The 142,561-nt window shown below is 48.9% G+C and overlaps 1 protein-coding gene and 1 long non-coding RNA gene across 8 annotated transcripts; one reads left to right on the top strand and one right to left on the bottom strand.

Annotated features, from left to right (window-relative positions):
• Positions 1-29,541: 29,541 nt before the first annotated feature.
• On the bottom strand, positions 29,542-142,028 carry GRAMD2B (GRAM domain containing 2B). 6 transcript variants are annotated; one of them, XM_089334901.1, is made up of 14 exons: positions 141,797-142,028; positions 56,012-56,131; positions 52,310-52,421; positions 49,498-49,564; positions 48,158-48,261; positions 44,492-44,587; positions 43,173-43,244; positions 42,986-43,072; positions 38,878-38,989; positions 38,275-38,397; positions 37,654-37,741; positions 36,768-36,872; positions 34,594-34,687; positions 29,542-30,841 (listed from the first exon to the last, which is right to left on the bottom strand). In XM_089334901.1, the coding sequence occupies exons 1-14, from the start codon at positions 141,919-141,921 to the stop codon at positions 30,287-30,289; spliced, it is 1,860 nt and encodes a 619-aa protein (XP_089191027.1). In that variant the 5' UTR covers positions 141,922-142,028; the 3' UTR covers positions 29,542-30,286. The 6 variants fall into 6 exon arrangements, with proteins under 6 accessions (XP_089191027.1, XP_002710213.1, XP_017196506.3 ...); XM_002710167.6 differs by having other exon boundaries at positions 29,542-30,746; XM_017341017.4 differs by lacking the exon at positions 141,797-142,028 and adding an exon at positions 97,503-97,729.
• Positions 97,050-134,928, top strand: LOC149126038 (uncharacterized). Of its 2 annotated transcripts, XR_016235307.1 has the most exons (4): positions 97,050-97,190; positions 110,997-111,070; positions 133,965-134,072; positions 134,792-134,928. It is a non-coding gene; the product is annotated as an uncharacterized LOC149126038 (long non-coding RNA). The 2 variants fall into 2 exon arrangements; XR_016235308.1 differs by lacking the exon at positions 110,997-111,070 and having other exon boundaries at positions 97,054-97,190.
• Positions 142,029-142,561: the final 533 nt, after the last annotated feature.

The following is a 142,561-nucleotide window of genomic DNA, read 5'->3' as shown; positions in this document are numbered from 1 at the left end:
AGGAACATCTATCTGAAGGAACACCTGTGCAGCCCCCGAGAGAGCCGGCCGGCGGTGTGCCACTCCCCCACGGAAGTGGGGAAAAGTGGCAGGGGGAACCGCCCTTCCACGGAGGTGGAAGGGTCGGTAGCCAACCCGGGAAGAACCAGCAGCAAACCCGGGGAGGGCCGAGCAGACGAAAGAACAGCGCAGGGTCCTGTGTCGTTCCTCCGCGAAGAGGGGGAGCGACATAATGGGGCCGTGACTCGGATATGAAGCCTAGGCAGGGTTTAGTGTCGTTCCTCCATGAAGAGGGGGAGCGACAGGCCCTAGTACCCATGTGGAAGACTTGAAAAAAGCTCCTGGCTCCTTGCTTTGGCTTTGCCCAGTGTTGGCCGTTACAGTCACTTGGAGAGTGAACCAGCATGCAGAAGATGTCTCTCTCTCTTCTATAACTCTTTCAAATAAATAAAATAAATGTTAAATATATTTATTTGAAACACAGTGACAGAGAAAGGGCCACAGAGCAGAAGAGAGATCTGTCATGTGGATGCAGGGGCCCAAGCACTCGGCTATCTTCTGCTCTTTTACCAGGCACATGGGCAGGAAGTTGAGTTTGAAGTGGAGCAGCCGGGACCTGAACAGCACTCCAGTATGGGACGCCAGCATCACAGGGGGTGGCTTGGCTTGCTGTGCCACAGCGCTGGCCCCTGCTTTGACTTTTGGCATGGTCTATGCATTAGCCTAGTCTGAAGCAATGTATACCTGTAATTTAATGCCAGTAACTATTATATATAAAACAATTGTTGAAAACCGTTTTTCTGAAACTAAGCCAAGAGAGGATGCATCTGAAAAATGAATTCTTTTTAAGATTTATTTATTTGAAAGGCAGAGTTGGAGAGAGATGGAGAGACAGAGAGATTATAGAGAATCATCCATTCGCTGGCTCACTCCCCAGATAGCAACAAAAGCCAGGGCTGTGCCAGACTGAAACCAGGAGCCACAAGCTTCATCGAGGTCTCCCAGATGGGTGCAGAGGCCCAAGCACTTGGGCCATCTTCCACTGCTTTCCCAGACACATTAGCAGGGAGCTGGATAGGAAGTGGAACAGCTGGGACTCAAACTGGCAATCATTTTTTTTTCTTTTTTTATTTAATGTGAATTTACAAAGTGCAACTTTTTCATTGTTGTGGCTCCCCCCCCCCGCCCAACCTCCCTCTCTCCCATGGCCCTCCCCTCTCCCACTCCCTCTCTTATCCCACCCTTCATTGAGTTTCATTTTCAATTATCTTTATATACAGAAGATCAACTTAACCTACACTAAGCAAAGATTTCAACAGACTGCACTCACACAACCGCACAAGGTATAGGGTATTGTTCGACTAGTAGTGTTGTCTTTAACTCTCATAGTAAAACACATTAAGGACAGAGATCCTACGTGGGGAGCATGTGCCCAGTGACTCCTGTTGTTGATTTAACAATTGGCACTCTTATTTATGACATCAGGAATCACCCGAGGCTCTTGCCATGAGCTGTCTAGGCTATGGAAGCCCCTTGAGTTCACCAACTCTGAACTTGTTTAGTCAAGGCCATATCACAGTGGAGGTTCCTTCCTCCCTTCAGAGAAAGGGGCCTCCCTCCTTGATGGCCTGTTCCTTCTGCTGGGGTCTTGTTCACCAGGATCTTTCATTCAGGTTGTTTTTGCCACCGTGTCATGGCTTCCCATGCCTCTGAGACTCTGATGGGCCTTTTAGCCAGATCCGAATGCCCCAAGGATTGATTCTGAGGCTGGAGTGTTGTTTAGGGTGTCAAACCGGCAGTCCTATCAGATGCCAGCACTGCAGGCGGCTTAAACCACTGTGCCACAGCACTAGCCCTGAAAACTGACATATCTAATCAAAAGACAGTGACAGAGATAAGAGATCTTCCATTCATTGGTTTACTCCCAAATGCCCACAACAACTGGGGCTAGACCAGGTCAAAGCAGAATTCAGGAGTTCCATCTGGGTGTCTCTTGGAGGTGGCAGGGACTCAAGTACTTGAGCCATCATCTGCCACTTCGCAGGAGCATCTGCAGGAAGCTGGATTGGAAGTGGAATAACCAGAGCTCCAACTCTCACTCTGGGACGAGGGCATCCCACATGCTGGGTTAACAATCTGTGCCACATGCTGGACCTTGAAACTTGTTTCTATTTTCAATGCATCTAGCATCCTATAGGGGTACTGCTTCGCTTCCTGGCTGCTCCACTTGCAATCCAGCTCTCTGCTATGCCTTGGGAAAGCTGTAGAAGATGGGCCAAGTCCTTTGGCCACTGTACCCGCATGGGAAACCTAGAAGAAGCTCCTGGCCCCTTGCTTCTTGTTGGCTAGTCTCCGGCCATTGTGGCCATCTGCGTAGTGAACCAGCAGATGGAAGACCTCTTTGTGTCTCCCTCTCTCTGTCTTTGGCTCTGCTTCTCAAATAAATAAATAAATAAAATCTTTAAAAAACACTAGAAAGTACAAGCAGGACATAGAAATTAGGCATGCTTTGAAGTATATCCTGTTGTACTTTTTTTAAAACAAGACTTATTTATTTATCTGAAAGGCAGAGTTAGAGAGGTTGGGGGAGAGAGAGTCAGATATCTTCCATCCACTGGTTCACTTTCAAAAGGGCGCAATGGCCAGAGCTGAGCCGATCTGAAGCCAGGAGCCAGGAGCTTCTTGTGGGTCTTCCATGTAGGTGCAGGGGCCCAAGGACTTGGGCCATCTTCTACTGCTTTCCCAGGCATGTTAGCAGAGAGCTGGATCAAAAGTGGAGCAGCTAGGACTTGAACAGGTGCCCAAATGGGATGCTGACACTGCAGGCGGCAGCTTAACCTGCTACACCACAGCGCCATCCCCTGTGGTAACATTTAAAACCTTTGGGGTTCCTGCTCTTAGAGGCCCTGTGATGAGTGTGGGGAGATGGGGAGGATAAGTGGGCGTGGTCTTTACACTCAGTCTACAAGACTGCGGAACCCATCAGGATGACCAGTGAGTACCGCGACTGCAAGCTGAGATGCCTGAAGGGGCTGCTCTTCGGTGGGACTGTGGAGGGGGAGAAGCACGGGGGGAGTTGTGCTTCCGGCAGGGAGCTCGGAAGACCTCTGTCGAGGAGGTGACGGCAGAGTGCTCGGTGGTGTGAAGTCCTGTGAGGCAGAGCCGAGGGGCTCGCCTGCTTGGGCACACTGCTTCTGAGACGAAGGCAGTTGTGAGGCAGCAGTCGCAGGAGGGGCTGTTTGCACGGTGTTCTGCCTGTACCAGCGGGAGAGAATGTTGCTGTCACCAGGGGTGAGGAGTTCACACCAGCCTGAATCTGTACAAATAAACAGTACTCAACCTGTAGCTTCCTCCAGTTTCTCCGTTTCTAGACACTTTTCCAGAACCTACCACCTCTTTGCCTTTGTCTCGTCACATCTCCATCATTTATCACTCTTTGTTAAAGTGGGACGTAACTCGGGTCTAACTGTTCTTGGGGATTTTCACTTCTGTGAAGTCCTTCGTGCCTCATAAAAATACTCACATAAAAAATGTGTGTGCTTTTCATCTTGTTAATTTGTCTACTGCTGTTTCAGTTTACAAACCTCAGCCTCAGAATTTCAGGAAGGAAGAGACGGGTTTGCTCCTGTAGAGCAGGAAGGAGATTGGTGCATTGGACTGTCATTCTGGGAGTGGGAGGGAGAGGCTGGTGTGATTCCTAGAGCAGGGCCGGGCATGTGGCCAGAGTTAGACATGACTAATGTACATAGCTCCAAAAACAAAGATGGAGAATGCCAGGTGCATGATCAATGTCACCACGTCTTTTTGTTGTTGTTGTATGATTTATATATTTGAAAGGCAGAGTTAGAGAGGGACAGAGTTCTGTACTCCCTGAATGGCCTAAATGGCTGGTTATGAATTAGGCCAAAGCTGGGAGCCTGGGGTTTCTAGGGGGTCTCCAACCTGGGTGGCCGGGACCCAGATGCTTGGGCTGTGTTCTGCTCTCCCAGGCAGATTAGCAGCAGCTGGATCAGAAGTGGAGCAACTGAGACTCGAACTGGCGCCCACATAGATTGCTGGTATGGTAGGTGGCACCTGTTGTGCCACAGTGCTGGCCCCTGTACTGTGTCTTTCTTAATGACCAATACATCTATATTGGTTCCATCGTGTGTTTGGTGGCAATGGTGTCCTTACCCTGGTAATTCGTACTTGTTTCTTGCTAACTAGTCTCTTACTGCCTTTGTAATAGAGACTACCCTTGGGAAAAAGAAAAGCTGCCCCTTCCCCGTATATTCATATTTGAAGGTAGTTCATGTGGGACTGACAAAAACCCATAAATGGCCTTTTTTTGGGGGGGGGGGTCAGGGGCATGGGGGAGACGCTTATGGGGTCTGAGTTTGCTCTGATCCCTGTCACTGTTGTTGGTGCATCATTTCTGAGTGACTGCAGGGAGCAAACTGTGTGCCGGTGCTGGGAAGGGAGCTGCTTGGAGTTGCAGTTCCGAGAACCCAATATCCAGTCCTTGGGAGTCAAACTTGATGGGCTCAAGTGAAAGGGATGATATTTTGAGAGACAAAGACAGTAAAAATAACAACATAATTTAGGTGATGACTTGGTAACAGATTGATCCAAGAGAAAACACAAGCAACTGAAACAAACCAGGGAGCATTTCGTGTAGGCTGAGTCATTTTCTAGGGCTTACAGAGGCCTCAGAGAAAAGTGACTTTCAAAGTCTGTATACTGGAAAGCTTTGCTTGTTTGAAAATGGAAAAGACATTCCCGCGTACTCACACACTCGGAGCGAGGGGAACAGTATCCCCCCCCTTGCCCTGTGCCATTCCCCATGTGATGCGCTTTGTGGCGAAAGTGGACATCAGGGATGGGGCAGGTGTCCGTGAGCTCAGAACATGCCACTGTAGGGTGTGTGTGTGTGTGTGTGTGTGCGCGCGTGTGTGATGTTGGTCTTTCTGTGCTTAGCATAGTCAGGTCAAGTTTTAGAAGATTGCAGAATATTACACTTGGTTGCAATTTCCCAAATGGTGATTTTTTTTTAACTTTTATTTAATGAATATAAATTTCCAAAGTACAGCTTATGGATTACAATGGCTTCCCCCCCATAACGTCCCTCCCACCCGCAACCCTCCTCTTTCCCACTCCCTCTCCCCTTCCATTCACATCAAGATTCATTTTCGATTCTCTTTATCTACAGAAGATCAGTTTAGCATACATTAAGTAAAGATTTCAACAGTTTGCTCCCACACAGAAACATAAAGTGAAAAATAATAGATAATTTTTTAAATGATGATGAAATCAGATCAGACCTATTGTCATGTTTAATCTCAGTGAGAGTCAAATTGGGAATTGATAATTTCTTCTTTTTTTTTTTTTTACAGAAGATCAGTTTAGTATACATTAAGTAAAGATTTTAACAGTTTGCACCCCCATAGAAACACAAAGTGAAATATACTGTTTGAGTACTCGTTATAGCATTAAGTCTCAATGTACAGCACACTAAGGACAGAGATCCTACATGAGGAGTAAGTGCACAGTGACTTCTGTTGTTGACTTTACAAATTGACACTCCTGTTTATGGCATCAGTAATCTCCCTTTGCACCAGTCATGAGTTTCCAAGGCTATGGAAGCCCCTTGAGTTCTCCGACTCTTATCTTGTTTAGACAAGGTCATAGTCAAAGTGGAGGTTCTCTCCTCCCTTCAGAGAAAGGTACCTCCTTCTTTGAAGGCCTGTTCTTTCCACTGGGATCTCACTCACAGAGATCTTTCATTTAGGTTTTTTTTTTTTTTTTTTTTTTTTTTTTTTTTTGCCAGTGTCTTGGCTTTCCATGCCTGAAATACTCTCTTGGGCTTTTCAGCCAGATCGGAATGCCTTTAAAAAAAAAAAATAGATTATTGCTTTAAGCAGACTTTTTTTTTTTTTTTTTGACAGGCAGAGTGGACAGTGAGAGAGACAGAGAGAAAGGTCTTCCTTTTGCCGTTGGTTCACTCTCCAATGGCCGCCGCGGCCAGCGCGCTGTGGCCGGCGCATCGCCCTGATCCGAAGCCAGGAGCCAGGTGCTTTTCCTGGTCTCCCATGCGGGTGCAGGGCCAAGAACCTGGGCCATCCTCCACTGCCTTTCCGGGCCACAGCAGAGAGCTGGCCTGGAAGAGGGGCAACAGGGACAGAAACTGGTGCCCCGACATGTCGCTCCCCCTCTTCACGGAGGAACGACACTAAACCCTGCACTGTTCTTTTGTCTGCTCGGCCCTTCCCGGGTTTGCTGCTGGTTCTTCCCAGGTTGGCTGCCGATCCTTCCACCTCCGTGGAAGGGCGGCTCCCCCTGCCACTTTCCCCACTTCCGCGGGGGAGCGGCACACCGCCGGCCTGCTCTCTCGGGGGCTGCTCAGATGTTATTCGGATGTTCCCTTTAGATGTTCCTGGTGCATGTTGTCTCTCTCCTCCTTTATAGTCCTCTTCCACCAATCCCAACTCTGCTACCCACACGCCGAGTACGCTGCTCTCCTCCAATCAAGAGCAGGATCAGCTCCTGCAGGTTATTGGTCGAACTGGAGGCAGCTGTGTAGAAGTTGTTTACTCCTCTCCCAGCGCCATGTTGTGGGAGAGCAGATGCATAGAATAAGTCTTAATTCCAGTAACTTAGTCTAGTCCGAGTTGCTCCCCACACCGACAAGGACTAGAACCCGGTGTGCCGGCGCCGCAAGGCGGAGGATTAGCCTATTGAGCCACGGCGCCAGCCAGACTTTATTTACATGAAATGTGTGTGTCTGTTTCATGTGGAGGAAGGAAGACACATGAAATGTGTTTCATTTAAACAGTACAGAAGTTGAAAATGATGAAAAGTTGATTCAGGATCTGGGCTGGCTGTGAGAAGAACTAAAAATGGCTGATGTCAGGTGCAGCATTGGAATGTGTGGGTGGAAATTGGGGTTTTCAGTGGCACAGGGGACTCCACGATTGGGGTAACTTGGAAGCAGTGGCCAACAGCACAAGAATGTGGTTGTCATGAGAAACATCCAGGGAAGGTTTTTTTTGGCTTTAGGAATGAAATGAATTTAATGGATTTATTCCCAGCTTATTAAACAATTGCAAGTTTGGTCCTCTGAAACCTGTGTCTGCAAGGTTCAGGTGAGGACATAGCGTTCGGTACAGGGGAATTGGTGCCAGCCCTACAGGTTGTAGCCCCAGAGAGAACTAGAGAGTCACTGTGCTAGGGCCCCACACTGACCTCCAGAGCTGGACTGGGAAGGTGACACAGGTGGACTTGGTTCAGTCTCAAAGCCCCATTGAAGATCCTGGGCAGCTTTGTGTAGTAAAGTAGTCTCTGTGGGATGTGACGTCATTTTGTTACAGACTTCAGCTGATTTCACTTAGCCTGGAGCCAGCCCAGCACAGTTGGAGGTGCAAAACTTCTGGGCCCAGAGCCTCAGTTCTGGTTCCTTTCCTGACTTGCTCTGAATTTTGGTAAGCTGCTTAATGTGGAGGTCTTTTCTTAGATTGATTTATTTGAAAGGCAGAGTTAGAGAGGCAGAGAGAGAGAGAGAGAGGAAAAAACAAAGTATTCCATCAGCTGATTGAGTTCCGAAATGGCTGGAGCTGGGATGATTTGAAGGCAGGAAGGGGAGGGTGTGACAGAGCCCAGACTCCAGCTTTTACAGTGAGAATGGAACAGGTCACGTGGGAGGCCCTTCTGAGATCATGACCCCGAAGACCTCAGGATCCCTCACAGACATCACTTCCCGGTACTGCTGCTCAGAGGACAAAGTCTGTAATATACAGGGCTTTGAGGATACGCAACATCCAAATTATTTAACAGTAAAAAAAGTATGATTTAAAAGACTTTTTATTTATTTTTAAAGATTTATTTTATTTAATTGACAGAGTTATAGACAGAGAGAGACAGAGAGGTCTCCCATCTGCTGGTTCACTCCCCAGATGGCTGCAATGGCCGGAACTATGCCAATCTGAAGCCAGGAGCTTCGCCCAGGTCTCCCATGTCAAAAGGGTGCAGGAGCCCATGGACTTGGGCCATCTTCTACTGCTTTCCAAGGCCATAGCAGAGAGCTGGATGGGAAAAGGTGCAGCCAGGACTAGAAAAGGCACCCATATGAGTTGCCAGGGTTTTAACCCACTGCGCGGCAGCGCTGGCCCTAAAAGACTTATTTAAGGACAGATTTATTTATTTGAAAGAGAGAATGCGATCTGCATCTGCTGGTTAACTCCCCCTCAGATGCATGCAGCAGCCAGGTCTGGGGCACACGGGAGCCAGGAACTGCACTGTGGTTTGTCGTGTGGGTGGGAACAGCCCAAACTCTTGGGCCATCATCTGCTGCTTTCTCACGTGCATCAGCAGGTAGCTGGGTGGCAAGTGGAGCAGCTGGGACTCAGAGTGGCCCCCTGCTATGGGAACCTGATGTTAGAGACTCTGGGTTAGCTTGCCACACCACCACGGCAGCCCTGCAGTCTTAGGTGTTGAGAGCAGAGTTGTGGTGCAGGTTAAGCTGCAGCACGTGGCATCCCATATGGGTGCCTGTTTGAGTCCCTGCTGCCAGTGCTTGAGAGACCTGGATATAGTTCGAGGCTCCTGGCTCCAGCCTGGCCCAACCCCAGTAGCCATTGCAACCATTTGGTGAGTGAACAGTGGATGGGAACTGGCTAATGCACTCTAACACACACTCTAATAAAATAAATCTTAAAGAGTTGTATGAAAAATTCAAAGGTAGTCACATATCAACTCAAATACATTTTCCTAAATCCAGAAAATAAAATGACAGTATTTGGTGTGGACATCAAGTGACTCTTAGCAAAGATAGCCTCATGGAGAATTGGCAGCCTTAGGTGCGCACATAGCTTCCTAACGGAGATGCGTACTACCAGTGCAAAGCTAAAGTCATGAATGCTGCCTCACAGCTGAACTTGAGGTTGCATTGCAGTGAGGGGTCGTGGAGCTCAAGTGCCGTTTGGAAAGCTCAATCCCAATCCTGGTCTTTAAGTGAAAGCAAAGCATCCTGGGTGTGATGCCCCTGCTTTGCTGGCAAAATTCTTAGTAGGGCCACGGATTACTGTCAGAAATGTCGGGTATGGGTGGTAAATTAAGTCACCACTCTAATTATCAGTCAAAACTGAAATTGGCTGTGACCTTGAAATGTGTTTTCTCTTAAACGTACAAATATTGGTACAGTTTTTTTTAATTTATTTTAAAAGAATTAGGAAGTGGGGGGAGGGGAGAGAAAGAGAGAACTTTGCTGGTCCACTATTCAAATGGCCACAATGGCCAAGGCTGGGCTACGCTGAAGTCAGGAGCCAGCAACTTCATCCAGGTCTCCCATGTGGGTGGCAGAGACCCAAGTACTTGGTCCATCTTCTGCTTTTCCCAGGCCACCAGCAGGGACCTGGGTCAGAAGTTGAACACCCAGCAAATGACCCAGTGTCCATGAGGGATGCTAGCGTTGCAGGTCTGGCTTTATCTGCTACGCCACAGGCCGGCTGTGGTACAGTTTTCCATGGTTAGTGTTTTGTCCTTTGTAGTCGCTGCAGTCCTGCCATCTTGATTGATTGGTTCATCTTCTGTATGTCTTTGTCGCCGACTCCTGCTCTCTTCTGCAGCTTGTTCCCGAGTATTTCCTTCCTCATGGGGAGGTTGGAGCGGATGAGGAAGGCCAAGTGCAGGTGACTGTGGTCCCCTTGAGGTTGCTGTTTGCATGCTTTCTCATTTCTGAAGCAAAAGGCGGCACATCTGGGGATGCTTCGCATTTCAGTTTGTGAAGAGCTGTATTCCTCTGAAGCGGATTCAGCCTGTAATAAGTTTCACTCGGGCGGAAGAGCTGCCAGGAATATGCAGAACACACTGACCTCATTCCTCATCGCAGACTGGCGGCCGTTCTGGGTGACTCCCCACCGGGAGAGCTGACTCTGTGACAGTTTTCAGGACGTCAGCCTGTGGTTGGGGAACACAGACGTTTCCTGATCTCCAGAGGAACTCTGGGTTCCTGATCCGCTTTACACACGCGCTACCAAGCTCTCATGCAAGGCAGCGGCTGATGGGACGCATGCTTGAGCATCGCTCCCACTCCGCCCCCTCCCCCGCCTGCGGCGATTTCATTCTTGCTCTGTGAGGATGGTGATTGAGATCTGTTGTCCCTGTTTACAAACCTGGATGAGGCAGGAGTGTCCTGCAGCCAGCCACCAAGTCAGCCCGGTCTTAGCCTCAGGGTGAGAAGGAACTCTGGGATGGCCTCCTGGAATTCAAAACAGGAGCAGAATGTCGCAGGCGTGGCTTTCTCCTGCTTTTTCTGCCTGCTTCTCACTAAATCGACTGCATGTATGTCCAATGGCTCTGTGATTTTTTTTCTTCCAAAGTTTCTAGGGGAAAAAAGAGAATCTTTGACCAAGATGCATGGCATGTGTATAATGTTTTGGGAAGAGTGTGTAGACATGGCTAAGTTTGCTAGAGAGCAAATGTAACAGAAGTTGAGAATATTTAGAAATGCAGTTAGAAACTAGAAGTTACATGATCTTGGGGCTCTGGAAATTGGTGTCATGGAGCCCACTGCTAAAAATCCCGCAGCTATGTGCCCGGCGCTGTGGCACAGCGGGGAGAGCCGCTGCCTGCAATGCTGGCATCCCATATGGGCCAGTGGTTCAAGTCCTGGCTGCTCCTGTTAGTATCCAGCTCTCTGCTATGGCCTGGGAAAGTAGTAGAAGATGGCCCAGGTCCTTGGGCCCTTGTACCCACATGGGAGACCTAGAAGTGGGTCCTGGCTTCGGGCTAGCACAGCCTTGGCCGTTACAGCCATTTGGGGAGTGAACCAGTGTATAGAAGACCTCTCTTTTTCTCTGTCTCTCCCTCTCTTTCTGTTAACTCTGCCTTGCAAATAAATAATTAAATCTTAAAAAAAAAATTCAATAGCTTTCTTTTGAGGAGGGACCTTGGATTATTTCCTTGTGGTATTTGGAATTGGATTTTCCTTATACATCTTTTTATACATTTGATTAATTTTTTGATAGATTTGAAAGAGTTAAAGAGAGAGCTCTTAAATCCACTGGTTCAGTCCCCAAATGGCTGCAACAGCCAAGGCTGGGTCTCCCATGTGGGTGCAGGGGCCCAAGGACTTGGGCCATCTGCTGCTGCTTTCCCAGGCCACAGCAGAGAGCTGGATTGAAAACAATGCTGCTAGGACTCTAACCAGCTCCCACATGGGGCGCCTGTATCACAGGAAGTCTCTTAACCTGCTTTAGCACAACACGAGTCTCTTTCTTATATTTGTAATGCCCCCTCGGCTTTGCAAAGGGCCTCAGGGTTTATACGGGCTCAAGGAATCTTCTTGAATGAACCGTTGTACTTCCCTCTGATGTTGGCTCTGTTGAGTAAGTGGGTGGCACTGGACTCCCAAGCTTCAGAGTTTTTGACGGAGGAGCTGGGTGGAGGTCTGAGGATCTGTTTTAGCCGACCACCAACTTCAAGGATTCTGTTGCAGGTGTTCGTTGGACCGCACTGTTTCATGGAGGGATCCAGTTCTTTGAGACACCCAGGCAAGCACCAAGGCGCTGACTAAAGACCACCCCCTATCCAGGAATTTCTCCCCAGACCGAATCCATGGCCTCAGATTCATGAATCAAGGAAGGGACAGGTGGCCGGACATGCTGTTGGTGGGAGCCTGAGCTCAGCCCAGGGCTCAGGAAGTCAGGGGCGCAGACAGGTCAAAAGGTGGGAGACCCCCAAATACTCAGGAAAATGAGGATGCCAGCTGGGGGAGGGGTGTGCCCTCACTCTGTAAATGAGGGCATCGTCAAGGAAATAAGTTGTCCATTTACTACTTGGTACCATACGGATAGCTCTTGAGTTTTCAAAAATAGTCCTCAAACTATGGGATCCTAAATGTTGATTGAAAACCAACTGAGGGGAGGGAAAAAGCCCATGCCTGTACATTTCCTGAAGCTGGGGTTTGGACAGCACAGGTGTGCGTGCGTCGTGAACAGCCCCAGGAGGAGTTTCCAGATTCGAAAGGAGGCAGAAGGCACTGAAGTCCATGCCGGTTGGCTGCTCCACCTGCTTGGCCTCCAGGAAGTTGTTCATCTCAGCTTCCTGGGTTCTGCTAGTGAAGGGGGGAGCGAGGGTTGGCAGTGACACCTTCTGATCCTTCATCAACATCATGGCTGAGTGATGAAATTTTACCTGTGTATCAGGAAGTCTGTGAGAGGCAGACAGCCTGATGGCCCTGAACAGAAGGCCGTAAAGATACCGACTTGGGGAGAGGGAGCCGCCTGTGTTTCCAGGAAGATCACGTGTCTGCATCTGTGCGTCACTGACGTGAGTAGCAGGTGTGGTCGTACGGAGGCATTTACGGGCAGGTGGCTTTTCACACGCATCTTTGCCAGCCTTTACAGTGGCTCATTTCAGAGAGAAGGCAGTTCCGGCTCTGTTAGTGCCACTGCTGTATTGCGGTCTTAGGGCGCTAGACAGCTTCAGGAGCCCTAGACTTGCCGTTAGTTCATTCCCATCACCTCAGCAGAACGTGGCCAGCTTGTAACCTTCCTTGAGGCTCCATGGGCAGTAGAGGATTCTGGTTCTGAATGAGCCCAGCCACGCTCTTCTCCTCCCTGACTCTATGAGGGCAGGTCAAGCTTTTGTCTCGAGGCAGAAGCTACAGCAGAATTTGGAAGTCCACTCAGTCTAATCCTTTGGCCCCTCAGAAAGGGGAATTGGTTGCACAACAAGGTCTTAGAGTCACTTCAAATGACAACCAGATCTGTCTCCGTGTCAGAGAGCTGCTTTTACGCCGGTTCTTGGGGAATGACACTTGCTGACTTGGAAAGACCAAGGACGGCCAGCAGTGTGGCCTAGGAGTTAAGATGCTGCTTAGGATGCCAGAGTTCCACATTAGAATCCCCAAGTTCAATCCCTGACTCCAGTGTCCCACTAATAGAGACCCTGGGAGGCGGTGGCCATGGCTCCCAGCACCCTGCCGTCCACCAGGGAGACTTGGATGTAGTTCCTGTCTTTTGACTTTGAGGTTGGCCCAGGTCTGACTATTAACTTCATTTGGGGAGCAATCTGGTGATGGGAATTCTTTTTCTCTCCAATACAAATTTTATATTTTTAAAGATTTTATTTCAGAGGTAGAATTGCAGATAGAGGGAGAGACAGAGAGGTCTTCCATCCACTGGTGCACTCCACAGATAGCCTCAACAGCCAGAGCTGGGCCGATCCGAAGCCAGGAGCTTCGGTCAGTCTCTCTCGCCCACGCAGATGCAGGGGCCCAAGCACTTGTGGTCATTTTTTTACTACTTTCCCAGGCCATAGCAGAGAGCTGGATCGGAAGAGGACCAGCTGGGACACAAACTGGTGCCTATATATGATGCTGGCACTGTAGCCAGAGGCTTAGCCTACTGTGCCACAGCGCCAGTCCTCCAATAAAAATTGTACACACTGAAGTGCAACGAAGAAGACAAGTAGTCTGAAGGCTCTGAAAAAGTCCATGGATGGTGCCGTTTACTTAAAGAAAAAACAAAAAAACTTCATCTGAACGTGCATTCAGGCAGCAGGCAGAATACCACGGCCAGTCTGTTGGAGAGACCTGCCTAAATTTCATGTCGTACTGTTTGTCGGGGAAAAGCATCAGTACCTACGCCACCTCCGATCACGCAAGAGGGGATAAAATACAATTGATGGTATCTCTTAGCATTGCCTAAGAGTTAAAAAAAAAAGTCAGAAGAGAACGTCAAGACTGCTGAGATGTGTGCACAGCACAGGTCCCCTGAGCCTGGGCGGAGGCCACCTGGCTCGGGTTCACACACTGGGTCACGGCTGGGCTGGGAGAAGCAGGAAGGAATCGCCTTGCGTTTCATGGCCCAGTTAAGTTTATTCTGCCCTGTTACTCAATATTCTTTTCTCCAGGTGGCTTTGGGACTCACATAGCATTTTATTCAGCTGCTTGCCTTTGATTGTGCAAGCGGTACTTTGCTTTCGTTTTTGTCTGTCGGTAAACTCGCTCTGTGGGACAAGTGCCTGGCAAACAGCTCGGGGCCTGAGTTGTGTGTAAGGCCTGCAGCACAGAACACTCTCTGCATAGGGTTGCCCAGGCCGGGGTCCCAGCCATCCCATGTGACTGAGGACCGCGTGTCTTAGTTCAGCAAGAAATGGCTGAACTTTCCCGGGGTGACTTTAACTCTTGGGTGGAATGTGTCACAGCCTTGAAAACACAGGTGTATACAGTGCAGGGAACACACCTTGCTCCTGCACCCCCGTTCTCTCCTGCAGTAGGCCCTGACACCACTTAATGTCAACCCATCTAGAAATTATTTTCATACTCCAGAATGCTGGCTGGCTGGCTCTACTGATTTTCTGAGAATTCACTAAAAAAATTTTTTTTTAAATTCCAGTGGGGAAGCAGACTAGAAACTGAATATCTTGATTTTGGGGGGGAGTAGGGGAACTAGGCACCAAGAATTTTTATTTTGTTTTCAATCTAAAATAACATGTGAAGTATTATTTTTCTCTGATGGGAGTCAGACAGGGAGAGAACACCCCTCCGGTGTTTCACTCCCCAAATGCCCAGCATGGCCAGGGTTGAGCTAAAGCTGAAGCTGGGAGTTGGAAACTCAGTTCGGATCTGCCATGTAGGTGGCAAGAATCCAGCAACACTGTGTCCCAGGGTTCAGACTGGTACACAGCTAGAGTCAGGAGCTGGCCCCTGGAATCAAACCTTGGTACTCAGCTGTGGGACGTGGACATCTTAACCAGCATCTTGACTGTGAGGCCAATTGCCTGTCCAATATTTCTGGATAGAGAATAAGCACAGATCATTATGTCTTATTGTGGACTCGAGCACACAGGCTTCCCCTAAGGCTGACCCAACTGCATACCTAACCTGGTAATGACAGCCACAGCCACCAAGCCTCCCAGTGGGTCCCATTTCCCTGCAACTCTACAGCAGCTCCGTGTGGGTGCTGTGTGGTCATGTGGGTGGAGAGTGGCCAGTTACTAAGTGAAGTTACTCCCTCTTGGCTCTAAGGCTGTCCTCCCGTGTTCCCCTTTTATAAAGCAGGTGCTGGGGCTCGGCCACCTTACTTGCTTTACCCCTGAAGCTTCCTGTTCGATTTGGCCAGCAGGAGGCACTGGAGAGCCTGAGACCGAGAGGGTGGAGAGGAAGAAGGAATTGCTCCTTCCTGTTGGCTTCCTAGGAACGTCTTGCCTTCCTCCCCCCGCCTCCACCTCCTCCTCTCTTATACTCTGGCCTTTTCTCCCTGGCATTGGCAGCTGACTTCTGTAGCTGAGTCTGCCCCGCAGTCTCCCTGACTCCTAGAGGTTCTGGGACAGCCAGCTGGCTCTGCCCCTTGCTAGGAAGCCCGCTTCAGCTCCAGAACACCGTCCTCTGGGTTCTCAGCCCCTTCTCTGCCTCCTAGTTGATGTATTTGAAAGGCAGAGTGACAGACAGCGAGAGGGAAGGGAAGCTGGGAGATGGTCTGTCCACGGATTCACTCACATGCTTGCCACAGCTAGGGCTGAGCCAGGCTCAGGCTAGGAGCCTGGAAGTCAGTCCATTTTTCCCACGTGGGTGGCAGGGAGGAAGGTCCTTGAGCCATCACCTGTGCCTCCCAGGGTGCAGGTTCGCAGGAGGCTGGAATCAGAAGCAGAGCCAAGAGTGAAACCCAGGCACTCTGGTTTGTGATGTAGATGTCCCCAGGGATGGCTCAACCACTGCACCACGGCGCCTGCCCCGGCCGCTTCCTCCTGGTCCCCAGAACCTAGGTTTGCCATCTCCACACTGTCCTGCTGCTCAGTTTCCCTCTTGTGTTAGCAGATTTACAATTCTTGCTACTTTGTTCACAATCGGAGCTGTTAAGTTTTCTCTCTTGTGAAACCTGCATGTCCACCCAAGATGAACTAGAAAGGAACTGGGTTTAATGTCTCATCCGAAGCCTGGAGATGAGCCTAGGAAGGACAGAGATGCCCGAGAGAACGGACGTGATGCAGAGGAGTGGGGCCGGCTCTACCTGCCGCGGAGGGAGGATGCTGTGCCGGAGGACAGGGTGGGGAGCACAGGCGGAGCCCAGGGTCTCCCTGAGCTGCACAAACAGGGCTGGAGTGAGGGATGTGGGGGGAGCTTGTGGAACAGAGCAGGGGAGGCCGAGAAGGAAAAGATAAGTCTGCGAGAAAACATTTGCAAATCAGACATCTGATAAAGCTTTATCCGGAATAGAAAAAGAATTTTAAAAAGTCAATTACAGCCAGCACCGCGGCTCACTAGGCTAATCCTCCACCTTGCAGCGCCGGCACACCGGGTTCTAGTCCCGGTCAGGGCGCCGGATTCTGTCCCGGTTGCCCCTCTTCCAGGCCAGCTCTCTGCTGTGGCCAGGGAGTGCAGTGGAGGATGGTCCAAGTCCTTGGGCCCTGCACCCCATGGGAGACCAGGATAAGAACCTGGCTCCTGCCATCGGATCAGCGCGGTGCGCCGGCTGCTGGAGGGTGAACCAACGGCAAAGGAAGACCTTTCTCTCTGTCTCTCTCTCACTGTCCACTCTGCCTGTCAAAAAAAAAAAAAAAAAAAAAAAGTCAATTCCAAATATAAGAAATGGCTGAAGCTTTGAACAGACCTTGTGATCCACCTTGCCATAGGTTAACTGAGCAATCTGAGAGGAACTGCTTTGGGAAAGAAAAGGGTAATGTCATCTTGCACCTTGAGGTCTGAGATTACAGTGAAATCCTGTAATGTCTCTATATCTCTTTAACTTAGTATTTGATTTTTTGAGATAACTTTTTAAGTTATTACTTATTTATTTGAAAGGCAGAATAACAGAGAGGCAGAGGCAGAGAAAGAGACAAAGAGAGAGGTCTTCTATCTCCTAGTTCAGTTCCCCAGATGGCTGCCATGGCTGGAGCTGGACCTATACAAAGCTGGGAGCTTCCTCCGGGTCTCTGTCCCACATGGGTGCAGGGGCCCAAGGACCTGGGCCATGCTCCACTGCCTTCCCAGGCCATAGCAGAGAGCTGCATCAGGAGTGGAGCAGCCAGGTCTCTTGCCCATATAGAATGCCGCTGCTGGGCCGGCGCCGCGGCTCACTAGGCTAATCCTCCGCCTTGCGGTGCCGGCACACCGGGTTCTAGTCCCGGTCGGGGCGCCGGATTCTGTCCCGGTTGCCCCTCTTCCAGGCCAGCTCTCTGCTGTGGCCAGGGAGTGCAGTGGAGGATGGCCCAGGTGCTTGGGCCCTGCACCCCATGGGAGACCAGGAAAAGCACCTGGCTCCTGGCTCCTGCCATTGGATCAGCGCAGCGCGCCGGCCACGGTGGCCATTGGAGGGTGAACCAACGGCAAAAGGAAGACCTTTCTCTCTGTCTCTCTCTCTCACTGTCCACTCTGCCTGTCCAAAAAAAAAAAAAAAAAAAAAAAAAAAAAAGCCGCTGCTGCAGGCGGCGGCTTTACCTGATAGGTCACTGTGTCATTTCCAAGAGATAACAAGTTTTTGACTTATCTTAAAGTCAAGGACTTAATGACTATAGTAAATAAAGAGTTCAAGATATAAAAAGTAAAAAGATCATATTGCAGCATGAAAAGCAATAATGAAAGGAAAAAATGTTAAACTTCACTCATATAAAGTAAACTTTAAAATAGTCACAAAATCATTAAATCTATAGTGAAGTACAATTTCTGTCAGCTTAAAGATTTAAAACACAGTTTTGGCCAGCGCCGCGGCTCACTAGGCTAATCCTCTGCCTAGCGGCGCCGGCACACCGGGTTCTAGTCCCAGTCGGGGCGCCGGTTCTGTCCTGGTTGCTCCTCTTCCAGGTCAGCTCTCTGCTGTGGCCCGGGAGTGCAGTGGAGGATGGCCCAGGTCCTTGGGCCCTGCACCCGCATGGGAGACCAGGAGAAACACCTGGCTCCTGGCTTCGGATCTGCACGGTGCGCCGGCCATTGGGGGGTGAACCAACGGAAGGAAGACCTTTCTCTCTGTCTCTCTCTCTCACTGTCCACTCTGCCTGTCAAAAAGTTTTACAAACCACAGTGGCAAAACTGATAGATGTGTTTCTTATCTTTTTTCTTTTTAGCTCCTCCATATAGGCTAGAACATGTGGTTTTCTGTGTCTGGCTTATTTAATTCAATAGGATGTCCTCCACTTCTACCCATTTTGCTGCCAGTAATAGGATCTTGCTACTTGCTTATAGCTCAATCTTGCATTATGACAGAATGCCAGCATTGCAAGCTGGGGCTTATCCCCTGGCTCACCACATCATTGACCCCAGAAGTGATCTCACTATACTTTTGATGTACTTCTGAAGGCTCGTGATAGTGATAATTTTTTTGCATATGTTTGGCCATTTTTTTTCAAGAACTGTCCATGTGTTTTGTCAATTTCTTAACTGTGTTGTTTTCTTTTTAGTTTTTTAGTTACTGGTTTATTCTTGGTGTTAATCCTTTGTCAGATAAGTAGCTTGCAAATGTTCTCTCCCATTCTTTGAGATGTCTCTTCACTCGCCTGGCTGTTAGCTTGTATCATCCATTTGCCTAATTTTGATTTTTGTTTGGATTTGTTTTTTGCCTGTACTTGGATGTCTTATCCAAGAACTCATCACCTACACCAATGTCTGAGCATGTCTCCTATGTTTCCTTCCAGCAACCTTGTAGTTTCAGGTCCTAAATTTATGTCTTGGATCCATCTTGAGTTGATTTTTTGTACAAGGTGAAAGGTGGAGGTTAAATCTCATTGTGTGCATCTATCGGTCCAGATAAGCCAGTTCCACTGACTGAACAGACTATCCTTTCTTCTCTGTGTGGTTAGGGAACGTTCGCTGTGTGCAGTGGGTTAATTTCTGAGCTCCCTGTTTGTCTCCCTGTGTCCGAGCCGTCTGATCAGTTCTTTTCTTTGTTTGCCAGGTCTGTGTTGTTTTCATTGCTATAGTGTTGTCGTATGCTTTGAAGTCAGATGTTGTGATGCCTCCAGATAGAATTCTTTGTTTTTCAAGATTGCTTTGGCCATTGTGAGTCCGTGTGTCTTTCAGGATTTTTTTCCCTAACTTTGTAAAGAATGTCATTGGTGTTTTGGTAGGAATTGCATTTTGAGTTTGTGGATATAGATTGGTTTCTGGCTGTTGTGATGGGATTTCTTTGTGGGCAAGTTCATTATTGGTGTATACAAATGCCACTGTGTTTTGCATGTGGATTTTGCAACCTGCAGCTTTACCAAATTGTTATATTAGTTCTAACAGATTTTTGTTAGTTTAACTTTTTTGTTTCATGTACAACTGGTATCATCTGCAAACAGACACTCTGATTATTGTCCTTTCCAGTGTTTATTACGTGGTCTTCCCTGATGGCTCTTGTTAGTACTTTGACTACTGTATTGAATCAGAATGGTTCAAGTGGACAGCTGTTGCCTTGTTCCAGGTCTGAGGAGAAATACTTAAGCTTTTCCCCATTCACTATGATACTGGCTGTTGGTTTGTCACATATACAGCTTTTATGATCTTGTGGTATGTTCCTTCCAGACCTAATCTGTGAGGGTTTTTTTTTTTCATGAAGGGACGTTAAATTATGAAATGCTCTCTATCTACTGAGATAATACTATGGCTTTTGTTCTCATTCTGTGATTTATGGCATTTACTGATTTGTGAGTATTGAGACATCTTTGCATCTTTGGGATAAATTCCAATTGATGATAATGTGTGTGGTCCTTTTTTTTAAAGTATGGATTTGTTTATTTTTCAAAGATTTATTTAATTGAAAGGCAGATTAACAGAGAGAGAAAGAGAGAGAGAGAGAAAGAGGGAGGGAGGGAAAGGTCTTCCATCTGCTAGTTCACTCCCCAAATAGCTGCAATGGATGGAGCTGAGCTGATCTGAAGCCAGGAGCTTCTTCTGGGTCTCCCACATGGGTGCAGGGGCCCAAGGACTCGGACCATCCTCCGCTGCTTTCTCAGGCGCATTAGCAGGGAGCTGGATTGAAAGTAGGCAGCTGGGTCTCGAACAGGTGCCCATAAGGGATGCTGGCACTTTAGGCCAGGGCTTTGACCGGATGCGCCACAGTAGTGGCCCCCTTACTCCTGTTTCCATGAGTCAAGACCATCTATTGACTGAAGGCTTGGTGATTTAATCTTAGGTTTTATATGTCCAGGAATTTGTCCATTTCTTTGAGGTTTTCCAGTTTTTTATGAAATAGTTTTTCACAGTGGTTTCTTATGTTCCTTTTGTTTCTGTAGTATCCTCTTATCAGGTATAATCTACCCTTTATCATGTCTAATTTAAGGGTTTTCTTTGTTAATCTGGCTAAAGGTTTATTTTGTTGATCTTCTCAAAAATCAGCATTGTGTTCTTTTTTTTCTTTTTGAAAAATATTTGTTTGAAAGTCACTTAGGGAAGGGAGACACACACACACACACACACAGAGGAAGAGGGAGAGATCTGCCATCTGCTGGTTCACTCCCCAGATGAACTCAACAGCCAGGCTGAATCCAGGTCTCCTACGTGGGTGGCAAACGTTTAGGCCATCTTTCTCTGCTTCCCCAGGCCAGTGGCACGGAAGCTGGGTTGGAAGTGGAGAAGCCAGGACTCAAACTGGGGTGGCGTCACAGGGGGGTGGTTTACGTGCTGTGCCACAATGCTGGCCCCTGAGGCTGTCATTTTAAAACTTCAGTTACATTTGGGGTTTGGTTTATTATTTTTCTAAGTTCTTGAAATACGTCATTAGATCACTTATTTGAGATCTGCTTCGTTAAGGTACGCAGTTACAGAAGGAACGGGGAACATCGAGCCCACAGGACCTATAAGGCCCATGAAATCCTGTGGTCTAGCCCTGCCAAAGCAACCACAGGTGGGACTGGAAATTCAGTAGGAACCTAAAGGAGGCTAATTTTTTAAGCTAATAATTTTTAGGGAATTTTAAGCAAAATTATTTATTTGAAATGTGGAGAAAGAGATTGAGTCCATCCAGTGTTTGACTCCTCAAATGGATGGGACAGCCAGTGGCAGGCCAGGCAGGCAGAAGCCAGGAGCCTGGAACTGCGTGCAGGTCTCCCATGTGGGTAGAGTACTTGGGCCATCCTCTGTTGCTTCTCTGAGGTGCTTTAGCAGGGAGCTGGATCAGAAGATGGAGAGCAGCCAAGATTTGAAGCGGCACCCATGTGGGACGTTGGCATTGCAAACTTAACCTGTTGTGCCACAGTGGTGCCCCTTAAATTACTTATTCTGTATGGTACATGAATGATAGAAACACCTAAATGGTTCTTGGCGGAAAAAAGTTTCCCCACCCTTGGCTCACTGCTGTAAACTTTGCTCTTAGTACCGCTTTTGCTGTATTCCATACATTTTGATATGCTGTGTTTTCATTTTTCAAGAAAGCTTTTTAATTCCATTTTCTATGTATTTGTAAATGTTTTATTGTTCTTGTGGTTGATTTCTAGTTTTATTTATTTGTGCTCTGATAAGATACATGGTATGATTTCAATGTTTTTAAATTTACTGAGCCTTGATTGCTTTTCTGTTCCATGGTCAATCCTAGGAAATATTCCACGTGCCACTGAGAAGAATTTATATTCTGTAGCTGTTGGGTGAAATGTTTTGTTAATGTCTATTATGTTCATTTGGTAAATAGTGCAATTCAGCTCTGATACATCTTGGTGGGTTGTTTTGTCTGGATGATCTGTCCATTGATGACAGTGGAGTGTTGAAGTCCCTCACTATTATTGTATTGGAGTGAATCTCTCTCTTTAGGTCTAATAACATTGGATGTTTATGTCTGGGCTGTCTTTAGTAGGGTATGTATGTACTTACGATTGTAATACCCTGGTGAATCGATCATTTTATCCATATGTAATGTCATTTTCATCTCCTTTTAAAATTTTTGATTTAGAGTCTTAGCTGATCCAAATACAGCTACTCCTACTCTTTGTTTCCTTTGACCTGGTATATGTTTTCTGCAGTCATCCACTTTCAGTCTTCGTGTATCTTTACTTGTGAAGGGAGTTTCTAGTAGGTATCATATAGTTGGGTCTTCATTGCTATTGTTAAATCCATTCAACACATCTTACCTTTTGGCTGGGGAATCTACTCCGTTTACATTGAAGTTAAGTGTTGGTAGATCTGAACTAACCGCCATCGTTTTGCTGACTGGTTGCTGGTTGTATTTGCTCTGTCGGCACTTTCGGTAGTGTCGTGTGTTTCCATGTGCTTACTCCTAATGGAGGACTCACGACAGAATTCCTTGTGAGGCTGGTCTGGTGGGGATGAAATATCTCCTGTTGTTGCTTATCTGGGAAATCATTTCTTTCTCCTTCACTTCTCATGGATAGCTTCACTGGATGTAATATTCCTGGTGGGAAGTTTTTTTCTTTTAAGATTTTGATTTTATCAACCCGGTCTTTTCTGGCCTGTAGGGTTTCTGCTGAGAAACAAGTCAGGATAGTTTGTTTTGCTATAAATATAACTGGACATTTTTCTCTTGCTGTGTTGAGGATTCTTTTTTCCTGAGACCATTTGACTACAGTATGCCTTGGAGAAGATTGGTTTTTGATTTATTTGGGGTCTTTTGAGCCGTCTTGGTTCTGGATGTCTGTATTTCTTTGCAGACTTAAAAGTTTTCAACCGTCATTTCATTTGCTATGTTCTCAAGGCATTTTTCCCCTTACTACTCCTTCAGGAATCTCTACTTTGAATATTTGGTGGCTTAAAGGTTTCCCACATTTTGCATAGACTTTCCTTATTCTTTCTCATTCTTTACCTTTTTTTTTTTTTTTTTGCCTGACAGAGTTATTTCAGAAGTCCTGTAGTACAGATCACAATTTTCTTCCTCCACTTGGTCTATTCTGTTGTTGAAACTCTCAGTTATAGTTTTTATTTCATTAACTGAGATATTCATCTCAAATCTGTTTTGTCTTTTTTTAATGATTTCTGTCTCAGTAAATTTCACATCCATGTCATCTGTTATTTTCTTCATTTGTTCAAACTGCATCTGCATTCTCTTGCATCACATTGAGCTTAAGATAATTACTTGGAATTCTATTTTTGGCATTTCATAGATTTTCTTCAGATGAGGATCTTTTTCGGGACAACTACTGTGGAGTTTTTGGAAGTTTTGTGCTACTTTGCTTCTTCATGTTTCCGGTGTCCCTGTGCTGATATCTATGTATCTAGTGTAATAGCCCCTTCTTCACTATGGAGTAGAGTTTGTTGGAAGATAGCCTTTTGTTTAGATGGAATGCAGGCTATCACTTGGCTTGTTGCTTTGGCTTTGGTTTTAGGTGAACCCAAAAGTGTAACCTCTGAGGGATTTCTTTTGGTTTAACCAACGTTAGCCGTGTCTGTAGGCGCTGCTGCTGTTTAATCTGTAGTCACTGAAGTAGAAGTTCAGCTTTGAAGCAGATGTGGGCTTCGGTCCCCAGAGTTGGATGTCATTCACCCTGAGGCTTCTGATAGCCAGACTGTCTTTTCCGGTGCTGAAGCACTGAGGGGCGTGCCTCCTTGTTCCGCTGGACAAGCCGGAGCGATGCAGTTGGTGGCACTGACAGCTGCAGCTGTAGTACTGCGTGATGGGGATGCCATCTTGCCCAGGTCCTACTGGGAGGGAGTGACTTGTGCTGAGGTTCATAGCACCAGTCCCAGCCCTGAAAGATGTGAACGGGCCCCTTCTGCAGCCCTACAGGGTGACTACAAGATGTGATGGGGCTTGTGCACTAGCAGGGATGGGTCTGCAAAGGTGGGATGCAGGCAGGTTCTTCCCTAGGTCCCTCAGGGCAGATGTTGGTGACTAAGGCATACAGTGCTAACAGTTACAGTTGTGGCACTCCAGGACGCAGGGGGATTCTTGCCCAGATCGCACAGGTGACAGCTCGAAGTGTTTGGGGATTGTGGTAGTCACACACCTGCAGCAGAGAAATGCAGATGGACTCTCTACATACTGCAAATGAGTGCACATTACTCCAGAGATGGTAATAGCAAAATTGATGTTCCCAGATTTGCGAGGTGCAGATCCAATGGCCCCCATTTCCCATGCAGCTTACAAGGGTGATTCTGGGGTTTGTTCCAAGGGCTCCCAGCACCATGAGCTAGGAGGCGCAGAGGGAATGTCCTCAGGTCTGGTCCTCTTGGGTTGATGTTGGTGCTAGCCCCAGGACCCCCAAGGGGAATGCCCCTGGATGACACAGTGTGAGCTGGTGCAGCTCTGGGGTTCATACCTGTAAGCCCCAGTCACAGGGTGAATGGGGTCTGTTCTCTGCCCTGCAAGGTACTCTCTCTGCTCTTGGTGGCTTCTGGCAGTCACAGGCTGCTGCTTGCTGTTCCCTGAGTCAGAATAGTTCAGAAGTGGCTCCACGGAAGTTACAGTCTAGAACTTGATGGAGATGGAGGCAACGTGGGTTACTTTCTCAGAGCAGAGTGCTCACTCAGACCCCAGTCCACTCTAGGCCACACTGGAATGGAAGACTGCAGTTCTGCATAGTGAGAGCTGTGGTGCCCCTTTCTTAGAATTTCCCAGCAAGACGGTGTCCAGGCCAGAGGCTGTTGATGCAGACACTGTTGGGGCTGGCTGTGGTGGCTGCTGGTGGTGACGTTTCTATATTCCCGCTCGGCTGTCTCAGAGTCTCTGTGCTGTTCTACTTCTTAACTGGAAATTTCCCCCAGTCCTTTGGAAACATCGTCCTTCCTTTGTTCTGGAATGTTCTCCATGACTGAGGTGAGTACAGGCTCTCTGTACTTAGTCATCTTGGATTTCAACACAGCTATATTATAAAATCTAAAATTTTTTAATGATTTATTTTACTCATTTGAAAGAGTTACAGAGAGAGGTAGAGGCAGAGAGAGAAAGGTCTTCCATCTGCTGGTTCACTCCCCAGATGGCTGTAACGGCCGGAGCTGTGTTGATCCGAAGCCAGGAGCTTCCTCTGGGTCTCCCACGTGGGTGCAGGGGCCCAAGGACTTGGGCCATCCTCCACTGCGATCCTAGGCCACAGCAGAGAGCTGGACCGGAAGTAGAGCAGCCAGGACTAGAACCGGCACCCATATGGGATGCCAGCGCTTCAGGCAGGGCGTTTGGCCCCAAAATCTAAAATTTGAAAGATTACTCATCATCTGCTGATGAGGATGTGGTACAATGAACATTTGTTACACAGATGATGGCAATGCAAATGGCATATCTTGGAAGAAGACATTGGGTAGTTACTTAAAAAGTTGAACCTCCGCCTGCCATATGATCCAGCCATTTTCTGTTCCTAGATGTTTATTTAAGAGAAATGAAAGTGCATATCCATACTACAAAGACCTGGATCAGAATGGTTGTAGCTTTATTTGCAATAAACAAACTAGGAAAAATTCAGATGGCCCTCCACAGGCAAATGGCTAAACAATTTGGAGTGTGTTTGTATAAATATTATTGAGCAATAAAAAGGCGTGAACAATTGAAGAATGCAAAAAATAACTGTGACAGGTGTTGGGGTGCAGCACTGTGAAGATAGCATTCCACAGGGGTATTGATTTGAGTCCCGGCTGCTCCATTTCAGTCTCTCTCTTTGCTAAGGTGCCTGGGAAAGCAGTGGAAGATGGCCCAAGTGTTGGGCTCCTGCCACCCACGTGGGAGAACCCTGACGGAGTTTCAGGCTCCTAGTTTTGGCCAGGGCCAGCCCCAGCCCCGCCATTGAAGCCATTTCAGGAGTGAACCAGCGGATCAAAGATCTCTGTCTCTCTCTCCCTCTATAACAGTGCCTTTCAAATAAAATCCTTAGAAAAGTCTTAAAATAATGATGCTAAGTGAAAAAACTCAGGGGAAAAAAAAGAGTACGTATTGTGTAGTTCAAATTATACAAAATTTTAGCAAAAGCTATAATCTGCAGAGAGAAATTAGGTCAGCATTTGCTTGACATGGGGGAATGTAGGTGGGGCACAAGACAGGGACTGCAAAAGTATTTCTTGCAAAATGATAGATAAGCTTATTATCTTGATTGTGGAAATGATTTCACAAGTACACACTTAAGTTTAAACTTAACAAATTGTACACTTGAAACATGTGTAGTTCACTGTAAGTAAATTACACATCAGAGTTGCATTTCCGAGTGCTGCTGTGAGTGCTGGCTGGACAGACTGCAGACACTGTGTTCAGCAGCTCATAGTTCCACCTCCATCGGAGTCCCACAGCCTTGCACTGCACTCCCACAGCAGAGCTGTCCCCACAGAGCCAGCAGTGCCCAGGTCTAGGTCTTGGGAATGTTTCTGTTCCTTTCTACTGGGGCACTCAGGGGTAGAGAGGAAGAGACAGAGGTCATGCTTTGAAATCCTTGAATGGAGAAGGAACAAAGAATCATTGTGTGGCCAGGATCCAAGAATGTGGACAAGCCAGGTCTAGAGGTGATGGGCCATTCTGTCACCCAGGGCAGGGAGATGAAAACAAAAATGCAAGGCTAGAACTATGCCTGTGTGGCCTGGGGGCAACTGGAAACCAAACAAGCAACACTGTCAGTGCATAACCAGCCTTTTGGAGACGGGAGGAAACACGCTGCTGCCTGTAATGGGCTTAGAAGTAGGCGCAGTGGTGGCAGAACAGATGGACGTGAGCTTCTGACTTCTAGGACGCGCTGGCGTCCTTGTGTTGGAGGCTTCATATAATCAAGGTCATTTCCAGAAAAAGCAGCCAAAGTGAACCTTTCTAGAGGAATTGGATTGCTTTGAGAAGCAGCGTGATGAGGCATAGGGGAGGGGAGAGAGAGAGAGGACTTCATCTGCTGGTTCAACTCCCCAATGTCTGCTACAACGTGGGCTGGGCCAGGCCAGAAGCCAGGCACTGCGTCTTCATGTCCTGGATCGCAGAGCCTGTGTGGGATCAGCTGTTGCCTTGGAGGAATTCTAGAAGACCTAAGGAGAATGGAGCGTGTGGTTCATCAAAACCTACTGCAGTAGTGGCCTTCCTTGTGGGAGGCAAGGGTTAAATTTTCCTCCCACTTCTCACTACCACAAACTGTGGACCTGTGTGTGGGCAAGCAAACAGAAAAAGGGAGAGTGTTTAGAAGCAGGTAGGAGAACAGGAAGTAAACAGGTCTTTGGTTCTTTTTAAACTAGAACAGGGCTGAGAATCAGGACACAGAATCGGGACACAAAGTAGTGCTGTATCTCAGGGGTCACAGATGCTTCACTCAGTGACTACTTTTACAATTTTTTGACATGAATCTGTTAATATTATAAATGAATGTGTAAAATGCTTTAGAGTATTGCAGTGTATGTAGGAAGGTATTCTAAATATTCAGAGTTCGAGAGGTCAACAATAATCTAACCATGTGGAAGTTATAGAAGACTGTTAATTTCCTAATCATTAAAATCATTCACACTTAATTACAGATTTAAAAAGCAGAATACAAAAATATATATAGAAAAAGAACTGGAGCTTGCGCTGTGGCACAGCAGGTTAATGCCCTGGCCTGCAGTGCTGGCATCCCTTATGGGTGCCGGTTCAAGACCAGGCCGCTCTACTTCCAAACCAGCTCTGTGCTGTGGCCTGGGAAAGCAGATGGCCCAAGTCCTTGGGCCCCTGCACCGTACGTAGGTGCTAGATGCTTGGTTTCTCGTGATTTGTAGTTAATAAGCAAGCACAGGGCTGGGCTTGATCACCTGCTTAGCATTTTGACTTGGGAACTAGTAATGAAAACCAAAGCAGCCAACCGTGGCATCCGCGAAGCCAGCACTGTAACTACACCTGGAGCTGATGGACCACCCTCTCCCTTCCGGCAGGTGAACAGCCATGGCAGCTGAGGGTGAAGGTCCAGCAGAACTGACAGGCGGAGGATGGGGAGGCTGCTGTGGGATCCAATTCCCTGCTGAGCCACCCAACCGTTTTAGTTAATAATTAACTTGATTTAAAAAACAAGGCGATGACTGTTCATTATACAAAACTAGAATACAGAAGACATTGTGTATTTATACAGACATAAATGTAGGATTTTCTTGATAATCATCCAGTTTCTGCTGTCTTATTAATGTGATTTCTATGCCTTTCTTTCACAACTATTAATACAACTACATAATTGAACTGTTGCTGCTGTTGACCATTGGCAGAAGGCTTCAAAGAACATTCTAGTATGTGAAACTTTGCATCCAATTGCTTTAGGATAAACTCCTAGATGGCAGATTATTAACAGTGAAATCTGAGCCTTGTAGACTTTGCATCCAGTTGTAAAGTTCTACAGAGGTGGCAGGCAGACACACTCAGGAATCTGGGATCTCAGTACACATAGAGCCTTGACACTGAACTGAAATGTCAGGTGTGAAAATAATGTTTAAAACAGTGAACATAGTACTTTTATATGACTTGCCTGATGAGACCATGTTTTTAGAAAAGTAATCATCATTTTGGCCGGCACCGTGGCTGAACAGGCTAATCCTCTGCCTAGTGGCGCCGGCACACCGGGTTCTGGTCCTGGTTGCCCCTCTTTCAGGCCAGCTCTCTGCTATGGCCCGGGAGTGCGGTCGAGGATGGCCCGAGTACTTGGGCCCTGCACCCCATGGGAGACCAGGAGAAGCACCTGGCTCCTGCCATCGGATCAGCGCGGTGCGCCGGCCGCAGGGGCCAGGGCCATTGAGGGGTGAACCAAGAGCAAGGGAGGACCTTTCTCTCTCTCACTGTCCACTCTGTCAAAAAAAAAAAAAAAAAGTAATCATCATTTCTTCTCTTCCTCATCCTCCTCTGTTTACTGGAAAGGCAGTTACTGAAAGAGGCAAACAGATAATCTGAGGGATGGCCACGATGGCCACCGCTGGACCAGCAGCCTCTAAGTCCATCCAAGTCTCCCACATGGGTGGCAGGGGCCCAAACACTTGGGTTGTCTTCTGCTACTTTCCACGGGCACATGAGCAGGTAGTTGCATGAAAAGTGGAGCAGCTTGGACTTGGACTGGCCCTCACGGGATGCCAGCATCAGAGGTGGTGGTGTAACCCACTGAGCGACTCCGGCCTCCAGAACTCTGCTTTCAGCCTCATCAGTCAAGTGGGGGAAATGGCTGATGATCTCGACAGTCACAGAACTCAAGGAAGTTGCATCCAGCAGTCAAGCATTGTTTTTGTGATTTCAAAGGTAATTTTCTTGGCTATCACTGTAACCCAGTGTAACTTAAATCACTTCTGAGTGGTGAAATGAATACGTGGAAGGAGTAGGTATGAAGTGCACACGGGGTAGGAGAGCTAGAGAAGGTGGTAGAAGAGTTGAAATGCGTGATTAAGTCTTAGTTGAGAGAATTTAATATTTGAAGTTTATTTTTTAAATTTATTTTGAAGGCACAGTAACATAGAGGGTGATCTTCATCCACTGGTTCACTTCCCAAATGGTCATAATGGCCACAGGTGGGCCACGCCCGAGTCAGGAGCCAGGAACGCCACCTGCGTCTGCCTGGTGGTACAGGGGCCTGAGCGCCTGAGCCGTCTTCTGTTGATTTCCCAGGTGCATGAGCAGGGAGCTGGGTTGCAAGCAGAGCAGATGGGACTCAAACCGGCACGCAAATGGGACGCTGTTGTCATTACAAGTGGCAGCTTAACCTGCTCGCCACAATGCTGGCCTCCGAGAGTTTACAAAGCGACACAACACAGTGTTGGCAGGAGGTTTTAACCAATGAGTATTTATTAAAAGCCATTGGTGCACCAGGCACAGTTGCTCCAGTAGGCTACCAAATACAAATGATGGAACCAACTCACTTATTAGCTTATCTGATTAAACAAAAGACATTTCATAGAAATGATTATAAAAATGCATTACTGATAGGAACAGGATATCTTTTGCACTTACAGATCTCATGGTACCCTAAATAATTAACAAAAACCAGCCAATCTGTATCGTAAAGTTAGCAAACCACCAGTTATTTCTTAATTTTCGCCAGCAAAGCAAGAAAACGTAACTATTGTTAAACTGAAATGGGTAAGTTTCAGCTTTAAATACCAACATCTTGTTTCCAAACTGCTTACCGCAGTCCATTTATAATATAAAAAATTCAGTGTCTGTCATTCTGTATTAAATCACTATTACCTCTTTTGGTTTACAGATTAGTTTTGGTTTCGTAGTGAGTTGCATTTAGTACTTTAGTCCAGTGCCTCATAGACCGCTGTCTCGAGGTGCGGTGAGAATCGCTGTAATTAAGTATCAGTTACAAAACATACAGAGGGTAGTTGTGTCTACTTTGCCTGGCATTCTTGCCAAAACTGAAGTGAGACATGACGATACACAGGTGAATTAAACAACAGGAAAACAGCAGAAAGAAAAGACAAAAGCAGATGCGACTTCGTGAAGCCACTCTGTCCACTTGGCGCCGTTGACTGCCTTTTTGGAGACTCACGGCTAATTCAAAGGATCACAGTGAGTTCGCTGGTGCGGTGTGAAGGCTGGTGGCGGAGAGGGTACGGGAGAGAGGCGGAGGGTGGCCGGGGAGTGGAGTGTTTGCTGACGCCATCCTGCTCACTGCTGAACTGCAACCCGTCCGGAACGGACCCCAGGAGCTGCCGGAGACCCCCCGAGGGGGATCTGTGTGCTCCGGGCAGCAGCAGCGGAGACTTCCTCCCGGGGTCAAGCTCGACGTTTATTGCACAAGAACCAAAATGTTCCCCCTCCCCCTTTCCTGAGCTGGAGCCCTCCGGGTGCAAACGAGTCTGGGTTCTCATCTGCTCGCGCCTCTGACCAGCAGGGAGCATCCGCCGGACGCTGGGGAGCACCTTGCGCAGGGGGAAACGTGAGGTATGACGTGGGCCCAGGCAACCTGCCTGCTCAGTCACCGTTCTCAAGCAGCTTCTGCAAGTTGTTCTGTATCTGAAGTCAGGAAAGAGCAGCGCTTTACTGTCACATACAGGGGAGACCACAGGGCTTTGGCTTTTGCTCCAGACTGCTCTACCTGGAATACAAAGCTACAGAGCGCTTAACACGTCAGTGAGGCAAATACGTGCTTTTTCAGGACCTGGAACGGTGACAGTCTACGAGAGTGAGAGATGGGAGTGAGGTGGAACTAAAAAAGGTCACACCAAGATGACAAATGACAGGAGAGGCCCAGAGCAATGATGGAAGAACAACTGGCAACCCCAGGTGTAACCCAAGTGCGTTTTATGTGAGAGACAATGGGAAACTTGAGTATTCCTGCTAGCCATTACACCCCATGCCTGGAAGATGGTGAATTCCTGATGTCCTTTCTCGGTAAAGCTTTGTTTCTTGGAAAATCAGTTACAGAGAGTAAGGAAGAGATACAGAAAGACATTTTCCACCTGTTGTTTTATTCCCCAGCTGGCCACAGTGGCCGGGCCTGGGCTGGGTCAAAGCTGGGAGCCAGGAGCTTTTTCTGGGTCTCCCACACAGGTGCACAGGCCCAAGCACTTCAACCATTTTCTGCTGCTTTCCCAGGCCATTAGCAGGGAGCTGGACTGGAACTGGAGCAGGTGGGACTTGAACTAGTGCCCATATGGGATGCCGGCCCTGCAGGCAGTGGGCCATGATGCTGGGTCCAAGATGGAGATTCCACAGAGGTAGGGACAGACTGGATGACAGTCTGGGGTTGGGCACTGCAAGTATTCTTAGTAAATATTTTTCAGTAAATGAACTTGGAACAAAGAATCCTCAGGCAGCAGTACTGTGATGGAAGCAGAGAAACAGAATGTAAACACTGGGCTCTTAGAGGACAGTCTGTTCCCCTGGGGTTCAGGGCAGGGGCTGGAATATGCATGCGCCAGTGCCTTGACACAGGCTCACCCCGGCCACACAGCACCAGCAAAGGCCACCTGCATGCGTGAGACCGAGGGCCCGGGAGCTGGACTAACATGACCAGTTACCAGGCAGCATGTGGCAGAGCAGCGAGAACAAAGAACTGACTCTGAAACCAGGCTCTCTCTACTACGTGAGGGAATTGAGGAAGTCCATGGGAAAAAATGGAACAGACAGATGACCTGATTTTGTTATGGTGCAAGGCAGTTTCTGAAATCCATGCGGTTCTTTCCCATGAACTTCTGGAAGACCACACACCACTGATGCCACTTCCAGTGCTGGGAGAATCACGGTGTAGTTTGTGACCCATCAAAGGCATCACTGTCTCCCCCCATGCTCCTCCTCGTCCATGGCTTCCTCACCTATCCCTCGGGGTCCAAGGATAAGTGGAAAAACAGGAATGTGGAAGGATAGAAAAGGAAAAGAAACAAGACTGATAACCAAAATGCAAAGTGCACGAAACATACCTGCAAAGACAAACAAAAAACAAACAAACTAAAAGGAGTGAGGTAGGCAACTCACAAAGGAAGCCCAAATGGCCATGAATATCTGAGATGAGCAACTGCAGTAGTCATCAGGAAAATACAAAAAGAACCAACACAGGACCTCGATCTACACCATCAGAGAGGGCAGTGAACAGAAACAGACACTGATCACGTGGCCCAGGCAGGGGTGATCTGGCGTTTCCACTTCTCTCCAGTGGAGGGGAACTGCTGGTACTGGATAGAGAGAGCCAGGCCACATGCCAGACGTCTCCACCCCGCCCAGCGGCCCTGTGTTCTTGCCCGATGACCTCTGGGGGAAGGCTAACCAAATAGATTCTGTGATTGCTCTGAGGGAGGCGTGAAACTTAAGAACCTCTTAGCATGTCAGCATGTGCATTTTGACCCCAAATCCAGTTTCACTGATTCTGGGGCTACAGGAGGTCTCCGTTGGTTCCACGGTGGCCCTCCCTGGCCTCGAAACCGGCCCCTGCCCTGCCCACTACAGGCTGGTTGCTGGCCTGCTGTGCACACGTCTTCCTGTTATCTGCTCCCTTAACTGCAGAGTGCGCCAGTCTGGCGGGGCCTGGCAGGAGAGTGGGAAGCAACACAGGCGTGCACCTGCTGCTAATGCAGACTAGGATTTATAGAGTTCACAGTGAACACCAAGTGAAAACACCGCTCCCCTGTGCAGGTCAGGATGGAAGCCAAACACGGGTAAGTGTTTCTTTACAGAAAAGAAAAACCCTCGGAATGCACCATTTAAAATTTCTTGGAGACACCTGCAAGGCAGAGGGCAACAAGTGCCAGGGAGCTCTTGTCTGCCACCTTCGCTCTCCAAACGTCTGCGAGCAGGAAACTCAAATCGAGCTCTGCCAAGTGGGTGACAAGGGCCCAACTACGGGAGCCATCACTGCCGCTTCCCAGGGAGCGCCTTAGCGGGGCAGCCAGACTCGGGAGCAGACCTGGGACTTGAACCCGGCTCCTCAGGAGCACTGAGTGTTTCAGAAGGGAAAAAGTGCTGGTGGTGCACCATCCCTCCTCCAGGCTGATCTGGATTCAAGAGAGAAAAACTGCCCAGTTTTCCGGGGGACACAGGGATTAGTAGGAATATCTGCTCTCACCTGGTATAGAACAGTGGTTGTGAGACACCTTTGCTCTGACAGCTTGAAATGCTAGATACCACCCAGAGGAGGGAATCGGGGACTCTCATCTGCACCTCATTCTTGTTCCCAAGTTCAGTGCAACTGTGACACTACAGAAAGCTACCAAATACCAGGCCTTTGCAGTAGGGGGTCTAACACAACACTTGATTCTTTTTTTTTTTTTTTTTTTTTTTTTGACAGGCAGAGTGGACAGTGAGAGAGAGACAGAGAGAAAGGTCTTCCTTTGCCGTTGGTTCACCCTCCAATGGCCGCCGCTGCAGCCGGCGCACCGTGCTGATCCGATGGCAGGAGCCAGGATCCAGGTGCTTTTCCTGGTCTCCCATGGGGTGCAGGGCCCAAGCACCTGGGCCATCCTCCACTGCACTCCCTGGCCATAGCAGAGAGCTGGCCTGGAAGAGGGGCAACAGGGACAGAATCCGGCGCCCCGAAGGGGACTAGAACCCGGTGTGCCGGCGCCGCAAGGTGGAGGATTAGCCTATTGAGCCACGGCACCGGCTCAACACTTGATTCTTGACTCTGAATCTCCCCTAGAAGACCAGCTTAGAAAACATAGCAGCGATCAGCGGGGAGGGGACGGCAGTGCTGAGGGGAGAAGACAGGAAGACCCCCTGACTCGGATGAACTCCGGGGCCTCTCTCGCCCCGCTCCTGCTGACTTGCAGCAGCGCACAAGCTGTGGACAGCTCTGCTCCAGCACTGCCCTGCTGCAGGGAGACACTGCCGAGGCCGGGGTACGTCATGGCCTTGCTGAATTGGGAGAAGCTCTCAAGCAGAGGTCGGCACGCACAGCCAGGCACTGAGACAGGCCTGGTGCACACTCCAGCTCTGCCCGAGTGCCTGGTGTCACCTTGAACAAGCCAATCTGAAGTGGATTCTTCCACTATCCTAGAAGAACAAGGCTGCCTCCCTCCCAGGGTTGCACCTACGATGGAGCATGGTACTAGATGGATCACGACAGTCAGTCTGGGTTGAGTTGGGGGTGCATTCTGTTGGGTGTGGCCTGGCCAGTGTTTCCAGTTGCTTGCCTACTGTGTCTCTACACTGAGTCTTGGTGTAAGTGCTCACTGACTGGCCTACTGTACAAATAAATAAGCAAGGAAGATTATCAAAAGGCCAGCCCAACCGTGAGTTCCAAGGCTGATGAAATGGAGACAGCAAATACTCTTCCCCATCTGTTCTACACACAGAGCGTGCAGTCTGGGTGTGGAACCTGGTGGACACGGCCCTGCTGGCCACCAGGGCCGGGAGAGACGTCACTCACCTTCTCTAGTTTCACTATGTTAGCTGAAAGCTCTTGGCAGAGGACTTCCACATTTAACTGGACTTGCGAGCCCAGGCCGGAGGGTGCTGTCTGCCTGTAAGAACAACGCGAAAAAATGACTGCGGCCAAGATGGAAGGAGGACGAACACCTCCCCACGTATCTGAACAGAAAACGAGATTCTAGCAGAACAGGGCGAGTGATGCCTGGGTTCACATCGGCGAGGCCCTGCCGTCACCCACAGCACAGGCGGGACGCGGAGAGGACCCAGGCCCTGCACGCTCGGCCGGAAGCCCCTGCAGCTACTTGTGCGGAACAGGCTGCCCTGGGCCTCAGCTTCCCAGCGAAACGCGGGGATCTTACTCAAGCACGTGGTTTCTGACCCCCTGCCGATCTCTCCATCAGCACCCAGCACCAGTGCAGGGATTCCTGCTGGTCCCAATCACCCAAGTATTTTATTTTATTTTATTTTATTTTATTTTTTTTTGTGAGAGGAGCCATTTACAGGAGAACTGTTAGGAAGCTGAGGAAGGGAGAGGGTTGCAGTTCCTTCTTAGCAGCTTGGCACACATACGTAACTGCCTTGGTCATATGTGAATAGTTTGTCCACACGTGCAACACAGCACATAGGGACAACGCACTCACGTTATGTCAGGCATGAGCACAGGAAGTCATGCACACATGACTTAGGGACACACATGAGTTATATGAAAACGGTAATTATTTAAAAAATACTTATTGGAGGAGCAGAGACGTAGAGAGAACCCAGTTCCATCTGCCAGTTTCTTCTCCATGTGGATCTAACAGGACTGGGCGAGGCAGAAGCCAGGTCTCAGGTGGCTGGTGGAGACTCAACTACTTTAACCACCACCTCCTGCCTGCGAGAGTGCACATGTGCCCGAAGCTGGAATGGGGAGCGGAGCTGGGACTTGAACCCAGTACTCGAGTAGGGGATGGGAGCATGTTAGGTGCCATGCCAAATGCTCACCCCCACTTCTACGTTTAACACAGGCTAAAAGTGTGCTTTCTTTTTTCTTTTTCTTTTCTTTTCTTTTTTTTTTTTTTTTTTTTTTTTGACAGAGTTAGACAGTGAGAAAGAGAGAGAAAGGTCTTCCTTCCATTGGTTCACCCCCTAAATGGCCGCTACGGCTGGCGCTGTGCTGATCCGAAGCCAGGTGCCAGGTGTTTCCTCCTCGTCTCCCATGCGGGTGCAGGGCCCAAGGACTTGGGCCATCCTCCACTGCGCTCCCTGGCCACAGCAGAGAGCTGGCCTGGAAGAGGGGCAACCGGGACAGAATCCGGCGCCCCGACCGGGACTAGAACCCGGGGTGCCGGCGCTGCTAGGCGGAGGATTAGCCTAGTGAGCTGCAGTGCCAGCCAAAGTGTGCTTTCTAACATGCAGGAATTTACTACTTTTTAGGCAATGTGTCAAAATATTCATGTGAAAAAGTTAAAAGGAAAGCTTTAGGTCTGAACATATTTAGGCCACGCATGCCCCCCCGCCCAAAAAAAGATGAGGAGCCGGTGTCCCGTAGGGGAGTGCTGTCTGAGTCCTGGCTGCTCTGCTTCTGCCCCAGCTCCCTGCTCTGTGCCTGGGAAGGCAGCAGGACACCCGTGAGGGAGACCTGAATGGCGTCCGGCCTGGCCCAGCCCGGCTGATGCGGCATTTGGGGAGCGAGCCAGGAGATGGAAGAGCTGTCAGTCTGCCTTCCCCATACATACATACGTACATCTCTTCCTCATTTTTTTAAATCTCAGACACGTCCACCTAATTGCTAGTCCCACCATGGATTTTTACAGTGCTCAAGAATGTTGTAACAAATCAATACAAAGAGTTCTACACGATCAAATGTGCTGCTTGAAGTGCTTGGCTCACTGCCATTTTACTAAGACAAAGCTGTATAGTTGGAAAAAAAGGGCCAAGGTCATGGCCAGAGGATAATGTAAAACTAAGCTTGCTTCCTGGCAGGCCACTGGCGATACTGTAGCAACTCATGTGGATAGGTCATCTGTTTCCAGCAGCCTCCTATCTCTTGACTCTACAGATACGCTTAACAAAATGTTTCATACAAAATTCTTCCTCAGTTACAGTTTGCTAAGAAGCATGTAAGCTCAGGCCAGCGACTCTGTGAGTCTGAATAGCAAGCAGATGAGAACAGAGAGGCCAGTGTCTTACTCAGTATTAGGGCTGTCCACAAAGGAGGTGAGTGACCCCAGGCGCTCCTCCAGAGTGTTAATTCTGTATCTCATGTAGAAGGTCGAGATGATTAACGCGCAGACACTGCAAAGGGTGACAGGGAAATCTTCAACAGGTTAATAGCCAGAAGCCGAGCATGAAACAGAAAGCTCAAGGCCAACACTGCATTCCCAGCCAGGCATCTTCCACAATAAGTTGGCTACAGATACTTGCCAAAGACATTTTTAAAATTGTCTGATGCCTTTCAGAAAACTGCACAGCCTTAAACTGTACAGCACCAGCCTCGATTAGTAAACGATGGCCATTCTGATAGGGTTGTTCAAGGCCAGCGCTTCACCTCCCTCCTGGGACTGTCCCCACGGCTGGGGCACCCTGCACAGCATCCAGCCTTGTTCTCTGGAATCCTTATTTTAGCTGGAGGTCTGAGCACATCCTCCTTGATGAAGAACAGTGTCAAACTGGGCCAGGCTATTCTGAGTCGAGCAACTGATTGCAGACTGGATGTGGAAACACTTAGCGCCTATATTTTCAGTAAACGGGATGACATTTTAAAATTCTTTTGGCCTCTGTCCAGAGGACATGGGACAGCTGGAAAAATAAGTGACAAGGGCAAGCGTACTTCATAATTCACAGATCAATTTCCCAATTAATAGTATCCAGTAGGAGCTCAGTCCCCTGCCAGGTTTGGTACAGTCATTAGAAAACTTTACCTAAGTATATGGCAACAAGTCAGCAGGACAAAGAAATTTGCAAATAAAATACACGGTTCACATTACAGACAGTGATCTATACCACAGGTCTTGGCGATGGGAAGAGATTATGCCTGTAGATAAAAAAGTCATTCCCGGGAAACGGATTTACTTACATAATTGCGTAGAATATAAGAATATGGTGGAGAGTCGGGCATTTCTGAGATCTGACTTGGTGCAAGATTCCACTTGTTTCTACTTGACCTGTTGGGTGGGAAGTAAAATGCAATGCTTACAAAAAACAGAACGCATTTCCTTCAGCCAGCAATGTCCTGGTGGGGACCAGGGAGAGGGGAGATAATTTTCAGATAAATCTCCCGTTTGTCACAGTAGCTGACACTCTAGAGTCACTCCAACATGACTGATTCCCTATGTATTTACTGAGGGTCATCTTCGTGTTAAGCACCAAGCTCGTTAATGGAGAACAAGGCAACACCAGCCTCGCTTGTACACCAGCATAACTGCCTATGTTACTGGAATCAAGTGATTCTCAACTGTTGCTCATAATTCGAGGTTTACCAGCACTTTCTGAATCATAACCTTGAAGTACTCAGAATGACTAAGTGACCTCCGTGAACAGCAGCGATGGGAAGCACGGGAGGGGGGACTGCTTGCTCAGGGCCTAAGTGAGTTTGCAAGCCAAGACTTAGGGCGGGGGGGGGGGGTGGAAATAGGAAAGGCAGTCATGGAGTGAACAAGTCACAACAGAAACCCCCTTAGAAAGTCCCCTTGCTTACTGTGGGCAGGGACGCTCTTGGCCTTTCCTTCTGGCACTCTCTTGACGTGGGCATCTGCCCGGGATGGTTTTGCTTCTCCTTTGGAGACGTTCAGAACTGTCTGGGATTCTGTCACATGGAAATCTACCAGGCCAAGAAACGCAGCGGGGTCACTTTTCTCTCCACGGCACTAAAAACGCAGCATCCCCCACAAACCAAGCAATCCCTCCATGTGCACGACGGTCAAACACATCTGTGGATCTTCCAGCAAGCTGACTCGGGCTGGCCGGAGCCTGGAATCCCCCAGAGAGGCACAGAGCGGGAGGAGGACGGTCTGTATCCTCACTTCCGCCCCCAGCCCCCGGCTCACCAGGACGGCTCGGCTTGAACGGTAATGTTAGGGAAGTACGAGCTAGGAAGATAACAACCTGCTGTCGTGTCTCAGACATCTGTGCAGTGTGCACAAAGTAACAGGAATTTATCCACACGGGCAAGGCATAGCTCCGGAAGTCTGAAGCTACTCTCTGTCTCTCCGGGTTACTCTCTCTCCAGGTTCCGGTGGGGAGGTGGGGAGGTGAAGGGGAGGGACTCAAACCGGGTTGGAGAAGCAGAGATTTTCCAGACCTCGGGAGTGCTCCGATTCGGGGGTCTGGGAGCCGGAACTGCTGTACCCTTCCATGTCTTGCCGCCTTTGCCGAACCACTCCATCCAGATCTGGGAATTCATCATTGAAATCCTGAAAGAACACAAGGAAATGAAGAGGCCAGTTTGTCCCTGTTACAGACACGGTGTTGTCACCTCCAACCCTTTAACTTGGGGCTGATCTGCAAAACACGGAAAAGGAGGAAGGGCTACGCCAGCCAACAGGGCTTTTCCCAACACGCTGCCGTGTAACTGGCTACCGAAAGTGAAATTCCTCAGGGCAGTCAGAACTCGTTTGGTGACGGCGGCCAGCTTGTTAGAAACAATAACGTCTCAAGAAAAACCCGGAATGCTGATGACTGAAGCCCCCGGTGTGAAGCTGAGGGCGTCTCATTAGCGCTGGAAACTGCTGTAGGCAGGGATGTAAGAGAAAACCAAGACACCTAAATCCGCGTTTGGTTGAAGTGTTAAATGGTACTAGTTAAGTTGCTGGTTTTTCAAAGCTTTTATTTGAAGGCAGACAAAAAGAGAGGGAGGGAGACTGAGATGTCCCATCCCTGGTTCATTCTTGAGATGCCTCCAACAATCAGGGCTGGACCTGGCTGAAGCAGAAACAGGCCACTGGGTGCTGATCTCCCAGGTGGGAGGCAGGAACCCAACTGCTTGAGCCACTGCCTTCCGCCACCCAGGGTCTGCATCAGCAGGGAGCTGGAAGTGGGGGTGGAGCAGGGACTTGAACCCAGACACTCTGATAAGGGATACGGACATTCCAAGTGGTATCTGAGCCACTGTGCTAGACATCTACCCTATTACAGTTTTTTAAAAAAGATACTGAGGGGCTGGTGTCATGGCACAGTGTGGTGTAAAGCCGCTGCCTGCAGTGCCAGCATCCCATACGGGCACCAGTTCGAGTCCTGGCTGTTCTACTTCTGATCCAGATCTCTGTTGTGGCCTGGAAGAGCAGTAGAAGATGGCCCAAATCCCTGGGTCCCTGTACCTTCATGGGAGACCTGGAAGAAGCTCCTGGCTCCTGCCTTTGGATTGGCGCAGCTCCAGCCGTTACGGCCATCTGGGGAGTGAACCAGGGGATGGCAAACCATCCCCTCCCCCACCTCTCTTCTCTGTGTAACTCTTTCAAATAAACAACTTTTTTATTTTTTTAAAAAAGGTATTAAACACAGAAAAGAGAAAATGATTGGATGGCCAATTTGATTCTAGAAAGGACGTTTTGACTTTTTTTTCTAATTCCCACAGGGTCAGGGATAGTCCACTGCAGTTACAGGAAAACAGCAGAGGAGCGAGGGAAAGCAGTGTCTGCCTCTGTATTCCCCTGGTCTCCCAGGTACTGAGAACTGAAGAGACAGTGACGGTAAAACGTCCCGGGGAAAGTGCAGCCAGGCTGAGCTGTAACAATTCAGTTAGCTGCCAGACAGAGTCCCCTCATAAGCAAATGACTAAACTTTCACCTAGTTCTAGCTAGCTAATTTTACACATCTCAACAGTTAACTTCATGCAAAGTATTTTTTTTTTTTTTTCCAATAGAGATTAGGAAACTGAAAATCCGAACCTCTCTAATTTGGTAGTGATCTACTGAGTGATGATAACGTATCAGCTGGAACCTCCACAGCTACCTGGGGAGGCTGCACTGACTGGGTGGAGAGTTTGGAGACTTCACAGGGTGGGGAGCCCGGGTTTGAAAGCGTGTTTCATTCTATTTTGTGTTACTTCCCACAACTTTTTAAGGCAGATTTTTTAAAAATTGAGACGAAATTCATGTAACATAAAATTTGCCGTGTTAAGGTATATGGTAGTTAACTGGTTTACAGAATTTTTCTTTTTGGTAATTTTTTCATTTGAAAGGCAGTTGCAAAAGAAGCAGAGAAAAAGAAATCTTCCATCTGTTGTTCACTCTTCAAATGGCTGCAATGGCCAGGGCTGGGCCAGACTGAAGCCAGAAGCCAGGAGCTTCTTCTGCATCCCCCACAGGGTACAGAGGCCCAAGTACTTGGGCCATCCTCTGCTGCTTTCCCAGGTACATTAACAGGGAGCTGGATTGGAAGTGGAGCAGCTGGGACTTGAACCGGTGCCCATATGGGATGCCTACACTGCAGCACCAGTCCTAGAATATTTGTAATGTTGTGTAACCATCAACACTATATTATTCTAGAACATGTCAATCAGCCCCAAAGGACACACTCTGTGGGTGACGCGAAAGTCACTCCAACTCTTCCTTCATTTCATTCCCAGCTTTCTTTTCAGTCTCTATGGATTTGTCCAGTGGGACATTTCATATCAGTAGACTTGCAAGGTCCACGGATGTTATAGCCTCATTAATATGTATAATGGCTTAATATTCCCCTGTATAGATAGAGCACATTTTAAAAATCTATTCATCACTTGATGAACGTTAGGATTTTTGTTATGGGGCTGGTGCAGTGCTGCCTGAGGGGCCAGCATCCCACACGGGCTCTCTGCTACCGTGCCTGGGAAAGCAGAGGAGGATGGCCTGGGTACTTAGGTCCCTGCACCCATGTGGGAGATCTGGGGTGAGCTACCGACTTAGGCACGGCCCAGCTCCAGTCACTGGGGCCCTTTGGGGAGTGAACCAGTGGATAGAAGATCTTGGGCTCTCTCTGTAACTCTGCCTTTAAATAAATAAATAAATATTAAAATTGTCCTTTTTTAAGGCTATTAGGAATAATGCTGCTCTGAATATTCTAGAACTAGGTTTTGTGTAAACATGTGTCCCATCCATTTATTTTTTTTTTTATTTATTTATTTTTTTGACAGGCAGAGTGGACAGTGAGAGAGAGAGACAGAGAGAAAGGTCTTCCTTTGCCGTTGGTTCACCCTCCAATGGCCGCCGCTGCAGCCGGCGCACCGCGCTGATCCGATGGCAGGAGCCAGGAGCCAGGTGCTTTTCCTGGTCTCCCATGGGGTGCAGGGCCCAAGCACCTGGGCCATCCTCCACTGCACTCCCTGGCCACAGCAGAGGGCTGGCCTGGAAGAGGGGCAACCGGGACAGAATCCGGCGCCCCGACCGGGACTAGAACCCGGTGTGCCGGCGCCGCTAGGCGGAGGATTAGCCTAGTGAGCCGCGGCGCCGGCTACATTTATTTTTTTTAACACCTCACCACGGTCTGTAGAAGACGCTGAAACTGGAAGGCGTTCTGCTTCACTCAAGGCGAGTGTTTAACAGTGTTCAGTTTAGGAATGAGCACTAGAATGATGTAGTCAGAACTCTCTCGGTGAAATACTACAGCATTACGTGCATGAACCCTGTTCACACAGGGGTGTCAGCCTCGGGGCTTGCGGTCCACATCAGAACACCGGGGTGTGAGGCTGTGCTGTCTCGTCTCCAACAGGCAGGGCTGAGGGCTCAACTCACGGAGTCCCTGCCAGCTACACGGGAGACTTGGATTTCATTCCTGGCCCAGCCCTGGACGCTGTGGGCGCTTGAGGGAATCAATCAGTAGATAAGGACTCTCCGTGTGTCTGTATTTCTCTACCTCTTAAATGAGTAAATAAAAATTGTGGAAAATGTTGTACAAGCAGGCGGAGCTACTCCCCATGGTGGATGTGCCCCACAGTCCACGAAGCCTCAGGGAATCAAGCCCCGTCTGCCTGTGGCTGGGCGCTGGTCTATTTTTCTGCAGGTAATCCTGAGTACGCCTGCCGTCTGGTCTGCGCTGTAGCCTTCGAAGGCGAGCATAGATTTTTCCTGGAATCCCTAAGTGTACACTAGCACAGTTTCAACGATCCACAGAATGACTCATGCCCGGCCTCAGATAGAGCCGTGGATTCCTCCACAGCGATATTGACAAGCAACCGGAGCACCTGGACCTTGAGTGATCAGTAACTCACCAAGGCGGCCTGTCGGCAGCTGGCTTTGCTCTTTCAGGGCAACCCTTCAACTACTTAAAAAAGGTTTCTGGCCTCCTTGTGGCTCCTTCTCCCTCAGGACAAACGGGCCCTGCTTCTTCAAGTGTGTCTCCCGCCTCCTGTCCTCCGTTCTCCCAGTCAGGGTGTCGCGGGGGCCACACCACACCCTCTGTTTTTTTGCGTGCAGACAGCTATGTAGGCGACTTACCAGAGGCAGGGACGAGGGGCGGTCTGCCCGGAAACTGTTCTCAGCACAGCACGGGTTGGGAGTGTTACATGGGTTGGGACTTGCGTTCTGAAATGACGGGGATGAAATGAAAAGGCACGTGAGCAGTGAGACCGTAAGGGATACAGAAGAGGGACAGGCACCTGCGGCTCAGGGATGTCGGACTCACTTCCAAGTGTGCGCACACCGACTTCAGCAGCTTGTAAGTTGAATCTCTCGACAGCAAGGAGACAAATATGTACTGAAAAACAAAACAGAGCACTTAGCGGTGTGGAGCAAATGACAAACTACAAGGAACGCATTACTGTGAGCAGGCTGAGGAGTAAGTACTGATGCCTCTGTATCCATTCACACTAACAGCACTTCAGGGGCTGGCGTAGCGGGTAAAGCCACCACCTGCAGTGCCGGCTTCCCACATGGGTGCCTGTTCCTGTCCCGGCTGCTCCACTGCTGATCCAGCTCCCTGCTAATGGCCTGGGGAAAGCAGTGGAGGATGGCCCAAGTGTTTGGGGTCCTGCCATCCTGCCACCCATGTGGGAGGCCTGGATGAAGCTCCTGGCTCCACTGTGGCCATGTTGGGAGTGAACCAGCGGAGGGAAGAGCTTTGTCTTTCTCTAACTCTGATATTCATGTAAATCAATAAATCTTTAAAAAATAACATTTCAAATACTATCACATTCTGTAGTTTATCAGAATGGCCTCTTTTATCTTTCCTTCTCTCTTCTTCCTGAATAGGTTACCTAGTATGCTTAGAAATGAAATGTAGCGTTCACAGAAACAATAAAAGATGAGTCAGTTTCCAAAGAAAAAGAGCCAAATGACCTCCTTATCTTGCCAACTGAAGCACACTGCACTTCAGCGCAAGGATTGCTGGATGCACGTGTCAGAGGAGGCCCAGGAGCCAACAACAGCTCGGGACTATCGGGAGTATCTGGGCACAGAGGCGGCAGCAAGGTTTCTCAGTAGCACGGGGCTCAGGAGTGTTAGAGGGGCTGCCACGGCAGGCTGGCTGGAGTTCCCTGTGTCTCGCATGGCTCCGGGGAGGCAGAGATGGAGGGGATGGGGGCTGTTCACCCGGACCCCAGGGACTCCTCAGCAGAACCCTGTCCCCCCAGTATTTGTTAAAAAACGGTATCAAAAAACCTGCATGTTTCAGCTTCACCTGACCCAACAGATGTTAGGGAAAGGGAAGCTGGAAAAGAATTTGATGTTTTCGACCCTGGTCAGACAGGTGTTATGAAGTCGGCAGGAAACGCAAAGCTGGCAATGACCCGAAGACTGACAGTCACCTGGCAGGGACGGCAAGGCCACACAGCGTCCCAGGGCGCTACTCTCCAACCTGCGTCTTCCACAGCGACCCATGCCTGCCTGCGGGAGGCGGTGGTATTTACGGCTTTAGGGGCTCCGTCCCTGGCAAGAGGCCCTGCAGGCAGCTGAGCCTGGCGTGGCAGAGACGAGCACCCGTGCCCTGCTCTGCGGCGTACTCACCCTGTCTGTGACCGTCGCGATAATCAGGGCGTTTGGCACCAGGAGAGCAGTTTTGGTTTTCTTTATAAGGGTAACCGAGAAAGCCGGGATGGAAATCTGAAACAGAAGCACCGGGTTAGCACTCGTTCAGGCTGCACAGGATTGGAATCTGCACTGTGAAGAAGAAAAAATATATAAAAGCAGTCGTCAGCAGCAGCAGCAGGCTGTCCAGCCTCCAGGGAGGAAGGAGATTTCCACAGGCTGCCACGGCTTCAGGGCTGAGCCCGCAGACTGCTGCTGACAAAGCCAGCACGCAGTGGGGGTCGTTATTTCTACCGCACCTCTTGGTGGAAGCCTTTATCGCCACACGTGGAACAGAACGCAACATTGTCATCTATTTTGCAGACAAGTCCAGGGTTCTAAAGGCGGTTCCTGCGTGGGATCACTCTGTTGGGTCTAACCCTGCTACGCCTCCCCCCTACTCTCTGTTTAGGTGCCTGTGGGGAGGGGAAATGCTACAAGGAGCCACAGCCGCAGAAGCGTCACAGTGCGTGCGGCCAGCGCTCGGCTCCATGGCCATGGCCACTCGACGTTGTGAGCTCTCAAGCTCAGATCACTTGCACACTGCACCTGGACGGACTGTGGTACGAGTGTGCTGACCAGACACCGTCTGCTACCACCAGCATGCGGACTCAAAGACCCCACTGAAACGAAGGTTCCATTTATGAAGAGTTCTCCACAGTGGGGTGCTTAGCAAGCTCCCCCTACTCCATTTTGGATCGGGCTGCACCTGCTGTTGGCAATGAGGAAAGTAGGGGGAAACACCAGTTACTACCGCCGCTCGTAGGCCCGCCCTCTGTGAATGCTGGCTCTCCGGCCGCCGTAGTTTAGTGATCCCAGGGTGTCCATGTTTTTTAAAAAAACAGGGTCACTCCTTTTAGCTATTTGGTCTCGTTCTCTCTTGAGAAGAAGCAAGATTTTAAAATCCTTGGAGAGGGGCCGGCACTGTGGCACAGTGGGTTAAAGCCCTGGCCTGAGGTGCTGGCATCCCATACGGGCGGCAGTTCTAGTCCCGGCTGTTCCTTTTCTGATCCAGCTCTCAGCTATGGCCTGGGAAAGCAGTAGAAGATGGCCCAAGTCCTTGGCCCCCCGCACCCACGTGGGAGACCCGGAGGAAGCTCCTGGCTCCTGGCTTTCAATTGGCTCAGCTCTGGCCGTTGCGGCCATCAGGGGAGTGAACCAGTGGATGGAAGACCTCTCTTTCTCTGGCTCTACCTCTCTCTGTAACTGTCTTTCAAATAAATAAAATAAATCTTTAAAAAAAAAAAAGCCCTGGAGAATCACAGCAGCCTGAAACAGTACTTGCTGCCTTTGTGGATTCTCCCATTGCTGAACAAAGGACAGTTTTGTTCACTCAAGTCCCCAGCCCCTGCTGCGCTGCCCAGAGATGCTGGCTGTCTTTATGACACGGATCAGCACTGCCCAGTGCCCTTTCCCATTGCAGGAACAAGTGCTGTAATCCAGAAATGTGGCAGAATACTGCTTAATATTGCCTGGCGTTACACTGATTCAGATAATACTGTGTATCAAAGTGTTTACCTAAACATGAACGTATGTAATAAAGGATATTAAAAAAAAAAAACATTTTGTCTAAGAATACTATGCCAGCCTGTAGACCCAAGGCAGACAAAGCAACGTGTGTCCACTGCAGTGGTTAAGTGGCCTTTCTACAACTGCTAATGGTTTTAGGGAGAATGTCTGAATAAAGCCTGTCTGTCACTCAGAAGATTTTTAATCCGGTGCTTCCCGAGTGTGAAAAGTGCTGACTCAGAAACTCTGACTCAGGCTGCGTGGAAACTCAGTGAGGTCACGCAACCCCGAGCTGCTTCTCTGCCCTCCTGCTCTGGTGACCTGCATGGGCGGTGATGTCACATCCTCACAGCTCACAGGTGAAGGATGTCGCTGGATAGCATTCTCTCTTCCCTGCTTCTACGCCACAGTCACGAGCTCCTCATTTTAGAAGGTGGATCCTGGGAAAAACGCCAGCTGCCCCAGGTGACTCTGGTTATGGCCAGGGGTCCTGCACCTCTGCTCCCCCAAGTCTGTGTTTGATACTGAAATGGAAAGACAGTGTCAGGGTGCACTGTGAACCTACAACCAGGACTTCTCCATTTCCTGTTCACTTAGTGCAGGAGAGGGTACAAAGTAAGCTCACGTAAGGTCTTACTGAACCTCTTGGAAGTCTCTTCAGACTCTCTAAAGTTCTGATGGAAACGGGCATGAATATGGTGCAAAAAGTGGTATTTCTCAAAACACTGGGTCCAGTTTAAAGAATGTCTCTGAGACGGACTATGGCACAGTCTCCACACGCGCAGCGTGGAGTATTCTTTGGGGATATTCTTCGTGGGGAGAAGGGTGCAGGGCATGGGAGTGGGAGGGGTTTACATAGCCATGGATGAGGACTGGAGTACAGGGAAAAGAGGAAGTTGCGGTCCCCTGGAGGCATTCCAACTGTGACAAGACAAAGTTGGTATATGGGGCTGGTACTGCGGCACAGGAGTGCTGGCATCCAACATGGGCACTGGTTTGAGTCCCAGCTGCTCCAATTTCTGATCCAGCGCCCTGCTAATGCACCTGGGAAAACAGTGGAGCTTGGCCCAAGTGTTTGGGTCCCTGTACCCATGTGGGAGATCTGGAAGAAGCTGCTGGCTTCGGCCTGGCCCAGCCGTGGCTGTTGCGGCCACTTGCGAGTGAACCAGCAGATACAAGTGCCTTCTCTCTCTCTCCCTCTTCCTCCCTCCCTCCTTCCTTCTCTCTCTGTATCTCTGTCTTTGAAATAAATAAATCTTTTAAAATCTTTTTTTAAAAAGATTTACTTATTTGAAATTCAGAGTTACACACAGAGAGAAGGAGAGGCAAGAGAGAGAGAGAGGTCTTTCATCCACTGGTTATCTCCTCAATTGGCCTCAATGGCCGGAGCAACGCCGATCTGAAGCCAGGAGCCTGGAGCTTCTTCTGGGTCTCCCATGTGGGTGCAGGAGCCCAAGGACATGGGCCATATTCTACTGCTTTCCCAGGCCATAGCAGAGAGCTGGATTGGAAGTACAGCAGCTGGGTCTTGAACCGGCGCCCATATGGGATGCTGGCATTGCAGGTGGTGGCTTTACCTGCTATGCCACAGTGCCAGGCCCTTAAATAAATCCTTTTTAAAAAAATTGGTATAAAGGCATATCATGAGAGAAATATTTAGAACTGTAGCTCACTCTGCCAGCGCCGTGGCTCACTAGATTAATCCTCCACCTGCGGCGCCGGCATCCCATATGGGTGCTGGGTTCTAGTCCCGGTTGCTCCTCTTCCAGTCCAGCTCTCTGCTGTGGCCCGGGAGGGCAGTGGAGGATGGCCCAAGTGCTTGGGCACCTGCACCCGCATTGGAGACCAGGAGGAGGCTCCTGGCTTCAGATTGGCGCGGTGCCGGCCATAGTGGCCATTTGGGGAGTGAACCAACAGAAGGAAGGCCTTTCTCTCTGTCTCTCTCCCTCACTGTCTATAACTACCTGTCAAATAAAAAAAAAATGTAAAAAAAACAAAAAAAAAAACAAAAAAACAAAACTATAGCTCACTCTAAAACAATAATCACAATACATAAGAAATACAGGGTTAGCTTGCTTTTTCAAAGTTCATACCAACCTTTGTGTCCTTTCCAAAGACCTTGGAATGAAAACAAATCCAGTTTTCTGATACAAAGAGCTTCCCTTGGTAGAGGATTTCTTTCTGCAGAGCACAGGTGAAGCCTGGGGAGCACACACGGGCAGAACACTGTTAGGACTTCTCTCTAAAATCAAACCTCTGTGTGCGTTCTGCTGACACGAGGATGGCCGCGACAACACTCATACATAGGTACCCCGGAGCTCTGTCTTCTCTCTGTTAATCACTCCAAGTGGAAGAAGCCACTAGCGTTTGTGTTCTAATTCAAACTTGTGTGGATTTTAGAATAAGAATCTGGGCTGGCGCTGTGGCGTAGCAGGCTGAGCCACCACCTGCAATGCTGGCAGCACATATGGGCACTGGCTGAAGTCCCAACTGCTCCACTTCAGATCCAGCTCCCTGCTAATGTGCGTGGGAGAGCCATGGGAGGATGGCCCAAGACTGCTGGCCCCTGCATCCACGTGGGAGATGTGGAAGAAGCTCCCGGCTTCAGTCTGGCCCAGCCTCAGCCACTGTGGCCATCTGGGCAGTGAAATGATGGATGGAATACCCCCACCCCCTGTCTCTCTAACTCTGCCTTTCAAAGAAATAAAATGAACCTTAATAAGAATGAAACAGCAGAGGCAAGTCTAGCACTGCACGTGGGGCCCCGACAGTGAGCTGCTAAGCCGCCTCTATGCAGACAGGCGTGTCACCTGCGTGTATCCACATGAGCCCCACGCGCCTCTCTCCCCAGGGATCCTCACCAATGACTTCTTCGGAATAGATGGTCTGACTGTGAGAAGGGCATGTGACTCACGCCTGACTGGGAGCTCATGGCAGGAGTCCAGCACCTTGCCCTAACATTTATACACGGGGAGAGGCCAGAATACAGTCTTGGGCTCTGCAATGAACCACACACGTAACTGATACACTGGTCAAGGGCTGTAGGTGTGACCACCACGCCCGCGGGTATTAGCATGTGTGCCCACCTGGGTGTCTGTTTTCTTTGGGCTTTCTGGCGGCCTCTCCTGGGCCGGGCTGGTTATCTTAACTCTCAGGACAATCTAAGCACATGTATTGCAGCAGTCAATGCAGCAGGCACAGAGAACATTCTGGAACCACATGGTGAGATTCAGTTTCTCTTTCTAGCCTTGGGTCCTCCAAGGTGCGTAGTGCAAGCTGGCTGACCCTGGCATTGCTGTTAACGACTTTGAGAAACCCATTCATTCCCCCTGGATAGGCCTCAGTCCCTGGGACACACCCTCCCCCTCCCCCACACCGCAGTCAATGAGCACCTTTCCCAAGGAGGCGCTCAGGAGGTCCAGCAGGCCGGAACTTACTCTGCCTCAGTGGTTCCTCAGTTGGGACCTCCAGAAACAGCTTGTGAAAGTGCATGTTCGCCTTGTACTGCAAGGAGAGCAAAGGCCGGCGTCACCGTTTCGTGCAACATCACACATTCAACTGCAACTTCCATCAGAGATCCCCGCCCTTAGGACTACCTTAAGCAATTCAACCTCTTGGATCTTGGGGTCTCCACCACACCCCTACAGTGAAAGCCAGAGGGAGCCCGGGCACAAAGGTTTCATTTTCTAACGAGAATAACACCTTGATGGTGGGCCCAGTGGTACGGACGGCCATCAGCCTTGTGCTGAGATGAGAAGGCCGGACACGGATGTCGCTGGGGAAAATGACCTGGAATTCTAGGGACTCTCAATGGGGAAGGTGCTGGATCCCGGGGCACGGAGGACACAGGCGAGTACTCCACTTCACCTGAGTTCAAGGTTCAGTTCTACCTCTTGGTTAGCATGTGAGCATGACCTGCTCACAGAACTTCACTGGACCTCAGCTTGCGTCTCCATGCTGGAGGGCAGGAAGGATACCAGCATCGGGGGCATGTCCCAAGGCTTATGTGAAATCCCACATCCAGGGCCCAGCGCTGTGGCGTAGCAGGTAAAGCCACTGCCTCCAGTGCCGGCATCCCATATGGGCACCAGTTCGAGTCCTGGCTGCTCCACTTCCGATCCAGCTCTCTGCTATGGCCTGGGAAAGCAGTGGAAGATGGCCCAAGTCCTTGGGCCCCTGCACCCACATGGAAAGAGCTGGAGGAGGCTCCTTGCTCCTGGCTTCAGATCGGCCCAGCTCTGGCCATTGTGGCCATCTGGGGAGTGAACCAGTGGGTGGAAGACCCTCTGCCTCTCTGCCTATCATTCTGTGTGTGACTCCGACTTTCAAATAAATAAGTCTTTAAAAAAAAACAATGCCACATCCACGGACCCCTGGATGTGGATGTGTGGTCGCCACCACTACTGCTGTGGTGAAGGCACTTCTGAGGCCACGACAGGGCAGGACAACTGTCACAAGTAGGACTTCCTACCCAAGACCTAACTCTCCAGGGCGGCAGAAGGCCCTAGCATCTAGAATGCTGCAAGTTGGGCCTTTTCATGGCATCTATTTTGACAACTGTGACAACTGTGACAACTGACAATGTACAGCCAGCAAGTGACAGTTCTTAGCTTGTGACGGCATTGTCACAGTAGCCCTGGGAACCTGGCACCGCCATGGCACAGGTGAGGACACTGTGCATTAGGGACAATGGGTGATGTGGCCTGCACCACGCCGCTGTGAACAGGGGTGCTGGTCGTCCCCTCCACAGCATCTGTCTGGCTTTCGAAGAGAAAGTCTGCTAAGGAGAAGATGGAGAGACGCACAGGCCCTAGGGGCCTGATGGCTATGACCCAAGGCAGGAGTGGCTGCCCTACTGCTGCTCTCCAGAAGAGCCACGGCCCAGGTCCCCACAGCAACAGGTGGCCGGGCAAGCCAGCGACTCTGCAGATAAAGGCCTTGGCTAAAGCAAATCACCCAGGATGCCCGCAAGGAGTACGTTCCGCACGCCGAGAGGCACTGCGAGAAACCTCTGTGACCTACGGGGGCTTCATGAGCTTGTGTTTCACAGCCACAGGCAGCCTTGGTTGCACAGTTGATGTAAAATATTCCGGGCCAGATACGCTTCAAAAACGTCAATGTAATAAAAGGCCAAAAGATAAAAATAAAAACAAACAGGTAGTAAGATGCAGCTACATGGAAAGCCATGCGGCAAATCAGTGCAGGCTGTGACTAAATGGGGGCCTGGAGAGAAACCCGAAGTACAAGCAAACCTTTATAAAGGTCACTCGTGGCTGGGACAAAGGGAAATCTAAAAGGGGTTTTCCGTGACCAACGCCTTTGTGTATTTAGTATCTAAATGTCTTGAGCTGTTTGTGTTTTTTTTTTTTCTTTTGACAGGCAGAGTGAGAGACAGAGAGAAAGGTCTTCCTTTGCCGTTGGTTCACCCTCCAATGGCCACCGCGGCTGGCGCGCTGCCAGCGCACTGCGCTGATCCGATGGCAGGAGCCAGGTACTTATCCTGGTCTCCCATGGGGTGCAGGGCCCAAGCACTTGGGCCATCCTCCACTGCACTCCCTGGCCACAGCAGAGAGCTAGCCTGGAAGAGGGGCAACCGGGACAGAATCCGGCACCCAGACCGGGACTAGAACCCGGTGTGCCGACGCCGCAAGGCAGAGGATTAGCCTAGTGAGCCGCAGTGCCAGCCCTTGAGCTGTTTTTAAGTTTAATTCTTAGCAGACACATATTCAAGGACTCGGGGACAGTTATAAAAACCCTGCCACCAGGGCAGACTCCTGGCCTCAGCCAGTGCGTCACCGCCTGTGAGGCCCAGGCCGACACCCTGCATCTCAGGTGTATTTTATGGCAATCCCTGCTGGGGAGTCACGGCCCTGGGCACCGGCCCTCCTGCTCCGTGCACCGGGCTGGCCCTCTCCTGAGGCAGCCGCATCAGCAGACTCTCCCACTGTAACACACGGGGTCACATCTGCCGCTGTCCTGGTAGTGACTAGGGGGGCATCACCGCGGGGGGAACTGCTCTCCGGGCACCCGGCAGAGCCGCAGGCCACCGCCTGCACCTCACGATCACTCAGACTCAGCGGCGACTCTAATACTGGCAGAAGGTGCAGCATAGAGCGACACCCGTCTGTGCTAAGTTCTCCAAGTGCCAGGCCTGCACTCGCCCGTGCAGCAGGTGGCTGCCTGCTGGGGCCTTCCTGTCCTCTGGCTGTGTCCCCCGCGCAGACCACACGCGTCCTGTTCCCACGTTACCTGGCTGGAAGACGATGACTTCTTTCTTTCAGACTTAGAGTCACTTTTGCCTTCTGCTTTATAGTCATTCTTATCGCTTGCTAAAGAGGCACCATCAAAACTGGATTTTGACCTGGGGGAAATAAAACCCAATGGGTTTAGAAGCCGGTTTTATTTATTCCACTCGTTAATTTCATTTTAACAAACCTCGATTATCAGACCATCTCACAAGAAAGCCTGGAACCCCTTTTTTCTCGTAGACATCTACAGTCATCCATGGCCTTCTCAGGGCAGCGACACAGCCCGTGTTTTAGACCAGGATGAGTTCAGCAGGCTGTAACCCCCAGCTCTAAAGGGAGAAATGAAACTGAGTTGTGAAAGTACTTGGATCATCTCCAAAGTATTTTTATCAGTGTCAGGAGGAGCACTTGAAGTACCTTACTCAATACAAATCGCAGCTATACTTCAAATGATGTTTCTGTTTCAGAATCCATTAATATTTAACGAGTATTAGTTGAATAGGGCATTGTGTTCAATGCCTGGGGCACACAGCAGCTCCAGGCAGTCCACGACTTAGTACCCAAACAAAATGCATCTCAGGAATTAGGAGAAGGTATAGAGACAGGAAGTGTAACAGGACAAAGAGGAGGCTAATAGGGAAAAAGTTTTTGTTTTTTTTTTTTAAATTTATTATTGGGGCCAGCACTGTGGCATAGTAAGCCTCCGCGCGCAGTGCTGGCATCCCATATAGGCACCGGTTCAAGTCCCAGCTGCTCCACTTTGGATCCAGCTCTCTGCTATGGCCTGGGAAAGCAGTGGATGATGGCCCAGGTCCCTGGGCCCCTGTACCCGCATGAGAGACGTGGAAGAAGCTCCTGGCTCCTGGCTTCAGATCAGCACAACTCTGGCCATTGCAGCCATCTGGGGAGTGAACCAGCGGATAGAAGACTCTCTCTCTCTGCAACTCTGCTTTTCAAAAAATAAGTAAATAAATCTTGAAAAAATTTATTTAGTTGAAAGGCAGATGACAGAGGTAGAAATACCTTCCATCCACTGGTTCACCCCTCAACTGGCTGCAACAGCTGGGGCTGGGCGGCTGAAGCCAGGAGCCAGGAACTGCATCCAGGTCTCCCACATGGGTGGCAGCGGTCCCAGGACCTGAGCTATCATCCTCTGTCTCTCCAGGGGCATTAGAAGGAAGTTGGATCAGAAGTGGAGCAGCCAGGACTCAAACCTACACAACAGTACGGGATGCAGGCATCACCAAGTGGTGGCTCAATGCGCTGTGCCACAACAGCAGCCCCAAAATGTGGGTTTAGTATGCTGCAGCTAATCAGATGAGCAGGAACTGAGTATGAAGGAAAAAAAAAAGGAAAACATCCCAGTCATCCCAGTGAGGGAAAACAGTAACAGTACAATCAGAAAAAAAAGAATTTAAAGATCTATTTTAAATTAATGAATTTATTTGGAAATCAGAGAGAGAGAGAGATGGAGAGAGAAGTAAAAAGACAGAAAAACAGAACCATCCTCTGATTCACTTTCCAAATGCCTACAATAGCCAGGACCAGGCCAGGCCAAAGCGAGGAGCCCAGCACTCCATTCGGGTCACCTACTTGGGTGGCAGGGACCCGAGTACATGAGCCTACACCTGCTGTCTCCCAGGGTGCACATCAGCAGAGAGCTGGAATCGGACGCACAGCCAGGACGGGAACCCAGGCGCTCCGATGTAAGATGGGAGCGTCCCAGGTGGTGCCTTAACTGTGGCGCCAAACACCCCCCCAGAAGAACATGTTGGAAGTCAAGTCTTCCTCTGTCCTGTTAAGGGCAGGATTTCTTTCTCAGGTGATTCTAGGCCAGGTTTTCCACTGTAGTGTGAATTTGCACGTACCGTCAGCTCTACGGCTCAAAGCAGTCATTCCAGAGTGGAATGCACACGTAATTTTTAGGAGATGTATAGTAACAAGATTTTTAATTATGTAGTTGCTATATCATTTGCTGGTGGAGGGGGGAATTGGTATATATCACATTCTCAATTTGCATTTTTTTTAATGAAGCTCAAACATATTTGGTTCAAAGTAGATTCGAGAAGAATATGAGGTAGTGCAGACAGCATGTGGTGCCACAGAGGGACAGAAACGATTGTGGTCACAGCTAGGAGACGCTCTGGTTCTCCCAGCTGGGAAAGAGGCGCTACCTGCTGTCTCAGGTCCCCTGCAGTCCCCACAGTTCATGCGTCTATGCACCCAGGTCACAGCAAAGCCCCCCTCTGCAATTCTAGCTAAGTGGGTTTTATCTCGGCTTCAGGCCATGGGACCCACGCACAGATTTCCCAGAGACTCCAATGGCGTTTATATGCTACTTGAAAACAAAATTATTTTGTGTCCATTACCCTTTATGTACACCGTGTGTTAATCTGAATGCATCCCCTCTATGGATCCATTAATAAGCGTGGATGGGAATGCAAGGAGACGATCAGCCCTTGTGAAGAGCCGTGGAAGGGGCAGTGGGCACCTTTACCCTTGATGATTTCACCAGGCATAAGCAGCAGGGGGCCCCAGGCACAGCACGGCCCTGAGGCTGCTGTTTATTTACATGGGACTGCCTTCTTGGGGTCTTCTCAATCATGCTATTCTTGCTGCCTATGGGAGACGTAGGTGACATGGGGTGACCTAGGAGCCCAGTGAGAAAGGACAACTGGGGCCTCTGATGCAAAGGACCAAGAGAATTTCCAGGCCAAGAGAGCAGAGCATCAAACCATGTGTGAGGCCCTTGGCGACTGCACGCATCGCACAAACGTGGGGCCGGCCCCATGCACGCACCACGGATGAGTGTGTTACCCTCACGCAGAAGCCCGGGGAAGTGAGCGCAAAGCCAGCAGCGCCTGCGGGGGGCCTGTGGTGGTGGTGAAATGTGTGAGAGACAGCGTGCTCTGAGCCCTGGTGGGAGAAAGGGCAGGAGCCACGGGGAGAGCTAGAGGCCACAAAACAGGCATGCAGCAGAGACACAGAGGGGAGAGGGAATGGTAGTGGGAAAGAGACAATGGGGGCCCTGACGGAAAGAGAGGTTCACAGAGAAGCTCTGGCCAGCAGTGACAAGCAGGAGCTACGTGTCACCCGCAGCATGGGCTGGACGAGGCAGAAGGTGGCCGTTCTGACACCCCAGTGACAGGCAGCGCGAATGCAAAGCCACAGACACCCATCCCTGCTAGGTTTCTCCTTGGTCACAGATGCCTCTGAGAGCGACGGGGACCACAGGTGCGCATCTTAAAACCACCTCTGTCCTCACAGCCCTGGACACAGGACCCTGGAGGGTTCTGGGATGGGTTTCCGCCTGCCCTTGCTGGGGGCTCCTGGGCGACGGAGACACAGGGGTGCCCAGCCAGAGGCCAGGCAGACACGGCCACCAGTCAGCCCTCCCAGGAGTGTGATAACCCGAGCCTGAGAGCTGGACACCTGGCTCTGTCGGTCGGCCCGATGAGTGTGTGCAGAGCGTGCGGACATCCTGCAGACAGCCAGGGCAGACAGGAGGGAAGAGAGGAGCACAGGGGAATGGACGCCCGCCCAGCGCCAGGGCGCCATGGAAAAGCGCTGGGTTCCTTCTCGGGCGTCCTCACCCGGCTGCAGATCCGCGCTCTTGACAATGGCCATGAGCCTAGCGAGAGTGGCTCTGCCGGCAGCGTCTCCCCACAGAGGGCAGGGGGCGACCGGGTGGGCGAGGACTCACCACAGGCTGATGCTTCTCTTCGAGTCCGGGGACTCGGCCTCCACGGACGAGGTGGGCGACTGGGCCGCTGGCGACCTACCCCCCTTCTTCTTTTCCTCCACGCCATTCTCGGCCTCCGAGCTGGAGAGGAACGACAAACGCTTCACCTTAGACAGCCAGAGGGAGGTGGACGGGAAAACGATGAAGCAGCCTCGCTTTCGGGAGAACGGAACGACCCTCAAACCCCACCGATGGGCTCCACAGCTCTCACAGCTGTGCCCGGCCCCAGCCTCCATGGCCAGCCCTCTCGGCTGCACTGCGACTCTGGGCTCCCAGGTCTGTGCTGCGGGCCTGGTGCTGCCCAGCCCGGCCCCGCCTGGGTGTGTGCCGGGCAGCAGATCACCTGGAGGCTGGGAGGGCCCCGTGCACACATGTGACACGCAGCTTCCTGCAGGTGCCGGGAACCCCCACCGCCTTTGTTTGCACTTGTCTTACGTCACTTAGCAGCTTTTGTTGTAATTACGTGGGTCCCACTTTGCTGTGTTTCAACCGAGCACTTCCCAGAGCAATTTACAGTGTCTAATCTTTACAGCCGCCCAGGCTAGGTAGGAATCACTACTCTCGTTTTACAGACCAGGAATCTGAGGCTCTCACTAACGTACGGCTCAGGTTCACACAGTTTACTGGGATTCAAACACAGTTCTCTCCGCCAAAAGGCATCTGTGTCCACATAACTCTCTCTTGATCCATCATCCCCCAAACACCTGCTCAGCCACTTACAGCCCTTACTAGCTTTTCCATGTCACAGCTCCAGGGAAGAAGAGCAACCTTTGTCCTTTGTTAATTTTAAGAGCCACAGGGGCTGCATAGGAGGACTTGGGAAAGCTGTTTCTTTCTTTCTCTCTCTCTTTTTTTTTTTTTTTTTTGACAGGCAGAGTGGACAGTGAGAGAGAGAGAGACAGAGAGAAAGGTCTTCCTTTGCCGTTGGTTCACCCTCCAATGGCCGCCGCGACTGGCGTGCTGCGGCCAGCGCACCGCACTGATCCGATGGCAGGAGCCAGGTGCTTCTCCTGGTCTCCCATGGGGTGCAGGGCCCAAGGACCTGGGCCATCCTCCACTGCACTCCCGGGCCACAGCAGAGAGCTGGCCTGGAAGAGGGGCAACTGGGACAGAATCCGGTGCCCCAACCGGGACTAGAACCCGGTGTGCCAGCGCCACAAGGCGGAGGATTAGCCTAGTGAGCTGCGGCGCCGGCCGAAAGCTGTTTCTGATGTTGGTAAAGCAGAGAGCACAGGGAGGTAGAGGGGAAAGTTAAGTCCAGACAGGTTGTACGTTGACATTAACGACTGGAGGACAGCGAGGATGTGTGATGGACACAAAGCTGAGCTCCCCCACGCAGCGCCTGGAGACCTCTCTGGAACAGGGAAGCCACTTCCATGTGGGAAGCAGGAGAGGAGGGCTGGGCCGGGGGAATACGAGATGTCACCCACGGACGAGGCCTTGGAAGCCAGTCTGCCCAGCAAAGAGCCTAGTCAGACACACTCCTGGGCACTGGAGGGGGTTGGGGGACGACTCCACGGTGTGGCTGAGCACACGCCGAGATGGACCAAGATGGCAGTGCTGGCACAGACCAGCGAATTTCCACCCCAACGGTCACCTGGTCAGTAATTTCTCTCGTTCGTGACTATGCAGGCGGGAGATGCTGTCAGTGTAGGCTCTGTGGCTGCCTGCTTACTGCTTTCCATAGCATGTCAAACTTGCAGCCCACACTTGGGGTCAAGGTCAAGACCAAGTATATGTGACAAGTATTGCCAGCTAATAGTCCCTGCAAGTGCCTAACTCCCTCATTCTATAGTCAGCTTCTTTCTTTTTTTATTTGACAGGTAGAGATATAGACAGTGAGAGAGAGACAGAGAGAAAGGTCTTGCTTCCATTGGTTCACCCCCTAAATGGCCTACGGCCGACGCGCTGCACCCATCTGAAGCCAGGAGCCAGGTGCTTCTTCCTTCCCATGCCAGTACAGGGGACCAAGCACTCGGGCCATCCTCCACTGCCCTCTGGGGCCACAGCAGAGAGCTGGACTGGAAGAGGAGCAACTGGGACTAGAACCTGGTGCCCGTATCAGAATCCGGCGCAGTAGGCAGAGGGTTAGCCAAGTGAGCCACGGCGCCGGCCCCCAGTCAGCTTCTTTCTTTTCCTAAGTCGATTAACACCTGAAGGCACAGGTCCAACCTTTACTTCTTTGGTTCTCTAAGTACTGCAGGCACAAAATGCCTTCAGCTAAAGGGCTCAGTCCATACCTGAAATGCTTTGTGCCACAGAAGGTATGCACGGAAGGCTTTGCAGTAGTATTAGGAAAACACTGTTTTGGGTTAGAACAGATTAGTTTGATTTTATTTCAACTTAGCATCAAGGCTAATTTACCAGCTCTGTGACTGTTAAGGGGTCTCAGAGCATACCTCCACCTTTCCCTTTCTCCCTCCCCCGACACACGGGTCACTCCCTTTCTTCAGAAATCCACTAAGCCCCTTCAGCAGGGACACCAACTGTGCGCAAACCTCAACATTCCAGCCCGGGGTTCACCGAAACAGCTACTGAGTTCCGTGCACGGTCAGACGAGACTCAGACGAGCTACGGCCGTCCTGTACAGCACTGTGTGTGCACAGAGCCCCTGTCTGCGCAGCACGCGGGAGAAGGTGCCTGTGTTTGGATGGGATCCTGCTGACGCCTGGCCCTGGCAGAGAGAGCCCAGCAGCACGGTGCGGAGAAGTCAAGTGCGGGCTGGACATCAGCCCCTCACTCACCCTGACCCTTCCCAGCCGTGCACTGTCACGCAGTACGGGGGACGCATGGGAGGCCTGTTGTGGAGCCCCCAGTCCCGCCCTGGAAATACTACATCGTGTGCCTCGGTCCTGTCCCACGCCAGCTACGTCTTTCAGTGATAGACGTACGGGTGCATTCAAGTCAACATAGCTGTTCTCTAGACACAAGAGCACTTCTTGGGAAAACGGATCTAAAAGAAGGTTATTTTGGTGCCCCAAACTGTGAAATCCATGCAAACGTGAGATCTTCAAAACGTTCCTGGAAACCACGCGTGATGAAGACACTATGCGTGTACGACACAGTTTCTGGCATCAACATAAACTCATCCTTGATTTCTATTTTCCAAGGATTTCTTGCCGTTCCCTCATCCTCTCCCCTATCTTTTCCTTAACCTTGAGCTTGGGGCCAGCACTGATTCTCTCCTGCCCAGGGAGCCTCCTCCAAGCCTCCCACCCCACTTGGCCTCCTCCACGCTGCTGGACACTAAGGAATGAGCGCCATGTAGACTCCTTTCTCCCCAGTGTCTCGGTTACCCAACCGCTGCACTAACTTCCTCCGGGGCAGGGAATGTCTGGGTCTTTCCGTGGCACTCAGCTCACCCTCTGCGCACTGTGGTCATTCACAGGTTGACTGATGGGGGGTAATTATGCTGTGTCTCAAAGAGGGAGTGAAATTCATCCATGGGTCAACGCAGTTGCAGGATTTTGTTTACTTAAAGATGCCTCTGGCTCAAGCACGCTCACTCCTGACATAGGCGTGCTGCCGGCTGGGAGCCTCGCTTCCCTTGGCCGTGCTGTCAGCTGCAGGCAGAAACCACGTGGCACCCCACGGCCACGGCCGAGCCCGGGTTTGGGTGAGCAGAGTGTGGGAGGGCAACTGGAAGGCCCCCATTCAAGTTACTGTCAATGAAGCTGAACAAGGTTAAGTCATGAAAATAAGGTTGTGTGTGTGTTTTTCACTGGAGTGTCGAGAGAGAGAGAGAGAGAGAGAGAGAGAGTCAGAGACCATGTCTACTCCCTGGCTCACTCCCCTCACTCCCCACATGCCCACGATGGTTGGGGCTAGGCTGGGGCCAAAGCCAGAAGCTGAGAACACAATCCAGGTCTCCCAAGTGTGGCAGAAACTCAAGCACTCGAGCCATTTCCTGCTGCGTCCCAGCGTCTGCTAAATTAGCAGGAGCTAGAGTTGGAAGCCAGAGCTGGGAATGGAACCCCGTACTCTGATACGGTGCGTGTCCTGACTGCTTGGCTAAATGGCCACCCTGGTTTGTTTCCTTGTTTCCTTCCTTCCTCCCTTTCTCTTCTCTTTCTCTCTCTTCCTCCTTCCCTTCCTTCCTTCCTCCCTCTCCTTCCTTTCCTCCCCCATCCCTCGGTTCTTCCCTCCCTCCCTCACTCCCTCCTCCTTCCCCCCTCCCTCCCTCCCTCTCTCCCTCCCCCCCTTCTTTCCTCCCTCTCCTTCTTTTCCTCCCCCCTCCCTCCCTTCTTCCCTCCCTCCCTCACTCCCTCCTCCTTCCCCCCTCCCTCCCTCTCTCCCTCCCCCCTCCTTCCTTCCTCCCTCTCCTTCTTTTCCTCCCCCCTCCCTCCCTTCTTCCCTCCCTCCCTCCCTCCCTCCTCCCTCCCCCCTCCTTCCTTCCTCCTCTCCTTCTTCCTTCCTTCCTTCTTTTCTAAACAAGAAGACAAAGCCCTTCAGCGACAATGACTTAAGGAGCCAACTAAAAAAATAAAAAAGCAAAGAACCCTAATCCTCCTCTTTCAACAAATCCTGCTGGGAGGATGCTCAGGGCTTGGTAGGGCCAGAGGTGGGTGAGCCAGCAGTGCCCAGGAAGCAGAAGACGTTGAAAACACAGCTGCAGCCTCCCCTGGGCCATGGCAGGTGATTTCTTCTCCCACCTCCAAGCTAAGCCATAGCCCAGGGCCCTGGAAGCTTTTCGGCAGAACTTCAAAGCGGTGAGATGGTCACGCCTTTACCACCTAAGCTTGGCCTCATCGAGGAGGGCACAGCACTTTGACAAACCACCGGGAACCACTGGCTTCAATAAAACCCTGCCAGTCACGGTTGCACAATCTGTCAATGGCAAACAGGGTGCGCCCTCCCTGTCCATGGTCCACGCTCTGTCACGTCCCAGACCTCATTAAATGTGGATCTCATGATTTCTCAGAATGCAGATCCCCGAGCGGAATCGGCCGTCATTCCTCCTGGAGTCACCTCTGTGAGTGCAAGAGATGGCAGCACTCCTGTCTCTGCTCACACTGGTCTCCCAGGCCTGCTGCCCCTCTGAGAGAGTGGACTGAACCAGGCACCTTCACAGCAAGCCCAGGGCAAGGAGTCCCGGCTGGGCAGAAGCTGTCATTCGGCTGCATCCCAGGCAAAGGAAAACAAGTGTTTTGCTGCGGCTCAGTCCAGGAAGCCGGGTTCCCTTCTAATTACAATGCCCTTGCCCGTGATAGCATGGCCTTGATGTGAAATTAGCCAGGGGTGGTGGTGTTAGTGCAGGGAGTTAGGCTGCCATATGGGAGCATGTGATATCCTGGCTGTTCTGTTCCAATTCAGCTGCCTGCCGATGCATGGGGGAAGCAGTGGGTGATAGTTCTGGTACTTGGGTCCCTCCAACTCATGTGGGAGACCCAGATGGAGTTCCAGGCTCCTTGCTTTGCCGGCATGTGGGCAGTGACCAGCAGATGGAAGATCTCTCTCTCTCTTCAACCCCCACCCCTTTGGTCTTCAAATAAACAAACAGATCAATCTTGAAAAAGAAAAAGAAAATAAACTTAGCCTAAGCTAAGGTGAAATATGTTATTAAACTTCCTTATGGTTTAATAGTTTATATCCATTATGATTTTTGAAAACTACAGTGTCGGCCAGCAGAGGTTGAGAAGTGACTTGAAGGTGTCTGTTTTGCCAGAGGATTCCATGGCAACGTTCCTGGAAACGGGCTTGCTGTGGCCCGGCAGGTGCATAGAGGCAGAGAGTGTTGCCGGAACCCTGTACTGAGAGCCCTGTGGTCACATACACCCTCGCATCTGGGGTGTTGCCTGCCTGGCTGGTGAGCCGGGGCCGTGACACTGGGAAGTGAAGAGCTGGGCTGCAGGTGAGCAGGACGGCTCTGCAGATGGCTGGGCAGCAGGTGCAGTACAAATCAAGAACGCATCCTGGGAGCATGAAGAAGGATGCGAACGGGGTGCAGGAGTCGGTGACAGGGCCCGGGCCAGCTAAGACACCCCGGGTTCCCCAACTGCATACACTCAGAATCTCCCAAATACGATTTTTACAAAGCAAGAATAGTCTTCCGGGGCCAGCGTTGTGGCACAAGGGGGTTAAGTCACCCCTTGCAACGCTGGCATCCATACTGGAGCACTGGTTCGAACCACATCCTGGCTGCCCCATTTCCAATGCAGCTTCCTGCTTATGTGCCTGGGGGAGCACTTGGGAGAGCCCAAGTGACTGGGTCCCTGCCACCCACGTGGGAGACCTGGATTGAGTTCCAGGCTACTGGTCTGAGCCTGGCCCAGCCCTGGCTGACGCAGCCACTTGAGTAAGTCAGCAGATGGCAGTCAATCTCCCACACGCTCTCTCTCTCTCTCTCTCCCCCCTCCCTCTGTCACTCTGTCAATTAAAAACACAAATAGGCTGGCGCCGTGGCTCACTAGGCTAATCCTCCGCTTTGCAGCACCGGCACACCGGGTTCTAGTCCTGGTCGGGGCACCGGATTCTGTCCCGGTTGCCCCTCTTCCAGGCCAGCTCTCTGCTGTGGCCAGGGAGTGCAGTGGAGGATGGCCCAAGTGCTTGGGCCCTGCACCCCATGGGAGACCAGGAGGTTTTTCTTTCTTCTTTCTTCTTCTTCTTCTTCTTCTTCTTTTTTTTTTTTTTTTTTTGACAGGCAGAGTGGACAGTGAGAGAGAGACAGAGAGAAAGGTCTTCCTTTGCCGTTGGTTCACCCTCCAATGGCCGCTGCAGCTGGCACACCGCGCTGATCTGATGGCAGGAGCCAGGTGCTTCTCCTGGTCTCCCATGGGGTGCAGGGCCCAAGCACTTGGGCCATCCTCCACTGCACTCCCGGGCCACAGCAGAGAGCTGGCCTGGAAGAGGGGCAACCGGGACAGAATCTGGTGCCCCAACCAGGACTAGAACCCACTGTGCCAGCGCCGCAAGGCAGAGGATTAGCCTAGTGAGCCGCGGTGCTGGCTGGTTTTTCATAATAGACATTTTCCATGAACTCTGGACCCTTCCCGTGAGTGCGTGCATTTTTTAGGCACGTGCAATAGCACTCACTTAGTGTACCTGCTGTTTTCATATCAGGACACACAGATCATCCCCTCTCTTCTTAATGACCATGCAGAGTTTCACTGCAATAAACAAACTATAATTTAACCAGTTTTGTATTGATGGGCACATTTGCAAATACAGACCACATTGTAACAGATGTCCCTCTGTGTTTCTTACGTGTGTGCATAGATCCAAAAGGTCATTTCCTAAAAATGGAACTGCTGTGTCAAAAGGCTCCTGATTGAAAAGTTTTATGGTTATGGTCGAATTGCCCTCAGGAGAGGTTTTACGATCCACACCCACAATATATAGTGGCTTACTAATAAAGCATTGCACTTTAAAAGTTCATATTTCAAAACAGCTAGCAGAGTAACTGGCACACGGGGGAACAGGAATCATTTATTAACAACAAATGTACTTCCTGATCTTTGCAAACATGAGATGCTAACCAACATCTCATTACAGTTTCAATGCACACTTTTCTTATGAGTAAGGTTGAGTGTATTTTCACATTGAGGGTCTTTTAAATAATTTTCCTTTTTTTTTTTTTTATTTTACAGGAAGATTTAGACAGTGAGAGAGAGAGACAGAGAGAAAGGTCTTCCTTCCATTGGTTCATCCCCCAGATGGCCGCAATAGCCAGCGCTGCACTGATATTAAGCCAGGAGCCAGGTGCTTCCTCCTGGTCTCCCATGCGGGTGCAGGGCCCAAGAACCTGGGCCATCCTCCACTGCACTCCCGGGCCACAGCAGAGAGCTGGCCTGGAAGAGGAGCAACTGGGACTAGAACCCAGCACCCATATGGGATGCTGGCGCTGCAGGCGGAGGATTAACCAAGTAAGCCACTGCGCCGGCCCCAATTTTCCCATCTTGTATGTACATTTTGCCAGTTTTCTAATGGGTTGTTGACTGGAATACTTAGGAAGGACAATCCTAATAAGTGCATCATAGATTCTTGGCAATATCCTAGAACTTACTTTTCAAACAATCTTACACAATTATAAAAGTTAAGAGGCTATGAGGGGTTAGCACGACATCAGAAGAAACCTAATGAGAAATGACCCTTTTGCTTGATAAAGTCACTGACAGCTGAGAGCAATGCCCAAAACCCAGGATTCTTTGAGGTAAGCGGAACTTTGGCTGCTGCACGTAGGCATCTACCTGGTGCTTGGTACAGCCGAGATCTGGGTTCGGTACTCAGCTCGGGTTCCCACTCAAGCTTCCCAATGCCCACCCAGGAGGCAGCGGTGACGACTGGAGTACCTGGATCCCTGCAACCCCCCGGGAGACCTGGACAGAGTTCCTGCCTACGAGTTTCAGCTCCCAGCCCAAGGTATTGTGGGTATCTGGGGGAGTAAACCAGTGAATGAGATCTCTCTATGTCTCTCTCTCACTCTCTGGCTTCCAGAACAAGATGGGGAAGGGGCATACAGGTTTGCCTCTCCTCTCTCTCAGGCCTTCACAGTGAGTATTTCTAAGAGAAGTAAAAATCCTGGCATAGTAAGGGAGGGAAACCACTGACCAAGGAGTCATCTCCCCAAATCCCTACAACACGGAAAACAGGAAGAAAAGGGCCCGACTCAGTACAGGAGAGGAGGCCATGGCGGAGGACACTGGCCCCAGGGGAGTTGGGGGGGGGGTCTGTCTCAAGGGAAAGAGAGGCGGCTGCCAAGAGCGGATCTCACCGAGGGTGTGCCCGGGGAGGTCTTCCTCGCCCCCTGCCCCAGCCCCACACTCAGAGGCTCAGCTCCAAACCCCAGGAGAGTGCCACTTGCAAAGGTGGCCCAGGCAGGGACAGTGCGCCGGGCACAAGCCCACAGCAACCCTCCCCTTCCACTGGGAGCAGGGTGAGTCCTCAGGCCAGAGCCAGCTCCCTGCACTCACGCTGGGCTCTGGACAGGGCCTTGTCTCTGCGCCCTCACCCTGGAGAAAAAAGGAAGAAGACGGCCATTTGTCTGATGAAAGCCTCAGGTCTGAGAGAAAGGACTCAGATAAACCAACAGGAAAGCAGCCTCTGGGAAAGCAGAAGCTGCCTCAAAACAAAGCATAAGGAAACACAACCACATGTTCAGCTTACAGCTTCCAAGAGATGAAACAGCACGCATAAAACAGAGCCACAGTATGATGGAGAAGGAAACCCCACTGGTCACTTTGGAGTCCGAATCCACATAAGCTGTCCCTTGCTACCTGTGTGTGTGGGGAGGGGCTGGTTCCAGGACCACCACAGGTACAGAAACCCAAGGGTGCACAAGTCCCTCAATAAGATGGTGTAGTATTTGCATATAGCCTTCTTATAGTTTATTTTAAAATATTTATTTACTGGGGCTGGCACTGCGGCGTAGTAGGTTAAGCCTCCACCTATGGTGCTGGAATCCTATATAGTCGCCAGTTTGAGTCTCAGCTGCTCCACTTTCAATCTAGCTCCCTGCTAATGGCCTGGGAGAGCAGTGGAAGATGGTCAAAGTGCTTGGGGGGAAGGAGGCGAGGGAGTTGAAACACATGAGTGGATCCTTCTCCATCAAAACAGAAAACAGAGAGAAGAGTGACAACTGCTAATGCGAGAAGGCGCGGGGTACACATATTCTCACAGGCAATGAAGTAGCCACCGCCACAAAAGTCAGGTGCAGTGAAGACCTGCAGGCAAATGGGGGCTGCAAGGGGCAGACACGGGCCCAGTATAAAAATGTGAATGCATTACATTACGCTGGTGAACGCCTACAACACAGGGAAACGCTAGCAACATTCCTGCAGACAAGATGCAACACGCAACTTCCATGGGAAATAAAAATAGGTGGATTTACCGTCCTCACATATTTCTTACCAGAATAAAACCCAATGCCATCTTGTGTGTTCGCAAGTGACTTGGCCTTTGTTGGGAATTTTAGCTTCACCCATAAGTAAAGAAAACACAGACCGTAAGGAATATCTACCACAAAACAGGGTCTAAGAAGTCACAAATATCCTCTAATCGTAATGAGGAGAATCAGGAAGATGTGTGGAAGAAGTAAGTATGACCGTGTGGGGCGGTCAGCTAATACGTCCCTTCCAGCTCATCAGAAAATTACTGTAATGGTCAAAAACAGATTTCAGTGCCACAAACCAAAAATATAAATGATGTTTCTATTTGTTCTACAAAACAGTGAAAGTTTTTTGGATCGGGAAGAATCACACCTTGCACGACGGAATCACAGCTGTCAGTGTTCTCTCTCTGCCAGAAGCCTTACTGGCAGTGTGCAAAGCTCACCACGGCGGGACGGGCAGGTGAGCTGGGCACATAACCGCTGCACCTGTCCAAGGGACACACGGAGACCAGGCAGAGTCACACCCCCGCTGGGAACCCCAGTGGCTCGGGGCTTTGTGGAGGACCGGCAGAAGGGAGAAGCAGGAGTTAGGCGGCTGTGAAGGTGGATTCTCAGCGAGTGAGGGCTGCTTCCAGATGTCACTTGTCTGGCTATAAGGACTGACTGAAGATGTTTCAACAGAAGGAATGAAAGGATGGGGTGTGAAGGGCCCCCACCAACCCCATCCTGAGGGTCTGGTGAGCTGTCTGAGTCTGGAGGATCAGGGTCCTGTCTGTGAACAAGAACCAGGGAGAGCAGAGAGGGAGAGAACGAAAAGGCAGATGGGGGGACGGACATCGGACAGAATCCAGAGACAGCACTGCAAAGACAGGGCGGAACAAGCAACGGAGAGGAAAACCCATGCTAACCCACGGTCTGCTGGGGGATGGAGAGGACGGCGCAGCCGGGAAGAGCTGCAGGGAGCTGGGAAGGATTCTGCCCATCCTGTTTCAGATGCAGAATGGAGGCGCCGAGGCCACAGCTGCCTGCAACCGGGTTCCACGGGGCTCCCCTCCATTCCACCTGCAGTCGACAAGTCATTTTCCCACTGCCACCTTTGTACATCTCAATTCTGTTTTCCTAAAGCACTAACTCTTCCTTCCAAGGCAACTCACGTAACTCCCCAAAGTCTTTCAATGTCCAGGTGCTGACGGCAAAGGGGCAAAACCTCCAGCCAAAGTAGCTATGCCAAAAGCAAACTGACCCCCCTAGCCCCAGGGCTGCGGTCACTGCTTTAAGACCAGGTCTGCAGTGGACAGAGCTGCAGCTGCATAAGCTTCCCTTCCACGCCCGGGACACACGGCAGCCACGTCCAGGGCCTCCCTCTCCAAGTCTGTCTGCTGGGACGTCAACGGCCCACTCATCTTCCGAGACTCCGCGTGCACCGGCTCCATCACGCCGCTGCTCCAGAGCCCACAATGGTTTTCTACTGAACTTCACCCCGAGGCAGCTGGGTGTGAGCCAGGATACCCCAGGGTTTCCTGATCCCGGCTACTTCTCAACAAGAGCCCACAATCCCGCCATGTTCCCTGGTCACGCCTGTACCATGCTGTGTCCTCTCTACTGGCTCTTAGTTCTCCCCGGAACTCCCTCTCCGCTCCTCCTGACTACCCACAGCCCAGAACAAGCGCAAGTATGCTCATCCCCATCTCTTCATTCCAGTGTTTGGGTATAAGAAATTGTGCAGTCAATACTTGCTGACTCGATGATATAGGACAGCGATCTGCATTGTAGAAAGGGCTTGGGTACACCCTGATCTCAAGTCCCCCTGCTAAGATCCCCGCCACATGGGGGTGACAGCTCCTATTGGAAGAGGCCGTGTTGGGGGTGTGGGGGAGAGGCCAGCTTTTCCCTTTCACCGTTACTGTATTAGCACTGTGTGCAAACTCACGTTTCACACTGATTGTTAGTTAGGCGAGCGTGAGCAATCGCTGAAGCCATGTGGGAACTTAAAAAGACGTCTTTGTTACCAGAAGAATCAACAAGAGGGAGCAAAACCACAATCAAAGTAACTTTGAGCCGGCGCCGTGGCTCAATAGGCTAATCCTCCACCTTGCGGCGCCGGCACACCGGGTTCTAGTCCCGGTCGGGGCGCCGCATTCTGTCCCGGTTGCCCCTCTTCCAGGCCAGCTCTCTGCTGTGGCCAGGGAGTGCAGTGGAGGATGGCCCAGGTGCTTGGGCCCTGCACCCCATGGGAGACCAGGAAAAAGCACCTGGATCCTGGCTCCTGCCATCGGATCAGCGCGGTGCGCCGGCTGCAGCGGCGGCCATTGGAGGGTGAACCAACGGCAAGGGAAGACCTTTCTCTCTCTGTCTCTCTCTCTCACTGTCCACTCTGCCTATCAAAAAAAAAAAAAAAAAAAAAAAAAAAAAGTAACTTCTCAGCAGTGGCCTTCTGAGGCCAAACAGCAGGAAAACAACACAGGAAGATCACAAGAAAATGCAGGAAGTTGGCGGCAATGGGCTGTTCCGGTTCCGACCCGAGGTAGACTGGTGCTCTGCTGGTGAGTTGTTATTTACACATCAGCAGGTAACAGTGCCGGGCACAGCTCAGTACCAGCACAATTCCTGACAGCACGCGTTGAATACATCTCCTTCAGACCAGCAGAAACCCTGCTCAGGGACGGGGACCTTAAATGTCGTTCACGTGTCTACTTCCATTTCTCTGTGAACTGGTTCTTCTACCGGCACCTGCTGAGGTCAGAACAAGCCGCTGTTTGTCACATGGAAGATGCACGAGAGGACACCTGGTGGATTAAAGTTCTTGGGTTGAAGGACATAGTTATCAAGGAACAGATTTTTAGAGAATACTAACATCCAAAAAGAACGAAAGAGATGCGAAAGAATAGGGCATAAAGTCCAGGGGGAAATACTTGGACAAAGTACAATATTAACAAATCTTTAGCTATCAGAGTAAAATATTCAGAATACCATGACTACCACGTAAGGCCGAAAAGCAGTTCAGGTATTTTAGAAATAACTACGTTAGCACTTGGATTAATGGGGAATATTGTTTTGGAGGTAACAGCAGCCCGAACGGATCAGGGCACCAGGTTTTTCTCTTCCAGGAGAGAGAAGGAATGCAGACCGGGGAGAAAGTGAGACAGGAAAAGGAAGGAGGCAGGGAGCCCAGGGCGAGCACCACGCATAACCGCTCCTTCAGGTCCACACAGATTCCTCCTGCGCTGGATCCCAGCTCTCTTCTCGCGACCTTGGGTGCCACCACACCAACGATAAACTGCATTTGGAGGCAGGGGCGCAGAACGTGTCATGGCCAGAAATAACATGTGTTGGGTCGGAGGGAGTATTTTACCTATTAATAGAGCAATGACATTTAAGGTGAAAACAGACGGACAGACAAAACCGGGGCCATAAGACCTAACACTTCTGGAGGAGACAATGTTTGCTTTTGTTTTGATCCTGCCAGGTCTCTGTGGAGATGGCCCTGTTACCCCGGCCCTCAGCTGCTGGAGGAGTAGGCACCGGGACTTGAAGCTCCGAGGGCAAAGCTGCCTCCTGCTCCCCTGGCTGGCATCCGATGACGAAGCCCTTCCTTCCTCTTGTGCGTTCACTTCCTGTGACGCTACCTTTCTGCTCCATGTACAAGGAAAAAAGCTAAGAAGATCAAAAGCCAGAGAGAGCTGGGAGACGGGGGTACGGGGGCTGTGTGGCAGAGTTAAGCGACTGACTCCAAGAGTCCAAAAACAGCTCCAGGGAGCACCCAGCACCGCCTCTCCGTGCTGCTCCTCCCTCCCTCGGAGGGAGCATCACTGCTTCCCGGCACTCGTGCCCGCTCTCACTCACAGTGCACACGGCGAGTGTGTGAGGACAGCGTAGGACGTCCACACTGTGGTGCCGAGGGAATTTAGGCACAGGACATCACGGGTGAAAAATCTGTGCTTCACGGTGCGCCCTGTGACACAGTGGGTAAAGCCCCACCTGGATGCCCACGTCCCATAGACGAGTGCCAGTTCACGTTCTGGCACCTCTACTTCCAATCAGCTTCCTGCCAATGCACCCGGGAAGCAGATGATGGCCACGTACTTGGGTCCCTGTCAGCCAAACAGCAGGGACAGGTCCCTGTCAGCCAAGGGGAGACCTGGACGGAGTTCCTGGCTTCTAACTTCAGGCTGGCCCAGCTCCTGGCTTTGGCTCAGCCCAGCTCTGGCCATTATAGCCAACTGGGGAGTGAACCAATGGATGGAAGACCTCTCTCTCTCTGCCTCTGCCTCTCTGTAACTCTGCCTTTCAAATAAACAAATAAATCTTAAAAAAAAAAAGTCAACAAATGTTTGAAAAAAATTTAAAAATAAAGGAGAAAATTCGTGAGCTTAAATGCCATGAATAAAATAGTCAGTGGGACTCAATCTAGAGAAGAAAGGCACTGCTGTTTTTTTAAAAAAGGGAAAATCCACACATTGGAAAAAACAATTCTCTACAAAAACCTTTGGTTGAATTACAACTTACTCCCTGACTAGATATATAAGGCACAGTTCCTGTCACCCATGACAAAACCTAAGAGAGTCTACTTTTGGTTCTTACAAGCCATGGGGTTTCAAAGTGTTATTGTAACCTACCTAGGTAATAAAGGTCTTATTTGGCATTTCTCGAAATTTATCCTTAAGCTTCTTATGCACATAAAATACAATATTAAAATAATTCTTACATGCATAAAAATAGGGAATAGCTCTAGAACTGATGGTGACTCCTCACCACTGTTGAGACATTTATCCCAATACTTTAAATACAGCTAGCTAGGACAGGATGGAAGTAGACTAAATGTAATTCATAGGTGGCAATTAGTATCTCTTTCAAGGAAACAAGCAGTGAGTCTGAACAGATTTTAATACATCTTCCTCTGACATTTTTATTTCCTCCCACCACAAACACCATTTTTATCTATCTGCGCTGCAAATACGCTTCCTTGCAAAGTGCGTCTTCCCTCGTCCTGGTTGGGTTCCCCCAATGACTTTCTATTTGCACTGTACCACGTTGTTCTCACATTGTATTTGCCCCACGGCTGCAGGAACCCACGCTAACCCTTACTGTGGTGCCCACAAGGCACAAACCCCGGGACAGAGAGGAGAGCTGACGAGAGCCTCCATCATCCCACATCTGGGCCACCTTTCGGCAAGCCCAGCCAGACGCTGAGAACCGTGGACTTGACCTCCTGAACGCCTCGTAGTGAACCCGCCTCCATGTCTTTCCCCGTGTGGCTGGCATGGTGAGGGGCCTCAGAGTCTCCTCCCCGGACCACCCGCCCCTCCTCCCATAGTATGGGAGACCACTGAGCCCTGGGGCCTCTCAGAAACCCAAATACGATCACAGCATTGCTCCACCCACTTAAAACCACAGAGGTGACCGTGACCACAGGATAGGTCCTCTGTCACCTGACGCTTCGTCTGGTTTTCACTCCTGGCCACCCTTCGCACGAGCATCCCACGCTGGAGCTGCCACGCCCTCTCCCGCTCCTCTTCTAAGCTCCAGCTCTGGCCAGGGTCACCTCTACACCAAGCCTTTCCCAAACGCCTTTGGGTCCCCAGGACCGAGTGTCCCTTCTCTGTACTCCTCCCCACTGCCTTATAAGGTCTGACTGTCAGGGCAACTGTATCACTCTAATACATGGTTTGTTTAGAAATTTTGAACGGGCTATTGCTTCCTGCCTTGGCCCTGCTGGGACCACAACCCCAGGGAGGCGGGTCCTGGTGTTACATCTCTGTCTCCCCACAGAAGGACTCGATTCATTTACCGTAAGGATGGCATGTTCTTTAGCCAGCACCAAAGGTCAGGATTTCTGATTTCTAGCCCAGGGCCTTGTACAGCTGCACAGATGGTATAAATAGCAACAGGAAGGGATGCGTGCAACGTGGAACTCCTGGGCTTGGGAAGATTGGCACGGGGATGGCCAGGAAGCTTTTTGCTGGGGCTGCGTCCGGCTCCGGCAACCTGAGACTGACGACTGAGGGTGGTATGGGTGAGCCAACAGCCCGGCCTTGGGGTTCCCCCGACAACGATCCAATCAGACGGACCGGAACTGCGAAGGGGGATGCAGGAACATTTCCTCCAAGCAAGTTTTACTTATTTCTTCCCATAAGACCAGGCGGGAGGTGGTGGCGTCCAGGCCATCTCACCACCGGTGCTGGGAGGGGCTGGGACCTTCGTTGGCTGCACTTTGTGAGACTTTACAGGGCAAGGCTTAGATAGGGCAGACTGCAAAAGGAGGAAGCAAATGGGATTGCTTTCCCTCATTTTACCCCTCCTCGGAAATGGAGGCGGCCCCGGGAGAAGAGATCTCTCTTCCCCATCTGCAGTTTCTGGGAGTGGCATCTTCATTCGGCTGTCTGGCATTCCTCAGTGTCTTACTAAGCTCTCTCGTGCAAGGCCTCCCTCCCACAGCCTGTGTCGGAACCGCACTGGCTGCAGCCGCTTCTGTCAGATCTTACACAAATCTAAGAAAATGTCTGCAACAGCCAGGACTGGTCTGGGGTCAGAGCCAGGAGCCAAGAACGCACTCCAGGTCTCCTACCTGGGGGGCAGGAAGCCAGCTACTTGAGCCATCCCGGCTGCCACCCCGGTTTGCATTAACAGGCAGCTGGAATCTTGCCACTTTCACATGTGACATGGGTGTTAACTCGAAGGCTATATGCCCACTCCAGGCTCTCCCCTACCCCTTTAAAAATAAGCTTTGGAGGCGCCAATGCCATTGAAGAAGGTTAAGCCTCTGCTTGCAGGGTGACATCCCATGTGGGCACCGGTTCAAGTCCCGGCTGCTCCACTTCTGATCCTGCTCCTTGCTAACACGCCTGGGAAAGCAGCAGAGGATGGCCCAAGTGCTTGGGCCCCTGCATCCATGTGGGAGATGCAGAAGAACCTCCGGCTCCTGGCCTTAGCCTGGCCCAGTCTTAGCCATTGTGGGTGCTTGGGGAGTGAACCCTTCTCTCGGTATCTCTGCCTTTCAAATAAATAATAACTAAATCTTTAAAAGAAGAAGCTTTGAAGAAAAGGTTGGAGGGAATCTATCCATTTCCTATCTGACCAATGAAGCTAGGAATGGTTGATAACAGTAGCAACGTTTGAAACATCATCCTGGTTACTGCTGGATTTCTTTAGAAAAACTCAGATTGGTCTACTTTTTGGGATTAACATTAAATTCATAGCATAGCCAGGACTATGGTAATTAAGAGCCCCCACTTACTTTCATAGAGAATTAAACAATTTTAAATCATTTACTACGAACATTATATAACATATACAAGAACACACAGCATATTATAACCAGGCAGGCCAACTTATCTCATCTGTATCCCTGCCTACTATACCCTTCTGTTTATTCTGAAGCAAATCCAAGATATTATCTTTCCATTTGTTGCTACAACAGCACACAGCTCTAGGAGATAAGGGTTTTTTAAAGACAAACATAATACTCATACCAAACCTAACGATTAAAAATCAGAATTGATAATAAAAAGAACGAGTGATGGGGCATTCGGCACCGTGGTCACGACACCACTTGGTGTGCCCACATCCTGAATTGGAGTTTCGGAGTCTGAGCCCCACTCTGCTCTCCACGCAAAGCTTCCTGCTGATGTGCATCCGGAAGGTGACAGGCGACGGCTCAAGCACTTGGATCTCTACCATGCATGAGGGAAACCTGGTGCAGTTCCAGGCTCCTGGCTTTGAACTGGCCCAACCCTGGCTATTGTGGGCATTTGGGGGGTGAACCAGTGAAACAAAGTTTTCTGTTTGTTTCTCTGCCTTTCTTTTTTTTTTTTTTTTTTTTTTTTAATTTTATTTTTGACAGGCAGAGTGGACAGTGAGAGAGAGAGACAGAGAGAGAAAGGTCTTCCTTTTGCCGTTGGTTCACCCTCCAATGGCCGCCGCTGCAGCCGGCGCACCGCACTGATCCGATGGCAGGAGCCAGGAGCCAGGTGCTTTTCCTGGTCTCCCATGGGGTGCAGGGCCCAAGCACCTGGGCCATCCTCCACTGCACTCCCTGGCCATAGCAGAGAGCTGGCCTGGAAGAGGGGCAACCGGGACAGAATCCGGCGCCCCAACCGGGACTAGAACCCGGTGTGCCGGCGCCGCAAGGTGGAGGATTAGCCTATTGAGCCACGGCGCCGGCTTGTTTCTCTGCCTTTCAAAGAAAAAGTAAATTTTTTAAAAAAAATGCAAAGTGCAAGAAGTGTGAGTCTTAACACTGCAGAGCAGTTTTGAAGGTAATATGGACTGAAGTACCCCTGCTAGAAGGTGTGTGTGCAGCTGGGGCTGGCAGAGTTCCTACTCCCTGCATTAGTCCACATGGCGATGGCCAGATGGCCACAGAAGGGACCCACGTTGGTATTTCTGGGTACCAGTGCCCCTTCACACACGGGTGCCCACCTGCTGTGGCTACTCTGGGAAGAAGCAGATAGAAATGACATTCCTTTATCTCAACACTGGGGCCAGATGCGGCTTTCCTGGAGCTGAGTAAAGACAGAATCCAATGACAGTGGTCAGCATGAAGCGAGCTGTAACTGGGAACAGAATTATCGAGTGGATGAGCCAGCAGGATTCGGGGTGGGATGGGGCAGCCACACCAGGCTGTGCCTCACACCGCCAGCACCTCTCCAGAACCCCTCCCCCCGTACCCAAGGCACAGCCGTGGAAGAAACCTGAGCAGCAGGACACACAGGTGGCCACAGACAGCTGAGCTGCCCACTTCCTCTGTCGGTGGACCACATGTGGCAGCCAAGGCCTCGGGCTGAGGCTGTGCCGGCCCTTGAGACGCTCTGGGCTTTCACCTACGTGTGCTCACCAAGGTCAGGGGACAGCTGCTGAATACAGAAAAGCGACAGTTCCATTCCCTCCTAAAAATGAGCAAGTGCGTCTGAAACAAAAGATGGATGTCTGGGGACAAAGACCAGCTCTCTTCTAAGTACTAGGGTCTCGGAACTTGTCAACCATCAATATGTGCATCAGATGGTACCAGTCCTCTCTTCACTTCACACACAGCTCCTACAGCGAAGACCCCACAGCATCCTGCTTGTGAAAAACAGCTCTGACGGAGCCAGAATTTAATTTCCACCCCCTCCTTGAGTGGCTTCAGAGACGTCAGGCTACCTAAGGGCACTGTGGACAGGTCTTTTCGAAGCTGAGGGCCCAGCTTGCTATTAATGTGGACATCTGGATGTGACGAAAGAGCAAGGTCCCCGTCTGTAGTGTCCCTAAACCCTTCCATCACCACTCGGGTAGGCCCCCAGCCCCCGCGCCAACGTGTTCCACTTCTGTTTCTTCAATACCCCGGGGTAGTGGTGGCTGGAAGGCAGCAGTGCCTGCCACAGCTCTCTGTCTTCCGTCATGAACACAACCACACGAGTGCGCAAGCTCACTGAGCAGTCTCCCATCGCAGCAGAGAGACAGGTGTTTCACAGGCGGGAGGCTCAGGGGTCAGCTGGCTTCATTCTGCTTCTCCCTCTGGGTAAGGGGAAAAGGCAGGAGACGCCCTGGCAGAACCGAAGCCGCTCTGTGACACTGCGATTCAACGTGAAGTGTTTTACCTCGAGACTCAGTAGAAAGGGAACTTAACCTGTGTCTTTCGATTTCCAGTCTAATGTTCGCTCAGCCATTTTCCCCTCCCACCTATGTTCGTCATCAGGAATAATTCCTGCTCTTTCAGGATGCAGTGAGACTTCAGTAAAACACACATATGTTCACAGTAAAAGACCCATTCGAACAGACTAAAAGAAAGTTGTCTTCGCCAGAAACAGTGTTTTGATTTGCACATCTGTGAGGCCAGTGATGAGATCTGAGGGCTGAGCTCTGTCACAGGTGTCAGGCGGCTGCTCTCCTGCTTAGCACGGAAACACACACAGTACAGGAGATTCTGCCGAAGAGCCTTGAACTAGCTGGCTCGCACATCCCTGCGAGTGGAAACCCTGGCGCCTGCTTTATGAAACGAAACCTAAGTGAGCACGTGCTCCCTGCAGAGGCTGCTGGGAGCAGCTGTCGGACTGACGGTTCTTGCTGGTGTGGTACCATCAGAGGATCTTAAGGAGGATGAGCATGGAAGAGGAGGAGCCAGGCTAGGAGACGCCCTCCGACTGCCATCTGACCACAGCTTTAGGACGAGAAAAGAGGAGGAAGACCAGGAATGAAAACCAATGTTAGAGTGACACAGGTCGTAGAGGGGCGGCCTTGCGCCAGTCCTGCAAACAATACCCAAACAGCCTTTGTCAGCATCCAGTGGGGCCAGACCCACACTACAGCCCACAGGCCACAGGCCACGAGGTCACCAGCCCACGGCCCACAGCCCACAGCCCATGTGGCCACAGCCCACAACCCACAGTGCACAGCCCACGGCCCATGTGGCCACCAGTGCACTAACTTCACAGCACCAACTGAGGCCTCATTTCACCGCCCACAACCAGGACCCCACACAGCTGACTTCAGGCTGCTGTATTTCAAATAAGCCCAGCTAACATTATTTTCATGTCTAACAGGCATCAATATCCTCTATAAAGCCGGAGACTTAAGTATTAAAATTAATTAAAATTAAAATATTAAATTGTATATTTTTATTTTTTCTCCTCTGCCATGAGAATACATGCTTATTTCTTTATTTAAATTATTTATTTACTTATTTGAAAGGCAGAGTCATAGAAATACAATGAGACTGGCAGATCTATCATGAGACCGACAGATCTATCATCTACTGGTTCACTTCCCATCTGGCCCTTTCGCTACAGCTGGCCCAGGCTGAAGCCAGGAGCTTCACCCAGGTCTCACAAGTGGGTGCAGGGGCCCAAGCACTTGGGGCATCTTCCGCTGCTTTTCCCAGGCCATTAGCAGGGAGCCGGATTGGAAGTGGAGCAGCCGGGACTCAAACCAGTGGCCATGTGGGATGCCAGTGTCGCAGACAGGTGCTTTACCTGCTTCACCACAGTGCCGGCCCCCTGAATATTCTTGCTAATTGCCTTGTGTTGGTTCACTGGAGTCTGAAGACTACTGCATGAACAATTTTACCTAGGCTCCACACGAATGCTGGGAAAGGCCAGCCTCCGGCAGGTGACCCCTGCCCCAGCTGCCTGCATCCTCCGCCACACCTCCCTTTTCTCCACGACACTGACGCCGCCCATTTCCACCTGGATGGCACCCACGGACCTCGCTCTAAGGCGTGACTGGTGCTGGCAGCTCACAGAAGTCACTCACCCTCAGTGCCTGCCTTCATCATGGCTGCGACTGCTTCATGCGGGGATCCTCTGTCAACAGACAGCGCTAACGGCCCCATCGCCCACCTGTGACAGTGGTTCTCACCCCTCGCCACCCACACCACTGACGCACCTCAGCCTTGTCATTCCCCTCTCCCCTCGGGACCACGTGGGAACACGTCACAAGTCTGTCTGGGTGAAAATCCATGAAGTTTTCTTCATACAGCTTTTCCAATGAGCTTTTTGAAGACTCCGCATAAGCATGGATTTCCAGGTTTTTTTTTTTTTTTTGCACCAAAATAACTATCTTTAAATTCCATTTTTTTTTTTTAATTTTTTGACAGGCAGAGTGGACAGTGAGAGAGAGACAGAGAGAAAGGTCTTCCTTTGCCGTTGGTTCACCCTCCAATGGCCGCCACGGCCGGCGCGCTGCAGCCGGCGCACCGTGCTGATCCGATGGCAGGAGCCAGGAGCCAGGTGCTTTTCCTGGTCTCCCATGGGGTGCAGGGCCCAAGCACCTGGGCCATCCTCCACTGCACTCCCTGGCCACAGCAGAGAGCTGGCCTGGAAGAGGGGCAACCGGGACAGAATCCGGCGCCCCAACCGGGACTAGAACCCGGTGTGCCGGTGCCGCTAGGCGGAGGATTAGCCTAGTGAGCCGTGGCGCTGGCCAAATTCCATTTTCCATGAACACTCAGAGTGGCTTCATGAGGCAGCTCAGACCATTAACAAGGGTGCTTCAAAAAATTCACGGAAAACTATAATTAGAAGTATCCGTTTATTTTAATGCAGAAAATTTTCGATGTTTTTAAAATGATCATCCATGGAATATGCATATTATGAAAAAAAAAACTATACCTGGAGAGAGAGAGAGAGAGAGAGAGAGAGACGAGGAAGGGAGGAGATGGAAGGGGAGAACAGAGGAGAGGGAGTGCTCTCCTCTCTTTTCAAATGACTCAAAGGCCCCAGGTCAGGAGATGTGAGGGACAGGAACCTATGAACCCATTCACTTAGGCCCACATTTTGCCTTCTAGGATCTGCATTAGCAGGAAGCTGGAGTTAGGGGTGGAGCCAGGTTCTCTGATTAAACTCACCTGTTTACTTTCCATGAACTTTCTGAGGAACCCCCACATGTGAAGGGTCACCCTGCTTCCTCAGTCCTTCTGCCACACCCACTCAATACACAAAAATCCAAGTCACATCACATCTCACCGTCTGAACTTGAAATCCCCAGATCTGAAGTATGCTAACCGGCAGAAGCATCAGCCCTTGGGGCCGGCGCGGTGGTGCAGTGGGTGAACCCTCTGCCTGCGGTGTCAGCATCCCACATGGGCACCAGTTCAAGTTCCGCTTGCTTCACTTCTGACCCAGCCCCCGCTGCTAACAGTCTGGGAAAGCAGCAGAAGACAGCCCGAGTCCCTGGGTCCCTGCACCCACATGGGAGACCTGGGAGAAGGTCCTGGTTCCTGACTTCAGATCGGCCGAGCTCTGGCCACTGTGGCCATTCGGGGATTGAACCAACAGATAGAAGACCTCTCTCTCTGTCTACTTCTACTCCCTGAACTCATTTTCCAAACACCCGTGTGCTGCCCCAGCCCCAAGCAAAGACAAGTCATCCCTCTAGCTGAGAAGAGAGAGCCACGTCTTGCAGAACAGAGATCAGACGTCACCAGCGGAGAGCTGTCATGTCTCCTCCCGACCTACAGCTATCAGCACCTGCATCTACTCACTCCTCCAGTCTCTCTCCTGTTCAAGTCCAGTTCCTGACACCTGTGGGCTAGCGCCTGCAGCCGCCAGATGCCCTGTGTCACCCTCCCCCTCTGCCGTGGTTCTTCCTCCGAGCTTCTGTACAGGCTCACAGCCTCCTGCTGCGCTCACCCCGCCAGCTACCCTCCTCTCCTTCCTTCACTTCTCCACCAGGCACCCTGAGGCCGGCGCCTGCCCAAGCTGTGTCTGCTTCCCCTTCAGCCTGGCCTCCACGCCTGTCACCCTACTGACATTGCTCTGGCAAAGTTCACAGGCGACTTCGTCTTTTTAAGTGCCCAGGGCATTTCAGCAGCTCTTTTCATGCTGCCCTTGGCTGCCCTTGCCACTGGTGGCTACCCCCGGAGATGGTCCTCTGCCTGTGTCTTGTCACGGCTCTATTCCTCTGTTCCCTTGCATTGGCTTTCTGCTCTGCTGTTGCCTCCCTATCACCTCATGGCCTCCTCTTTAAGCCTTCCTTCCCAGGTTCTCTCTTTGGTCTCCTACTCTTCTTTCTACTGGGAAATGCCATCGACTGTCACGCCTGTAATACACCTCTAGGCTGATGATTCCCGAATACATCTCCCAGCGCTGACCTCCATTCCAATCTTAAGTTTTACAGAAGGGAATTCACTGGGGCCAGTGTTGTGGTAGGCCAAGTCTCCGTCTGTGGTGCCAGCATCCCATATGGGTGCCAGTTCACGTCCCAGCTGCTCCTCTTGTGATCCAGCTCTCTGCTAATGGCCTGGGAAAGCAGCCGAGCATGGCCCAAGAGCTTGGGTCCCTGCACTTGCATGGGAGACCCAGAAGAAGCTCCTGGCTCCTGGATCAGCCCTGTGCCAGCCATTGTGGCCCATTTGGGGAGTGAATCAGTGGACGGAACACATTTTCTCTCTCCATAACTCTGCCTCTCAAATAAATAAATAAATCTTAAAAGAGAGAGAGAGAGAGAGAAGGGAATTCATTTAAATAACACAGATCTCCTTTACTTCCTGTTCCGTGGCTTCATACAATGGTGTCACCATCCGCCCAGCTTTCCGAGAGGGAGAAAATTAGTCATTTTAGCTTCTTCTCTCCATCAATCCAATCCTATCCACCACTCAGTCTGTTCAATTTTATCTCCTCAGCATTTTTCACTTTTTTTTTTTTTTTTTGCACACCAAAACTCTCTCACTAGGATTGTTTCACAACAATCTAACCCCTGTTCACTGCTCTGTTCTCCAACAAATCCAACTTAAGCCTTGACATTGGAATCGTCTCTGAAACACCTCAAACCCAGGACCAGCACTATGGCATAGTAGTCTAAGACTTCACCCGTGGTGCCGGCATCCAATATGGGCACTGGTTTGTGTCCTGGCTGCTCCACTTCTGATCCAGCTCTCTGCTATGGCCTGGGAAAGCAGTGGAAGATGGCCCAAGTGCTTGAGTCCCTGGACCCACATGGGAGAACTGGAAGAAGCTCCTGGCTCCTGGCTTCAGATTGGCCCAGCTCCGGCCACTGTGGCCATCTGGAAAGTGAACCAGTGGATGGAAGATGTTTCTCTCTACCTCTCCCTCTCTCTGTCTCTAACTTTACCTCTCAAATAAATAAATATATAAGTAAATCTTAAAAAAAAAAAAAAAACTGAAACCTAACTGTAGTCCATCCTGGGTAAATCCCTTTAGCGGTTCCCTCTGGCTTACGGCCACACTTGGGTTCCTTCTCTCCACACACAGTCCTCCTCTGTGCCCTTACTCCAACCTGCTCTTCCTGTCTCATACAATGGAGGGAGGGTGAGGGAACCAGCAAGCACTCTCCGAATGCTGGAACAGCTGCGCCAAACCAGGAGCCGAGGACGTAACCCAGGTCTCCCACACAGGCAGCAGGGGCTCACTGGAGCCACTGCCTGCAGCCCCCCAGGGTCTACACTGCCAGGAAGCTGAAGTCAGAGGCTGCAGCTGAGGACTGAACACAAGTACTCCAATGGGAGTCTACACCGCTAGGCTACATACCCCCTTTTGCCACACAATTTCATGGGTTTTATGTCCTAGTAATATTAATTCTCTACAGTCACAATGCCGTTTCATATCACTGCATTGTCACTTAGATGGTTAGAATGACATCTTTTTTGTGGGTGGCAAGGGGAGTTCTTATTCGTGCTTTCAAACTTACTTGGGCGGCATCATCTCCTCTACAAAGTCTTCACTCGATCCCCACCCTGGGCTAGTTTATTTCCATTACTGTTCTCTTCAAAATCCCAGTGCACATTCATATTTATCACACTACAGTAAAATTCATATTTAATGTGATATTGAGATAGTGCTCAGATTACACTGAAATCGTCCCTAATGTTCTTTCAAAAAAAATTTTTTTTTTAATTTGTAAGGTAGAGAGACAGAGATGGACTCAGAGAGAGATCTTTCATCTGCTGGTTTACTCCCTGGATGCCCCAACTTCCAGGGCTTGGCCAGCCTGAAGGCCAAGGAGCCAAAAGCCAGAAACTCAATCCTGGCGTCCCACGTGGCAGGCAGGGACTCAAGCGCCTGAGTCGCCTTCCAGAGCGCGCATCAGCACGAAGCTGGAACTGGGCCTCAAACCCAGACACTCCAACTGGGACGCGCTGTGTGCTAACCATGCACCAGATGCCTGCTTCCTCCCTGCTGTTCCTGAGGGCTGCAGGATCCGTGCTTGACACATGCTAATCTGCTCCAGTGTAGCACAGTGCCTACCAAGAGCAGGTCCTCCAAAACAGCGCTTCCACGTAACTACTGTCCGCAGATGGGTAGATTATAAAAGCACATTAAAAACAGCAGTGTAATTATTAAGTGGAAGTAGGTAGATAGTATCCCTCAGGATTTCCCCATTTTCCTGTCTGAAGAGCAGGACTTTTCTTTTTTTAACCTTAAACTGTATACGAAATACATGATTATTTGCAGACCGTTTGCAGAAACGCTTGTGAGTGTATTCAGCACGAATGTGGCTCTCATTTGCATCAGAGGCTGAAATTAAATTACCCAATTAGTCACTTGCACTCTGCCCACTCCGGAGGCATCGTGGCAAAGCAGGGCTGAGAGAATGCAGTGTGCATGCTGATGAGCGTCTCAGAAATGTGTATGAGGACAGCAGCTTAGGTGTGTCCTGGTGGGTGTCCTCACGTAAACAGGTCTACGTTTACCCAGGCAAAGAAATAAAAGAAAAACAAACAAACAAACAAACAAAAAAAACCACGAGGCCAGCCCAAGCGAGGAAGCACGGGTTCTATTGGTACTGAAAGCGTTTGCCTCAATGCACTCAACGTGGCAGAACTGCCGACACAAAGGCCACAGAACTGGGGCAACTTCTTCAAAGACGCACGGGCTGCAGGTTGGAAGGGGTCTAACTGACAGGTCACCCGGCCTGCTGGGTGACTTCCCTGGAGTTTGGAGGAGAGCGGTGGAGCCCGAGGAGGAAGGGAAACAGAGGGCAACGCAAGGAGGGGCTGCCCCCCCCTGCCCGGGACCCCCCCTCCCCTGGCAACCATCGCCGTCCTCCGGCGTCACCACGGGAGAACCCAGAGTCCCACAGAAACATGAACCTGAACTTTTCACGTGTCCCAGCCTTGTCCTTCCTGCTGCCTGGAAGGACTTTCTCCCTCTGGCTGAGGCCATGCAGTTCTCACCGTGTGGTACCAGCAGGCCCGTGAGTGCGTCTCGCCCCCTTCTCCCCAGCCTGGAGCTCCTCAGTGCATCACGCGGGCCTCAGGCAGCCCTGACTGCCCAGGAGAGCAGGCACTGGGTACAGGGCGGAGGAAGACACTGGGCGAGAGAGGAGTGGAGACACAGCATGCCAAAATTACGGAATAATACAGATGAATGGCTGTGTTACTACCGCAACGCTTGGGCTGGCGATGTGGTGTTGAAGGTTAAGCCTCTGCGTGCAGAGCTGGCATCCCATATGAGTGCCAGTTTGAGTCCCGGCTGCTCCTCTTCCGATCCAGCTCCCTGCTACTGTGCCTGGGAAAGCAGCAGAAGATGGCCCACGTGCTTGGGCCCCCAAACCCACTTGGGACACTTGGAAGAAGCTCCTGGCTCCTTGCTCCCGCCTGGCTATTGGGAACATTTGGGGAGTAAACCAGTGGATGGAAGATCTCTCTCTCTCTCTCTCTCTCTCTCTCTGCCCTTCTCTCTCTGTATTTTTTACTCTCAAACAAATAAATGTTAAAAAAAAAAAAAACCACTGCTATGCTCATGAATCCATTCTGACCAATGGTCAAGAACAGGAAATACGTGTCCTTCTCTGTGCTCAGGGCCTTGCCACGTGTTAATGACCAAAACACTGAACTTTCAATGCTGAACACTGATAATTATCACATGGGTAAGTCAAGAGTGGTACCTTGCATTTAGTGAAAAAAACTCATTTTTTTTTTTTATTTGACAGGTAGAGTTATAGACAGTGAGAGAGAGACAGAGAGTAAAGTCCTCCTTCCGTTGGTTTACTCTCCAAATGGCTGCTATGGCCGGCACTGCGCCGATCCGAAGCCAGGAGCCAGGTGCTTCCTTCTGGTCTCCCACGAGGGTGCAGGGCCCAAGCACTTGGGCCATCCTCCACTGCCTTCCTGGGCCACAGCAGAGAGCTGGACTGGAAGAGGAGCAACCGGGACTAGAACCCGGTGCCCATATGGGATGCCGGTGCTGCAGGTAGAGGATTAACCAAGTGAGCCATGGTGCCAGCCCCCAAAAAGCTCATTTGATATAAAATAACATGGGGAAGGAGCCTGAAAACATGCAATTTCCATACAAATTCCCATCAAGTATAAAGATGTAGAAGACAGAATGGAGAGCTTCTAACAGCTAAGCCCTGTGTAAACTCATGGAAATTTCCTCAAATTTCTGTAGCACAATTCTTCAAGAAAAAGATTTACGTATTACATGTTCATCCTCAGAGTATTCTGTAATGCTTAAGATACATCAACACCTACTGGGTGTATTATAAACACCGCACAATTGTTTTAGAACAGAGTGGTAACTATAAAATTTTACTGTTTCTATAATAAGGCTACTAAGTCATAAACCTACATCTTGAAGCATACAAATTTTTGTATGTACTGCCAGAAATTCAGTTTTATTATTTCATAGTCACATTATGTCTGAATTAAAAATGATCTTATCCACAGAGTGGTTTACAGGTATTCAGACTATTCTTACCCACCTTATTCAAGACTTCTGGCTTCAAGAACTTTATACTGTTTCCAAAACCTGAATGCCCTCTCAAAGGAGGAGGGTTTGCCAACCCTGTGACTATTCAAAGCTTTGGCTCTAGGCTTTGAAAGTTACTCTGCAAGAGGAATTTCAAAGAGATGTGGTGCAATTGCAGCATTGTTCAAAGTGCTTTTGGGTTCCTGCAGTGACTACTTTTAACCAGACAGCATTCACAAGCTTTTTAAATAAATCAGTCCCAGCGCTTTATAAAAACACCCTGTGCTTATGCAAAGGGGAACCCAGGAACAGTTTTTAGAAACTGAAATCTGCAAATGACTGCTGAGCAAATTACAACCTAAAGCTCCAACCAGAAAGATTAACTTCTCCACTGTCAGGTTTGAGCACCAACAAATGCAGGAGTTTCCAAGGAGCTAACTTGTGTCTGACAATACACAGAAAGTGCCAAGAACAGAAAGGTGATCTTGTCTCCCACAGAGCAGGAGAAAACCTTTCAAGGGCGGAACAGCAGAAAGCAAACAGCCCTGGTTTTCTGGCTGAGAAGAGAGACCTGTGAGAGTTAAGAGATCTGCTCGGCCATGTGGGGACACCTGATGGAAGGCACTTTGCCATCTGCATGGTCGCCGATCCTTTATCTAGGGAGGCTGCATAGGCAGTGATTTTAGGAAGCTGGTTCAGATTAGACTGCCTGCCTTTGAATGTTGGCTTCAACCCCTGAACAGCTGCTGTGACCTTGGGTAACTCTGTTATCCGTACATACGCAGAAGCACTCTGACCAGTCTCCCACACGCAGCTATGGTCCTCATCTCAGCTAAGCTTTGATGTATTTTTGGAGCTACCTAGACTCTTCTTCGAAACAAGATCAAATCTCAAAACCAAAATATTCCTTTCCTTTGCTCCATTTTCCTTGTGGGCAAAGGTCTTATCTTGGTCAGCTTGGTAATCTCCGTGACACTGTGCACTGCACGCAATACACAAAATTACTTGGTAAATGTTGGCTGAGTACATGGTCAAAGCTCAGGTCATTATCAGTTGTCAAACACTGACTCTCCTAGCTCATGTATGCCCTTTATTATCCTCTCGTCTCACAGGTTCTGGTGAAAGCTCTGTTATTTTATAGTTTTGGCATTTGAGAAAGGGCGTTGTTACTCTTTGAAAAATTTTCAGAAAATAGTCTGATCAAGAATAAATGTCAGGTATGTACCAGTTTTAGGTCAAGACAAGTCCAACTTTACATACTATGTAACTTCGTTATCAAGAGAGGAAGGGGAGCAGGAGGGAAAGAAATATATTCTTGACAATTCATACACAATCTTGGAGGACCTCACTACATAATTTTTTTAAAGATTTTTTTTTTTTTATTTGAAAGGCAGAGTTACAGAGAGGCAGAGGCAAAGAGAGAGAGTTTCCATCTGCTGGTTCACTCTCCAAATGGCCACACAGGAAGAGATGGGCCAATCCGAAGCCAGGAGCTTCTTCGGGGTCTCCCAGGTGGGTGCAGGGGCCCAGGGACTTAGGCCATCTTCTACTGCTCTTCCAGGCCATAGCAGAGAGCTGGATCCGAAGTGGAGCAGCCAGGACTTGAACCGGCACTCATATTGGATGTCGGCACTGCAGGTAGTGGCTTTACCCGGTACGCCACAGTGCCTTCCCATCACTACATATTAATACAAAGTATCCAATACCAAATTTAAGGAGTAATTAGATCAAATGAGCTGCTGTTTTTCAAGGAATTAGAGGAATAACATGGTGATGATAGAAGTTGTCAGGACGAATCAATTAGTCGTCTTTCATCATTACCCACATGCAACAACTCAGTTCACAGCCCCACGCAGTAGCAGTCTCAAAGTAACAGGGAGCATCACGCAGAAATGAATGATCCTTAACAGTGAGGGGCACAGAACAAACACGTTCCGGCTATGTCCGGCTTAGTCCCAGTTTTTAACCCACTGCAGAAAATGAAGACATAACTTGAAAAATCGAGAAGACAGTATGTAAGGACATAAGGGTCCACCTGACACACATGGACTTGAAGGACGTGCCAACAAGCATACACGATCAGACTCTCCACCAGAGGAAAAGCAGTGCCAGGGCACGGAGCTCCGAAGGGAGGGAGGAGGAGCACTCCAGCATAGAGGAGGAGGACCGCTCCCGGCTAACAGGAAACACACGGTTTCTTTCTTTTCTCCATAGAACTCAATATTACTTCCTCCTCTCCGCTCCAGTTCTCCCCTCTTCTCTCCTCATCTCTCTACTCACTTTCTATAACTTCACATTGCCATTCCCGACCTGGTTTCTTCTTGTTCTGAACAGGGGCTCAGCACCACGCCCGCCAGGCACAGAGGCTGGCCCAGGTGTTGCTACCCCGGCTGACACGGGGCCTCTCTGGGACTGGAAGAGGGAACGGAAGACTCAGTAAAAGGAACTGGTGGCCGGCGCCGTGGCTCAAAAGGCTAATCCTCCGCCTTGTGGCGCCGGCACACCAGGTTCTAGTCCTGGTCAGGGCGCCGGATTCTGTCCCGGTTGCCCCTCTTCCAGGCCAGCTCTCTGCTGCGGCCCGAGAGTGCAGTGGAGGATGGCCCAAGTGCTTGGGCCCTGCACCCCATGGGAGACCAGGAGAAGCACCTGGCTCCTGCTTTCGGATCAGTGCGGTGCGCTGGCCGCGGCGGCCATTGGAGGGTGAACCAACGGCAAAGGAAGACCTTTCTCTCTGTCTCTCTCTCTCACTGTCCACTCTGCCTGTCCAAAAAAAAAAAAACAACAACAACAACACAAACAAACAAGAAGTGACACCGGAGGACAATGCCCACCACTGACCCATCTCTCCTGCAGTGCGCAGTCAGGCAGTGAGCAGAGGGCAAATGCAGTGAGGTGCTTCAGTTCCCCAAGTCCAACACACTAATATGCATATTGGAAAGTAAATATTTTAAGAAACAAAAACAAATTAATAAAAAACTGGATTCTGGCCTAAACTGACAATAGCCTAAGAACAAAGCCAAAGCCCTAGGAAGTGGCTCCCTCTGAAATGAGCACCTGTCAGGTGGGAACAGGAACACCTTCACCTGTCATTTTCCATGTGTCTAGACAGTTTTAATTTTCTAAGCTTCTATTCGTATTGGTTTACAAATGTCATCAGATGGGAGATTATGGTCCAACTATCTTCACCAAAGAAAAGTAAACACTGGGGCTGGCGCTGTGGTGTAGCAGGTTAAGACTCTGGCTTCAGTGCTGGCATCCCATGTGGGCGCCAATTCGTGTCCTGGCTGCTCCTCTTCTGATCCAGCTCTCTGCTATGGCCTGGGAAAGCAGCGGAAGACGGCCCAAGTCCCTGGGCCCCTGCAACGGCGTGGGAGACCAGGAAGAAGCTCCTGGCTCCTGGCTTCGGATTGTTGTGGCCATGTGGGGAGTGAAGCAACAGGTGGAAGACCTTTCTCTCCATATCTCCCTCTCTCTATAACGATGCCACTCAAATAAACAGATAAATCTTACAAAAAAAAAAAAGAAAAGCAGTAGTAAGTCATTATATGCAAAGTTTTAAGAGGATATAAAAAACTGTACTCCTGTATCACCGAGTTTGTGTGACACTGTGTTTGGGGAGTTTGCCAGATCTCAAGCACACACGTCATGAAGTCAACACACATCAGGTATTTATTACGTCACCCACAGTAAGCCACTGAGTGGCCTTGGGGCTGCTCACAAGCTTGTCGTCCTTGCTCTGTGAAAGCCATTCTGTTAAAGTCTCCCACATGGACCCTCACTCATCATCGTGGCAAGGAACATGGCACGGATGCAGGTGTCACATACAGAACTACTACAGGACCCGGCAACTCCTCTCCAAGACATATGCTCAAGAGAATGAAAGCATATGTCAGGGCCGGCGCTGCGGCACAGCAGGTAAAGCCGCCGCCTGCACTGCCGGCACCCCATATGGGCACAGTTCGAGTCCCGGCTGCTCCACTTCTGATCCAGCTCTCTGCCATGGCCTGGGAAAGCAGCAGAAGACAGCCCAAGTCCTTGGGCCCCTGCACCTGCATGGGAGGCCCAGAAGAGGCTCCCGGTTCCGGATTGGCGCAGCTCCGGCCATTGAGGCCAATCAGAGAGTGAACCAGTGGATGGCAAACCTCTCTCTCTGCCTCTCCTTCTCTGTGTAACTCTGACTTTAAAATAAATAAATAAATAAATAAATAAATAAATAAATAAATAAATCTAAAAAGAAAGAAAGAAAGAAAGAAAGCGTATGTCCACAGTAAGACCTGCAGGCAACCATTCACCAAGGCATTTTTCATTCTAGCCTCACTCAGTGTGGAAATAAGAAGAGACGGAACGTGGTGTATCCACATCAGTGGATATTATTCAGCAATACAATGAACGGACTACAGGCACACAGGGCTTCGAGGACGGCCCTCCCCATGTCATGTGAAGTGAGAGGCGGCAGCGGTATGGTGCGCCTGCACTTTCCAACTCACAATGATGGTGCAGCCCGTGACTTTTCCACTTCACAGCAGGGTGAACGCAACACACATCGTGCACTTTGCCAGTCCTCCAGGCTCTCTGTCACTGCAGCCCCAGCCAACCACAACCAGAGGGTGCGAGGTTTGGCGGGTTCTGCGGGCGAAATGCATTTATGACTTCTGCTGTGTCTAACTTAACGGATTTATCAGGATATGAACCCACTGTAAGTCATGAGCGTCTGTATATTAGATGTCCAGATAAGGCCGATAACAGAAATAGAAAATAAAATAGGTGATTATTTCAGCCTGCGGCTGATGGCTGGGTGGGAATGGGGATCACGTATAAGGGTGTCTACAACCGGGTTATGGCGATGGTCAAGGCACCAAATCTCACTGACTTGTACACTAGAAATGAGTGCATTTTCTGATATGTAAAATGCATCCTGGGATATCATGTCCCATTCTAGATGTGGAGGCTTGCGGCACATGTGCAGGGACCAGTGGTAGCAGATATATCTGTCTACGTGAGAGAACGCAGTTTGAGTTGGTTCTGCTTCTTGTCTGAAGGCAAATAACCAGTCTGTGCTTGTATAAAGACTCTCCTCTTTGAGGAGAGCGACGCAGTCGCTACTGCGATGGAGGAGTCTCCCTGGGACCTCTGCTTTACCCCCACTGAGCATGCGCGAGGCACCCAAGGCTGAAGGGCATTCATGGGCAGTTCTGCAGGATGTGAGCAAACTGGAAAAACCCAGTTTAAAGCTGAGGGTCATTGTGAGAAAAGCTTAGCACTGGGCGCAGGATGTGGAAATCAATGGATCATGGGCAAAAGCACCGGGCAACAGATGTGGAAATACCACACCAGAAAGTAACATTTAAATAAGCCAAGAGGTCATAAAAGCATTATGGCAGGAGACTCTTTTTAGCTACAAGTCAAAAACAAGACGCCCCATTTGATTCACGGAAGTGCCCGGGTGCTGTCACAGGAGTCCTCCGGCGCACCTGACATTAGAGGGGTTCAACACACTTCTGTAGGGAGCAAGCTTCAAGCCCAGTGTTTACGATGCCTGATCCCACGTCGCAAGGCCTGAGTTCAATTCCTGGCTCTGGTCTGGCTCCAACTTCCTGCCAATACAAATCCTCAGAAGCTCCAGGAATGGGTTACTGTGACCCTAGCGGGAGACTGTGTTCCTGGCTCCAGCCCCAGCTGCTGGCAGCACGGGGCCGTGAACAGGTGATGGGAGCTTTTTCTATCCTTCTCTCTTCTGTCCATCTGATTCTCTACCACATTTAAAAAATGTGTCTAAGTTTGCAGAAAAATGGAATGAAAAGATAAGTTTATTTTGGTGCTAAAATTTCTGAAGCCTATACACAGTATTTTTCTTAATCGCATTTTCCACGACGTCTGCTGTATGCTGCTGTAAGGGTTTCAGCCCTTAGAATTCTGATAGGTTTAAAGACGCTTCCTGTCATTCTCCCACCCCACCCCAGCGCACACCCCCGGCCCTCAACAGTGAGAACTAAGATGCCTACAGTTCATGGAGACTGGCAGCACACTGGGCACTGGGCGAGTGCCTTTCTTCTATTTTCCATTAAACCTCAAAGCAAGCCTAGTACAAAGAGCTGGCTTAGGTGTTTCTCTTCACAGACGACAAAACCAAGACTGAAGATGCTCTGGACCCTGGCATGCTCACACCTCCAGGAGCCAGGAAGGCTAGAATTCAAATGCTAGTTCCTTAGGGTACGCATGCTTAACCACCTTTATTATTTATTCATTTATTTTAGAGAGAGTCAGCCAGACATCGAGAAAGAGCTCCTATCTGCTGGCTCACTCCCCAAGTGCACACAACAGGCCCCGCGAGCTGGACCAGGGAAAGCAATAGAGATCCCTCACACAGGTGGCAGGAAGGCAACGACTGGAGCCACTGTAGCTGCCTCCACACTGGTGGGAGCTGAACCCAGGTAACTCTGATGGGTAACATAGGCATCTTACCCACCAGGCCAAAAACCCGCTCCCTCCTACCACTTTACGTACTGCCTTCATAAATCAGCTACTTTGTATAGTATTAATCTAGTCGGAGAGCTGATTTGGGTCATTTCATTTCTTTTAAAAACTTCCAGGGACTGGCATTGTGGCACAGTGGGTTAACCTGCTGCCTGATGCCAGCATCCCATATGAGTACCAGTTCGAGTCCTGGCTGCTCCACTTCCAATCCAGCTCCCTGCTAATGGGCCTGGAAAGGCAGTGGAAGATGGCTCAAGTATTTGGGCTCCTGCCACCCCTGTGGGAGACCAGGATGGAGTCCTTGGCTCCTGGCTACAACCTGGCCCAGACCTGGCCATTGAGGCCATTTGAGGAGTGAACCAGCAGATGAAAGAGTTCTCTCTTTCTTTGTCTCTAATTCTGCCTTTCAAATAAATAAATCTCAAAAAAAAAAAAAAAAAAAGTCCAGAACACTGTTTTCTCCATCTTCTCAAACTCCTCCACTGATTACTGCACTTTAATATAATTTTTATGTTTTATAATATGTCATACATAATTTTTTCTTCATATCCCAAAGAAAGTAAACTTGGTCTATCAGAATTGATGACCTGGAAATTTTTTTAAATTTTTTTATTTGACAGGCAGAGTTAGACAGTGAGAGTGAGAGACAGAGAGAAAGGTCTTCCTTCCGCTGGTTCACTCCCCTAATGGCCGCTATGGCTGGAGCTATGCCGATCCGAAGCCAGGAGCCAGGTGCTTCCTCCTGGTCTCCCATGCGAGTGCAGGGTCCAAGCACTTAGACCATCCTCCACTGCACTCCTGGGCCACAGCAGAGAGCTGGACTGGAAGAGGAGCAACCGGGACTAGAACCAGGTGCCTATATGGGATGCCGGAGCTGCAGGCGGAGGATTAACCAAGTGAGCCTCGGCACTGGCCCCCTGGAAATTTTTTTAAAACATTTATTTATTTTATTTGAAAGTCAGAGTTACACAGAGAGGAGGAGAGGAAGAGGGAGATGGGGGGCGAGGGAGGTCTTCCATCCACTGGTTCACTCCCTAGATGGCTGCAACCGCCGGAGCTGTCCTGATCTGAAGCCAGGAACGAGGAGCTTCCTCAGGGTCCCTCAAGCAGGTGCAGGGGCCCAATGACTTGGACCATGTTCCACTGCTTTCCTAGGCCATAGCAGAGAGCTGGATGAGAAGTGCAGCAGCCGGGACTCGAACTGGTGCCCAAATGGGATGCACGCACTGCAGGCAGCAGCTTTACCCACTACGCCATGGCGCATATCTTTATTCTTAAAAAAAAAAAAAAAAAAAAAAAAAAAAAAAAAGCTTTCATTTATTTGAAGAGAGAGAAAGAAAAGCAACAGAGAGACAGAGACAGACAGACAGTGCCCAGTGCCTCCATCCGCTGGCTTATTCCCCATATGCCTGCAGCAGCCAGGGCTGTGCCAGGCAGAAGCCAATAACTCAGTCTTGCTCCACCTCCTGAGTGGCAGGGATCTACGCACTTGAGCCATCACCTGCTGCCTCCCAGGAGCATTAGCAGAGCTGGATCAGAAGACGAGTGGCGAGGACTCTAACCGGCACTCTGATATGGGATGAGGTTGTCCCGAGCTGCAGCTTCAGTGGCTAGGCCACCAGGCCTGCTCCCAGCTCCTACTTCTCACTGTCGATGACCCACATGAAAGAGCTTAGGTAAGACCCAGACACGCGCTCACTACAGCCCTGTATCTTCACCGGAATTCACCACTTAGCCGAAAAGCGCCGGCCCTCCTCCTCTACAAGGTGTTGAACACATTTCCGAAATTCTTAGGTTCCAGGCTATTAAAGTTTAAACATGAAAAATTCAAACTACACTACAAATGTAGCTTATGAGTAATATAATTCACTATTTGAAATAAGAATCAAGATGACGTTTGCTCAGAAATATATCGGTGCTTGTTTTAGACACCTGCTGAAGTTAATTAAAAGTACCAGGCCATTACCACATGAGATCCACAAGATTGTTTACAAAATGGAACCGAGTTTCACCAACCGTGTGACCAAAAATGTAGGCTACAGGTGACTGTCTATGAACCGGGAACGTAACATTCAGAAGGAACAACAGAAGTGGGGACAGCTGTGATCGCAGGAGGAAAGAGCCAACGCCGCCTGTTCTCGATCAGAAGGGCAATGCACTGGGTTTTTCATGAAACATGCAGTGTGTGGTGATGAGGAATCTGCAGCTTATCTTTGAGCACAAAAAGGAAAAATAAGGCCCAGCTCTCAGCCGGGTGACTGCACCTACAAACTCTGCCACTGACGGAAGGCTGGATTAAGGAAACATTAAAAGAACTTCCTGTGGCACAGGGCAGTTGAACGTCGGCCACAAGCCTGGAACATTTCTTTATTAATGGGCCTGGGGCCTCAGCCTCCACTGCTCCCCCCCGATGCTGATGAGAATCACTATCTTTTAAGCCCCCTGAGAAATTCAAGGAAAGTGTGACGGGAGCTTGTGCTCTGTTTCCGAGAAAAAGAATTCATGTTCACAGGACTCATGTGTGTGAGTTAATGACACCAACTGCTTAGAATGGTCCTTGGTACCAGCAAAGTGTTACGTAACAGTCATAAGTACAGCAGCTAAGTTCGATGGGGCTGGCCGCACAGGTAAAGGTGAGCGTGGGTAAGCGGGAGATGTTTGTTTATGGCCAGTGATAAAGGAAGGAGCAGGGGAGGCGGGAGTGAGGGGGCCGGAAGTCGGCTTTCTAACCCATACCTGACGCCATTCGTACTGCTCCGGCACACTGCCTCTGTTTTGATTTATAAGAAATATATATATATATATATATTTTTTTTTTTACAGGCAGAGTGGACAGTGAGAGAGAGAGACAGAGAGAAAGGTCTTCCTTTGCCGTTGGTTCACCCTCCAATGGCCGCCGCGGCCGGCGCGCTGCGGCCAGCACACCGCGCTGATCTGATGGCAGGAGCCAGGTGCTTCTCCTGGTCTCCCATGGGGTGCAGGGCCCAAGAACCTGGGCCATCCTCCACTGCACTCCCTGGCCACAGCAGAGGGCTGGCCTGGAAGAGGGGCAACCGGGACAGAATCCGGCGCCCCGACTGGGACTAGAACCCGGTGTGCCGGCGCCGCTAGGCGGAGGATTAGCCTAGTGAGCCGCGGCGCCGGCCTGATTTATAAGAAATATATTTTTAAGTTAATACTCTTAATCGACAAATCATGATTGTGGCTGGCGCCGTGGCTCACTAGGCTAATCCTCCGCCTGCGGTGCCGGCACACCGGGTTCTAGTCCCGGTCGGGGCGCCAGATTCTGTCCCGGTTGCCCCTCTTCCAGGCCAGCCCTCTGCTGTGGCCAGGGAGTGCAGTGGAGGATGGCCCAAGTCCTTGGGCCCTGCACCCCATGGGAGACCAGGATAAGTACCTGGCTCCTGCCATCGGATCAGCGCGGTGCGCTGGCCGCGGCGGCCATTGGAGGGTGAATCAACCGCAAAGGCAGACCTTTCTCTCTGTCTCTGTCTCTCTCTCTGTCCACTCTGCCTGTCAAAAAAAAAAAAAAAAAAATCATGATTGTGCTGTTGTGTGGTGCAGTATGCTTTCAATATATGCATACAAGGTAGAATAACTGTCAAATATTAACATACCCACCCCTTACTTACTTCTCATCTCTAATAATGTGACACTTAGCTATTACACATTATTAATGACTACCGTCATCCCATGTACAATAGATCGCAAAACTATTCCTGCTGTCCACCTGACACTTGGTATCCTCTGAGCAGCAATTCTCTATCCCCTCCCCACCTTCCCAGCCTCTGGAAATTGTTACATCTACTCACTACTTCTCTGAGTTCAACTTTTGAATATTCTATTTCTAAAGGACATAACGCAGTATTTATCTTTCTGTGCCTGGCTTGTGTCACTTAGCATCCTGTCCTGAGTTCCATCTGGGTTTCCCACTTTGGAAGGCAGAGTAATAGTCCACTGTGCACACACTCCGTTTTCCTTATGCATTCACCGGCTGCTGTGGATAATGCTGCAATGAACAGGGGAGTGCTCCCTGTCTCTTCTTTAAGTAGAGGGCTGTTGGCATGATGATGTGGCAATGAGAAATGTACAAGCTGCCCAGCATCAGCAAAGGAGGCTGAAATAGTCTTGGCGTGTCTGCATTCATCATGGAGGAGCCTGGTTTTCAGGATAGGTCACTCAGTGCCACCAGGTTTTGGGGCAGAGGTTAAAGGGCGTGTAGTGCAGTGGTTGTTTTATAAGAAATATATTTTTAAGTTAATACTCTTAATCGACAAATCATGATTGTGGCCAGTGCTGCGGCTCACTAGGCTAATCCTCTGCCTTGCAGCGCTGGCACACCGGGTTCTAGTCCCGGTCGGGGCGCCGGATTCTGTCCCAGTTGCCCCTCTTCCAGGCCAGCTCTCTGCTGTGGCCAGGGAATGCAGTGGAGGATGGCCCAGGTCCTTGGGCCCTGCACCCCATGGGAGACCAGGAGAAGCACCTGGCTCCTGCCTTCGGATCAGCACGGATCATTCTATCCTGAAGCTGCTGGCTTCAATCTCAGCTGCCCGTGCATTAGCTCTGCTGATGCTGTCTAACTGCTGAACTTCTCAGAGCTGCATCGTTCTTCCATGTCGAATAGAGCTAAGAGTGCCTCCTTCAGTCTGTCTACACACCAGGTGATCCTCATCTCACGGCAAACAGTCTCAAGCAACGTCAGCTGTTCTTGTCTAAGAGGCTACATTCTGGTCATGAGGCAGTGGGAGCAGCTACAGACACAAGGGGGTGGGTGAAGGAGAGGATAGAAGAACCGAGAACCACCCCTTCACTGGGACCCCGAGATCCAACAAGGCTCTGAACTCAGTGACAATGAATCTAAGCTTCAAATGGAGAGGTTAAACTGAGCACAAAAATTCAGCCACCTCCAAGGATTTCAACGTGGAAATCTCCTACCAGAACGTACTTGCGATAACACACCTTCCCTTTTCTCCCATACAATTATTTTCATTCTATCCTGAAGCAAGAGTTCAAGAACCCAGAAGAAGGGCGCATGTAAGACAGAAGACTGAGTCACAAGTGGCCTCACTACGCTTAGGAAACACCACGTTGCAGGGAAAAACAAACAAAAATCCCTTCGACTCCTAGGCGCTTGCCGAAGTTCACCAGAGAGGCTCGCGAGCAGGGACGACCCAGGGACACACACACAAGGCTGTTCCTGGCGCTGGCCTGAGCCTGCAGCACAGCACCAGGCATCTTCAGAGAGGATGGAAAATGCTTGTGATGAAACAAGTAGCTGTGGATTCAAGAGATTTTTGCACCAAAATACAACGTTTCTGTTCATTCCATTTCTGAAGTTTCCTGGTAGGACACCTGTGTGCTGCCCCTCCTCTGCCCTGCTCTGGCGAGTTCCAGGAGGGCAGATCCCAGGCCACGTCCAGCCATGCAGTGTCCACCATAATGTAAAATAAGTACCGCCGTATTTGTTGAACGAACGCAAATCCATGAAACCAGGATTTCCAAACAGAGCTCTGGGATGGGGTCCCGAGCCTCCAAGGGATTAGACTTGTTTTCTACCGACATCACTTTCCCAACATCTCGTGAATGCTGGATTAAGAGAATCTGGGTAAATGCTACAGAAGACTTTTCAATCAAAACCAATTCCTTAACTGCAAATCTAGACTACTGGGAACACGAAGACTTCAAACTGCCTAACTGTTGGACAGACCTGCATCGTTCTGCTCTGTGTAACTGGAACTCAAGACTGCCTTTCCCAGCGGGTCCTGGACTAAGATCAAGTCTGGGGGTGCAGGCTTGCTGCTGTCACTCCACACACCCGTCACCTCCACCTATAACCATGCCCATGGCCTCTTCCTCATAGAAATAAAAGCACATAGTGCAAAGGAAATGGATTTTGATCCTTCATCTTTTAAAATTTTTATTTCCATTTTTTATTTGAAGGGCAGACAGTTGGAAATCTGTCCACTGGTTCCCTCCCCAAATGCTTGCAACAGCTGGGAGCCAAGAACACCATCGAGGTCTCCCACGTGGACAGCAGGCACCCAGGCCCCTGAGCCACCACCTACTGTCTCCCGGAGGTGCAGGAAGCCAGGCGGGAAGCTGGGAGCGGAACCAGGCCCCCCAATGTGGGATGAGGGTATCTCAAGCAGCAACTTAACTGCTGAGCCAAACACCCACCCCTCTGAGCTCATCTTTTGTTCTTGAATATGAATTACTACAAAGTTAGGAATTTATTTCGGGCTGACAAAGCAGACACAACTTGGGGAGATTCCCCCACAGCAGCGCTGCACGGAGTCCACAGAGGCTCAGCTTAGGCTGGGAAAGCTGGGAGACCAAGGGAGACCCTGCAGAGCCACGCAGTCAACAGCCCTGCAGCCGCCCATCAAAGCAGCGAACACAGCTGTTCTCCCCAAGTAAGCGGAATCTCAAGCGACGCACAGCTGAGCCTGCTTTCAGGCACCCAGACCTAGCCTGGAACAAGGCTGTGGTGTCTACAAGAAAGGACTCGCCGCTGCAAGTGGTGGAGACGAAGCCTTGCCTGCTCCCAGGAGGCATCAGCTCCGCAAAACCGGACCTTGTGTGCCGTCACCCGGGGCGCATCTGGCTCGGTCTCGTCCTGCCACGCAAGGTCTCAGAGAAGCTTCCCGGCAGAGCAAAGAGGGAAACCCTGGGCGACGCCTGCCTTTTTCAGAGTTAGAGAGCAAGAGCGACTTCCAGAGTAAGGGACACTCGGGGGCCGCGCGGGGCGGGATTCCCGCGCGCCACGGCGGGCCGCTCATCCCTCCCCCGCTCCGAGCCTTGAACTTCTCAGGGCAGAAGCGTCGGGAACCCCACGGCCCGGCTCGCGCCTTCCCATCAAGTAATTCACATCCCCCAGGGGCAGAGAGAGAGAGAGAGAGAGAGGATCTGGCAGGAGCCACGGAACAAGCTCAGGGCGCTGGAGCGGCCACGGAAAAGTTGCCCAGAGCGGCTCGGCCAGCTGGAGGCCGGGCAGCGGCGCGCGCTTCCGCCCGCCGGCGCGCGTACTTACGCGGCGGAGCCGACTCGGCCCTCCCGCTTCCCGGGCACTCTCGCAGTCTTGGCGTCGTCCACCTCGGGCTGGAGTTCGGTCATCAGGCCCGGCTCCGGAGGGCGCCGTCAGCCCCGCGCGCCGGCTCCCCGGCTCCCAGCATCCGGGCCGGGCCGAGCTCCCGGGGCCGCCGCGGGCCAGGGCGCGTCGGGGGGCGGGCGCGATTGGCCCGGAGCGGCGGGGCAGAGCCGGGGAAGGGAGGGAGGAGGGGCGGGGGTGGGTCGGAACGAAGTGACAGCCTCTTCCCCCAACCCTGCGGGCCGGCTCACCAGGAGGAAACCTGTTGAGCGAGTCCTGCGGGCCGACGCAGCCGATTGGCCGGGCAGGTGACGCCTCTGCCCACCCCAGGCCCAGCCTGCCGGGCCGGGTGGCGGGCGGGGGCGGCCTTCCCGCCGCGCCCGGAACCGGGGGGTTTTTCGAGCCCCGGGAGACGGAGCCTGCCGAGTGGGGGGCCCCAGCACCGCGCCGCCTGGCCTGCGCCCGGGCCTGAATTATTCAGTCGGGACGTGGCCGGCGCGAGGGCCGCCTCTCCGCGCTCATACAATGGGGCTGCTCAATTTTTCATGCGAAAATAACCGAAGGGAAGCAGAGGCGGCCGCGGCCGCACTCTCTTTTGGGTGATTGCTGGGGCGTCGGGGTGGAGAGGGGCGCGCCGCTCCCGGACCCCTGTTTCCCCGGGCCTCGGCTTTCTCCCCTGGGCTGAGCTTTGGCGTTTTGGCAGAGAGCATGTTCCAGGCGTCGTGGCAAGGATAGCAGATGGCATTTGTGCGCGTGGCATTTGTGGGTTCTGTAGCCCTAGAGCATCCAGAACCAGAGCGAGGCGCACAGGGGCTGCCGACTGGCCTGGCGGTGAGGATGCCCACGTGCCCTGTCCCAGAGCCTGCCTGGGGTTGAGTCCCTGCCCTGCTCCCAGTAACAGTTTCCTGCTGATGCGAACCGCGGGAGGCGGCCGTGATGGCTATGGCTCTTGGGTCCCTGCCGCCCACGTGGGAGACCTGGGTTGAGTTTCGGCTCCCAGCGGGCACCACCCAGACTTAAGCTGTTGTGGCTGTCTGGGGAGTGAATCATTAGATCAGAGCGCTCTCTGAGCTGCTCAGCTTAAAACAAAAATAGAACCTATTTTGATGACAACGCCTATGCAACCATCGTACGTGTATATGTCTATGGATGTGTGTTTTTGTGTGCGTGCGTGTGTGCAAAGCACCCGTCCTTCTAAATAACCACCAGCACTATGGAGATAAGAGTCCTTTCCAGTGTTTTCTTAATCCCTCTGGATTTATTGGCTTCTGTTTTTGGACTGAGAGAGCCAAAGCATCCGGTTGTAGCCTGCTTCCTGCAGAATTGATTCTTGTAATTCAGTAAGTAAAGCCAAAGAGTGCTCCTAAGTTCCTTAACAGTGCGCTTAATCAGTTCTCTTTTTTTCTTTCTGATCATTGACCATCCCCCCCCCGCCCCCGCTGCAGGTATCCGGTGAGGGGTGGGGGTGGAGGGCTGCTTCTCTGGGTGACCTGGAAGCTGGGAGGGCCCCGTAGTCTCTGTCTCTTCCTGTGGGCCCTCAGGATGAGGGTGGGCTTGGAATTGGGAGGAGGTTTTGACACTCCAAGACTCTGGCTGGTGATCCCTCAAATTTCAAGTGCCCTGGAAAACTGCTACTGGGCTCACACCTCACTGACTTCCTCCTTCTAAGTAATTTTATTGTTGTGAAATATACATAGTAACACTTACCATTTTAACCACTGGCAAACATACAAGTTTAGTTTCACCAAATACATTGACTACGTGGTATAGCCACCACCACTATCCATGCCCCCAATTTTTTTTTATCATCCCCAACATAAATGTCCATTCAACTATAGCTCTTCCTTCTCGTCCCAGCTGCACTGTCTTCCACGAGCTGTCACTACGGGTTTGTTGCATATACGTCAACTTAAGTGGAATTATACATTATTTTTCCTTCTGTGTTTCCCATACTATCTTAAAGGTCCACTCATGTCATAGCAGATTTTGTTCCTTATCTTGGCTGAATTAATAGTCCATTATAGGCCGGCTCCACAGCTCACTAGGCTAATCCTCCGCCTTGCAGTGCTGGCACACCGGATTCTAGTCCCGGTTGCCCCTCTTCCAGGCCAGCTCTCTGCTGTGGCCCGGGAAGGCAGTGGAGGATGGCCCAAGTGCTTGGGCCCTGCACCCCATGGGAGACCAGGAAAAGCACCTGGCTCCTGCCTTCAGATCGGCGCAATGCGCTGGCCGCAGCGCGCGCTGCGGCAGCCATTGGAGGGTGAACCAATGGCAAAAGGAAGACCTTTCTCTCTGTCTCTCTCTCTCACTGTCCACTTTGTCCAAAAAAAAAAAAAAAAGTCCATTATAGACTATAGACCACGTGTTTTAATCCCTTCACCTGATAAGGGGTTATTTCCATCTTCTGTTGTGAGTGAGGTAGCCATCTACACTGCTGTACAAGTATCTGTCCAGGTCCCTGTTTTCAATTCTTATGTTTATATACCTGGGAGTGGATTTGGTGGGCCACATGCCATTCTGTGAAAAATGGTGGTTAATCCATTCTGAGAGATGAATAAAGACAAGTGTGGGCTTATGGCTCAGGGAGCCCCTGAAACTCATCGAGGGTATGAGATGAGGACTTCCAGTGCTGTGGTCTTCACCAAGAGAGAACAGGGGGGCGTGCAGGGAAAGGAGGGGCTGGAGAGGCAAGTAGCAGATTGAGTAGATACAGCAGAGAGGGGATTAGGAAGGAGCACGTTTGCTGACGTGTAAGAGACCTTGCCAAACAGCTGCCCAATTTGGTTCTTCTTGGGGCTACAATGGAATACCATATTTAAAAGGCAGCAGCAGCTAAGCAGTAGGGGAAGTTTCACTGCAGTGTGACAAAATAAAGACGTAAGATTCTTCCTAAAATACATATCCAGAGGTTTTGGTGATTCTTCCTCCAAGCGTCTGGGAAGCTGAAGTCTTGTTTCTTACATCAGTGAGGAAGAGTTCTGAGGACTGTTTTTGCAGTGATTGAAGCAGCTGTGCCAGAAAATGCCCACCCCAGCGCCTTCAAGGAGGCAGGAGTTTCTCTTCAAGCAGCTTAGACTATTGGTCAGACGTTGACCTGCTTTTAACACTGATTAGATGAGAGATACACCTGCCCATAGTCTCAGGGCAGAGGTCAAATAAACTGGGAGATGAGAATGGAACGTGGATTGCATGTGTGATCCCAGTTACCTAATTTATAGACGTCACAGGATGCATATTTATTAGCCAATATAAGTGCAGGTAGAGTCTTTCTCCATGCTTGGAATTTTATGCATATTGTCTGATGACATGTTTTAGAAGATGTTGATCATCTCAAGGTGAAACTAGGAAGCTCTATAATAATTTAACTATGCATGATGTTTCATAATCAAGGAATGCTGGGAAAACTTCTCAGACCATTCCTGTTTTCAATTAAGGTCAGTATCCAAAGGAAAAAATGGAAAAGAGCTGAGATCATTCAGGCACTAACACTGGAAAACTTAATTCTTAGATGTTTTTGAAAGTTGTATGTGACAATGAAAGTTGAGAAGCATCACTTGAAGGGGCACCTTTTTTTTGAATGCTTAGGTCAAATAGAAAAGGAAGTTTTCTAATGATTGTAACCATCCAGTATTGGGATGGGAATCTGTAGTAGGCTATGGATCTCCTATGATAGTCTTTGAAAATATGATGAAGACAAATCAATACAGTGGTTTTAAACCAGCATTTCCCAAACCTAGTGATAAGTTGTGAGCTTTGAAACATTCCATTTCTCCCCCTAGAGATAAAGAAAGAACTAAGCTTATCAGCTGTGCTGAGAGGGATGGGCAGGGCATAGTGGTCCAGAGACCAGAGGGTGGCTAAGAAACACTGGTAGGAGCCTGGCTCAGTGGGAAACGGAAGCAATGAAAGATCAATACTCCTTAAAAAGTAAAAATAAATGATGTTTTATAAAGGCTACAAATAAATGAGCTGAAAATCTGTCCCAGCGTTTAAAAATACATGTCTGTTTTCATAGGATAAGTGGTACAGAGCCCAACCGGGGGCGTGGGAAGGCCACTGAGATCATCCCGTGCGGGGATTTCACAGCATGGGTGGGGGAGCTCCAGGCTCCTGGGACAAATGAGGAGAACACCTGGCCCTGGAACTTGGGTCCTTGATTCCAGGGCCGCCTCCTCCTCCTCCTCCTTCTTCTTTTTTTTTTTTTTTTTTTTTTTTTTTTGACAGGCAGAGTGGACAGTGACAGAGACAGAGAGAATGGTCTTCCTTTGCCGTTGGTTCACCCTCCAATGGCCGCCACGGCCAGCACGCTGCGGCCGGCACACCGCGCTGATCCGAAGGCAGGAGCCAGGTGCTTCTCCTGGTCTCCCATGGGGTGCAGGGCCCAAGCACTTGGGCCATCCTCCACTGCACTCCCTGGCCACAGCAGAGAGCTGGCCTGGAAGAGGGGCAACCAGGACAGAATCCAGCGCCCCGATGGGGACTAGAATCTGGTGTGCCGGCCTGCTAGGTGGAGGATTAGCCTATTGAGCCGTGGCGCCGGCCCAGAGTCTCCTTCTTAACACTTCTCCAGCACAGTGTCTTCTTTTTCAGTTAGAGCTCCCCTTGCATATCTCTATTCTGAGAAGGAAAGTGTTGGCAGCCACACGCCAAACAAAATTTAAACATTAAATCTCTACCATAATTTTCCTAGAAGAACCTGAACTTCAGGGAATTTAGTGACTTGGCTGAAATTACAGCGGCCTGCTCAGGTTGAAGAGTTAGCTTTCCGGACTTCCAGCCGGTGCTTTTAGGGTTGCAGGAGAGTGAAGGGTGCTAGACAGGTTTAGTGGCAGAGACCCATGCCATGTGGGAGAGTGTTTGAAGGAGGGCAGGGGACAGCCTCCCGGAAACTTCAGCTGAGAATACAATGTATGGGCCGGTGCCGCGGCTCACTAGGCTAATCCTCCACCTAGCAGTGCCGGCACACCGGGTTCTAGTCCCGGTTGGGGCACCGAATTCTGTCCCGGTTGCCCCTCTTCCAGGCCAGTTCTCTGCTGTGGCCCGGGAGTGCAGTGGAGGATGGCCCAAGTGCTTGGGCCCTGCACCCCATGGGAGACCAGGAGAAGCACCTGGCTCCTGCCATCGGATCAGCGCGGTGTGCCGGCCACGGCAGCCATTGGAGGGTGAACCAACGGCAAAGGAAGACCTTTCTCTCTGTCTCTCTCTGTCACTGTCCACTCTGCCTGTAAAAAAAAAAAAAAAGGCAATGTACGCAGGGGAACAAATACTTGAATCTAGAGCAATCTTTAATGGCTGCCTTTTGCAGTTAGTATTGTTGTACAACTAACCACAGCAAAACCTGGAGTTTATTATCTCATGGTTTTGCAGGTTGGTAAGGTGCAGCTGGATGGTTGTCACTTACGATCTCATGCATTTGAAGTCGGGATTAGAGTCAGCTGAAGATTGAGCCGAGCAGCTCGACTTTCCACTCCCAAGTCCATTGCTCCAGCTGGCGTGTCTGGAAAAGCCGAGGGTAGCTGAGTGTTTGAGTATCTCCATGTGGGCCTACACAGGGCTGGTTTTGGCTTCCTGGAAGTACGATGGTGTGCATACAGGTGTGTTTTTTTATTTATTTGTTGCCTAGCTTTTTCCAGACAGTATGACCCATAATGCTAAGGTACAAACTGTTAGGCTCCTTATGAGACAGCCTGGCAGGTCAGGCAGCCTCATGTATACTGTGTTATGTTGCTCAATGGTGAGCCACCGGGCTAGCCCAGAATCATGGTGTGACAACCACGCCAGATACGGATACCAGGAACTGTTGTCCCCTGGGGGCGGCTGCTGGCGGCCAGCTCCCACGCTCCAGATAATAGATTAGGCGCTGGGCTTGTTTCTAACAGCCCTGTTCTCATTGCTTGAGATACAGAAGTGAGCAAAGCAGGCAAAACTCATACCGTGGTGGCTGTAGCGTTCTAGTGGGAGAGATTCAAACTTGTTGGTAGTAAGGACATTAATAACAGAGTTTCAATAGACATAGTATCTTTTCTCTCCCCCCAGATTCCACAACCCAACTTTTCTCAAACCCAAAGAGCTTATGGGTTGTGTTTGCTACGCTGTGCAGGGTGCCTGGTTCATGTTAAGTGCTCAGTAGATACTTGTTAAGTGAATGCATCCTTGGCTGGTGGTTGCTTCTACCTGTTGAATCTCATCCATGTTTATGTGGAATTAGGAACAACAGAGATGTTCTGTGTTGGACAGTACTGTTTTTTTGTGATTTTGAATTTAAAGGAAAAAAAAGTGAATGAAAAAAAAAATGGTAAAAATATCTCTTCCCCCACCCCCAACTCAAAAAGAAAATCTTCGGCTTGTGCTACTGTCACTTGTGGGCCTAAGCTGATTACAGAGGTCCCATGACTCCCAGATGGCGCAGCTCTAGAACAAGGTCAGGAACCACTGTTTAGCACCCATAGACAATGCTGTAGAGCTATGGAAGTGCTCATTTTTAAAGAGAAACATTCACACAGCTACTTCCTTCCTGTGCTGTGGGAACTGACGATCACTCCATCAATGCCGGGACTGGCCTTTCTCTGCACGCTCCAGGGTTTGCCATGTTCTGTTTTTTTCTCCCTAGGAAATGTGTACTGCAGCTGACACATTGCTTTGAAACACTTAATATTTAGTTACTTTTAAATTAGTGCCTACACATTTCTTATTTTCTTTCTATCACTTGTACACTCCTTATTGGCTATTCTGACTTGTTTCTTTCTTACACACTTTCAGGTTGTTTTGCAATTGCTATTTATATTTCATTATCTTTTCTTCAAAGATTTTCTCTGTGTCACACTCCTCAGTTTTAAAAGTCATTCCCAACAAAATTCAGCAAAGAATAAGCAGGTGAGAAATGAATGAACAGGGCTCCACTGGCAAATAAGAAAGTTTTTTGATTTTTCTCAAAATTACTTTCACTTTTTGGTCGACTCTTACACAGATGTCCTTTGTTGTATCTGCCTCCTTCCTTCCCACCTCCTTCTTTCCTTCCTTCTCTCTCTCATTCTTTTCTTCCTTTTTTTTTTTTTCCAGCAAGCATTTTTGTGTACATTTTATGTACGAGGCCATATTTTGGGTGATGGGAACTTAAAAATGAGTAAGCACTGTGGTTGCTGTGAGCTTATAGTCCAGCAGGAGACAGGATCAGTAAACAGGAGCTTACAGAACCTACATTCTCAGAACCTCCGTCAAAAGCTATCACATTCTTCTCTCACAACCACATGCTCGGTGCCAGGATCATCCTGGTATCAAATGGAGAGAAGGGAAAGGCATGGCCATTCACTGCTTCTTGTTCTTCTGGTTTGGGTCGCACACAGCACCCAATCTCTGCCCCTCCAACACACACACACACACATCCACACAACTCCTAGAAAAGGCCCTAGGCTGGAAGTCAAGAGAGCTGGGCTCCAGTCCAAGCTCTGTGCTTTGTCCTGGAATGTGAATCTATTAATGAAATACAATGCAGAAGTAACAGAGCAGCTGGCGCTGAGGATGGAAACCTAGACCTTGGAGTTACAGCAATTCCAGTTTACCTAGGCAAGATATAGGAACGAAGGGGAGAAGAACTTGACCCAGAAATGTCGTGGAAACAACTGAAAGATATTGAAATAGTTTCATGAGGAGATGGTAATTATTGAAATCTAGTCACCAGAGAAACTAAATAATGTATCCCCATTCCTGGGAGAGGGAGGGAGGGAAGGAGGGAGAGAGAGACAGAGAGAGAGAGAGAGAGAGAGAGAGAGATCAACTTTTCAAATATTGGTTTATTCTCCCAAAAGGCCTGAAGAGCCAGGGCTAGGCCAGGCCAAAGCCAGGAACGCTATCCAGGTCTCCCAAGTGGATAGCAGGCCTACTACTTGGGCCTGTGAATGCCTTCCTAGGTGCGTTAGCAGGAAACTGGATCAGAGGCAGAGCAGCTGGGACTTGAACCAGCACTCTATAGGGGACGCCAGAGTCACAAGCAGGGCCTTAACCAGCCGCACGATGACACTGGCTGCTAGCTTCAACCTTTAAAACCATACAAGATAGGGGTTGGCGAAGTAGCACGGTAGGTTAATCCTCCACCTGCGGTGCCAGCATCCCATATGGGCGCCAGTTGTAGTCCTGGCTGCTCCTCTTCCAATTCAGCTCTCTGCTATGGCCTGGGAAAGCAGTGGTAGATGGCCCAAGACCTTGGGCCCCTGCACCCGCATGGGAGACCCGGAAGAAGCTCCTGGCTCCTGGCTTTGGACTGGCACAGTTCTGGCCATTGCAGCCATTTGAGGAGCGAACCAACGGAAGGAAGACATTTCTCTCTGTCTCTCCCTCTCACTGTAACTCTACCTCTCAAATAAATAAATAAAATCTTAAAAAAAAACCATACAAGATAAAGACAGAATGTTTCCCTGTATATTAGGATCATAGACTAAAACCCAAATCTGATGTTTATTTTTAGTACTAATCAAAGAAATAAAATTAAAAATTAATCTTTACCTCCCATTGACAAATAAGTTCTCTAATGAACACATAGCAGAGGGAGAGCCAGACACGGGACATGTTTGGTCTTTCAGAATCCTAAGCCCTCAAATTCTGAGAACTGTGGTATAAATCGGCAGTCGACACAACAGAGGAACAGCAGTGAGAAGTGGGGGTGGTCTTGTTCCCAGCTTCTTAGCTGCACTTCCCAGGTGGTCTTAGAATATTTACTCTTCTGCCCTTGGGTGTCCAAGGGATGGGCTGTGGAATCCTTTCAGTAAACACCTCTTCTTGTTTGAACAAGTTGAGTGAGTTGTCCTGGCGATATGAGGCTGCAGACTGGGAGGTAGAATTAGGGAATGCTTAGCAGACAGGCTGATCTGAATTCCAAATACACACCGAGCTGTCCGGGACACGTGACTTCCCTTCCCTGAGTTTCCATGCCCTCATCTGCGGGAGCATCAGTCTTGTAGAATGCTAAGGGAACGTGAAGAGATCATGCGTACAGCAGATGTAGTGTAGTGTGCCAGACACACAGTGAGGCCTCAGTTCCTGCAAACCATGGGTCATCATCATCGCCATTTTTACAGCCCAGAGTACTGTTTTTAAGAAGTCGGGGACCTTGCTCAGCAGCCCTCAGGGTCTGGGGGCACTGTGTCACCCGCTGGAGAGAACTACCAAAGAGCCACAACTTGTGACCTCCGTCCCCAGAGTCCCCAGCCCTGTTCAGGCTGATTTCCTCATGGCACAGATTGAGTCTCTGTCCTTAGATCAGAGGCCTTGCTGTGTCTGACTGCTGACGCATAATCCCTCACGTCTCCTGGGTTTTTCTTTTTCTGGGAAGCCTTTGTCATCATTACAGCTTCAGCTTAACTTGTAAAAGAGTCATTGAAATGAAGAGTCAACAAGAAATGAACTCGTACAGAGTGCAGGTTTACGATGGCTACCATAAAAGTCGGGAGCCAGACAGGGTTGCTCTGAAGAAGTTCATGGATAAAGTGATTCTTTTATTTCAACTTCCCATGAACCTGTTGAAGTCTCCTTATACATCCTTCATTCACAAAAGGTGCTCTTATTTGTGGAATTTGTCCAATAATATTGAGCAAACTAGAACATTGTACTAACTTAACTCATAGACTGGGGTTCAAATGGAGCAAGATCTCAGTTCTCAGTGCCTTGCTGGCCAGAAAGCTGTTCTCTGTCATTCATTGTCCTCGGGGCTTCCATTTAAATAATTGGAAAGTTACCAGAAAGGTGAGGTGAAAAATGTTTGCCAAAAGGTCAAATTATCAGTTACTTGAAAAATGAATCAAACTTGTGCTCCATTGATGTCAAATCGGAGACATCTCTGTGCACAGAGCGTTTAGCTTGATGATGTAGTCAAGTGTTTGGGTTTGACTGATTTATTTTATTCTTTTGACTTTATTAACCATGAGGCAGAAGGTTTTGTTTAGAGTTTATTGAATCTCACTTACATTAAACACTGAGATTGTGAGATGTTTGGCTTAATTTCTGTTTTGTTCTAGATTAAGACAGACATCATTGGTAATCCAGCTTCTCTATGGGAAGAATTTAGAGGCTGTAGTTTTCACTGAATCAGGGAATGACTTCCCTGTAGCCTTGGGAGTCCAGTGATTACTAAATTTCTGCTGAATACACTCTCTAATGAAGATACTCTAGCACATTCCGGAAACACAAAATCAGATAAAGGATTCCTTCTCTTTTTCATTATCATTTTCTGCCTGTTATCTACTTCAAAAGTTTAGATGTGGCAGGTGTGGTGCACTGGTGATGTTGCTACTTGGGATGCCTGCATCCCGTGTCACAGTGCTGGGATTCCAGTTCAGGCTTTGCTTCCAGTCCAACTCCCTGTGAATGTGCACCTTGGGAGGCAGCAAGTGCTGTCTTGTGAAGCTGAGCCCTCGCCACCAATGTGGGAGACCCATACTGAGTTTCAGGCATCTGGCTTTGGGCTGACCCAGTCCAGGCTGTTGTGGGCATTTTGGGGATGAATCAGTAGATGGAAGATTTCTCTGTCTCTTGCTGTCTCTCATTTTCTCTGTATCATCCTCGCCCTCTCCTTCCTTCTCTTTTGAATAAATGAATGAATAAACAAATATTTAGATAAATATAGAGAGAGCAATGACATTTCAAAAGTGATGGAAGTACGCACAGTAGTTACCTTGAGGGAATGGACCGGGGAAGCAGGGAACCCTAAGAGATACTGGGAATGTTCTAAATATTCATCTCCCTGAGTTGATGCAGACATTCAGGATGCACTTAAGACTGTGCATTTTAACATGTGTAAAGTCTCAAAGTTAAAAAGTAAGAAGAAAAGCCTCAAATCTTTTTAGCCAGAGTAACCGTTCTACTTTTTACTTGTTGAACATTGTCTAGTGATATAAAGTATCAAGTATAAGCCTGTGACTATAAAGAAAGTTGAAAATATGTTACTACAAAAATTAACAAAAAAAGGAGGGGGGATTGAGAAAGGAAGGATGGGAGAGAAGTATCGTGATCTTAACATTTTGTCTATGAAATACATTAAATCTATTCTGTTTATATTAACAAAAAAATCACCTGAGTTAATAAAGTAACAGAAAGAAGAAAGAAAATACCAACACACATGAAGTTTTATTGCCTTTTTCTCTTGGATATCAATATGATCCTTGTCTCTTTACTTACTTTTTTCTAGGGATAAATGTCTCTTTATCTCTGTCTTTGCTAAATCTTTGAAAACTTCTAAGTATATATAAATTTGCTGCCCACTCTCACTCATATTTATTTTAGCATGTAACATTACAAAGTTGTAACCTCTTCATTATATATATATAATATATATATATATATATATATTTGACAGGTAGAGTTAGACAGTGAGAGAGACAGAGAGAAAGGTCTTCCTTCTGTTGGTTTACTCCCCAAATGGCCACTACGGCTGGAGCTATGCCGATCCGAAGTCAGGAGCCAGGTGCCAGGTGCTTCCTCCTGGTCTCCCACACGGGTGCAGGTCCCAAGAACTTGGGCCATCCTCCACTGCACTCCTGGGCCACAGCAGAGAGCTGGACTGGAAGAGGAGCAACCAGGACTAGAACCTGGTGCCCAAATGGGATGCTGGTGCCACAGGCAGAGGATTAACCAAGTGAGCCACGGCGCCAGCCCCCTCTTCATTATATTTTATTTTCAATAACCTATGCAGTACCTGTTGGAAACTTTCTAAACCACTCATGGTTTTTGAGTAGTATGTTTTTCACCTCTTGGTTCCTAGTTGGTCACCTAGCTATTTAACATGCTAATTGGGCTGTATAAGCAAAACGATCAAGAGGCATAAACAGCATTTTAATCTAAAAAAAGCTCGATGACCAATTAGAATCTTCCAAATGAAAAAGAAAAAAGTTGGTACTTTCAAAGTTTGTCTACCTCCAAAGGATGGCCTAGCGATGCATGGCCAATCCCATCATGATCTGGTTGAGTCTTGCTTGGGTAAGTTCAAGAAGAGAAGTCACACAGGATTAAATAGGAACAAGGGATGCCAGGCCGGTGCAGTACTGAGCACTCCCTGTGTGTCACGCACTGGGTCCTGTGTGGATGGCTTAGTGTTCCCAACGACCCTGTGTACCAGTGAGGGAACCACTGGTGTCCAGTATCGTAACAGCAGATAATTTAGTTGGTTGGTTTCCCAGAACTTGCTCTCCTTCTAGACTACCTATCTTGAGATAGATCATAAGAATTGAATTCCAACGAGATGACCTCACCACGCCCATATGTTTGGAGACAAGGAAACAAGGTCCATGGAGGTTATTGAACATTTGTCTGGACAACAGCATCTCACCTACCAGCTCTTCCTAGATCTTCCTCTCCCTTTCCTAACCCCTGCTGCCCCCTCCTCCCCCCCAACCACCTCATCCTGCTCCCTCTCATGGGCAGAATCAAAATCTCTCACGTGACGTATTTTGGGTGATCCTGGGTTAAAATCCCTAATCAATCACTTATGAGCTATGTGATCTTGTGTGAGTTCCTTCATCTCTCTGAACTTTAATTCCCTCTGTGTGAGAAGGGAGACTGCAATAGTGGTGGTGATAACTGAGTGAGTTTAAAACATGGTCTGCCCTTTGATTGGGAGGTGCCAGGAAGAAGCTGTCTTGCTATTTTGCTGCATAGTACTTGTGTCTTGATTCATGGCTACAAGTGCAGAAGCTTATCTCCCCAGTGAGGTCCAGAAGGTATCACGTAAATCTGTGGAATATAGTCCTCTTTCCTCAGGACTAAAGATTGGTGCTTAACACATTGAAACACTAAACCAAGATCTATGGGATTGGTTTAGTTTTCCTAGGTAATGACTTCACACATTTTTCAGAGTTTTCCAGTTAATAATTCTATCAAGTATAGAACCAAAGCCTCTCAGACTCATTTGCTACTCTTGAGGATCCTGATGATTTTATTTTAGTTTTCTTTCATCCAAATTTACTTGAAAGGCACACAGAGAGAGGGTCACACACACACAGACATACTCATACACACACACACACACACAACAGACACACACAGATCTTCCATCTGCTAGGTCATTCCCCAAGTGGCTATGATAGCAAGGGACAGGGCAGACTACAGCCAGGACCCAGGAATTCCATCTGGGTCTGTAACCAGGGTGGCACGAACCCAAGCGCTTGAGGCGTCCTCTGCTGCCTCCCAAGTGCACTAGCAGGAGGCTGGATCAGAAGCGGAGGTGGGACTCTATCCCTGGCACTCCAGTATGGGATGCGCGTGTCCCCAACAGAGGCTTCACACTCTGCACTACAATGCCCACCCCGAGGATCCTGACTGTTGATTGCCAGGCTGGCAGACCCCAACCCCCAGATGCCTAATTGCTGTTAGAAATCTGAAGCGAGAGTGGTAGTTATATAAGTCCATGGTTCCATTTAGGAATTAGTTATTTCTGTGTTTTTGCTTGTCAAGGGACTCACATCAAGATGGCCTGACTTTTTCTTCTTGACATTACATCGTTGATGCAAACTGGTCTACTGTAGCACGTAAGTGATCCCAATATGTGCTTTCAATCCACAGTGTCTCATTCCTCTGACAGTGGTACCTTCAACTCCCCCTAATTAACCTGCCATGAGAAAAATCACAGGTTTTTTTTTTTTTTTTTTTTTTTTGACAGGCAGGGTGGACAGTGAGAGAGAGAGAGACAGAAGGAAAGGTCTTCCTTTTGCCATTGGTTCACCCTCCAGTGGCCGCTTCGGCCAGCCTGTCACCCTCCAATGGCCACCGCGGCCGGTGCACTGCGCTGATCTGAAGGCAGGAGCCAGGTGCTTCTCCTGGTCTCCCATGCAGGTGCAGGGCCCAAGCACTTGGGCCACAACAGAGAGCTGGCCTGGAAGAGGGGCAACTGGGACAGACTCCGGCACCCCGACTGGGACTAGAACCTGGGGTGCCGGCGCCGCAGGCAGAGGATTAGTCTAGTGTGCCGCGGCGCCGGCTTCAGGTTTTAACTCTGTTTACTTCCTTGACATTTCCTCCATCTATCCATTACTGCGTGAGCAGCAGAGCTAGTCTAACTTCCCAACACTTCGTTCTCTTGGTTTGCATTGACACTGTAGATTCCTGGGATTTCCTGATTTCAAGAGCGCTATTGTGTGTGTGTGGGTTTTTTTTTTTTTTTTTTTAATTTTTATTTTTTTTTATTTCCCCTGGAGAATGGAACCTCAGTGGTTCGACAGCAGCAGGTGGCTGGGTCAGAAGTCTGGCATGCACAAACGTGTGTACGGCAGTTATATGACCTGGGCGCTCCATCACTTTTGGGTAATGCTGTGGATTTTGTCATTTTGTTTAAAACAACAAATACCGTGTCTACTGTTGTAACGTCCAAGTATTATCCAATATCTAATGTTTGGGGAAATGATGCTGGTGGTCCACGGTGGGCTCTGTGAACTGTACTCTTGCCCATCGCCTCTTGCTTGTCAGTGGACAGACATCTGTTTTTGGAAAGTCTGCTCTCGTGAAGAGCTGAGGACCTTTCTGTTGCTCGGTAGGAATCTTCCCAGGGGACAACTCTGCTCCAGGAGAGACGAAGTTGTCTTTAAGGAAGATGAAAGAGCGCAAGAAAGTTCTGATGTGTAAAACTACAACAGAAAGAGGAATTTTTTTTGAATAGTTGTGAGTTTAAACCACAGTAAAAAACTTTTTCTCTGCTGTCACTCCCTAGAGGAAGTGGGGAGTGTGCAGCCCATGAAATCATTAAGTCTGGCCCTGCCAGGGCAACCACAGGAAGGACTTGAAATTCAGTAACTCTGTAGCAGGCTAATATTTAAGTTGATAATTCTGTATGGCCCTCAAATGATGTTATAAACATCTGATGGCCATTGCTGGGAAGAAGTTTCCTCAACTTTTAGAGACTCTGGACTTTGCAAGGGCTGTTTCATTGATTCTTGCTGAGCTGCTGTTCCTAATCATTGTGTTAGGTGCTCAGTGGATATCTATTGAATAATAAATAATGATTACTTAATTAATAATAAACAATTGTGGCTTACTGCATAATGTTGACTTTGTGTTCCAGGCAGCATCTAGCTTAGAAATGCGGTATGTTCCAGATGGCATTTTGAGGTTCACTAGAGGGCATACAGAATATATTTTCTCATTTAAAGAATAATATGAAAGAGCTTGGTCCTGGGTTCACTCATGAAGCCAGTTTATCACATGTTGTACGTTCTAATGTTTTAACTACTCCAGGAGCAAACTTTTCTGGGTTACCTTGGGATCAAATGATTGCTTTAAACCTTGTTTGTGTGGAGAAGGTGCCTCTTATCCCCAAGGTGACCTCTCCACTGAATTCAAGGGTAGATTTCCCTCCGTCCACGCGGGTGAATGTTCGCGCAGTGATACCCAGGGAAATGAGGACCCGGCTGCTGAGGGAAAAATATTGTCCTCTCTGCGGCTTTACAGAGATTCTACCCTGGCTCCATGAAAGTGGTCTCTGCCTGTTACATTTCCCACTATGAATATTTGCCATTTTTATGTGTGACCTTTTTTTTCCCTTCAACCACAGTTCCTGCATAACTTCTTTCACCACTGAGGAAAATGGTGAAGGAGAATTCTAGAATTAATTCTGAAGTTACTACAGAGCCTTAGGCCTTTAACCCAAGCCCATGGCCCCAGATGTATTTTGGAATTCAGAGATATTTTAGTTCTTACAAAGTTAATATAACACATATGCTAGATATTGCGTAATAGCCTTGGCCTGTAATTCAACACAATGATATTTCTTTGGCTAACCAGTTGAATATTCCCTCTGAGACAAATAGATACTCTTTATGGCTTCAAATGACATCAATTCATGTTCTGCTAGCCAAGTTACAAAAGTTGGTTTTCAGAGCCATTTCTATCTCAGAATTGTGGGGAGGGGATTGTGGACCTTAAATACCAATGAGATTATGTCGCAAGTTAGAGAACAATGAAGGTTGTCCCAGTCATTGGACTTGATGGTTGAGCCACAGGGACCCTAATGAGGGACAGCGAGGAATGACCTCCTTTGAGGAGGCTGGTGCTACACTTAGGGTAAAGGTTAAGTGTGTGATTCCAGATGGTGTTTACCTCCTAGGTCAGCCAACTCTTGGTCTCACGTCTCATTAGCCTTGTGTGTTATTAATGGGAGTCGGCTGAGAGAACTGTCTGAGTTAGAGAATGCTTCCACTTTTCCTCTTTCCACTTAGGGTGGGGTCACAGGAAGGCACAGTGATAGCTTGGAACCTGGTGCAGATGCTGGCATGAGCCCTGCAGACGTGTGAAAGAGGGGATGCTACTGTAGGCACTGAGAAGGTGGATGCCAGTACAGGGTGGGATCTGGACCTCATTTCTGCTGGAAATCCCATGTGGTCTTTTTTTTTTTCACTGTGAGTAGTTCAGCAGTGACAAAACAGTGATCCTCAGATAGTGTGATCAGCCAGTGTGCTTTGTTAGGGTTTGAAAGCTTAACAGTGACCCCGATACTTTCCAAGTGCTCTAAGTTCCATAGTCCTTATTTTTTACTTCTGTGTCTCACAGATTTGTATCATCTGGTAAGACTAGTGTCTGATGGCTGCATATGACCTGGGTTGTAAGGATTACCTTGATATTTAATTGCCTGAGTTCAGTCAGCTACAGTGATGTTCTGACTACGCTGAGTACCTGTGATCGACTCAAGACAGACTGGTTACAGACTATAATAACATAAGCAGTCATTGTTCTATTTGATTGTAAACTTTTCTAAATGCCAGATAAAGCAGATATATATATTCAGAAAATTCTGTAAAACTTTCCTTGGTGCAAAAAGTCATGCAGCAGTTGCATCTACAGAAAAGTTCTGGGGGACCCCCAAAATCTTTAGCCAGGATGACTAATAAAGATCTTTTTCTTATGAAGCTGGTCAGAAAAGATTGGAGAAACTGAGTGCTCCTTCCAGGGTGATGGTAGCAATGAAATGCTTCAAAGAACATGAAAAATCAGGAAACCCAGCACCACTGAGGAACTCCATTAAGTTTTAGTAACCAATCTCAAATAAATAAAGATCTATGAGCATCCCAAGAATTAAAAATAATTTGCTTTATGGAAGCTTCAGTGAGTCACATGACAACATAGATAACACGTCAACAAAACAGGAAGTTCAACAAAGAGAGATCACAAGAAAGAATCAAGTGGAAATTTTGGATATAGAGAATACAGTAACTGAAGTGAAAAAGTCAACAGTGTTTCAACAGCAACTTGATTAAGCAGGAGGAGAATCTATAAGCACAAAGGCAGATAATTTTATATTATCCAGCCAGAGGATAAAAAAGAAAAAAATACAATGAAGAAAGCCTATTGGATTTATGGAATATCATCAAGAAAAACCTATACATGCATTATGAAGGCCTCAGGAAGAGAAGAGAAGGAGAGGAAGAGGGATGGAGGGAGGGAGAGAGATCGAGAGAGCAAGAGAGCAAGAGAGCGAGAGAGAGAGAGAGAAAGGGAAACTTGTTTAAAAAGTACTGGCTTGAAGACTTCTCAAATCTTGAGAGGGATACAGACTTTCAGTTTCATTATGCACAAAGATTCTCAGCACCAATCCAAAGGAGATAATGGCGAGACACATTATAATCAAAAGTCAATGACAGAATTTTGAAAGCAGCCAGAGAAAAGTCACTTATCAGAAACAAGGGAACTTCTGTAAAGCTGTCAGTAGACTTCTCTGTGGAATGATATTCAAAGAGTCAACCAAGAATACTATACCTGATAAAGCTGTGCTGCAGAATTGCAAGAGATAGTGTTTTCCACACAAACAAGGAGGAAATTCATCACTACAGCTGTCTTACAAGAGGGGCTAAAGGGATTTCCTCAAGTTGAAAGTTTGACAATTAATAACATGAAAACACATGAGAGTATAAAGCTCATTTGTAAAGGCAAGTACACAGTCATGTTCACAATATTCAGATCCTGTAGTGGTGCTGTGTATGTCACTTTTAGCTCTACTGTAAAAGTGACAAAAATTACAGTAGTTACAATTATTTTTCATAAATACACTGTATTTGAAGATATAATTTGTGACATTAATAACATAAACCGTGTGAGAAATTAGAGGTTTTTTTAAATCCAATTAAAGTTTTTATCAGCTGAAAATAATGTTATAACATGTTTTATATAAGCCTCATGGTTACCACAAGACAAAGCATCTCATAGACATGCAGATATAAGGAGAAAGGAATCAAAGCATACAACCAGCAAAAAGTTATCAAATCACCCAGGAAGACAATAAGAGGGGGAGAAATGAACAAAGGAATTACAAAACAGGAAATAATTAGCAAAATGGCAATAGTAAGTGCTCCCTTACCAATAATTACCATAAATGTAAAAGGACTAAACGCACCATCAAAGGTATAGAGTAGCCTAATGTATTAAAAAACAAAAGGATCTAGTGATATTCTGTCTGTAAGAAATTTACTTTAGACTTAAAAACACACATGAAAATGAAAAAATTGGAGATGATATTTTATGCAAAAGATAGCCAAAATGTAGATGTGGCTAAATCATAAAAATAGATGTTAAATCTAAAACTGCCTCCAGAAACAAAGAAGACAATTATATAATGATTAAAGGGTGAATCCAGCAGCTAGGTCTAACAGTCATAAATATGTATGCAGCCAACATCAGAGCACTTATGTACACTAATATAAAGCAAATGTTGACAGATATGAAGATAGGCACTGACAGCAATACAACACACTACAGTACAGTAAAATACAATACATGTTTGGCATTCAATACCCCACTTACAATAATGGATACAATATCCAGACAGAACATCAGTAAAGAAACATCTGACTTGAAGAACAGAATAAAGGTGCGTGTTGTGGCATAGCAGGTTCACCTACGGCTTGAGATACTTAGATCCTACGCTACAGTGCTGATTGAGTCCTGGCTGTTCTGTGCCTTGATCCTGCTTCCAGCCAATGTGCCCAGGAGGTGGCAATGATGACCCAAGGGCCTGGGTTCCTGCTGTCTGTGTGGGAGACCCAGATGGAGTTTTAGACATCTGGCTTTGGTCTTTCCCAGCCCTGGCCATTATAGGCATTTGGGGAGTAAGCCAGTAGATGGAAGATCTCTCCATCTCTCTGTGTGTCCATCTGTCTGTCTGTCTGCCTCCCTCTCTCTAACATACCTTTCAAAAAACAACAAAAAAAAAGGCCTTACAACAGAACAAAGAACACTCTTGACCAAAAGGACCAAACAATATGTATATGTGTATATACATGATACATGTAAACTTGGTATAAAAAATAAAAGACAAACATATGTACATATTATATGTTATGCATATACATTTAACCCAACAGCAACAGGGTGCTCATTCTTCTCAAGTGCACTGGAATATTCATGAGGGTATGTCAAAGGTTAACTCAACAAGACCTCACAGATTTAAGAAGGTCAAAAGTGTTCCAAACATCCTTTCCTACTAAAATGGAATGAAATTAGAAATTAATGAAATAAGAAAGCCAGAAATTCACAAATATGTGGAAACGGAGTTACACACTCTTGAAAAAGCATTGAGTCAAAGAGGAAATCAAAAGAGAGTTTAAAAACTAACTCAGAACAAACTGAAAAGAAACCTCAACGTCCCAAAACTTAGGGGATACAGCAAAAGCTATCCTAAGGAGAAGCTGATAGTCACAATGCCTACAGAAGGAGAAGGAGGAGGAGAATCTCATGTTAACAACCTAACTTTATACCTCAAAAAATAGAAAAAGAACAAAGCAAGCCCACCATTAACAGAACAAAGGAAATAAAGATTGGTGCAGATATGTCAAATAGAGAATTTAAAACCATAAAAATATTGATGAACTAAGAACTGATTTTTTGAGAAGAACTCATAAACACTTATCTAGAGTAAAAATAAATGAAAGCACTCAAAATCAGCGTTGAATGAGGAGACCTTACAGTGGGCGTCTCGGAAGTAAATAGGGTCAAAAAGGATTGTTAGGAATAATTATAGACCAACTGGGTAATCTGTAAGAAATGGGTAAACTGATGGAAATATACAACTTACTGAAATGGAATCAAAAAGAAATGAAAAGCCTGAACAGATCAGTACCAAATAAGGAAACTGAATTAGTATTCAAAAAACTCCCAACAGAAAAAGGCGAGGACCAGCTGCTTTCACAGGTGAGTTCCACCAAACATTCAAAGAAGAATTAATACTAGTTGTTCTGAAGTGCTTCCATAAGAGAAGTTGGAATACTTCTAAAGTCATTCTATGAGTGTAGTATCACCTTGATACCAAAAACAAAGACATTCTAAGAAAAGAAATCCGCAGGTCAACGTCCCTCATGAACACAGATGCAAAAATACTAACAAACCAAGTCAAACAGCACATCAAAAGTATCGTACATCACAACCAGCTGGGATGAATCCCTGGGATACCTGCACGATTCAACATATGCAAATCAATGGATATGATTCAACACATTAACAAACCAAAAGAAAAAAGCCACCCGACCATCTCATTAGGAACAGAAAGGGCACTTGACAAAGTTCAGCATTCGTTCATGATTAAAACTGCTCACAACATAGGCACAGGAGAAACTGACCTCAACATGGCGAGGGCTCTGTGTGAAAACCTCACAGCCTACATCATAATCAACAAGAAAACCCTCAGAGCATACCTGCTTTGCCCAGGGCAAGTCAGGATGCCACCCTTACTGCTTCTTTTTGCCATGGTACCGGAAATCCTACTGAGAACAATGAGACAAGAGGAAAAAATAAAACATACTCAAATAGAAAAGAAATAAAATAATCTCTAATTTGCAGGTGACATTATCATGTAAGTAGAAAACCCAAGAGACTCTACCAAAAAAACTACTAGAACCAATAAATAAATCCAGTAAAAGTTGTAGACTATGAAATCAACATACAAAATTCAGTTGCACTTCGGTATACAATGGGATATCTGAAAAGAGAACCAAGAAAACCCATTTGCAATAGCAACAATAAATACTTACGAATAAATTCAGTCAATGAAGAGAAAGGTCTGTAAACTAAAAATTATAAAACATAGATAAATATGAAGGAAATTAAAGACACAGGTAAGTGGAAAGACATTCTGGGTTTGTGGGTGGCCAGAATAAATATTTCTACAATTTCCACACTATCCAAAGTGCTCTATAGAGTCAATGCAATCCCTATCCAAATCCCAATGGCATTCTTTACAGAAATAAAAAAATAATTCCCCAATTTGTATGGAACCACAAAAGACCCTGAATAGTAAAAGCAATACTGAGCAAGAAAACAAAGCTAGATGTAGCTCATGTTTTCAGAATATATTACAAAGCTGTAGTAATCTGCACAATGTGGCACTAGTATAAAACCAGATATATTTGCTTCAACAAATCTGCAGAAAAATGGAATGAAAAGGGAAGTTTATTTTGGAGGAATTAAAAAAAAATCCAAGCATTTTTTCATTATATGCATTTTCCATGAACTTTTTGCAGGTTCCTCCTATATGGATCAATGGATCAGAATAGTGAGCCCCATAGTAAAACATGTGTCTATGGTGAACTGGTCTTTGGCAGGGGTTCCAAGACCACACAGTGGAGAAGGGATTGTCTCTTCAATAATTAGTGTGGGGAAAATTGGACATGAACACAAAGAATGGAATTGGACCCTTATCTCACACCACGTACAAACACTGACCCCAAATGGATCAAAGATCTAAATGTGAGACCTGAAAGTATAAAATTACCAGGGAGACAACCTTTTGACATTGGTCTAGGCAATACTTTTTTGCATATTATCCCAAAGCACAGACAACAAATACAAAAGTAAATGGTTTTGTACCAAACTAAGGAAACAGTGAACAGAGTGAAGAGAACTCAAGGAATGGAGAAAATAATTGTAAACCATTTATATTAGAAGGTGTTAATATTCAAAATATGTAAGGCATCCATGCCATTCAACAGTAAAAAATGTGATTAATGAATATGCAGATAACTTTAATGGGTATTTTTCAAAAGAAGGTGTCTGAAAAGGTACTTGTAGAGTTGCAATGCATCACCAGTCTTCAGAGAAAGGCAAATCAAAGCCGTGATGATTTATAACCTCACATCTGTTAGGAGGGCTATTATTAAAAAAGATAACAAGAGATACTTACAGATAACAAGAGGCAGTAATATGGTAGAAAAAAGAGAAACCTTGGTATTTGAAGCAGGTATTAGCTTGAGATTTGCTAAGAGTGGGTTTAATGTGTTCCCATTACAAAAAAGAAAGTCTAAGGTGCCTCTGAGGGCATGGATGTGTGGGTTCTGCTCACGGCGGTAATCATTTTGCAATGCACTACGTGTGTCAGAACAGCGTGTTGTGCACTCTGGGTGTATACAGTTTTGCTTGTCAATTATACCTCAATAAGTCGGGCAAAACTCGTTCTGGAAACTGGGTAGCAGTTCCTGCTGCTTTTACTTTTCACTCCCTGGCATTCTTCTTCTTCTCTTTTAAGCTTCTAACATTCTAACATTGAGTAATAGATTTTGGCTGTGGGGGAGGCGGTCTGGGAGATTAATCTGAGCAAATAAAAAAGCTTTAGCAAAAAAGAAATAATGAGCATTTGTGAATGCAAGCTGATTTTCCGTGAAGGCTTGTCTGTGAGATCGGTGCTGCCGTGAGATTAACCTCTGGAATTACCCCGCGGCTCCCCTGGCCAGCAGCTCTCAAACCAGAATTCTCTGAGGCTGTTCTCTACAAAGGTGCTGATTCCAAACTGCCCCGGAAATTCAGTCTGAGGTCATGGTTGCTGAATTCCGATGGAGGTAAAGCGATCATATCTTGAAATAAGCTGATTAGGAAAGTAATTAGAAAATGAACTTCACTGATTATAATTAATAGGCAAGGATAGATTGTGTTGAACCAGTTGTGTGCACTAAGGAATTTTGAGACTTAATGTGAACCATATTTTAAAATCCCTTTTAGTATTTTTCTTAACCAGCTTTATGTTTCTTTCCTAATTATAAGACATTTATTCTACTTTTCTGAAGGAAAAGTATTTTTTAGTCATAAAACATATGTAACGTTAAGATAGAAGAACTGTAACTGAACGCAGAGTTTTCTAACTCACTCACTTGAAAATGGTTTTGAGTCTCTTCCTTAATGTACTTTGGAGACCCACAGTCATCATTTCAATGACCTGGCCCGAAAAGTATTCCATTTATTCTCTAAACAAGCCTTAGGCTGTTTCATCGATAAGGATTATTGATTTGGCTGTGCTCACTCTTGGTAAGAAGAAACCATAGTTGGGCTACTCCAAATGGAGAAAAAGCCGTGGCTTCTGTTGCCAGAGGTTCTTACAATTAGGCAACACTTCACAGAATCCACCTGTAGGCATATTTGGATTCTTGTGTACATCTGACATCAGCTCACCAGAATCTAAGTCGGATGAGAGCAGAAACCTTGACTGATTCACCTGTGTATAGCTAAGGTCGTGCCTCTGGAATAAGCATTTGGTGAAGGGAGGCACAGTGTGGGCTGAGTCTACCCCAGACCCACGCACCTCTGGCTACAGCGGACTCGGTAGTGCTCAGAGCAGCCCCGACCCTCCTGGGGCCATTCTGGTTTCAGAGTTCCCTGTCTAAGGATTGGATTGTCCTGTCGTCCTGCTCAGATTCGGGGTCAGCCCTTCAGGCTGTGTCAACTCAGATCACGCTGCAAAGGGTTCAGTGTCTGCGTGGGTTCTTACCACGCCCGAGGCTGCTTCTGCAGACTGTTCCCCTTGGTCTTTAACCACGGACATAGATATGGGTGCCTCCTCGTGCTCTCAGGTGCCCTCCTGAGGTTGCACCACTGCATGGCCCAGTGCGATACCGGGGCAACGGGAAGGCCTCACCTGTCTGCGATTCTTACCTTATGTGCTCAAGGATCTGTTTATATTCTTTACTATCAACTTGGCTTTCTCAGGTTTTTTTTTTTTTTTTTTTTTTTTTTTTTTTTTTTTTTTTTTTTTTTTTTTTTTTAAGAAAACACTATTTTGAGCCTTAGAGATAATTTCTATTTTCATCTTAAAACTCTGCTTCCGTGGAAGACAACGGAAGTGGAAACTTATAGACTTTAAAGACTGTGGGTTTCCATGCAATTGCTAAGTAACAGTTCATCATATTCTTCCTAGGACTTAACATCTCACTGAACACAGAGACTTACAGATTTTTGATACTTATGAACCTTAATATTTACTAAAGGTAACATTTATTTTTTAAAAAACTGATTTTTTTTCTCTCATTTCAAAGGCAGAGAGACCGGCGTAGAGAAAGACAGATACAGAGATATTTCCAGTCTGCTGGTTCACTCCCCAAATGCCTGCAAAAGCCAAGAGCTGGGAACTCAGTCTGGGTCTCCGATGTGGGTGGCAGAGACCCAAGTACTTGGGCATCCCCTGCTGCCTCCGGGGCTGCCTGCTGGTGGGGAAGCTGGATTGTAGAGCAGAGCAGGGACTTGAACCTGACTGTTTCTGTAGGGAATGTGAGCGCCCCCAACAGTGGCTGAACTACTGTGCAAATGCCTCCCCTCACCACTGCCAGGACATTTTAAAATCAAACTATTAGAAGGCCCACATTGTGGTGCAGTGAGACAAGCCACCACCTGTGACGTTGGCATCTCGTGTGGGTGCCAGTTGGTGTCCTGGCTGCTCCGCTTCTGACCCAGCTCCCTGCTAATGGGTTGGGAAAAGCAATGGAAGATGGCCCACATCTTTGGGCTCCTGCAAACCACGTGGGGGATCCAGACGAAGCACGTGGTTCCTGGCTTCCGCCTGTCCCAGTCCTGGCCCTTGTGGCCATCTGGGGAGGGAACCATCAGATGCAAGATCTCTTTCTGTCTTTACCTCTCTCTTTGTAACTCTGACTTTCAAAGTAAATAAATATATCTTTAAAATTGGTCTATTAATTTGGAACGTGTAGGTGCCCTGTATATGCAAGCATGTCTGAGTTTTTATTATAAATCATCCTTTAGTGAAATAATGTTGTACTTGAGAAGTAGAGAAATAAAACTCTGAAGGAAAACTTTTTTTTTTTTGCTGTGATTTGAATCCCATGAAATTACAGTCAGTTTACACTTGGTTGGGAAGGTGGTGCGTGGAGAGGAGGTAGGGGAGCCATGGACACTGCTGGGTGGAAAGTGGACCAGCAACAGGAAGAAAGGAGTACAGGGCCGGCGCCGCGGCTCACTAGGCTAATCCTCCACCTAGCTGCACCGGCACACCGGGTTCTAGTCCTGGTTGGGGCGCCGGATTCTGTCCCAGTTGCCCCTCTTCCAGGCCAGCTCTCTGCTGTGGCCAGGGAGTGCAGTGGAGGATGGCCCAGGTCCTTGGGCCCTGCACCCCATGGGAGACCAGGAGAAGCACCTGGCTCCTGCCTTTGGATTAGCGCGGTGCACCGGCCACAGCGGCCATTGGAGGGTGAACCAATGGCAAAAAGGAAGACCTTTCTCTCTCTCTCTCTCTCTCTCACGGTCCACTCTGCCTGTCAAAAAAAAAAAAAAAAAAAAAAAAAAAAAGGAGTACAAAAGGGAAAGGAATTCAAGGAATTCCAAGTGCTCACAGAGCCCACACTGTTTTCTTGTGTGCCATTTGAGTCTTGCACCGTAATTACATATTTTGTAACTAACTGGTCTAAAGGGTTTACTCCTCCAGGTCGCCTCTTGGAGCATCCCATCTGGGTTGGTAGGAACAGCTGGGCTAACAGGCATTTCAGGGGTGCGCTGCGAACTCTGCCCCTGTGATAACCATGTCAGCGACCTGTGGATCTGCTGGGATTCCCCCTGGGTGCCCGGGGCGAGGGGTCAAAGGCAGAGATCCTCTGTCCTTTACCTGTCCTTACTTTCACCTCCCCTGTAATGACCTGCTGACTCCAGGGCAGGGCCAGGGGGTTCATTTCCCTTGGAAGCCCCCTTGGAAGGGCAAGGGCAGCTGCAAGTCAGAAACTCCTGGGACTGTTCCTGCCAGGAGTCTCATCTGTCCAGGGTGAGGTCTTCAGTGGACCCCTAACTTGGGAGCCACACCTGCCAGCGAATCCTTGGTCTCTTCCACAGACTTTGAGTCCACTTCCTCTTCCCCTCCAGGATCTGTGCTCATTGGAGGGGGTTTTTGAAACCTCGTCTTCTAGCCCTGTGCAGGAAAACAGTTCGCATAGCAGGCCTGAGGCTGCTCTTGGCTGAGAGTACTGCTAGCCAGGTGGATCCTTAGCACACGTTCAGGAACTTGGATTTCTGGAATGTTTGCATGATTGATAAAGGAGGTGCATTGTGAGTGGACTGTGCATGTCGTAGGATTTATGCTGACCCCCTGCTGTGGTCTGGGAGTTGGGGTATGTGCTAGGTGAGGGTGCAGCCTCCCCTGAAATCTATGGTCTTGGGTCCAGCAGGCTTTTGTGGCAGACGTGGCACATAGGTTGCTGCGATTTTGTTGCTGGGGGAAGATGGTGCTCTCTGACACTTCATGGGCCTGCACATGGACCCTTCCCGACTCCTTCTGTATCTGTCCACAGCGACCCAGCTTACTATGTCACTGCGATAAATCTTAGGCCTGAGTGCTGCTACGTGTCCTTCGAGGGACTCTGTGAGCGTGGGATGTTCTTGGGGACTGTGGACACAACCCCTTCTCTTCCAACATTCATCTTAATGTATCCCTTTCCTAACCCTACACAGTTTCAGTGTAAAGGTAACAGGGAAGTATTTTTGAAATGCTTAATCTCAAATAAATAAAATATTGATCCAGCAGGCCTATTAGATACAAATGCATCATCAATTGTTTTGGAAATCAGGAGGCTGATAACACCAGATATGGAAAAATGACTTATAGATTTTTTATGCATAGACTATGAGCTTTCAAGAAAGAATGCTTTTAAGAATCTCTCACCATTAGGCCGGTGCCGTGGCTCAGTAGGCTAATCCTCCACCTTGCGGCGCCGGCACACCGGGTTCTAGTCCCGGTTGGGGCGCCGGATTCTGTCCCGGTTGCCCCTCTTCCAGGCCAGCTCTCTGCTATGGCCAGGGAGTGCAGTGGAGGATGGCCCAGGTGCTTGGGCCCTGCACCCCATGGGAGACCAGGAAAAGCACCTGGATCCTGGCTCCTGCCATCGGATCAGCGCGGTGCGCCGGCTGCAGTGGCGGCCATTGGAGGGTGAACCAACGGCAAAGGAAGACCTTTCTCTCTGTCTCTCTCTCTCTCACTGTCCACTCTGCCTGTAAAAAAAAAAAAAAAAAAAAAAAAAAAAAAAGAATCTCTCACCATTAAACAATTTTTTTTGACAGGCAGAGTGGACAGTGAGAGAGAGAGACAGAGAGAAAGTTCTTCCTTTGCCGTTGGTTCAACCCCCAATGGCCACTGCGGCTGGCACACTGCGCCGATCTGAAGCCAGGAGCCAGGTGCTTCCTCCCGGTCTCCCATGTGAGTGCAGGGCCCAAGGACTTGGGCCATCCTCCACTGCACTCCCTGGCCACAGCAGAGAGCTGGCCTGGAAGAGGGGCAACTGGGACAGAATCCGGTGCCCTGATCGGGACTAGAACCCGGTGTGCTGGCGCCGCAAGGCAGAGGATTAGCCTATTGAGCCGCGGCACTGGCCTGCAAATTTTAATATATAATTCATACACCACAAACTTTACCCTTTTAAATTATACGATTCAGTGGTTTCTGTACCTCTAAACAGAACTGTGCAGCTATCAGAACATTTCCATCAACTCCCTTAACCTCCACTCATAGAAACCCCATACACATTGACAGTGATGCCCCGGCCCTCCCTGCCGGTCACTGGGCACCGTAATCTACTTTCTGTCTACTGATTTGCCTCTTCTGATGTTTGGTATAAATGGAATCCTGTGGCCTTCTGTGACCAGCTCCTTTTCCCCATGTTGTACCATAAAATAGTACTGCGTTCCTCCTGTAGGTCGATAACTTTCCATTCTAGGAATATTCCACCCTTTATTTATCTGTTCATCCGTCCATGGAGACTTGGGCTGTTTCCGTCTTTGGGCCGGGATGAACAATGCCGCTGTGCGTATCCACTCACAAGTGTTACTTGTGCACCTGTGTTCCTCCGGCTTCACTGAGCTGTAACTGGCCGGGAGGCATGCCCTAGGTTTTGTGAGGGTGTGTGTTCTCAGTTCTCTTGGGTAGACAGAGAGGTGGGACATTGCTGATCACATGTATGGTAATCCTGTTTCACCTTTTGAGGGACTGCGGGAGTGTTTTCCAAAATGCTTGCCACAGTTTACCGGCCCACCAACAGCACAGGCGTCTCTAAGGCGTCTACAGCGACAAGCACTTGTGAGTTTCTCATTCCATGCACAGCGAGACAGGTGGGTGTAAAGTGATACTCACTGCATCTTGTTGCCCATTATGTATCTTCTCTGGTTAAAAAGCTATTCCTTTGCCCATTTTTCTTAAGAGTTATCTATTTGAAGGCATTGTGATGACTGAGAGAAAGAGAGAGGGGAGAGAGAGGGAGAGAGGGAGAGAGGGGGAGGGAGAGAGAGAGAGAGAGAGAGAGAGAGAGAGGCAGAGAAAGAGAGGGAGAGAGAAAGAGAGAAACTTTCCATTTTATGGTCTATTCTGCAACAGCTGGGGCTGGGCCAAGCCAAATCCAGGAGCCAGGCACTTCATTCAGGTCTCCCATGTGGGTGGCAGGAACCCAAGTACTTGGGTCATCATCCGCTGCCTCTTCAGTGAGTTAGCAGGACACTGGATCAGAAGCAGGCCAGGCACACCAAGATGGGATGCAGGCATTCCAGGGGTGGGTTAACCCCTGTGCCACAATGTCTGTCCCCCTTCTGCCCCTTTTAAAATGTGTTGTCTTTTATTACTCAGTTGTGAGAATCCTGTATGTGTTCTGAATCCTAGACCATCGTCAGAGATGTCGTTTGCAAATATCCATTCTGTACGTTCACACTTCCTTGATAGCATCTTGTATTTTAATTTTGTTCAAGTTGCAGTTCAGTATTTCCTTTGCTGCTTATGCATTCGGCGCCACATGGCACTCTCATTCCAGGTCTTAGTCACCCCACTTACTTTGGGAACTCTACATCTTTTAGGCCAATTTTCTCCTCTGTAGTGGAAGGAAGCCAAAGACCAAGAGGAGCTGGAGTGTAGTGAGGTGGCAAAGAAGGCATGTAGGGTCTTAATAACAAATCCAGAGCATTTATTCCGGGCGCTATGCACATACGCTTTCCAAGACTCAATTTTCTATCTGGAAATTGGGGTAATAATAGTTCCTGTTACAAGAGGTTGTTCTCAAGTTTGAATGAACTGATTGTGAAAAGGACTTAGGAGGGGACATCTGGCACACATGGGATGTGCAATAATTGTTGGAGCGTGATGATATTTTTTGAGAGATGCATGCCCAACCAAGGAATGTGTAACAAATGAAAGGCTGACACTACACAAAGCTGTAGCTTTTATGGTTATGTAGCTTTTGGCACCACCAAAACACCTGATCAGTATGCGGAAGAAGGATTTAATTTCTTTTGGCTTCAGCGATGAATAATGCTCTTTGGAGCTGTAAGAAGAGTGCTAGGCCAGAAAGAATCCCCAGTGGTGTCAGCAACGCTGGACAGCTCAGCACGACGTGTGCGCCATAGTAGTCATCATTAATTCATGGCGTTTGTAGGACCACATGGGAAAGTCACAAACAAAACTCCCTTCCTGTCAATTAGATCCGGGGCTTTAAGAAAGGTCACCTGACATTTTAGTTAAATATTTACTGTGCTTTACTGCATACACAGAGCCTGCACAGCCATGCCTAGTCACTCGGTGTTCACAGGCACAGAAACAGATTTAGGGCCACAATAAAACACCTTCTGTTTCATTATTACAAACACACATCTTGATGAGAGTTCAAAGTCAAATCATCTTCTCAGGTTAACTCCTGCATGGCAGACAGACTCATACGGACGGAGAGAAGCACTTACTACTACGTAATAGAAAGAGAGCTTCCTGCAATTTTGTTTAAGCAACTCAACCTAGCATTTTGCCACTTTGTTCGAGATCAACAAGGAAATCCTTGGTCTTCAATTAGCAGAATTCAAATTCCCAATATTTATCAAATATTAAAACTCCCCTTTTAAAAAGAAGTGCAATACTCCTGTGCTGTGAAACATTTACTTAAAACCACAGTTTCCTATTTGGTTATTCCTGTCTAAACATGTTGTCCACAGAAGCACACGCACACAAGCACACACATTTGTGGAATCTTACCAAGGAGAAAGGATGGAACAATGCCTTAGGGTAGCAGATGAGGCTGGTGCCGCGGCTCACTAGGCTAATCCTCTGTTTGTGGCGCTGGTATCCCGGGTTCTAATCCCGGTTGGGGCACCAGATTCTGTCCTGGTTGCTCCTCTTCCAGTCCAGCTCTCTGCTGTGGCCCAGGAGCGCAGTGGAGGATGGCCCAAGTACTTGGGCCCTGCACCCCATGGGAGACCAGGAGGAAGCACCTGTCTCCTGGCTTCGGATGGGCGCAGCACGCCGGCCGTAGCAGCCACTTGGGGGGTGAACCAACGGAAGGAAGACCTTTCTCTCTGTCTCTCTCTCACTGTCTAACTCTGCCTCTCAAAAAAAAATTAAAATTAAAAAAAATTAAAAAAGGATAGCAGACGAATAGCAAAGTTATTCCACTAAAAGTGTGGCAGGTTAGTAGCTGATCTGGCAACAAGATGTCGTCTCTAAAGAGAATGGCAGTGGGGCCATTCTCACTCACTTCCGACTGCTGACATGGGCGAGCGGTGTTCTAAGCACTGTGTTGTTAACCCTAGTGCAAAAACCCTGTCTCCCACTGGCAGGAGAGCAAACAGAAGTTCACAGAGGCAGCAGAGCTCTGCCAGAAGGGAGGGCAGGCAGTGTGGTTGAGTAGTCGGGGCTCCGCACTCCTGTCCTGTCCCATACCGCTTCTGAATTCAGATCGGAATGATTTCCAGTCGGGTAACTTTGGCATTTCTGGTAGCTCTCGTTCTGCCAAACCCCCAAAACGTGGGATACAATCATGTTGACAAATAGAAGATTGCATAGTCTTCCTTTTCTTTTAAGAAGAAAAATAAAGATGTGAATTATTATAAAATAAAACTCTACGGGAAAATATGCTGTATCATCTAGTGCACTGATGACATGAGGCCGCTCCAAAAAGTCTGGAATGGAAAGGTGGGTTTGAGGCGTGCAATTGGAGCAGCAGGCAAGACACTGCTTGGGATGCCTGGGTTCCAGTCCTGGCTCGGCTCCTCATTCTGTTTTATTGTTAATGCGCACCCTGGGAGACAGCGGTGGTAGCCCTGTACCTGAGTCCCTGCCACCATGTGGGAGAGATGGATGCTACCTGCATTCATTGTGGACATGAATCAGTTGCTGACAGATCTCTCTCTCTCTCTCTCTCTCTCTCTCTCTCTGCCTTTCAAAGAAAGAGTTAAGTTCATGGTAGTACAAAACCCTCTTGAAATTCAGGTACAGTTTTTCATAATACACATTTTTCATGAACTTTTTGAAAGCCTCTTGTAGGCATGGGTTTCATAATTTCTTCACACCAGAATAAATTTATCTTTTGGTTCATTTTTCATTACCTTTTGAAGTATCCTCATGTGATTTATATAATATAGCTATACTTAATAATAGTAATACGAATGTTTCAAAGAAAGCTATGTCTGTGTAGGGGGTAAATTTGCTTTCTGTGTGTTTCTAGGGCCCTGTCATTTTGGAAATACCTTTTCATGACCTAATAATAGTTTCCTGGATAGATTTGTTAAACTACCGTTAGTAAATAATACCCACTGACTGTGCCAAATCCTGATTATAATGTACACAAAGCAGTTCTTGGCTGGAAAATGCATGTTTAGGTTAACAACAGCAAGTGGGACGGATTCTGATTTGTGGAGTCTGAAGCTTATTCACGATGGGGGACTTTAAGAAAAAGAAAAAAAAAAAAACACACAGTTAGGTGAAAATCAGAAGCAGCTCCTTCAAGTCCTAGACCCTCAGGTTTCGGCTTCATTGTCTTCATAGTAAATGCACTGCTTTCGATGGCAGCTAAATACATTTTTAAAAACACTTGAAGGAATCCCTGAGAGATGTATTCACTCTCCCCTGGAAGGAGCTTACCATTTCTATTACAACTTTAAATGATTCCTGCCTCATTCAATGTTTGCCCTCTGCTTTCTGTGCCTCCAGTGTCTGGAGAGGTCTCGGTCACAGTGAGTTTCTCCACTTTGTGAGCTGAGGAGAAGGAGGGTGGTAGAGATTGCTCCAGGACACCGAAGGCGACCAGGGCCACATCTGGCCGCTCCCCACGTATGCTGTCAGGTATCCTGAATGCATGTGCTAAGACCCTCTTCTCCTGGTGTCTTTACTGTTACTGTGCCAGGAGAGAAACCAAGGTCAGAGACAGTTCAAACCCACCCAGACCCAGACTCTGCCACTCCCAAGTACAGGGCATCATTTAACCTCATAAGCAGCGGCAGTGTTGGAAAATGCTTCCTTGTGATGGGCGTCAGACCCCTTGAACTTGTCTTTCCTCCTAGACTTAATGCGTTTCAGTTTCATTTTTTTTTTCCCCAGAAAAGCTTTACTTTGGAGCAATCACGTAGCTCAGGACTGGGGGCTTTTCCTCCCGCTCCCACTTGTTTCCATACTTCTGTGAGATCATCCTGACAGAGGCTTCAGCCCTATGAAAGAGCCTGACCCCAGTTCTGCTCTTCAAGTTTGGCCCTGAAGTCCTTAGGCTTGTGTGTTCAGATACACAAAAAGCAACACTGTTTTTGTTATTGTTTTGTTTTTTCTTTTCTTCCTCCTGTGCTTGTCTCTGGGTTGTAATAGAATGGAATGGTATCCAGAAAAACCTTCAGAACTGGACATAGGGTTGTTTCCATAGTCACGAGTCACCCACTTTGTAGCTCTAACAGGAGTTAGCAGTTCCTCTGTGCCTCCCCTACTTACAGTCCTTACCTAATTCTCGAAAGAGTCTGACAAGGGAGGAGTTATTAGCCGGGTCTTACAAATGAGAAAAATGGGGTTTAGGGAGCTACATAGCTGGACCGGCTGGACCAGGGGATGCAGGAAGCAGTAGATTAGTGATCCACCTGATTCCACGCTTGGCTTTCATCATGTAGCCTTTGCAGACTGGAAATGGATCGTTTTTGTTATTGTGGCGGCCGCCTCCAAGGTGATTCTGGGAGTTTCCCTCATGGTATTCCCACCCTTTGTCCTGTCTCCTCGCACACTGAATTCACAGGGCTGACCTGTGTAACGCACAGGATATTGCAAAAATGAGGTGCCTGCCTTCTGAGAGTGGGCTGCAGGGGACACCGTGGCCTTCCCATTGCTGTCTGGTGAGTCCCTTGCAGTGGTGGAAGGCAGTTTCTGTGTTGAGAGACACACAGCCCCTCTCCCTGTGGGGAGACATGGAACCTCCTACACATCCCTGGCACGAACCCACCAGGGATGTCAGCCAGTCACCTCGGAAACCTGCTCCAGCCCCAGTCGGTGGTGTGTAGGATGCTGACCCTGCCGGACCCCTGACTGCCACCTTGCTCAGAACCTGCAGACCCAGTGTGGGATGATGAGAGCTCGCTGGTGAGGAGGTGGAGTTCTGGCGTGAAGTGTCAGCCCTTCCTATCATGTTTCCTGTAGGTCTGTTTCCTGCTCGCATCTGTGACGGGTTTGGGATTGGGATCGGCCCTTGGTTGTTGCACACCATGGAATCCTGCAGGCTCTGTGGGCAGAGCTGGGGAGGAACGGGGATGGGCACGGTGAGTGGAGGGAGATTGCTCAGCCGGCTTGGGCATCAGCTGGATGCCTTCCCTGCAGGGGTACTAGTGGGCCGCAGGAACCCTGGAGGGTCTTTTATTCTGTTTATAAAGCGGACAGGAGTAAGTGTTTGGGTTTCTCCAAGTCTGGGCTGTGCCTCGCTGCTTCCCACCTGGCCCTGCCTGTCTACACGAGACACCCGTTCATTGTCTCGCCAACGTCACGGGCAGTTTCTCTTCTGCAGACAACGGCAAATGCTTTTCTCCCTCTTCCTCGCTTCCCAGAGCCCCTTTGCTGTGGCTCAGAACTCCACGTCCATTTCATTTCCCCAGGGACTGGGGCCACCCTCAGCTCCCCCTGCATTCCCAAAGTGCAAGCCCTCAGGGGCTGTCCTGATGCCTTCTTCTGCAGACAGCTCTAGTGGCTCCTCACACAGCACATCCTTGTGCGTAAAGAATTGTGTCAGGGCAGCCGGCATCCTGGTGCAGCAGGTTAGGCCACCACCTGCAGGGCCAGCATCTCACATGGGAGCCAATTCCTGTCTTGGACACTCCACTTCTGATCCAGCTCCCTGCTAATGTGCCTGGGAAAGCAGCAGACATGGCCCAAGTGCTTGGGTCCCTGCCACCCACGAGGGAGACCTGGCTGAAGCTCCTGGTTCCTGGCCTGGCCCAGCCCTGGCTGTTTTTGGCCATTTGGGGAATGAACCAGCAGATAGGAAATCTCTCTCACTCTCGCTCTTGCTCTGACTTTCTCTGTCTCTCTGTACTTGGGAAACACTATTCCAGGCAGAGAAAAGACAGGGGCAGAAGCCTGAAGGTAGGAAAGTAGGTGGTACATGACAGGGCTTCTAGATTAGATGGAAAACGGAGCTTTCATTAGAGCAAATGCGTTCCTGGGTAGTTTCATTCCATTTTCCATTGAAGACTTTTATGAGAATTCAATATGAGATTTAAGTAAAAGTTAAATTTACCTTTTTTTTTTTTTTTTGGCTGAGAGACAAGTTAGATTGACTTGTGACACATGAAGTAGACAGCAAGAAGATGAAGCTCCCAAAAGGAAGCCACGTCCTAAATGTAAACATTTAAACCTGCATAAAATAGAAACGTCAGCCTATGTCGCTCTGGCTGCTGTCTTGCAGAGTAAATCCCCCCCTTATTTTTTTCTTTCTTTCCCTATTGCGAAGGTAAAACACGTGGCACCCCAGAGAGTGAAATCCCAAGTGAGGTCTCAGAATCAATTTTGGTGCATCGGAGGATCTGAGGTGACCCCCGTGCCACCAGCTGCTCTCCCTGCCCCAGCAAGTGCCTGACTTGTGCGCCCTGAACGTTCTGCCAAGCACTCCCAGGGTGAGGTCAGAGCACCCCGGCCTCGCTCTCACCCCAGGGGACACCTCTGTTCACCTGTTACCTTCTGACATTGCTTCATCCACCTCACGTGTGTTGTTGCCTGCTTTGTACCAGGACCTGAGCTGACTGATTGCTTAGACCCTAAAGGAAAGAAGGCAAACCTCGCAGCAAACAGAACTCAGTGTGTAGTCAGTGATGGCAGCAAGCCGAGGGCACAGGGCGAGTGCAGGGGGGCGGTGATGGCAGCTCGGACTTACTTTTATTTTTTTTTTTAAAGATTTATTTATTTTACTTTACACAGAGAGAGGAGAGGCAGAGAGAGAGACAGGGCCTCCATCTAATGGTTCACTCCCCAATTGGCTGCAATGGCTGGAATTGTGCCAATTCAAAGCCAAGAGCTTCCTCGGGGTCTCCTGTGCGGGTGCAGGGGCCCAAGGACTTGGGCCATCCTCTACTGCTATCCCAGGCCATAGCAGAGAGAGCTTGGACTTTCTGAGGGCACGCAGGCTTGCCCCAGATCAGAGCTGACTCTGCCCAAGGCTTGTGGGTGAAGAGAAGGCACAAGGGCTCCCAACCCATGCGCATGTGTGGGATGTGGAGCGTGGGAAAGGCAAGAGACACCACCAGACAAGCTGTCTCGGGCACAGGTCTCCCAGGGACAGCCCTGGGAGATGAATGAATGTGCTTACACTGTCACCATCCCTGGTGCCAGCTTTCTCCCTTCTCTCTGTGTTTGGGTTGAGCCTGTTTACGGCACCTTGTTCTGCCCCTGTGGGGCCATGGAAGGAATGAAAGGGCAGGATCCCTTCTCCCTGGGATCACCTTGGTGGCTGTTAGGTGTTGGCGCTGGGCGAAGTTTATTTTGTTGCACTACGCATTTGAAATGCGGTTTATTTCTAGAGCTCAGTGTTGCAGCCTGGGACGAAGAGAAAGCATGCCGTGGGAATTCTGGTGCATAGCAGAAGGCTCATAAATCATTTTCCAAGGCATGTGTGTTGTCTGCCCTCTGCAGTAGCTTGAGTCTGTGTCTGTCACCAAGAGAGACTGGGGCTCCTGGAAGCAGGCACTGCATCCGGAGGCATGTATATACTCAACTGGAATCCATTCTCAGCAGTTTCTTCTGTGTGCTGGGTGCTGGGGCCAAGGAGGGATGGAAGTCTTCCTAGCCTGGGATTGCTAGGTGGTAGGTATACCAGTAAGCCAGGGGGATCTCTCCCATTGCATTATGATCATCAGAGTTTGCATTGGAACATTTGCTCTGTGCTAAACATGCTGCCAATGATCTCATTTAATCCTGCGATCATCCCCATGTTACAGGTGCAGAAAAGGAGGCACAAAGAAAAATCACAGCTTGCAGGTGACAAAACCAGCTGTGCACCAGGCAGTGGCTTTGTGGACCAATCCTCAAGGTGTTTCTACACAGGGGTATGGAATGCATTTTATAGCTGTGCCATGAAATTGGCCATCACACTTGTTCCTTGTTCTTTCACCACTCCTCAACTGTACTCAGAGCAAATGTCACTGGATTTTACAGATACACACGGTCCCAAACCAATGATGGTTTGACTTGTGCTCTTTCAACTTTACCACAGTGGGGAAGCAGGACTCACGGAACAGGAACTGTACTTGGAAATGCAGTCTTTCCTGGGCTAGTGATGTTCAGTGTCAAAATCTTCTCTCGGGAAGCTGGGCAGTGGCAGCAGCAGCAGCTCCCACTCAGCCCCCAGTCATGAGTGGGAAATGCGCTGTGTTGCTAAGCGACAGTGTTTGGTAGCTTAGGTGGATTCAACGCATTTTCAGGGTACGGCACTTTGGACTTACAATGGGTTTATTGGGCAGTCACTGCAGTGTAAATAGACAGGTGTCTCTACAGTTAACTGAAATTGGGTCAATGCAGAATTGGGAACCCCAGGTAGGGCTTCCTAACCTTGTTCTTTCAAACAGTACCGTGAGTACTTCTGAGACCTGTGTCCCCTCGGGGGCTGTAAATATCCCTGTGGGAGAGATGAGGGAACTGAATTGAGTGACCCTTGGGGGCAGGTGTGTCCCCTAGCAACTGAGACGCCTGCATGCCACATTGCGGTGCCTGGGTTTGAGCCTATCCCTGGGCTCAGGTGCCTGATTGCATCTTCGTGCCAACGCAGACCCTGGGAAGCAGCCTTAATGGCTCGAGTGATGCGATTCCTGCCGCCCACGGAGACCTGGATTGAACTCTCGGCTCTCAACTTCAGCCTGGCTCAGTCCCAGCCATTGTGTGTAAACCAGCAAAGGAGAGCTCTCTTTCTTTATCTCGCTACCTCTCAAAAATAAATAAATAAATACATAAAATTTAAATATGAGTGAATTAAATGACTCTTGAAGATGCATTTGATTTTTGTGAATAGCCCAAATAATTCAAACAAGATGAAAAAAAAAAAAAAAGCAGTCAATGGAGCTGGATAATGGTTACCTGGTCATGTAGCTGGCTGGGCATTCGCTACCTGAAATGATTTTGTTGGCTTGGTTTTGCCACACAGCAACAACAGGAAATTTCTTTTTCTTACTTGCTCTCCTCATCTAAGCAATGCAGAGATTAACTGTAATCCATCTCCCACTGTGAAAGCCACAGAAGTTTATAAGGCCACTGCTGTAAGAAATTCCCTTGAGGAAGCCACTGGAATGGAAGAGATGAATATGTTCACTGCTGGGTCACATATAAACACTCGTTCATCTTCTCCACACTTTGCCTTCTTGTAGCTCCCTGCGAGATCTTCCTCAAAGTTACCCAGCAGCCACTCTTAGAACTTACAGTTCATTTATACCTGCCTGGCTTGTTCTGGTTAAATATGAAGGCTAAATAAATAATAAATAAAGATGCAAGTATGTAAATGAACCTTGTTATTATTATTATTTGAGATGGGGTAGAGAGAGAAAGAGATGACAAATTCTATAAATGTCTCCAGACCTAGAAAATAGATACCATATTCTTGTGAATTAAGAGCCCAATGTGTTCTATCTTCTTACGATTTTTTAGCTCATTGATTCTGTCCTATGGCAACAACTTTGTAATATTTGTAAAGAAAAGAAAATGATTTTGTATCTCTAGAAAAAACTTGCTTTTTAATTTCTTTCAAACTCAGGCTCGTCCTTGACAATGCCATGCTCATCTATGGACATACATGGAGGCTGTGTACAGTTTTAGGATTAGGTGGGGTATATGCACCATAAACACTGGGATTCTGATAAATTCTGTCATGTGCAATTGCCATCAAAAAAGAAAAGAACAGTGAGGTTGGTGTACACATTATATCAGTTCTCTTACTGGGTACGCAGTCACACAGCACAGCAGGAAAGAATGTTTGGACTAGGCCGTGACGAGAATGGACTCCACCATTCACAATTTTCCCATCTAATGCCTGGGAGAATTTGCCAGAGACCAGCTCCTCTGACTTCATACATTGCAAACCTTGTTTCGCTCTCATTCCCCACATACTTCTGATGCATGACACCAGTGGGGCATGTTGCTATCACCGTGCTATCTGTAGCCCTGCACTTACAGATAAACTAAATTTATCTCCAAACAGCTTCCCCTTCCTTAGTTCAGATTTCCAGTAATGTCCTTGGCCACTTGACTGGAGCAGACATGCGACAGAGGACAAACTGAGGTGGAGAGAGACAGAGTGATCCTAATTGCAGTCAAAATATTTCACAAAGTGCACGACTGGGAGCGCCTAGCTAGGGATCATGTCGACGCTAAGCTGCATTGGCTTTGTCCTAAGTCCATCCCAATGGCAGGGCATTCTGGTGTGGTTGTGGGAGGGAGGGCCAACAAACAAGAAGAGACTGTTGTTCTGAGGGGCAGGATTTGGGGGGAGGGGAGTCCCCAGGGTCTGTGCCAGACCTTTCAGAGGTGCATCTGGAAAGCTGAATACAGATTTGTGAGGCGGTCAAAGGTGGGCTTCCAGTGAGTTCCGAAGCCTGACAACTGGCGAGAGCCGATGTGTTAGGGACGTCTGATTGCTTTGTGTCATGGCCTATGGGGAAGAGTCTGGAAGTCAGAAAGACACCGCAGGTGCCTGCTGTCCTGGCCATGAATACCCCTGAGGGGTTCTCTGTCCTCTGCTCCGAGGATTCTCACTCTCCGCAAAGAGAGGCCTGGGCTTCTGCACCTAACCTCTGCATTCTAACTTGTGCTGCCCCCAATGCACTTCCTCCTCCCTCGGCCCTGACGTAGCCTGATCCGCACGCCGCACTCCGAGAAGTTCACAGGTTCTGCCACAACGAATGCCATTTCACACCCCATAAGACGGTCCTGCTCTCCTCGACTGGGCCACACCCTCCCTGCTCCTGGAGGGGGAACCCACTTCCCAGGACTTAGCCCTGCCCCCCCACCCACCCCCCATCACAGCCGGGAAGTATCTCTGTGGTGTGTGAGCAGCTGAGCCCACTGGCTTGACCTGCGAGAATGGGGCAAGCCACAACCTCGCCTGGGTCCTGGTCTTCAGGTGCCAAGCAAAAGCTGAGGGTTTAGCTAGGACAAGGCAAGGCTCTTGGGAGGTGAGAGTGGAGGGGAGTAAGGGTGGCTGCTTCTGCTCCCACCCAGTGGCCGTAGCTGGGAGAAGAGCAATAGGAGATACATGGAACCACGCAGTGCAGGAACAGGGAGTGGGACTGCTGGGCGGCCTTGGACTCTGAGGTCATTGCTGGCCACAGCCTGGCGTGCTGCCCAGAGCGGAGGTCAGGAGGAGTCTGGGCAGGCCTGGCCAGCCCCACCCTTGTTCCTCCCTGTTGATGTCTACCTCATCTTTGCCCTGTGTGCTTGCCAGCTTGCCTCTGAAGTCCACGGTGCCCTATCTCCACTGGGCAGCTCTCATGTTTACCTAAAGGCTGATTTGCATAATGAGTCTCCCAAAGCTACTTCATTAGACCGAAATTCTCGAGTTTTTAATTTCCTGAACGCTTAATTTATGGAATGTTTAATTCGCCAAAGCTTTGCCAGTCAACCAGTAAACTACCTATGAAGATTACAGCAATTCGGGCTTTTCCAAGGCTACCTATATTCTGTATGTTTTGGAAGATGATGATTTCTTGTGAATTTGAATTTTGAGGTACTGTGACCATGTGAACATCAAAGAGTTTCACATGAGGGTCACTTGATTGGAGGTGAGGAAAGACTCAGGAACTTGAAAAACCTCAGTTCAGGGACTGGGGTTGTGGCATAGTGGGTGTAGTCGCTGCCTGTGATGCCAGCATCTCATACGAGCGCCGGTTGGAATCCCAGCAGCTCTGCCTCTGCTCCAGCTCCCTGTTAATGCTCCTGGGAAAGCAGTGGAAGATGGCCCAAGTGCTTGGTTCCCTGCCAGCCACGTGGGAGACCCAGATGGAGTTCCAGGCTCCTGGTTTTGGCTTGGCTCAGGCCTGGTTGTTGCAGACATTTGGGGAGTGAAACTGCAGATGGAAGATCTCTCTCCATCTCTGCTCCCTCTGTAACTCTGCTTTTCAAATAAATAATCTTAAAAAAAAAAAAAGGAAAACATCAATTCAAAGAAATTTTTTAACCCAGAAAAGAATGATAAATCCTGAAATCCTAAAAGGATTTCTTTTAAAATCAGGAACAAAGCAAAAATGCTTGGAATTACTACTTATTTCAACATTATAATGGAGTTTCTTTCTGTGTAATAAAGCAAAAGAGTTCTAAAAGAAGTAAAGATTGGAAGAATAAAAACAAAGTTTTTATTATTTCAAATGTTGTCTCTACAAAAAAATCTTAGGCCATACTAGTCAGTTATTAAAATTAATAAGAAGGATGTTGAATATAAGGTCAGTTTAGAAATCTAGTTACCATTCCTATACAACATTCACAAAAAAGTGTGACAAATATATATTTACAATAGAAACAAAGATGTAAAGTACCCATGAATAAATATGAGAAGATCTGTGTGCAGGATATTCTAAATCTTTATCGAAGGACATTAAAAATGACCTAAGTACATGGAGGCAGACACCATGTTTCTGAAAAGATACATTTAGTACTGTATGATGTCAAAGATTCTCAAATTAAGCAATGGAGTCAATGCAGTTTCAACTAAAAAAATAGAGATTTTACTTCACAGGCTGGTCCTAAAATTTAAGTAGAAGGGCACAGGGCTAACCAAAGACTTTTAAACTAGGGAAGGAGACATGTCTTTCCAGATGGTTTGCTATAAAGAGAAAATAATTAAAAGCAGGCTGTCTAATGGAGTTCATGTTGCAGATTAGTGGAGAAAGAGGAAGCTCTTAAATAAATAGTGTGAGAGCATTCATTAGCTGTATAAAAATATTAAAATGCCCTAATTCATATCAGAAACAAAATGAATTCCAAGCTTGAAAAGGACTCCTGTCTGGAAGCTAAGCATGCTTGTAGGAGCAGATGTGGAGGGACATTCTTATGATTTCAAAGGGTCATAAGGGCTTCTTCAGTGAGTCACAGACTATGCAAATAAAAAAAGTAACACATCATTAAATTAATAATTTGAACATAATAAAAGTGCAAAAAAAAACCAATATGCTAGAAACATTTTCCAACAAAAATCACTAGAGTGTGTTTTAAACTATCCACAAAAAAAAAAAAAAAGAAAAAAAAAGAAAAAAAAGGCATTAACCTTCAAAGGGTTGTAAATCCATAAGCAGGCTCGGAACGGAAGAAGGGGCAGACCGGACACGCTGCTGCTCCTGAACAAAAACACTGTGTACGCTGTCTCTGTGCCTATCTGAAGTGTGTTGTTTTTTCTTTTTTTTTTTTAAAGATTTTATTTATTTATTTGAGAGGTAGAGTTACAGACAGTGAGAGGGAGAGACAGAGACAAAGGTCTTCCTTCTGCTGGTTCACTCCCCAGATGGCCGCCACGGCTGGAGCTGGGCCAATCCAAAGCCAGGAGTCTGGTGCTTCTTCCTGGTCTCCCATGTGGGTACAGGGCCCAAGCACTTGGGCCATCCTCCACTGCCCTCCCGGGCCACAGCAGAGAGCTGGACGGCAAGAGGGGCAACCGGGACTAGAACTGGTGCCCACATGGGATGCCGGCGCCGCAGGTGGAGGATTAACCTACTGCGCCATGGTGCTAGCCCCAGAAGTATGTTGTTCTAAGAGTATATTTTATCAGCTCCAGTTCATGGGAAGGATAATGGGATCTCAAAGCAGCCACGTAAAATTCTTAATATTTATTTACAGGTACAAGGAAGTGTTTATCTGGTCTTATTTCTGACCTCAGAAATGTAGACAGTGTGTGCCTGAGTGCTTTTGTGAATTCCCTTCAACCTTTTTCTACACAGTACAGTAAAAATCTTTCCACTAGATGGAACGTTGCCCGGTGCCCAAACTATCTGGAGACACGCCAAGTGTTTTCAGGTTGGTTCCAATCCATATTTTACAAAAACACTTTCAGATGGAAAGACAGCGGTCTGATGTCGAGTACCAAACATGCAGATGACTTAGGCCCGGATCATTCTGGAGGACTCTTGACTTTACCAGTCTCTTCAAGCTTTCCATGTTGCTTTCCATTCCATTTATTTATGATTGTGAAAACATTTATTTCAATTATCCTTTATGTATTCTGTGTTTGTCTGCGGACATATTTGATTTATTTTTTTCCTGGTTAGAGCTGGGGTTGTGAGGAGTTTGCACACACTTAAGAGGCAGTCTAAGTAGATAAAGCAATGTGAGAGACACTGGAAGTTTTAGCAAAATATGGACCTAATGCAGAAATGGCATTATGAATGGCATTACTTTTCATCATGAGAACTGTACTCTTGCTCCAATAATCACAAGATCAAGTGAGGCAGATTTTAGTGATGGGTAGAAAAATTAAGCTATACTGAAAATAGATATATGGGCCAGCGCCGCGGCTCACTAGGCTAATCCTCCACCTGCGGCACTGGCACCCCGGGTTCTAGTCCCAGTTGGGGCACCAGATTCTGTCCTGGTTGCTCCTCTTCCAGGCCAGCTCTCTGCTGTGGCCAGGGAGTGCAGTGGAGGATGGCCCAAGTGCTTGGACCCTGCACCCGCATGGGAGACCAGGAGAAGCACCTGGCTCCTGCTTTTGGATCAGCGTGGTGCGCCAGCCGCAGTGGCCATTGTGGGGTGAACCAACTGAAGGAAGACCTTTCTCTCTGTCTCTCTCACTGTCCACTCTGCCTGTCAAAAAGAAAAAAAAAAAAAAGAAAATAGATATATGAAGTCAAACTTGCATAAGCTCAGTCTTTTGGTATCTAAAACTTCTTTTTAGAATTATTCATTTGTTTTCCTAAACTGACACGCTGATATGTGAATGTCATCAAATAAAATGGGGTTTCTTTTTTACTTAATATATAAAACCTATATAGCACTGTTTGTATAAATGATCAAAAATGGCTAAAAGACAAAACAAGTGGAACCCTTGACTTTCTTAATCTAGAAGTCAAGTTTGGATGTTGGGGTCATTCTTTTGCTTTCCCTTGAAAAGTTAATGTGAGAGTTACATTACAGTGTATGTTAAAGTGGATGAGAAACTTTTTCTCCTATTTGATTTCCAATTCTACTTGATTCTACATTTTGTAAGTTGCTAGAGAGAATGAACAAAAGACTTGATGGGTGAATTTCCATTCAAAGTATGTTATTACCAGAATAGAGCTGAATGAGGTATTACTATGTACAGGTAAGAAGGCTATGTTCTGAACCGTGTCAGAGCTCCGTGGAGTACTATATTGTAAACAGAGGAGCCGGCGCCCAGCTGGTGCTATTTTAATGTTTAATTTAGAAAGGCCGAGAGAGGCATTTATCTTATTATAATGATACTAGTAATAATCCAGGTAGCTCTGACACAAAAGCAGGTTTTTGGTTTCACCAGCTGACTTCACGTCTTATGAACTGGACAGCAGGTCAGGAATAGAGGAGCCGACCCACTTACCCACGAAGCACCCACCAAGGCGGTAAAGAGAATTTCCCCACACAAGCGGTAATACTAAGTAACAATCGGGCTTTGATCAGAAAAATCACATCCCAGTTTCGTCTCCCACACACCCTCCTTCCAGGAGGGCTGGCCGTGCCTCCTCGTTCCCCCGGGGGAACCGAGGAAGGAGCTCTCCAAGGGCCACCTGTTGGGTGGCCCGGGGCCGCCAGGGAACAGAGTGGACGGCCAGGGCCGCGCCGTACCCACCTCAGGAACACGGAGCCGGGGCTGTCCGTGGAGCTGTGCGGCGCCTCTGTGCTGCCTCTCTTGGGGCTGCCGGGAAGCTCAAAGCGGAAGACCGTGTCGTTGGAAGGCGGCCTTTTCTTCCCCATCGTGCCCTGCCGGTGGCGAGCTCACACCCGCATGGGCATGGCAGGGGCTCCCCAGTGACATGCAGATGGCTGCCTTCAGCTCCGCACTGCAGGAAGCGTTTCTCCACAGGACTCCTAACCTAGCCCAGGCTAGGTTTTTAAAGCCAGTTAATGAGTAACCTATCACTGTGACATGGGGTGCCTTTCATCCCACCGCCATTTACTCTAAGGGAGACGCGGATGGACGTGTCTGGGAAAGTCAGTGTTTCATTTATTCGTAGGAACACCGCCGAATCTAAGGATCTAGGCGGACAAGTGTATGGAAAAGCGAACGCTTCAGGAAAGCAGGGAGCAGGGCCCGGGAGCGACAGATCGGAAAAGCGAGGATGCTTTTTCTGACCGCCTGAGCCTGACCAGCAGGCTGAGGAATGTGGCTCTGAGCCTTTCACACACAGGACCTGGCCAGCCCTCTCCCTGCGCCACGGCTGAGGCCCTGGAGGCTCACGGCTGCACTCCTCGGTTCCTGGGGCCTGAACGGCTCAGGAGTTCTTGTGAAGTGACACGGATGGGGTCAAGGGAGTCTCAACACGTAGGCAGTGTACGTGGCTGGGTTCCAGGAGGCAGGAACCAGTGTGAAACCCACCCACACCCATGCACACAC

The sequence above is a fragment of the Oryctolagus cuniculus genome, chromosome 6 (genome assembly GCF_051225735.1).
Source record: "Oryctolagus cuniculus isolate XC-2025 breed Fujian yellow rabbit chromosome 6, ASM5122573v1, whole genome shotgun sequence".
In the NCBI taxonomy this organism is placed as follows: Eukaryota; Metazoa; Chordata; class Mammalia; order Lagomorpha; family Leporidae; genus Oryctolagus; species Oryctolagus cuniculus.
The sequence above is the reverse complement of the archived record's forward strand: the minus strand, read 5'-3'. Positions and strand labels throughout refer to the sequence as shown.

Coding starts and splice junctions, on each gene's coding strand:
- GRAMD2B (XM_089334901.1), bottom strand. CDS start 141,921: ATGGGGAAGAAAAGGCCGCCTTCCAACGACACGGTCTTCCGCTTTGAG. Junction 48,262..49,497: donor TGAGGAACCACTGAGGCAGA/GTAAGTTCCGGC, acceptor TGTGCTCCCCAG/GCTTCACCTGTGCTCTGCAG. Junction 43,073..43,172: donor CGGTGTGCGCACACTTGGAA/GTGAGTCCGACA, acceptor CCGTCATTTCAG/AACGCAAGTCCCAACCCATG.